Source organism: Pongo pygmaeus, chromosome 23, assembly GCF_028885625.2.
Source record: "Pongo pygmaeus isolate AG05252 chromosome 23, NHGRI_mPonPyg2-v2.0_pri, whole genome shotgun sequence".
Classification (NCBI taxonomy): Eukaryota; Metazoa; Chordata; class Mammalia; order Primates; family Hominidae; genus Pongo; species Pongo pygmaeus.
The window spans coordinates 38540693-38678496 of NC_085931.1; the positions used below are offsets into that span (position 1 = coordinate 38540693).

Below are 137804 nucleotides of genomic sequence, written 5' to 3' on the forward strand. Positions count from 1 at the left end.
ATGTTCACCTTGAGATCTGAGTTCAAGGCCTGGGTCTGCTCCTGCCTTGCTGTGAGAACTTAGGCAAGGCATGGAGCCATGCTGTGCCTCAGTTTCCTCACCTGTGCATGACATGAGTGATAGTAATAATGAAAATGCCCTGTTGGGGCTATTTAGGGGGTTAGATGTGATCACAGGGGCGGAGTGCTCTGTGTCCAGTGCTCCAACAGGAATCATTGCTCTGTGTCCAGTGCTCCAACGGGAATCATTGTCGTTACCCTCTGTCTAGGGCAGGGGCGTCCAATTTTTTGGCTCCCTGGGCGACATTAAAAGAAAAAAATTGTCTTGAGCCACACATAAAATACACTAACACTAATGATGGCTGATGAGCTAAAAAAAAATTTGCAGAAAAAAACTCATAATGTTTTAAGAAAGTTTAAAAATTTGTGTTGGGCCTCATTCAAAGCCATCCTGGGCTGCACGTGGCCTGCAGGCACCAAGTTGGACTAACTTGGTCTAGGGAATGATGCAGCCTCCAGCACCAACATCGCCCCTAGCTCAAGGAAAGGAGACATACCCTGTACACACCCCCAGCTCCAGCCCACTCTTGGGTCACTACCCAACTCTTGAGTCATTTCCAGGTCACCCCCTGGAAATAAGGGTGCTGGACTAAGTAGAGGTGACCACCATGGATTCTTGCTTTCCTTCCTATCATAGAGTTTTTCTTGGGCAGCAGTTGATCATGCATGGACTACATTTCCCAGGTTCCTTTGCATCTAGGTAGGGCCATGTGACTAACTCTGACCAAAAGACCGTGAGAGAAAGTGATGTGCATCACTTCAGGGCTGAAGTGATTAACAAGCAGGTATGTCTCCTCAGTCTCTCTTTCCCCACCTGCCTGCTGAATGGAACAGAGTTCAAAGTAAGTGTTGAAAATGGTAGAGCCACAAGATAGAAGGAGCCTGAGTGCCTGAGTCACCGCATGGAGGCAGATTGCCCAACCAGAAATGCCAGCAGTGGGTTGTAACATTAGTGAGAAATAAACTTATACTGTGTTAAACCACTGAAGTGACAATTGCATCTGTTACAGCAGCTGGCATTGCCTTCCTTAACTATCACATATACATTATACCTTTTTTTTCAGTTGTATATGCATTATCTCATTTAACACTCAGCAAATTTCTAACACCAATAATGTGAGGTACTGATCTTTTGAGCATTTAATTTGGGCCAAGCACCGGGCTAAGTCTTTTGCATACATTTTCTTGTCTTAACCACAATTCTATAAGGTGGGCTTATAGGATTATTATTATAGCCACATTACAGATGAGAAAACTAACACTCAAAAACATTTGGAATCCTGCCCAGGGTCATCAGCTAATGAGTAGAAGTGGCTAGACTAGAACCCAGAGTTTACTTTTTTTTTTTTTTCCAGACAGAATCTCACTCTGTCACCCAGGCTGGAGTGCAGTGGTGTGATCTTGGCTCACTGCAACCTCCACCTCCCGAGTTCAAGTGATTCTCCTGCCTCAGCCTCCCGAGTAGCTGGGACTATGGGTGTGAGCCACCACGCCTGGCTAATTTTTATATTTTTAGTTGAGATGGGGTTTCACCATGTTGGCCAGGCTGGTCTCAAACTCCTGGCCTCAAGTGATCCACCTGCCTTGTCCTCCCAAACAGAGTTCACATTCTTAATGGCTGCACCCATGGCCTCCCAGAACCCAATAAGTTAGATATTTCAAGGCTTGATCTATAAGTGATGACACTGAAGCTCAGAGAAGGTCCATAACTTGGCCATGCTCCTGGAACTAGTAAGTGGCAGTGATTGGCTTAGAACCCAGATTTGTCTGGGTCCCATCTAGTGCTCTTGATCTACCCACATTGCTGCCTTGGTTGCCCTTTCCAATGGGCACTAAAGCTCTGACCCTGTTCCCATTCCCCAATGTTACAGTGCCATGGCTGAAGGCAAATTTGGCATCCATAGAGCCTGTTATAATGCTAAATAAATTTTTCTCTTGGCAGTCTTGACACTTATTAAGCACCTGGGAGGCTATTAGTGCCTTGTGCTGTCCAAAACACTCTTAATTACTGTCTAATCAAGGTATCTTTCACTCTAGGAAAAAAAAAAAAAAACAGAAAATGGGGGGAGATGTTCACGCACACCACTTTTTAATCCTTTGCTGTGCATTTCCCTCCAGCCACCACATCCCCTGGGTGTCATTCAGGAAAGGGACTAAAGAAATGAAGATGGAGGGAAATGGTCTCTAAACAAGGATTTTCACCCAGCAATCTCACTCCGTGGACTTGATCTGGAGGCAAAATGGAATGAGTGAATGATGAAGATGGACCTACCAGGATGCCGATCACAGTGGTGTTGGTCTCAGGGAAAAATTGCAAATGTCTGAAATGCCTGCCAACAGGACTCTGGTTAAATGAACTGTGGTGCATCCATGCAAAGGAGTACTATGCAGCCATTAAAAAGAAGAACATGGAACCATTTGGGCTGATGCAGACCAATCTACAGAAAAAGGGTGGTGCAGAACAGTGAGCCTCCTATGAACCCATTTGTGTAAAAACATAAAGACATAGTTTTATTACAATTGTCAACATTTATTGAGGGATTAATACACACTATTTTAGGTAGTCAAGTTCATTGCCTTCTTTAGCCCTTGTAAGACTCCAATGAGGTAGAAAATATTGTCATTCCCAATTTATAGATGAGGAAACTGAGGCTCAGAAAAATTTAGTAATGAGTGCCCAGGGTCACCTCTTTAGTGAGTGGTAAGCCTGGGATTCAAACTCAGGAAGTCTGAAAGCCACCACTAACCATTAAATGACACTGCTTCCCCAACACACAAGGAGAATGATTGACAGGAGAGTTCCATTTCTTTGAAATGGGGAAGATTTGGAGGTGCAAGGCATATAAGAGACTGCTGGGAATTGAGGGGATAGCATTTTAACAGCCATATGGGGACAGGAGGCAAAGCCTGGAGCCCTCCAAAGGTGGAGTGCTGGAACTGAGACTGCTACCTAAAATCAGGGTCCCCAAAAGGTAATATTCTCAAATAAATAATGAAGTAGGGGAAAAATTGTGTGCCGGCAAAGGACAGCAACAAGGAATTTTGTCTGTCTTGGCTTGGGCTCAGGAAAAAAAAAACTCCCCTAAGACTGTCTAACTATGGACCTGTGATCATAGCAATTTGGTGTTTAAATTTGAACTACATGCACAGATGGGAACCCCCGAACTGAGAAAAACATAAACGCCAGACCAGGGGTGATGATATTATGGCAAACAAGGCAGAAACAAATGCTCAACCAGACACCCTCAACCAGACACCCTCAACCATGACATTCAAGATTCCCACAGATAATGCCATAAGATAAGCTTGCAATCCCAAATTATAAAACCCATGAGAAAGCAAACACCATGAAAATGCCTGTAAGGTCACATGAGGAACTGTTAGCAGTGGTTGTCTTTGGAAAGTGGTAATGCAGGAATGAAGTAAAGCAAGTCTGGCTTTTTACTTAATACACATCTAAGGCAGTTTCAAGTTTCTTAGAGTAGTGAGTTTATAATGCTTTCTTCTTTCAGTTTTAAAATAAGAGAATCACTTATCGGCCTTTTGGCTAAGATCAAGTGTAAAATAAAAAATATTTGAACTGAAAAGAAAGAATGGAAGGAAGGAGGGAGAGAGAAAAGGAGAAAAATTGGCTATAAGCCTCAGCCCCTACCTCCAAGATCACCCTCCTACCTCACCCTACACCAACTATGGGCTGTGGCCAATGAGTCTGGTGATGCTTCACAGGAAAGAGCTGGGGTCCTTCCCATTTGCCAAGCATGCATTCATATATAGTAATCAGCCACTTTGTCTAAAATCCATGATTGAGGTTGGTGCCACTAAATTTCCTCCAACAGAAGGAAGTTCCAATTTTAATTCCTCTTTGGGCAGCAATCTATCAACAATCTCATTGCTTCTACCTCTTCAGTATTCTTCAAGTCTCATTACATTTGTCCATTCCCAGCCCCATCCTCTGTCCTGAACACATCTCATGCGGGGCTCAGGACATGGTCCTCTTCCCTCTCATGCTCACCCCACTAACCCATCCTCCAGGCAGCAGCCAGAGTGAGAGTCCCAAAACACAAATCAGATTACTGCCCTGCTTGGAATGCTGTAACAGGTTCCCTTTCACTCAGAATAAACTCTGAAACTGGCCAGGTGTGGTGGCTCACGCCTGTAATCCCAGCACTTTGGGAGGCCAAGGTAGTTGGATCACCTGAGGTCAGGAGTTCAAGGCAAGCCTGGCCAACATCGTGAAACCCCATCTCTACTAAAAATACAAAAATTAGCTGGGCATGTTCTCCTTGAACCCAGGAGGCAGAGGTTGCAGTGAGCCAAGATCACACCACTGTACTCTGGCCTGGGTGACAGAGTGAGACTCCATCTCAAAAAAATAAAAACTCTGAGATCCTTCCACAGCCAACAAGTGTTGGGGGATGCAGTCTCACTGATGGGTCTCAGGTCATCACCCTTCGCTTCCCTGCCCTCTGTGCCCACGCCCTCACTCTGCTCCATTTACACTGGCCTCTCATCAGGCCTCAGATACACCAGCTCAGGCCACCAAGTCTGCACGGAGAAGACACATCCTCTGTCTGGTCACTTTTCTTGCACAGAGAAACTGTTTTTCATCTTTCACATTTAATCGTGATGTCCTTGCCCTTGGACAGGCTCTCTGCACCCACCTAAAGCAAATGCTGAAGATCTCTGTGGTAAACAGAATAATAGCCTCCCAGAGATGTCCATATCCTAATCCCCAGAACCTGTGAATATGTTACTTTACCTGGCAATAGGAACTTTGCAAATGTGATTAAATTAATGACCTTGAGATTGGGGGTGGGAGGGCAGCCGTTATCCTCGATTATCTTGGTGGGCCAATGTCATCACAAGAGTCCTTGTAAGAGGAAGGCAGGAGGATTAGAGTCAGAGAAGGTGATGTAATGACAGAAACAGAGAGATTGGAAGATGCTATAATGCTGATTTTTAACATGGAGGAAAGTGTCACAAGCTAGGAATGTGAGTGGCCTGTAAAAGCTAGGAAAGGCAAGGAAATGGATTTTCCTCCCCCTAGAGCCTCTGGATGGAACACAGCCCTGCTAACAGCTTGATTTCAGCACTCTGACCTCCAGAATTGTAAGATGGTCAATGTGTGTTGTTTAAAGACACTAAATGGGTGAAAATTTCTTGCAACAGCCACAGGAAACTAATACAGTACGCTACCTGTGTTCCTCATAACTGACCATCTCTGTATTATCCAGGAAGTCCAAACACCAGCTCCAGGATTGCATTTCTGTTTTTGTGTTTTGTTTTGTTTTTTGTTTTTTGAGACAGAGTCTTGCTCTGTCACCCAGGCTGGAGTGCAGTGGCATGATCTCAGCTCACTGCAACCTCTGCCTCCTGGGTTCAAGTGATTCTCCTGCCTCAGCTTCCTAAGTAGCTGGGATTACAGGCATGTACCACCACACCCAGGTAATTTTTGTATTTTTAGTAGAGATGGGGTTTTGCCGTGTTGGCCAGGCTGGTCTCAAACTCCTGACCTCAGGCGATCCTCCTGCCTTGGCCTCCCAAAGTGCTGGGATTACAGGCGTGAGCCACCGCGCCAGGTCAGGATTGCGTTTCTGGAACTGCAGAAGGCACACTGGAAGTGCTAAGAACTAATGGCTCTGGGAAGATAGTGTATCAATACCTCAGCTCCCTCTCCTCACAGGGCACACACCTCTGAGGAGTATATTCTACATGGTCTCCCTGAGGTCCTACAGGCTTGAACTCCAGTTGCCCATCATGGTAACTGGCTCGACCCACACTCCCTGTATTAGCTGCCTCCCTCCCCGCCTTCAAGCACTTCCTGGAATCATTTCTCAAACAAACCACTTGCCTTTGAGTCCTTACCTCTGAGCAACCCAAACCAAGACCCTTCAGAAAGGGTTTTATTCTACACTGCACCCAGCACAGCTGTACCTCTGCATCACCCCAGTGGGTATGGCAGCCCCTCGAGGACAGGATGGTGTCTCCAGGCCCTGGCACAGGGCCTGGCATGCTGAACACACTGGATAAATATTTGTTGAGTTGCTGACTGAATAATTCAGCTCTTTAAAGAAAACAGAACATCTTCTGGAAGATGCACAGGCACTCATACTGCCAATAGGGCTTCCAAATTAGTGGTGGGGGTGGGTGCTGCTTTAATGGAGCCCAAATTTCTACTGCCATTAGTGGCCTCCGTTTGCATGCAGAGAAAGGAGGCACCAGAATACTGGCGAAGAGTTTGTTTTCCTAAGTGGATTAAATGTGCCCCCCCAGCAATCAGCACCCGCAGGTAGAGATCAGGCTTCTTGATCGCCGCAGATAGTCTTCCTGAAGGGCCCCTAGAAACAGCCTGACTGGCTGGGTGAGGTGGCTCACACCTGTAATCCCAGCACTTTGGGAGGCGAGGTGGGTAGATCACCTGAGGTCAGGAGTTTGAGACCAGCCTGGCCAACACAGTGAAACCCTGTCTCTACTAAAAATACAAAACTTAGCTAGGTGTGGTGGTGCGCACCTGTAATCCCAGCTACTCGGGAAGCTGAGGCAGGAGAATTGCTTGAACCCAGGAGGCGGAAGTTGCAGTGAGCTGAAATCATGCCATTGCATTCCAGCGTGGGTGACAAGAGCAAGACTCTGCCTCAAAAAAATAAAGTTAAATTAAAAAAGAAAGAGCCTGACCCTGCCACTGGTTCATCTGACACTCTCAGGGAAGTCTCTTAGAGGAATCAGGTGGTTCTCCACCTTCATGCCTTTGTCTCGGCCATGCTTTCTGCCTGGAATTCCTTTTATCTGTCTCTAAAACAATGGTTTATCTTTCAAGATTTGCCCCAAGTAGGTCCTCTCTGGGGTCTTTTCTTTTCTCCTTCTAGAACTGCCCAACCTGAGTCCCCCTTTTCATCTCCGTTGACACTTCGGGTGTCTTTGGATGTCTCTGACGCTTCAGAGTGTTGCGTCTGGAGCAGGAATCCTGTCTGTTTCTCTCCATGCCCCGATGCCTGGTATACAGTAGGTGCCCAATGCTTGCTGACATGTACAGCTTTTTCCTCCTTGGCTCTAAGCCTGAGAAGCTTGGAGGCTCACCCCATGCCCTCACCATACCTGGTCACAGCTGGGATCTCAGAGGCCCAAGGTGTGAGAAGCTTGGAGGCTCACCCCATGCCCTCACCATACCTGGTCACAGCTGGGATCTCAGAGGCCCAAGGTGAAGTGCCAAGAGGATTCCTAGACTTCTGTAGAAGGAGAAAAGAAGAGATGGGGAGGGAACGCAAAGGAGCTGGGATGGCTGGACAAGGGACACCCCCCCACACACACAACAACCCATTCCTAGATCCTAGGGTGCCACGTCCGCACTGGGTACCCTCGTCCTATCACTCATCAATACTGCAAAAAACCTGGAAAGAACAGTCTCCATCCTGGCCACAAGATCCTACTGGGAAGCAAATTTCTGAATAAAGAGACGGAGACAGGGACCCCAGGTTCTGGATTTGGGGCAGAAGGCCCAAGACATAGTCCATCATGTAGCTTCAGACAAGTCCCATGAGCCAAGGTGGAAGAGACCAACAGACAGGTTCCAAATGCCCCTCCCGGCTGTCCCTCCTTGGCAGGAACTGGCCTGTCTCAGCCTTCCCACAGAGCAGTTGTCATGATTCAATGAGATGTGTTCACCTGCAAAAGGTCACTCATCCAATCTACACCCATCTAATGAGCACCTACTGTGTGCCAGGCACTGTCCTAGGCCTCCAGGGTTGGGCAAAAAACAAAATAGACAGGGACCCTTCATTTGTGAAGAAGAGGAAGACAGGGCATAGCAGAGTGGACAGGAGGGGAACAGGAAGAGGAGAAAGAGGTGGGCAGGGCAGTCCCTCAGAGTCTGGCAGATTGCTGACAGGGTTGGGTTTGATTCTAAAGACTACAGGCTTTTGGAGGCTGAGACAGGTGGATCACTTGAACCCAGGAGAAGTTCAACACCAGCCTGGGCAACATGGTGAAACCCCGCCTCTAAAAAAATACAAAAATTAGCCAGGTGTGGTGGTGCGTGCCTGCAGTCCCAGCTACTCAAGAGGCTAAGGTGAGATAATTACCCGAGCCCAGGGAGGCCGAGACTGTGGTGTGTTGTGATTGTGCCACTGCACTCCAGCCTGGGTGACAGAGCGAGACCCTGTCCAGAAAGAAAGGGAAGGGAAGGGAGAGGGAGAGGGAGAGGGAGAGGGAAGGGGAGGGAGAGGGAAGGGGAGAAAGAGGGAAGGGAAGGGGAGAGAGAGGGAAGGGAAGGGAAGAGAGAGGGGAAGGGAGGGAGGAAAGAAAAGAAAAGAAGAAAGGAAAGAAGGAAGGAAGGAAGGAAGGAAGGGAGAGAGAAAAAAAAGAAAGAAAGAAAGGAAGGAGGGAACAAAGAAAGAGAGAGACAAAAAAGAAAAGGGAGGGAGAGAAAGAAGGAAGGAAGGAAAGGAAAGAAAGAGAGGAAGGGAGGGAGGGAGGGAAAGAGAGAGAGACAGAAAACAGGACACCCAGAGAAAATTTCTAGCACAATAGTAGCCTCCCCCAACTTGTGCCCCTCCAAGATGCCCAAAACGGGTGTATCCTTGTCTGGCATCCATGGGCATCTGGCCTTTTCCCCCTAATAACCATGCCTCCCCTTTCTATAGGCAACTGCTTGCAACCTTTGAATGTTCCTGGCTCAGTCTCAAAAACTAGAATCCTTGGCCACCCTCTGAAAGGGATTAAATCACTCAAAAACAAAGTTAAACAACTTAGAGATAGTAGCAAGAACCACAACAAGGTGTAACAAAGGATCCGCAGCCATCACACTGAGCCCTCAGTCACTGTCCGGGTGGAAGCACCCTGTTCTGCCCTGTCCTGGTTCTCTTTTATACTCCCAAGGAGAGTTCGTGCATTCTAGTAAATGCATCATCTTTCTTTGGGCCAGTTTGGCGTTGCATTCCCCTTCTTTGCAGATATTTCAGGAGGTGATCCTTGCTATTAACCAAACCTGCTCTGTACATGCCATGCTGGTATGAAACTCAATTGGCCACAAGGAGTGGGTGATCAAAATTTACAGGCTGAGGCAGGAGGATCACTTGAAGCTAGGACTTCAAGACTGGCCTGAGCAACATAGCAAGACCCTATCTCTACAAAAATAAAAATAAAAAATAGCCAGGTGTGGTGGTGTGTATCTAGTAGTCCTAGCTACTCAGGAGGCTGAGATGGGAGGATCTCTTGAGTTCAGGAGTTTGAGGCTGCAGTGAGCTGTGATTGTGCCACTGTACTCCAGCCTGGGTGACAGTGCAAGACTCTGTTTAAAAAAAAAAAAAAAAAGGCCAGGTGCGGTGGCTTGCGCCAGCCTGGGTGACAGTGCAAGACTCTGTTTAAAAAAAAAAAAAAAAAGGCCAGGCGCGGTGGCTTGCGCCTGTAATCCCAGCACTTTGGGAGGCCGAGGCAGGCGGATCACGAGGTCAGGAGATCAAGACCATCCTGGCTAACACGGTGAAACCCCATCTCTACTAAAAATACAAAAAATTAGCCGGGCGTGGTAGCGGGCGCCTGTAGTCCAGCTACTCGGGAGGCTGAGGCAGGAGAATGTTGTGAACCCAGGAGGCAGAGCTTGCAGTGAGCTGAGATCGCGCCACTGCACTCCAGCCTGGGTGACAGAGCAAGACTCTGTCTCCAAGAAAAAAAAAAATTAGCAGCCTCCCAGGGAAGGGTTTCGAGCCATCTATTGATGTCCACTGACTTGGGAATTGTGGGGATTCCTGTTCTTCCTCCATCTGCACCCCCAGACTCAGGCATGTGAGTTGCTACCAGGCCACCTTCTCACCAAGAATTAGAAGATCTGTCCACAGAGCTGGGGAAGAGTTGGAGCTGTCATAAACAGTGAAGACCGGTGCACTCATTCTGGAAGCATCTTATTGACAAACGAGTCAATGGTGTAGCTATAGCAGGCAGCCTTTTCCATCAGATTTCTCCTCTCAGCCAAACTCCTTGGCCTGCCCTCCAGGGCTTTTCACGGACTTGTACCTACTGACTTTGTCTGACTCACATCCTTCCATATCCCAATTTCCCCTCTTTATTCCAGCCCCATCAGACCAGCCAGCAGTCCCTTTTCAGCCTCTGCACCTGTGCACGTGCTGGTTCCTCTTTCTGTGCTGGGTAAATTCATGCGCAATACCCAGCTAAAATGTCCCTTCCTCCAGGAAGCTCCTCTGGTCCTGAGTCTGTCTCTCACCTTAATCTGATGTTCTGGGTCCATCTCTCCCACTGGACTAGAAGGTTCTTGAGGGTGTGAACTTTGTGTTTTACACCTTCAAATTTGGCCAGTTCCTGGTACCAGACAGTCCTATGGAGTTACGTAATGTAAGCTTCAGAGCCTCAGTTTCCTCAACTGGATAATGGGATTATCATGCCAACCTCCTAGCATTGTGGGGAGGAGGGAATGAGCAAGGCCTGTGAAGCTCCACACACAAGCTGCCCTTCATAGCAGTCCCAGGGGTGGGCAGAACAGTGCCAGCCCCGACCTGGGGGGAGTGAGGATGACGACCAGTATGCATCAGTCCCCTGCTGCAGAGGTGCAGACTATGGGTCATTCACTTCTAGTGGCTCAAAGCCACCTTCGTCTCCTGTCCTCTCCCTGACCCTGCAGAGGGAGCAGTCCCTGCCAGGTTAACACTCACTGACCTCATACCACACCGGTCAAGAGACCAAAAGGAGAACTCGTTTCCCAGCCAGGGGCCAGCTGTCCACACAGAAGTCACGAGGCTCAGCACAGGTGAAAGCTGAGCCTGAGTCACGGAGGCGCCTGCCTCCTGCCCTCGGCCCTAGCAGGACTCAGACAGAACAGGGTGAGGCTCTCCCAGTTCCCAAGGACCTCCTGGTGCCAGGAGCTTCCCAGATGTCATCTCAAATCCCCACACCAACCTGGTGAGGGGTGCACCCTTAGCATCCCCACTGTACAGATGGGAAAAATGAGGCTGAGTATTGAATGACGTGCCCAAGGTCTCACAGCTGCTAAGTGGGGGAGCCAGGATTTGAACCCATGTCCCTAGGACATGCCAGTCTTCTCCATTTCCTGACCTTGGTCAGTTTCTGCTGTGGGTGTTTTCAGCCTGGGCACACCCTCCCCACCCCAACATCCACACTCTTTACTCAGGTGTGTAGCTGAGTGGGCCTTTGAGAAACAGCAGATAACGATACAGGTTCTCACCCAAAGCTCTGAGATGTTGTCTCCACCGAGGGTCAGAGGGTTGGGAGCCTAGCTCAGCCAGCCCCATAACTCACAGCCCAGACAGAGGGGTCTTGTGCCAGAAGATCTAGCCCCAGCTGATCCCTCTGCTGTGTGGAGAGGGTCAGGAATAGGCCCAGATCCACCCTCCCACCTGGCGACTGCATTTATTGAGTGCCTGCTCTAGTCGCCACCCAGCGAGTGGCTTTCTTTCACTTCCATGCATGTGTCCCACATGATCCTGCCTCCCAGTCTTTATGCCCACAGGCCTTCCCTCATCTACTTAGCAGACATGCATTGAGCCCCTACCGTGTTAGGCACTGGGAAGAGAGCAGGAGACAAGGTGAACACAGTCTCTGCTCTGTTATCATATGGAAGAAATGCAATACACAGCAAAGTGAACCAGTCACTAAATAAGTCAAGATTGCCTGGGGCTGCAGAGGAAATGAACTGAGCACTGTGCATCACGTGGGGGCAGTCAGGAGGGCTCCCTGGAAGAAGAGGCACCTGAGCTGAATGCTTAGAGATGAGAAGGCAAGGGTCTGGAGGAGGAGCATGGATTAGGGTTAATAAAGCAAGAGAAGCATTTGCACAGTTCCTGCCATACAGTAGAGCTCCCTCAATATCATTCACGGTGTCTGCCTAATATAACACCATATAACCACACCATCCTTCAGCCACCGAGCACTTTATAATTTATGTAGTGCAGAGCGCTTCACAGTTTATATCGCATGTTCCTGCTGAAGACCTTCTTAGCTCCTCACATCTGCCCTGAGGTGCAGAGATGAGGACACTGAGGTTGACAGGAAAATGTCACCCAAGGTCACACAGCCAGATGTCTCCCTCCTAGCCCAGGCCTCCTGCCTCTCTCTACCTGCCTCTCTACCTGCCTTTCCCTAGAAGGCAGCGGCTAGAGGACCCCTGCCTTCACCCCCTCACAGGCCCACCAGCCTCCTGGGAGGGAGGGCGGCTCTGCACCAGCCCATATATAACCCACTCCATGCACCTTCTCCACATTAATAAATGGGGAACAGTGGGGTCATAAATCCTGGGGCTGCCAATGTCCCCGGGACCAGCTCTTTCTCTGGCCACGCACTAGTACTTTTTACAACCCATTAATTAGTCCCTCTAATAAAGTTTGACAAAATGATAACTTGCCCATGAAAAGTGTTGTAATAAATACATTTTCCCTAACTTTTGACCATTCGAGCATGGCTGCCTCATAAACCCTCTGCCACGGTTCACTGCCTTATTGTCTCTCTATATTTCTCCATCACCATGGAAGTTCAGGGCCTGGGGCCTCATGGACTCAGGACAGGCCTGGGCCTGATTCTGGGAACCCAGCATCACCAGGGAGACAGCCACGGGTGGTCCCTCCCCTGCTCAAGACCTGCAGTGGCTCCCACCCCCCCAGGATGGCAGTTGCCAAGCTCCGGTCTCTCCTTCCTGAGTCGTGTTCTATCCATGTGGCCCCTGAACAAACTGTTTCTGGACATTATGTTTCCCTCAAACTGATTCTCTTAAATAAACTTATTTTTCAAGGAAGCTTTAGAGTATCATTAAGGAAAACTGCAAAAGCCATATAACAATCGCTGAAAAGGAAATTAAAACAAACACAATGCAAACAAAAGATGTCATTAGGCCAGGCCTGGTGGCTCACGCCTGTAACCCCAGCACTTTGGGAGGCCGAGGCGGGCAGATCGTTTGTCCTCAGGAGTTCGAGACCAGCCTGGGCAACACAGCAAAACCCCATCTCTACAAAAAATACAAAAATTAGCCAGGCCTGGTGTCATATGCCTGTAGTCCCAGCTACTTGAATGGCTGAAACAGGAGGATCGCTTGAGCCCGAGAGGTCGAGGCTGTAGTGAGCTGTGTTCGCGTCACTGCACTCCAGCCCTGGGTGACAAAGTGAGACCCTGTCTCAAAAATAAAAAATAAAAAAGTCATTAAATCTCAGACAACCATTACTGCTTTTTTCCTGGCACTTTGAGCCCGAGGCCTGCCTTCTCTCTTTTTTGTTGTAAAGGAAGGTCCATGGGGCTAGAGAGGCATTAAAGACACATCAGCACCAAGCTGAGACTTTCTCCCCAGTGTAGACAGAGGGTCTGAGAAAGAATTTCAAGAGGAATGATGTCCCTTGGAGAGTCTCTGGGATTGAACGCCACATCCCTGTGCACCGCCCAAGAGGGTCCCGTGCGGCAGCCGGGATGGCACCCCAGTGGGCCTCGGGGTGGGAATCTGGTTAGAGAAGGGACCGAGGTCCCATCTGTAAGCCCCGGTAACTTGCCAGCCCACTGTGTTCCACATAGTAACATGAGAGAGGGTTATTCCCATTGCACTGAAAGTTGAGACAATGGTTATTGTTCCTAAGAAAGGGTAAAAACTCAAGAGCGGTTTGTGGGGAGCAGGCTGGAGAATTATCAGCATTCACTCCCAGCCATCCAACATCATTTGTCTCTTCCCCCTCCCCATTTAGGGGAATTTATAACCAGTCGTTTGCTTGGCATCTGATCGGCACTGTCTTCCAGACCTGCCTGGGATTCCCAGATTTCAGACCCGGGCTCTCTTAGGCTTCTCTATGCTCCTGTACTATCCCAGCAGCAAGACCAGGTCAGCTCCCTAGGATCATCTGCGTTGGAGCTCCTGACATTTCTTTTTTTTCTTCTTTTTTTTTTTTTTTTTAGACAGGGTCTTGCTCTGTTGCCCAGACTGCAGTGCAGTGGCGCAATCTCAGTTCACTGCAACCTCTGCCTTCCAGGTTCAAGCAATTCTCCTACTTCAGCCTCCTGAGTAGCTGGGATTACAGGCACCCTCCACCATGCCCGGCTAATTTTTGTATTTTTACTAGAGACGAGGTTTCACCGTGTTGGCCAGGCTGGTCTCTAACACCTGACGTCAAGGGATCCACCCACCTCAGCCTCCCAAAGTGCTGGGATGACAGGCATGAGGCATCACACCTGGCCCGACCTCCCAACATTGCCCACTCATGTTGCCTAATGTAATGAGTTTGTTGTAGGGTTATCATTCTCCATCTGTGTTCCAGCGCCCTGCTCTGCACAAAGGAGGGGCTCAAGCAGCGTGGTCTGAATGAGTGAGCGCGTGAGAACTGGAATGTCTGATGACATGTCACTCCACTTTACAGATGAGCAAAGCAAGGCCCAAGAGAGAGAAATGATGAGGCCAAGTGCCCAGCATGTCTGGAGCAGAGCTAAAACCCTAGAATGCTACCTTTGAACCCTGCTCAATGCTCATTCTTCTGCAGCAACAAAAACCCACCAGAGACATTTCTGGCTCCAATTACTGCCCACCTGGACAGGTATGGGTTTCCTATTCCTGTGCCAACTTCAAAAATATGAAAATCCACAAAACCAACTGCTCACCATGATAGCTGACACGGGATGCCCAGTCCCAAGCCCTGGCCCCTGCCCACCAGAGTTGGCCTTGAGCTCTGCGGGCCTTGCCAATGGAGGGCACCCTGCCCAGGCCTGCGTCAAGTGCCCCAGGTAGGTGCTACCTGTTCATCGCTGCCAAGCCTCCCAATACTCCTTCAAGGATGGGCTGTTTGTGCCCATTTGACAGGTAAAACAACTAAGGTTCCAAGAGCAGAAGGCACAGAGCCTCGCCTTAAAACCACTTGTCCTCACCTCTGAAGGGTGATCACTGGGGCTGGTCCTGTTCTGAGACTGTAGCACATGAGGAGTGATGTGTCTGCCACACAATGCCTAACATCCCATCACTAGTCTCACTCACATGGAAAAAACAATGTATTACTGAAGGCCTCTTTTAAAAAGCAGCAAGGGAGTCTAGTACAGTGGAAAGGGCAATGGGTTGGGAATGAAAAGATCTGAATTCTAGTTGCGGTTGTGCTATCAACTCACTTTATGGCCTTGGATGAGTCTATCCAACCCCGTCTCCAGACCAGTTTTCCAGGAGTATGGATGGGGGAGGGGTGGGGGAAGAATGCTAGGCCAGAGCATTGTTTCCCATAGCGTGGGGTGTGTGCCCTGAGAGATTAATTTTGGGGGGTACATGGACTCAGCATTAACAATTACATAATGAATGCCCGGGTGTGGTGGATCATGCCTGAAATCCCAGCACTCTGGGAGGCTGAGGCAGTTGGATTGCTTGAGCCCAGGAGTTCAAGACCAGCCTGGGCAACATAGCGAGACCTTATATCTACAAAAAGTTTAAAAATTAGTCAGGTATGGTGGTGTGTGCCTGTAGTGCCAGCTACTTGGGTGGCTGAGGCAGGAGGATGACTTGAACCCAGGAGTCTGTGGCTGCAGTGAGCCATGATCACACCACTGCATTCCAGCCTGAGTGACAGAGCAAGACCCTGTCTCAAAAAAAAAAAAAAGAATTTTGTAAATGGAATGAAATCATTGTTTCCTCTCTGATCACTTTCCTGATTACTAACAAGAAGAAAACCTCGGTTTGGTGCTGATGTGTCTTTAACACCTCCCCTTTTGCTACCTCCCTTTTTAACAAAAACCAAGCAGACCTCAGGCTGAGAGCCCTCGGTGGACGGCAGCGCCTGGCTGGACTTCCACAGACCACTCTGCTTTGTTGTCGTTGCACTTTTGTTTAAGGTCACCGTCTTTTCAGGGCAAGTGGAACGTGCTTTTCATTTACTCTAGCGGTATAAAGTGTCCTTTTTAAATACGCTCATTTAAGCTGAAAGAATGAGTTGGTTTCATGAAAACTACCGAATCAATATGAGCATCAGTAGAAGTGAAATTAGGAAAAATGGCAAAGTGGAAAGTGGATGATGGGCTGGAGGGGCTCTTTCGGGGCAGCTGGGGGCTCCCAGGTTCACTGCCCAATCAACATAAAGAGCAGTCCTTCACTTCACAGTTCGCAAAAGCCTTTTCCAAGCACAGTCTCAGTCAATGCACCCGGTGCCCGGCAACCCTGTTTTCCAGGGCCTCACCCACAGCCACAGCCACGTCTTGTAAGCATCCCAGCTGCCAATCACAGGCTACTGCGGGCACTTTATAGACATTGCTGAACTGCACCCTACACCTGGCTTGAGTGGAAGGCAAAACTCGAACCCCACATGCCAGAAGAGGAAACTGAGGCTCCGAGAGTCACGTGGCAGTTTTTTTCCTGCAGCAGTTGTAACAAAGTCGCACAAACTCAGTGGCTGACAACAATAGAAATGCATTCCCTCACAGTTCTGGAAGATGGAAGTCTGGAATCAAGGTGTCAGCAGGGCCATGCTCCCTCCAAAGCCTCTCGGCGGGCTCCTTCCTCGTCTCTTCCAGCTTCCAGTGGCCCCCGGCATTCCTTGGCTGGTGGCTGCATCCCTCCAGTCTCTGCCTCCATCCCCACACGGCCTTCCCTTCTGTGGCCTCCCTCTACTTCTCCTTCTCCAGGGACACCTGTCACTGGACTTCAGGCCCTCCCTAATCCTGGTTGATACCGTCTCAAGATCCTTTACTTATTTACATCTGCAAAGACATTTTTTCCAAACAGTGACATTCACAGTTTCTGGGGGACATCTTCTGGGAGATGGGGGTGGGGTCACCATTTAACCCACGACAAGCAGTATCAGGATTGATGCTTAGAACGGAGACTGGTTTCCTTCACTGGACACACAGGTACACACTGGAGCCCATGTCTCCTGCCAGTACCACCATGGGTTGCCCACCCTGCCTCCTCAGACCCAGAAACCCAGGGCACCTGGTGAAACAGCAGGCGCCTGGTGTGGCAGGGACCAGGCCTCGCACCATCTCATGCTCCCATTTAATTAGGACAGAAGACTGAACTCTGCTCAATGATACCAGCATCATCCCACTCACCTGCCTGGGGACCCATCTCTTTGAGGAAATTTATAGCCATAATTGAGTAGGTGAATTATGGCTGCTGACACCTGAGCCATGACAATTGCCCGGGCGCATTAAACCCACCCGCTAACACCCCTTGATGCTGGAACCACCCTCATAGCACCTGTAAAACAGGGAATAGCAGAGAATGGGGACCCTCCTGGGAGCCGCAGGGCCCCCAGGACCATGGCAGCCTCCTGAGCTGGGGGCAGAGAACTGGGTTTTCCTCCAAGCACTGCCTCACTGGGTAAGCTGTGGTGGGTCCTAGGCCCTTTCTGGGTGCCAGTGGCCTGGCAATGCCAAGTGTGGTGTGCAGGCCAGCAGCATCTGGGAGATGGTTAGAACTGCAAAAACTCAGCAACCCACACTGAATCCAGACCTGCATGTTACCAGGCCCCCACTGCAGGGGTGTGTGGCCAGAGTGACGCTTGGGAAGCACTGTCAGAAGCACAGGATGGAGTGTGCCTTGGTCTATGGGAGGTGCTGTAACAAAACACCACAGAGTGAGTGGCTTACGAGCCACAGGAATTCACTGCTCACAGTTCTGGAGGCTGGAAATCCAAGATCAAGGCACCTGGGCAGGTTCAGAGTCAGGTGAGGGCCCACTTCCTGGTTCCTAGACTGACTTCTCGCTGTGTCCTCACCTGGTGGAACAGGCAAGGAAGCCCTCTGGGGCTGCTTTTATAAGGGCACTAGTTCCATTCACAAGGGATCGACCCTCATGACCTAATCACCTCCCAAAGGACCCACCTCCTAACACCATCACCTTGTGTGTTAGATTTCAATGTACAAATTCTAGGGTGACACAAACATTCCAACCACAGCAAGGCACAAGCCATGCAAGCCTGGCACACCGTGAATCCAGTCCCCGACATGGACCATGCACGCGCCCACAGTCCCTGCCACCCCTCAAAGACACCACACATGGTATACACACACATCACTTCACACATTCGTGGAAACGCATGCTCCAAGACACAACACACACTCATATATGCACCTATGCACAATCTGTGCCCATTCCCAAATGTGTCACTGATGGTAGGATTGCAGGCAGCTGAGAAAGACAGCTTGAGGTTCTCATACACGTTTGTCCATTCAGCATATTTACTAGCCAATGACTGGGAGCCAGGCATGCACCAGGTGTCTGTGTGTGAAGTTGAAGACGGAGGAGTCCCCGGCCCTCAGCTCAAGGTCACGATGTGGTCTGATTGATGCAATAACAGGCGGATATGCACAGTAATGGGAGAGGGAAAGGGAGGAGATCGACCAGCCCTTGGGGAGAAGGTGGACCAGAGAGGCTTCCCAGACAAAAAGACCTGGGCTGGATCCCAGCAAATAAGTATGAATGTTCTTGGCAGGCAAAGTAAGTGTATTCGTCTGTTTTCACACTGCTGTAAAGAACTTCCTGAGACTGGGTAATTTATAAAGGAAAGAAGTTTAATCGATTCACAGTTCAGCATGCCTGGGGAGGCCTCAGGAAACTTACAATCATGGCAGAAGGCCAAAGGGAAGCAAGGCACCTTCTTCACAAAGCATCAGGAAGGAGAAGTGTTGAGCGAAGCCGGAAGAGCCCGTTTTAAAACCATCAGATCTCGTGAGAACTCACTATCAGGAGAACAGCACAGGGGAAACCATCCCCATGATTCAACTACCCCCACCTGGTCTCTCCCTTAATATGTGGGGATTATGGGGATTACAATTCAAGATGAGATTTGGATAGGGACACAGAGCCTAACCATATCAGTAAGAAAGGACATTTTCAGTAGAGAGAACAGAAGCAGCAGTCCTAGAGGCATAAACAGGTGGCTCAGGGCAGGCAAAGGTACAGAATGTATGCCATGCCTGATACCAAGGTTCCTAAATCGGACTCAAGTCCTCTAGTCCTCTCCACTCCCCTCCTGGCACCCCAATCAGGCCACCCTCACCTCTTCTTTGCACCAAAACAACAGCATTCTTGCAGGGCTCCTTGCTCGACTTAAGTCTTACTCCTTCCAGACCCACTCACCTCCCTCTACAGCCACAGGGACCTTCCTACCATGCAAATCTGATCATATCGCCCTCTTGATAAGCCCTGCCTTGGCTCCCTAGAGCCCTAAGACTAAAGACTAAAGTTTCCAGGTAGGTCTCTCAGGTTCTGTCCAACTTTCATATCAAGTTGCATCTGCAATGCTGTTTTAATCTCACCCAGCTCCCTCACACTGCCTTACCTTTACATGCACCATTTCTTCTGCCTGAAGGTCCCTTTCCTAACCCCCTTCTCCACCTGTCAAACTCCTACTCATCCTGCAAAACCCATGCTGCCAAAGGTCTTTTCATCCAAAATGCCTTCCATGAGAGATGCTTGGAAAGGAGAAATAATTAAGCATTGGGGTCAGGTCTTCAGTGGTTTCTCAGAAATTCAGGCTCTGGGATGAGACAGGAGCAGGAATATGAAGGAGTTTTAAGGTTCAAACACATCCACAAGGCAATCCCAAAACATTTTGCAGAGGTTTTTTCTCTTTCTTTCTTTTTTAAATTAGATTTTCATATTTCAGAGATTAAGAAGCTCAAAACATTTTCCGTGATAATCTTTCTTAGTGCCTCGAGACAGCCAAACTGGTTTTATTTTTATTCCCTCAGACCTGAGCTTTTTGAGCACTTAGGACAAATGAAGCCCTATTTCACAAAGAAGGAAAACACACAAAACCCACCCCCTCGAGGCCTGCACTAGATTGAGGACATGAGTAAATAACAACAATAATGATAACAGTAGCTGTCAGGGCTCTGGGAAGGGATATTATAGACAAGGTCTCTGACCACAAAAGAGGCTGCACAAATCCACATAAAACAACCTCAAACCACTGAGGTTATAGGCCATGAGCTGAACTGGGGTGTGAGGATATTCCAGAGGCTGTCAGAGGGCCGTGCGGCAATCCAGAAGGGCTTTAAGGAGGAGGGAAGTTTCTCCTCCCACAGCCTCAGTGACCTAAATTCCCCCTAACGAAGACAGGCCACTGGGGCCTGGCCTGGGTGTGCTGGTCCCCTGCAGCTATTTCAGGCACCGTGTGCTCCATCATGGCAAAGATACACTCCTAAGTGACTTTTCAAATTAGATTGTTTGGAATTCCTAGCCAGTGCAATTAATGGATCCCAAACACTGTTCATTATGTTTTCTGTGGCCAGTGTACACAGAGGCTGATCGATTCGCCCTGAACAGCCTATTATGGAGGCACTGCAGATCAAACCCGCCTGGAGAGGTAAGGAGACCAAGCCTGGTGCCGGGGGGGTGGGGGCTTTAGAGACTTTTCACCAAGCAAGGTTCCATGAGAACCCACCTGCTTGCCTTTGGGGTGTGGCACCAGCACACTCAAGCCAGATGGAGTTGCAGGCTCACACCCAGAGAGCAGAAGACCCTGAGACCTTTTCACTTGGGAGGGAGCAAATGAGCCTGATTTCTGAGTGTGCTACTGTGTGTGCATGTGAGGTGTCTTTGTGCCAGGTGTGTGCATGTGTCTATGTGCAGAAGAGGTGGCTGCAGGTGCTTGTAAGTGAGTGTGTGCGGGGGCATGACTGGAAGGATGTATGATTGAAGAGATGAGTGCACACGTTTGTGTCTGAAAGCTACATGTTATTGAAATTGTGGGCATGTTTGAGTCCAATCAATCTGCTATAACGAAATACTGTAGACTGGATGGCTTGCAAATAACAGAAACTTACTTCTCACGGTGCTAGAGGCTGGGAAGTCCAAGACCAAAGCTCTGGTAGATTCCATGTTTGGTGAGGGCTGGCTTCCTGATTCAGAGATGGCTCCTCCTTCTCAAAGTGTCTTCACATGGTGGCAGGGGTGAAGAAGCTCTCCAGGGCCTTTTTTTTTTTTTTTTTGAGATGAAGTCTCACTCTGTTGCCCAGGCTAGAGTGCAGAGGTGTGATCTCAGCTCACTGCCACCTCCGCCTCCTGGATTCAAGCAACTCTCATGCCTCAGCCTCCCAGGGAGCTGGGATTACAGGCATGTGCTACCACACTGGCTAATTTTTTGTATTTTTAGTAGACACGGGGTTTCACCATTTTGGCCAGGTTGGTCTCAAACTCCTGGCCTCAAGTAATCCACCTGTCTCAGCCTCCCAAAGTGCTGGGATTACAGGCATGAGCCAATGCACCTGGGCTACAGCCTCTTTTTTTATGATTATTTTTTTGAGACAGGGTCTTGCTCTGTCACCCAGGCTGGAGTATAGTGGTACAATCACATCTCACTGCAGCCTCCAGCTCCTAGGCTCAAGCAATCCTCCCATGGAATCCCATGTCACTGGGACTACAAGCATGTGCCACCACATCCAGCTAACTTTTTTTTTAGTAGAGACGCAGTCACACTATGTTGCCCAGGCTAGTCTCAAGCTCTTGAGCTCAAGCAATCCTCCCACATTGGCCTCCCAAAGTGTTTGGATTACAGATATGAGCCACCACACCTGCCTGGGAGCTCTTTTATAACAGCACTACTATGGTTTGAATGTCTCCTCCAAAGTTCACTTTGAAGCTTAGTTGCCATTGTAAGGGTATTGAGAGATGGGGCCTTAAGAGGTGATTAGGTTATGAGGGCTCTGTCCTCATGAATGGATTAATGCCATTATCACAGGAGTAGGTCAGTTATGGTGGGAAAGATAAAAGGATGAGTTCTGTCCAACTCTCTCTTAGTCTCATGCACTCACTTGCTATGTGATGCCTTCTGCCATGTTCTGATGCAGCACAAAGGTCCTCAACAGATGCCAGCGCCATGCTCTTGGACTTCCCAGCCTCCAGAACCATGAGAAATAAATGTTTCTTTATAAATTACCCAGTTTCCAGTATTCTGTGATAACATGAGAAATGGGACTAAGACAAGCACTGATGCCATACATGACATGAGGGCTCCATACCCATGACTGAATCACCGCCCAATGTCCCCACCTCCTAATACCACTACCTTGGGGGTTAGGTTTCAACATATGAATTTTGGGGCAACACAAACTTTCAGTCTCTAGCAGGGTAGATGTAGGTGTTAACCAGGTTAAGTGTGGGAATGTGTGCAAAATTAAAGTGTGCCTGTGAGTGTGTGGAGCAGTGACAAAGAGGGTGTGTGGATCAGAGCTGCTCTGAAAAAGTGTGTTCATGAGTGAGGGATGGGTATGAGTTAAGTGCAAGTACATACATGTGTCACCAAGGGTATGCATAGTGAACAAACAGTATGTGGCTGAAAATGTGTGTGTGACTAGCAGAGGTGTGACTGCAGTGAGTGTGTTAGTGAAGGGATTCCCATGGGAAGAAACGTGGGTGCATTGGTGGCCTGTAGTATTCATAGGCATAGATAGTCTTTGCCCCTCCATGCAGAAGGATCACTCTATCTTGACATCCAACATGGCCACGGGACTTGCTCAGGCCAATAAAATGTGAAAATGTCATGTGTCACTTTCAGGTGGAGTTTCAAGAGTCCCTTCCTGGTTCACTGTCTCCTTTGCTCTTCCATGACCACAAGAAGAGAGAGGCTGCGTATCAGTGTGCTGGGAGGAAAGATGAGGTGAAACAGAGCCCTCACCCAGCCATGATGGATAGAGCGTGAGCAGGAAACAAGCCGCTACTGCTGTGTGGTGCTAAGGTTCAGGGCTGCTTGTTACTACAGCCAAATCCAGCCCAGGGTGACTGATACAGGGACTGGGTGTGAATGACGGGAAGTGGGAGTGGGTAGGGCAGGGGGAGTAAGATAGCATAGGTGTGAGTGAAACCTCTACTGCTGAACAGTGCTGTGTTGGGGGATGTTTGTTACTGTGGCATAACCCATCCTGCACTGACTGATAGAGGGACTATGTGGACTGGTGAGTAAGGGAATGTAAGAAGATGAATTTGTGAGTGAGGCTGTGCATGTGACTATGTCAAGTTGTCTGTGAGATTGTGAGTGGGGGTGTGAGGGAGGTCTGAAGGAGGTATTAAGGGTATAAGGGGCACCTTCCCCCCACCTTGCACCTTCTCTGTATCTGGGGCCCTAGGCAGGGGTTGTACAGAGTATCCTCCCACTGCCCACACCGGATACCAGTGGCATCTGCACTCCTTCCTCTTTACCATCGAAATTTCTCTCAAATCTCTCAGCTTCTCCTTCCCATCATGCCACCTGCTAACCTAACCTAGTCTCCCTACTGCTAGCCCCTGTCATGTCCATCTGGAGGGCACAGCTGCCCCCTCTAACGGCACCCACACTCCCAGGCCTTTCTCTGCACAGCAACCAGAAGTCTCTTTCTAAACCCAAGTCGGACTCTGCCTTTCCCTTCTTTAAAACCCTCCATGGCTCCCATGACCCCATCGTCCGCCTCCCCACAGCCGAGTCCTGACTCACCCTGTCTCTCTCAGGCTGCTGCCACACTGACCTCCATTCAACCTGTCAGAGCCCATGCTTCCTCTCCCCGAAGACCCTTCACACATGCTGTTCCCTCCCAGCCTAGAATGCTTGTCCCTTCTGCTCTTTACCTAGTTCATATCTCAGCTGCCACTTCCTCCAGGAAGCCCTTCCTGGCATACACTCTCATCACTATGTCTCTCTCTTGAAGCACTGTGTGCTTACTCTGTGAGCTCCCTGTTGGGGAATGGGGAGTGGGGATCGAGTAAGGCCAGGACCTGCTCTTGTTCACCACTGTGTCCCCAATACTGGCATTGTACCTGGCACACAGTAGGCACACAATAAATGCTTATGAATGAGCAAATGAGTGAGTATGCATGTGTGCATGTGTGTTTGTGGGTGTGATGTGTATGTGGGTGGGCCCCTGCGGTGACAGCTGCTAGAACCCAGCCTGGCCCATCCTCTTTCTTCTCTGCCTCTCCCTCCCCCAACAAGAACCTCAGGGGATGGGGCAGCCTCCTCGTCTTTTCTGCACATCTCAGGGGCAAGCAGCAGTGACCTAATGGGAGACAGCGGCTGCAGGACTCAGGCAAGGAAAGGAAGGTCTGGCTGCAACCAGCAAGGCAGGCTTGGAGGGGATGGCACGACTCTAACTAGACCTAGAGAGACAGGAAAGATTGGAACACAGGTCACTGGGGACTGAGACTGGTGGGATGGAGAGGGCTGTCCAGGTGGAGGGTGGAGCAATGAGCAAGGGAGGCCAGAAACTGACTTCTTTAAATTTAAGCTCCATCAATGCAGGGACCACATCTGTCGTATTCACCACTGTAATCTCCAAAGTATAGTACCTGGCACATAATTAGTGCTCAAAAATATGGGGGAGAGAAAAGAAGGACAGTTTATTGCTCCCTAAGGCTTTTGGGGTTTTTTTTAGAGATGGGGTCTCACTATGTTGCCCAGGCTGGTCTCAAACTCTTGGCTTCAAGCGACCCTCCCACTTCAGCCCTCCAAAGTGCTGGGATTACAGGCAGGAGCCACCGTGCCCAGCCTCCCCAGGGCCTTTATAAGTCAGTCCTGGAGTCCTGAGCTCCAATCAAGGTTCTGCCACATATCAGCCTTGTGAGTCTGGGCAGCCCATTTGCCTTTTTGTAACTCTGTGTCCTCATTAGTAACATAAAAGTGAGATTTGCAGGCCCCTGTGATAGACAATTGTTTCTGCCTGTCCAGCACCCTGATTCTCCCTCAGGGATCATCCATCATTCTCCCACCTCCCTTGGACCGTGATGTTAGTTGTTTTTCATTTTTTTTGTTTGTGTTTGTTTGTTTGTTTGTTTGTTGAGATGGAGTCTTGTTCTGTTGCCCAGGCTGGAGTGCAGTGGCGCAATCTCAGCTCACTGCAACCTCTGCCTAGGGAGTTCAAGTGATTCTCCTGCCTCAGCCTCCCAAGTACCCGGGATTACAAGCATGTGCCACCACGCCCGGCTAATTTTTGTATTTTTTAGTAGAGACGAGGTTTCACCATGTTGGCCAGGCTGGTCTGGAACTTGTGACCTCAAGTGATCTTCCTGCCTTGGCCTCTCGCTGTGATGTTTAAGAGAGACTTATCCCAGTCCCCAGCTCTTGGAAGGGCAAATGACCTGGGCTTGGCCAATCAAAATGCTCCATTCCTGATCCTGTGATTGGCTCAGGAACATGCACATGACCCAAGTACAATGCGTGAGAATGAGTCCTGGAACTCGTGCTGAAACTATTAATAAAAAGCTTTTTTATGTTTTTCTTGTCTTAGTTCTGACAAGAGAATATAGTTCTGGAATTACTCAGGATTCTGTAAAAAGAGCTTGCCTGTGAGAGGAAAATGGGACCAGGTCCTGCCCTGCAGACATTGTTGGAGCACCTAGATCCAGCCATGCCTGAAGCCAGTCCTGAGCTTTTTGTGTGTGTATGTGTGGCTGGCACATAAGTAAAAGCTATACAAATGGTAGCTGTAATTAGCAGAATAGGATATGGCACACAATAGGTACGTGGTGATGTTAGTGCCTGCCTTCTTTCATTCCCCTGCCCCTGGAAACATTGTAGCCTTATTGCCATCCCTTTTTCTGTCCATTATAGAGGCTTCCAGAAGGATTGTGGGGGCACGTTCAGGGCATGAGAAAAATGTGTTAATGGTAGAATATCCGTCAGAGCATTTTCCCATCAAGCTGTTCTTCTTCCCCACAGAAGATGCTTAAGGAATAAGACAGATGCCAAAAGTAATGAGGCCAAGAGCTGTCGTGGTCCTTGCCTGGCAAATTCACAGCTTCAAGCCATTCAGGCCCTGGGGCAGCCACAGAGACGGAAGGAGTAGAGAGCCCTCGGGGGTCTTCGGGGGCTGGGCACCTCTGCATTAGGCCAACAGTGGGGCCTGGGGTTTCAGAGCTGAGGGCAAGTTCCCATCAGCAAGGCTGTGAGAGCATTTAGTGAATGCCTACTGGATGCCAGGCCTGTGCACTAGTGAATAATAATAAATGAGGAAGCTAGATCAGAGAGAGAAGACCTACACTTAGTAGGTGGTTTTTAACTGCTTATTGGTTGAATGAGTGGACCTTCAGAGATCCGATCCATGGATAGCCTTCATGCCCCAAATGGCCAGGTCAGTATGGGCAGGGGAGGCACTAACCTGGCTGAACATGGGGAGGGAGCAGAGAAGGCTCGTGGACTGAGTTGAGCCTTAAAGAATGAGGTCTTAGCAACGAGAAATCCTGTGTGAAGGGGTGGAGAGAAATTCCTGGGAGGAGCAAAGGAGCAACATGCCTCCAGAATACACAGGGAAGGGGGGAGGCTCGAAGCGCAGCAGGGACCTTACAGATGATGCTAAGTAGCTCAGGCTTTGGGCTGGAGCACAGGGGAGCTATGGGAGGGCCTTGAGCAAGGGAGTGGCCTGATTTAGATTTGGGCTTAAGAAAAACCTCTCTAGCCACTATCGGATAGCTTAGAAGGAGAAATCCCGGAGGACGTTAGCATCAATCAGGTGAGTGATACTGGGGGCTGAGACAGATGCCAGAGATTTCAGAAGCAAAATCAAAAAGCTTGGCAGCTTTTGGAGTCAGATGGAAGGCAGCGTGGAGAAGGGGGCCCAGGGAAAGAAATAGGAAGCTCAAGTTCAAGGCCTGGCCTTCTGGGGCTGAGGTGCAGTTTCCTCTTCTGAAAATGGGACTTCATAATGTCTGCCCTGCTAAACTCAGAGAGTTGGCATGAAAAGCAAGTGATAGGATGACTGGGAAAATGCCTTGAATTGTATACAGCAGGGTCGGCAAAGGTTCTCTGTAAAGAGCCAGATAATAACTACTTTAGGCTTTGTGAGCCATAAGTTCTCTGTCCCTCTTACCACTCAACTCTGCACCACAGACCATACAGAAACACGTGGGTGTGGCCGTATTCCAATCAAACTTTATTAGCCCGGGGGTTGCGGTTTGCCAACCCGATTTAAGGCGATATGCAAATACCAACACTTTCTTCCGAGCACTCCTGATCTCTTCTCTCTTGGCCCTGATTTCTTCCTATTTTTTCTGTCTCCAAAGATCACAGCCCAGAGAAAAAGAAAGTGCACTTGGCCCTCCATATATGTGGGTTCCACATCCATGGACTCAACAAACCAGAGTGAAAATATTTGGAAAAAATAAAATAGACGATTGTGTCTGTACTGAACATGACTTTTTTCCTTGTCATTATTCCCTAAACAATACAGTATAACAACTCTTCACATAGCATTTACATTATATTGGTGTTATAACTAGTTTAGAAATGATTTAAAGTATGTGGGAGGATACGCGTAGGTTATATGCAGATAGTACTCCCTTTGTATATAAAGGACTTGAGCATCTGTGGATTTTCATACCCATGCGGTATTCTGGCACAAATTCCCCTTGGATACTGAGGGATGACTCTACTTCTCCCTAGGTACTCATTGTATAAATGAGTAAACTAGATGAGAGTGAGAAGACCTACACTCAGTAGGTGGTTTTTAACTACTTGTTGGTTGAATGAATGTACCTTAAGAGATCCAATCCATGAATAGCATTCATGCCCCAAATGGCCAATCTTATACTCATCGCAGACATCACAAATCAATCCCAGCATGCTTCTCCGTGGGAGCATTGATTCGGCTTCTAAATTCTCAAGTCAACATTCCAAGTAGCCACCTTCTATTGAGATCGGCACATAAGAAGAAATGCAAACTAGTACCCTTCTATTTTGTAGATGAGGAAATGGAGGCAAAATAAGGTCTCATGGGGGGTCTGGGTGGACCAGCTGGTGCCCTCTGGCTGCCTGTTTCATCCGGCCTGTCCAGAAGCTCCAGAGAAGCCCTCGTCCAGCTGGGCAGGCAGGGGGTGCCAGAGAGAAGCACAGCTGGGCAGCTGGCATGGGCTCATCCTAGCGCCTCCCTGCCCAGCCACGCTGCGATCAGCTCTGGCGGTGTCCCTTCTGTCCCCCACCCGCCTGCTCCCCACAGCTGCTCTTTTGAAAGCCCTGCATGGGAAGCTGTTGATGCGTCTCTCTGTTCCCTTTTCAGACCATTGTCCCCTCGCTGGCGCCAGCCCTGTTCTTCTCTTGGCTGCTTAATTAACAGTATTATTAAAGCCTAGAGGAAAGAGTCACCCAGATCCTCCCTCAAAGCCACTCACGCTTGGGAAGAGGAGCTGCAAGCAGACAGGAAGCAGGGGCTGGTGCCAGGAGATGCCCCCTCCCCGCCTCCAGGGCCCTTCACTTGCCAGTGCCCAGTGGAACCACTTTTCCCCACCTTCCTGGGGCAGCCATTGATGGCCTGGGAGGGAAGAGGCAGGGAGGAGGTGACTTGCAGCAAGCTTGTCTGGAAGCACCCAGGCCTGGTTGATAAACCCTGCTCTCAGCAATGGGTGCAAGTCTTTGGGGAGAGGAGCTAGACCCCCAGCCTCGGGATCAGATCAGAACTCAACAGTCACATCCTCACTACCTCCATGCAGAGACGAAGCAGAAGCAGCAGCTGGAAAACATGTCCAGTAGCTGTGTGACCTTGGGCCAAACCATCACTGTCTCTGTGCTCAATTTCTCCTGTGTAAAAAATGCTTCTAATGCACCTGGTCCGGTGCTAAGCACTTCATGTGCATTATCTTACCTATTTCTTGTTCCAGTAATCTACTGCTATGTTACAGATCACCCCAAAACATGGTGCCTTAAAGCAACAACAATCACAATCTGTAATTTATGCAGGGTGCAGTGGGATAGCTCATCTCAGCTCCACATGGCATCAGCTGAGACAACTTAACTGTGGGGCAGAGAACCCACCTCCAAAATAGCTCACTCACGTGACTGGCAAATTGGTTTTAGCTGTTAGCTGGGAGCTCAGCAGGAGCTATCCACTGGGGGCATGGGGGTGGGGTCTCCATTCCTCTCCACGGGCTTCTTGGGCTTCCTCACAACATGGCAGCCAGGTTCTGGGAAGGAGTAACTTAGGAGAACCAGGCACAAGTGCACGGCATTGTCATGACCTAGCCTCAGAAGTCATAGCATCACCTCCATGCTACTCTGCTGATTGAGGCAATTCAAATGCCCACCCAAATTCAAGGAGAGGGAACTTCCACTCAACTTCTTGATGAGAAAATGGTGAGATTCTACAAGGGCATAAGGAATGAGAGATGTGGTTATGACCATCTTTGAAAAACACAATCTGACACATTCTTCAAAACAACTGGAAGGTCGGTGCAATGATTATTTCCATTTTACAGATTACGAAGCTGAGAATTTAAGTCATTCAGAGAAGTTAAGTAATTTACCCAAAGCCACACAGCTTTGTGGCTGAGCAGGGTTGTGAACATATGCAGCCTGACTTCAAAACATAGGGTTTTTCAAACTTTTTTTTTTAGCTGCGAAACATATCCTCCTAATAAAATCTTCTGGGAGAGATTTGTGAAAGGAGGTCAAAACAGAGTCAGTGGGGACTTGAACCCTGCCATTGCCTCCGGGATCCTCTCAGGAACTCAAGTTTCCAAAAAAGTTTGAAAATCCCAAGGTAAGCTGCTCTCCAAGTCAACAGGCAACAAGGAAAAATCCCCTCCATTGTCTGGCTGGTCTAACTGGTCTAGACTCTGCTCCTGTCATCTTATTTTATGGGCTTCCTGGATTGCTGTCTATGTTAGCCCATTCTCACACTGCTATAAAGAACTATCGGAGACTGCATAATCTATGAAGAAAATAGGTTTAATTGACTCACAGTTCCACAGGCTGTACAGGAAGCATGGCTGGAAAGCCTCAGGAAACTTACGCTCATGGCAGAAGATGAAGGGGAAGCAAGCACATCTTTACCATGGGGAGAAGGAGAGCGAGGGAGCAAAGGGGAAAGTGCTACACGCTTTTTAACACCAGATCTCACGAGAACTCTCTCACTATCACGAGAACAGCAAGGGGAAAATCCGCCCCCATGTTCCAATCGCCGCCCACCGGGTCCCTCCCCTAACACTGGGGATTACAATTCAACATGAGATTTGGGTGAGGACACAGAGCCAAACGGTATCACTGCCCCCTGAGTTAATCCCAGCAACCCAGGTGGCTTCTCCATACCTGCCACCCACATCCCAACTCCCAGTTCTTGTTGGAAGTGATGTTTAAAACAAACAGCACGGGCCGGGCACAGTGGCTCACGCCTGTAATCCCAGCACTTTGGGAGGCCAAGGCAGGGAGATCACAAGGTGAGGAGATCAAGACCATCCCAGCCAACGTGGTGAAACCGCATCTCTACTAAAATACAAAAAATTAACAAGCATGGTGGCGTGTGCCTGTAGTCCCAGCTACTTGGAAGCCTGAGGCAGGGGAATCACTTGAACCCGGGAGGCAGATGTTGCAGTGAGCCAAGTTTGCGCCACTGCACTCCAGCCTGGCGACAGAGCAAGACTCCATCTCAAAAAAGCAAACAAACAAACAACAACAGCAACAACAACAACAACAGCACTCTGCCAGGTAAAGGAAGTTGGAGGAAGGGTGGTCTAAACAGAGGGACTACCACATGCCAAACCCTGGAGTACGGGGCAGCCAGGGCAGGGAGTGGGCAGGGAGTCACATGAGCAGGGAGTGGCATGAGATGAGGCTGGCACGAAGGCAGGATTAGAGAATGCAGGGTGGAAAACTTTGTTTTGAAGGCAAAGGGAGTGGAACCATGGAAAGGTTTTGAGCAGGGGAGAGCATTATTGGATTTGTTCTTTTGAAGGAGCACTCTGGCCAAGGTGTGGACAATAGATTGTGGGAAGGAGGCTGGACTGCCGGGGTTCCACCATCCTAAGGCTGGTGGCAGGGGGCAGGCAGCACCATCAGCTCTTGGTGCTCAGTGGAGGTGAAGAGAGGGCACCTGGGACTCAGGTTGGGAGACTGAGTGAATGGTCAGTTCTGGCTGGACTTACTGTCTCTGTCCCTAGGAAACTCCCAACAAGACAGCTCCGAGTGACAGGGGAGCAGAGAGGAAGAGCGGAGTGACTCATCAGAGCCCCACCCAGGCTGCATGCCCGGCTGCTCCAACATCAGCCTGAGGCTTCCACCCAGCTCTGTCTGCCTGAACGTCACTTCCCAGGACGCCTGACGTATTCCTTGCATGGTGACTTTGACATGAACACTACAAAAAGAGGGGTTTAAAAATAGCCACCTTGTCACGAGGAATAGGGAGGAGAGATACCCCCTCCCCACTCAAACGAATGAGGTGGAGAGTCACCCAAGACTTCTTGGAGCTGTGCCCATCAACGCCACTCCCTCCTCTACACCTTGCACCTGATCAGGACCACTTCATGGAGATTTACTGAGGCCCCATGCTCAGGAGTCTTCCTGCTGCTTTAAACAAATCATCTCTGTGCATCAGTGTTGTCTGCCTGCTTCATTCTCTCTCTTCCCAGGACTCAGCAAAGCTGAGAAAAACAGCTCACAGGGCTACCTGGTGACCCAGGAGACCCTGCCAGGGCATTGCTTCTAGCCTGGCTCTGTACACATGTGCATCTGGCTTCAAATTTTCTCCCTCTCCCTTCCTTGCTGGGTGATCTTGAGCAAGTGATTTGACCTCTCTGGGCCTCAACTCCCATATCTGTAAAATGGAGCCCAAAACACAGGAAGAACAGAGAGGCATGAGAGGCAGGGGGTGGTACCTGGAAAGTTGGAGCTGGAAACTCCCACATCCACTAGACAGGTCCAGCGAGTACCTACTTTCCATCTGGACACTCGGCAGAGCACACACCCCTTGGGGACAGCTTGAGTGCCTTCAAGCAGTTTGATTAATGTTCCATTTAGTGCAATAAACAATACAATTACTCAACTCCTGCAAACTCTACTCTGAGTGCAGTGCGCAGGCTAGGATGGGGCTTTGGAGTCATCATTGCTATTAATTACAAGTACTTAAGCACAGCTGTAGAAAACCAATGTCACACCTTCTCTGTGGCTGAAAGGGTGGATGCAGGGAGTGGACAAGAAGGTGTCTCAGGGTCCTCCATCGTGGCATCCAGCAAAGGAGACACAGAGATGGCTTAAGGAAGACATTTTCTCCCCCCTTTCTCTCCCACTGTCCATATCTGTTCTCTCTGTCACAATAAATCTGCATGACAAAATAATGACCTGTCCTCAGTGGTACCCATGCTAAGCATTTATTTATTCCTTGCACATCTAGGATGCTTGGCCAGGTGGCTATGCCAATCATGGCTGCATTTGCTGTCATGTCCGGGGCTCGGCTGGCTGTCGGTTGGTCTAGGCTGGCCTCAGGTGGAACAACTTGAGTAACTTGGTTCTGTCCCCTACATGCCTTTTACCCTCCCACACGCTAGCCCAGGCATGTCCTTCTCTTGGCAATGGCAGTAGGCAAGAGCAAACGAGCTCAGTCACAACAGGACTTCTGAGTCCTGCTGCTAACATCCCATTGGCCAAAGCAAGTCACATGGCTGAGTCCAAAGTCAGAAGAGGAGGGCACTACGGGGTCACATGGCAAAGGGTGTGAACACAGGGAGGGGTGGGAAATGGGACCGTTATTGTAATCAGCCTACCAAGCTGCCTAACCTCTTCCTGGTCCAAAAACAGAGCTGAGAAAGGGAGAATAGGCACCAGAGAAAAGCCTTCCCAGAGAAAAGCCTTTTATAGGGGGATAGAATGTTTTGTGTGTGGTTTTTGTTTTGTTTGGTTTTTGAGACAGGGTCTTGTTCTACCACCCAGGGTGTCACCCAGTACTATGATGGAATCACAGCTCACTGCAGCCTCAACCTCCCAGGCTCAAGCCATCTCAGCATCCCAAGTAGCTGGGACCACAGATGTGCACCACCATACCCAGCTAATCTTTTTTCCTATATTTTTAGTAGAGGCAAGGGTCTCCCTATGTTTCCAGGTTGGTCTCGAACTCCTAGCCTCAATTCATCCTCCTACCTCAGCCTCCTGAGTAGCTGGGACCACAGCTGCACGCCACCATGCCCGGCTAATTTTTTTTAAAAAATTTTTTAGTCCGGGCACGGTGATTCACGCCTGTAATCCTAGCACTTTGGAAGGCTGAGGCAGGTGGATAAGGGGTTAGTAGTTCACCACCAGCCTGGCCAAGATGGTGAAACCTTGTCTCTACTAAAAAAAAATACAAAAATTAGCCGGGCATGGTGATGGGTGCCTGTAATCCCAGCTACTCAGGAGGCTGAGGCAGAGAATTGCTTGAACCCGGAAGATGGAGGTTGCAGTTAGCCAAGATTGCACCACTGCACTCCAGACTGTGTGACAGAGTGAGACTCCGTCTCAAAAAAAAAAAAATTTTTTTTTAGTAGAGGTGGGTCTCATTACGTTGCCCAGGCTAGTCTCGAACTCCTGGCTTGAAGTGATCCTCATGCCTTGGCCTCCCAAAATCCTGAGATTACAGGTGTTAGCCACCATGCCTAGCCTAGAATATTAACTGACAGGAGTATATTAGGACTGTGCAAAGGACATGAAATCCAGCATCTAAAGGGCAGAACTGAAGGTTGGTTTTGTGTGTTCTGCAGCAGAATGAGGAGCACACATTTTTTTCATCAAGTTTGAAAAGCAAAAATCTAGGCATGTTTGGTTTACTTCTATTCAACCAATGCTGAGATTTCAATCATGGAATCTCTGGCAATCTAAAACAAATGGCCCATTAGGAAGTTGTTGCCTGGGGAGTCCTTACTGAGCCTCTGGCTTGCCTCGGCGAGGATCTCATGCAGAACGCTGCCATGGGCCAAACCCATAGAGGAACCTGCACCTCTCCTGAAATGTGAGTCATCCTGAGAGCTGGCATGGGTGACCCCCATTCCAGGGAGGTTAATTACAAGATCTTGGACCCAGAGCTAGAACTCCAGCTATCCCCCACTGCCCCCGCCCCCGCCACAATAAGAAAGCCAACACTGACAAAGAGAATCTCCTTGAATTCTCCCCACTTTGGGAAGTAGGTACTATTTTTGTCTGCATTTTATTGGTGATGAAACTGAGGCTGAGAAAGGAAGATTGACAGCTGGCAATAAAGTGGGAGCCAGGATGCAAGCTTAGGAGGTCTGATACCAGGACCTTTGTTGCTGTGTCCCAAGCCTCCCTGCAGTGGAAATGCACAGGAGATGCCAGGCCTAAGCTGGCTGTTGTAAGCATCTAGCCCAGTCCACAGTGGGTCACAGGAGACCCACAGAGAAGCCCACCTGCAGAGATCTATTGTCCGTGGACTGAGGGCCCAATTAACCTGCTTAGAGCTCATCAATACAGACTCATACTGTCTCGATTTCTATCTTTTCCTAAATGCCTTTTCCCAGTGTGATATACTAAAAATACATTCTCCAGCTTTCCAACCCAAGCCCCTACCCCTTCTCATTTCCCCTTGGCTTGACTCCATGCCCCAAAATTTCTTAGAAACAACCCCGATTGGGCTGGGCGTGGTGGCTCACACGTGTAATCCCAGCACTTTTGAGGCCGAGGCGAGTGGATCATGAAGTCAAGAGCTTGAGACTATCCTGGCCAACATGGTGAAACCCCGTCTCTACTAAAAATACAAAAATCAGCCAGGCATGGTGGCGGGCACCTGTAATCCCAGCTACTTGGGAGGCTGAGGCAGGAGAATTGCTTGAACCCAGGAGGCGGAGGTTGCAGTGAGCTGAGATCATGCCACTGCACTCCAGCCTGGCAACAGAGGGAGACCATCTCAAAAAAAAAAAAAAAAAAAAAAACCAACCCCAGTTGGATTCACTCACAAGAATGTCTCTGTATCCATTAGATTTTGCTGTGCAACAAACTATATCAAAACTTGCTGGCTTAAAACAAGAAACATATTTAGCTCACAATTCTGCTGATCTGCAGTTGGGCTGAGCTCAGTATGGCTGTTCTTCTGGTCATGACTGGGCTCACTCATATATCTGCAGTCAGCTACCAGGTGGGTCAAGGCTGGCCTCAACTAGGACAGCTTGGCTCTCATCCTCCATCATGTTACCCCAGGCTTATTTTCATGGCGGATGAAGGTTTTGAGAAGGAATAGAAACTGAAAATTTCCTTTAGGCCCTACTTGGTAGCACAATGCCATTTCTGCCACACTCTACTGGCTAACACAAGTCCAGTGCTATGGACTAAATTGCTTCCCTCCAAAATTCATATATGATGCCCTAACCCCCAATGTGACTGTATCTGGAGACAGGGTCTTTAAGAGGTGATTAAGGGTAAACAGAGTCATAAGGGAGGAGCCCTAATCCAATCAGACTGTGGCCTTATAAGAAAATTAACGGAGAGATCTCTCCCTCTCTCCACCACATGAGGACACAGTAAGAAGGTGGCTGTCTGCAGACTAGGAAGAGAGCCCTCACCAGCATCCAACCGTGCTTGGCACCCTGATCTCAGACTTCCAGGCTCCAAAACTATGAGAAAATAAATTTCTGTTATTTAAGCCACCCAGTCTACGGTACTTTGTTATGGCAGCCTGGGCTAATTAAGACGTCCAGAGTCAAGACATGGGGAATAGATTCCATCTTTTGATGGAAGGAGCTGCAAAGCCACATCATAAAGGGGCATAGATAAGAGAAGGAGTGGGTAAAGAGAAATTGAGGACTTTTCCAATCAGTTTAACACCACAGAACCCACAAAGTAGAATTTCTGTGCACCAGATTTGAAATAACACAGTCATTGTGGCTCTGCCCTTTTCTAGCCAATTGGTATTTGGTAAGTCACTCAACCTCCCTAAGCCTCTATGTATTCATCTGCCAAATGGGAATAAAAGTAGTGTCTACCTCATAGGGCCATCATGAGAACTAAAAGAGATAACATGTTTGAAGTGATTGCCACCCGGTAGGTGCTCAATAAATCTTTGCTCTTCATCGTCAATACCACCTGCACAGACTAGTAACATGGAGGTTGAAAACTGGACCTGAGTTTAAATTCTAGCTCTGTCATTTGTCAGCTGTGTGACCTGGAGTAAGCCCCTTGACCTTCTGCACCTCTATTCCTGTATCTGCAAAATGGAGAAAATAATAAACACTACCTCCAGGGGCACTGTAGGATTCAGTATAATAATTTCTAAGAGAAGCTCAGCTCAGTAGCTGGCACAGCATTGAGTTCTTGGGAAATTGACATGATTATGATTATTGACATTTGTAAATAGGAATACCCATCTCAAGAGTGGCTCTGAGGAACAACAAGGGTAATGAACCACACAGTACCTTGGAAGCCAGGAAAGGCTTGCATTTATCAATATGGTTTTAGTTGTATGAGACAGAAACACAAATCCAGTTAGTTTAAGCAAAACAGGAGTTGTTCTTAGCTCTTGTTACCAAAAATTCTGTGAGAAGGACAGGTGTGAGACAGGCTTCCAGGATGCCAACCTCATCTAGACATTGCCTTTGACTTCATCTGCTTCTCTTTTTACTGGTCACTTTCTTTTTTCCTTATCCTCACAGAGTGGGGGACACAGCCACAGACAGCTCAGGACTCATCTTCATGGAGGAAAAGGGGCTGCCTTCATCCAGCCCAAGGGCAAAAATCCCAGAGAAGAGCTCCAATTGGCCCACTAAGAGACACATGACCATCTTTAGCCCAGTCACAGCAGTCAGAGAGTGGGATAGTATGATTGGCAGCCCCCAGCAGAAGCACTTATTGAAAAGAGGAAGAACAGATGCCTGGAAGGAAAGGACGGTTGTGGGATTGGTGGGGATATATTCCGTGTAGATGAAACAAAAAGTCCTGCTTTTGATGCAGAACAGGTGAGCCCAAAATTGGGGCTTAGCCTGGGAGGGTTCTTCACTTTGCCTAGGAAAGAATTCAAGCGCAAGCCAGTGGTGTTAAACAGCAGCTTTTATTGAAGTGTCAGTGTACAGCAGCAGAGGTACTGCTCCTTGCAAAGCAGGGCTACCCCATAGGCAGTGTGCCCAGAGTAGCAGCTCAGAGGCAGTCCTGCAGTAATATTTATACCCACTTCTCATTACATGCAAATTAAGGAGCAGTTTATGCAGAAATTTCTAGGACAAGGATGGTAACTTCTGAGTCGTTGGGTCGTTGTCATGGAAAGAGGCATAACTTCTAGGTGTTGCCATGGCAATGGTAAACTGACATGGCACACTGGTGGGTGAGGGGAGTCTTGTGGAAAGCTGCTTCCATCCTGGCCCTGTTTTAGCTAGTCTTCAATTTGGTCCAGTGTCTGAGCCCCACCTCTGGAGTTGAGTTCTGCCTCCTACTTCAGTTTGGCTCTGTTCCATTCCCTCCAAATCTGCTTTCCCCATTTGACAGTAGAAACTCTTAAGGCTCAGCCAGGTCAAGAGACTCAGGTCACACGAAGTAGGAAAATGTAAAAATAACTTCTAAACTTCACTCTTGACACTATGTGATGCTGTGCCATTTGGAAGGGTCCCTTTTGCCTATGCAGCCCTGCTCTGCACGTCACCCAGCCTGGCCCAATTTCCCTGCATCTTGGTCTCTGTCCATGTGTCCTTGGCTCACATACGGAATGAGCTATGGCATTCAGTTGCTCCCTCCCGGACCAGTTGCCACAGCCCGGTACTGCAGGTCCATTCAGCTGAGTCTTGGAGTTGTCAAACATCTCAGAAGCAGTCAGCTACATATTTCAGGTCCAGCCAGTGCAGCCTGCCTTTGTCCAGCACCATTTGCTGCATATTTCAAGAGAAATTGGATCCACATGACTAAATTCCTCCACACTCATCTCACTCAGGCCAGGGTTTGGCATGAAAGGGCTGCGGGCTGTGGAAAGGTTTCCCTCCCTCCTGCTTGGGACCAGAGCACAGCTACTGACGCCAAGGGGATGACAAGCCCCCAGCTGAAAGTGCAACCAGAGCCTTCAAAGGCTTAGCCCACAGGGTCAGAGCAGGACAAAGCCCTAGGAAGAGAGAAACCTGACATCTCAGCACCCTGGGCACAAGGGAAGGTTAGGGTACAGCCCTTCCCAGCTGCTGGCTGGAAACAGTATGCGTGGAGTCCAGAGCTCAGTGCTCAGAAGTCAGGCCAACCTGGCACCCCATCCCTACTCTGCCACTCTGTAGCCGGATGGCCATAGGCAAGCCTCAGTTTCCTCATGTGAAAAATGGGGATTAAAGTGGTGTCAATCCCATGGGAAAGTGGTCTCATAATGACATTGAGGTAAAGAATACAAAAGTAAATGTCGGTTGGTACTATTATTATATTGTTACCACCATCATCATCACCTTCATCAGCATCACCACCATCATCATCATTAAAATCATCACCATCATCATCACCACCATTATCATCATCAACATCATCACCACCATCACTATCACCATCATCACCACCATCACCACCATCACTATCATCATCATCATCACCATCACCACCATCATCACCATCACAACCACCATCAACATCACCACCATCACTATCACCATCATCATCACCATCACTATCATCATCATCATCACCATCACCACCATCACCACCATCATCAACATCATCACCACCATCACTATCATCACAATCACCACCACCATCAACACCGTCATTACCATTATCATCACCATCACCACCACCAACATTATCATCATCACCATCACCATCACCATTATCATCATCATCACTATCACCACCATCGTCACCATCACAACCACCATCAACATCATCAGCACCATCACTATCATCACAATCATTATCACCAGCATCACCATCACCATCATTATCATTATCATCACCATCACCACCACCATCATCATTATCATTATCATCACCATCACCACCACCATTATCACCACCATCATCATCACTATTATCTTCACCATATCGTTACCATCATCATCACTATTACCATTATGCAAAACTTAGTGGTTAGGCCAGGTCTGATGACTTCATCCCCAAAGCTACTGTCCTCCTGCAGGTCACCATCATCTTTAGACTGGAGCACTGATAGAATCCTGTAACTGCCTAGCTGCCTCTAGTGTCACTCCCTCCAAAACCCTTGCTTCTGCTCAAAGCCATTCCATCATCCATAGAGTAAAGCCCAAGCCCTTTCATGTGGCATCAGGGGCCTTTCCCCTTGTGCCCCTTTCTGCCTTATCACTCACACCTACAATCACATCAAGTGGTTCCCCTTTCTACAAAATGTGCCACATTTCCCTATGTTTCCAGTACTATATACCAGCTGTTCCCACCACACAGAATATTCTTCCCAGTTGCCTCTCAAGCTCCCAGTGACCCTTCAGGGTTCAGCTCAAATGGCTCCTCAACAAAACTCCACTCTATCCTAGCTGGACAGCATTGCCCGTAGAAGGCTCTGGACTTCTTTGTCAAAAAGGGAGACAAGCATGAGTTGGAGACAGGTGTAAAAGAGGTATTAGCACCAACAGGAGTCTTTCCCTGATGCCATGAGAGGAATTGGGAGGAAATAGCTGTCTCAATGGGGAATTCAAAATTATTTATCTCATGTCCCACTAAGGGGAATGCACCCAGCCCTTCAGGACACACTGGCATGCATGATGTACCAGGCAGGGACTTCACACAGAAGTCTACCTCCCCCACGATCCTCTCTGAGCAAAGCCAGCCCCACATTTGTAGGGGACGTGCCTGTTTTATGGTTGAAGTTATATAACTCATCCTTCTCTGAAGCAGACATTCTTAGTTCAAACCCTGACCCCACCCCTTCCTGTCTATTTGAAGGACTTAGTTTCCTTGGCTATACAATAGTTGGTTGTGCTCAAGGACCTCTGGGAACCCTTCCTGTCCTAAGCAGAGAGACAATAGCCTGTGAATCTGGCAGTCCTGTATTCCATCTGACAGATCCGTCCACCCTTAACGTGAGAATAGGAGTTACCCTGCAAGTTTGTTGGAAGTTCCAGCCCTCTGCTTGCTGTGAGTAGGCTCTGAGCCTCGGTATCCCTAGCAGGGCAGATAATGGGCTCTCCCTTTGCACAGGACTCTTATGAAGTCTGAATGGCTCTTTCTGAACATGGAGCCAGGCACAGGGGACGCCCCTGCAGCCCTAGTTGTGCATGACTCACGACTCTTATCCACTCCACAACAAGAGCCCAGCCCCAGTGGCCTCTGGCTGGGAGGGGGTTGGAGAGTGAGTTCAGGGAAGCTAGACGCCAGGAAGGGCCACACCCAGTGCCTATTGCTCTCCCCCAACCCCCCACACTCTTTTAAATCTGCAGCCTGCGTGACAGTGCATTTGGCTGGATCCTTAAAAAAAATAATTTCAGAGAAAATGCAAATGACACAGGAAAACAAGTTGCAGATGGTGCCTGACTCCCACAAGAGCACCGCCCTGGCTCCTCCCAGGTCCTTCAGCAGCGCCCCTCTTGCCCACCCCCTACCAAGCTGACTTATGGTGCCCCTTAGGGTGGCCCAGGGGAGCCAGCCACGCGGGAAGGGCCCGGCCTCTTTCTTGAAAGGAAGAAAGGAGGGAGGGGGCGGAGCTGTCTATCACCTGCTGGCAGACCCTGCTTCAAGCCGTCTCAGCTGCACACCTCCTGGGTGTCAGGCCCTGCCCTGGCGACACCACTAGGATTTGATCTGACCCCTCTGCCCCAGGAAAGAGGCAGATACCTTTAAACTTCAGTGCCTTAGGAATCTATGCTAAGGGAGGCTTGCCTGCTTCATTGATCCACCTCCTACCAGTCTTTCCTTTCTCTTTCTGCTCCAGTCACACTGGCCAACTTGCTGTTTCTTCACACACATTAAACTCTCCCTACCTCTAGGCCTTTGCACTTGCCTTCCTCTGCCTGGAAGGAGTTCTCAAATCCTTCCTCTTCCAAAGACCTTCTCTGATCACCCAGTACATAGTAGTCCCACCCCATCATTCTTTATTAAAGCACACAGTTCATGTCCTTCATAACTGTTTTTAAAACTAATGACAATGTATTGGTTTGTGTTTCCTTGTTAATTGGTGGCAACAAGTCAGTGTATTCATCAGTGTTTCCCCAGGGCCTACCATGATGCCTAGAATATGAAAGTGCTCAAATATTTGTAGGAGGGAGAAATGAAATGTTCCTTGCTTGGGTGCTTGAAAAAACAAACAGGCATTTGAGCAGGGTTCTGAAGGATGTTTAGGAGTTCATGGGCAGGGGGGAAGGTAATGGAGGCAGATGAATAAAATGAATGAAATGGAGGCAGATGAATGAAAGAGCAGGGAAACTTGAGCATGCAGGCCTAAACATGAGGTTTAGGGCCCACAGTTGAGCTTCAAATGGTGTGGGCTTAAGCCCACCTCCCCCATTCACAACGATCCTGGGGTTGTAACTTCAGCTCTCTGAGCTCTGTTTCCTCATCTCTAAAACAATAGGGTTGAGCAAGGATTTGTAGAAAAGATACGCGGGCTTGGCACAGTACTGGACATATAGTCAGTGGGATAAACAAGGCAGCTGCTATTTTCATGCAGGGATTCAGCTGAGAGACTTCTAGGCCCCAGGCTAGGAGAGAGAGAAGGGAGGGAGGGAGGGTGGGAAAAAGAAGGAGACAGAGAGAGGAAGAGAGGGAGAGAGAGAAAGAGAGAGAGGGGGGAGAGAAAGAAAAGACAAAAAGAAAGAAAGAAAAGAAAAGAAAGAAAGAAACAAAGAAAGAAGGAAGGAAAGAAAGGGAGGGAGGGAGGGAAAGAAAGAAAAAGTGAGAGAAAGAAGAAAGAAAAAAGAAAGAAAGAAAAAGAAAGAAAGAGAGAGAAAGAAAGAAGAAAGAAAGAAAGAAAGAAAAAGAAAGAAAGAAAGAAAGAAAGAAAGAAAGAAAGAAAGAAAAAAAAGAAAGAAAGAAAAGAAAGAAAGAAAGAAAGAAGAAACCTGAGACATCTAGGCCATCAGCAGGGCTGTCAGGAATTCCTTCAGCTTCACACAGAGAGCCAAGTTCCAAGTTGAAATCGTGGCTGGGGGCCTGGGCCAAAGAACTGGGGGGATAGAATTTGGAGTCACATGACCCTTGAGCAATGCTTTGAGAGACTCTGGCTTAAACCTCCATCTTTGCCTTCACCTAATCCTCAAGGTTCCAGGCTTTGGTAGTTTCTGCTGAAACTCTTTCAGCTGCCCTTTGCCCAGGCTGCACCCTCTTCCAGAAATGCCCTTTCTCCAGCTGTTGAAACTCCCAGCAAATTTGCAGCCATCTCCAGTGGCACTTCAGTCAGGCACTAGCACTAATGCCCAACCCTCTAGCCACTTACAGGACAACCATAGTCCTGACGTTTGTCTCAGGGTCTGAAAGTTTCCAATTAGTGCACTTAGGCTAGGAATAGAGAATCCCATCCACCAAACTAGAAGTTCCTCAAGGAGTGGGATCAGGTTCGCCTTGCCCAGCACGCAGGAGGTGGTGGTCAGCTAATGTTTGTTGAATGAATAAATAAGCAAATGCTTGAACTGTAGAAGGCAGGGGAAATGAGCTTAACCCCACTTCTGCCTTCACCAACACCCCTTCCCCATGAAGCAAATCTTATTTCCAGTCCAATCAGGAGAAAACTGAGGTTCAGGGAGGTCCTAGTTTGGCCATCTCTGATCTCATCTGAGTCTTTGTCCCTTTCTGAGTCTCAGTTTCCCCATCTGTATGGGAGGTAGCACCCCTGACACAGGGCCAGCTTCATGAGTGTGTGACAGGAGCAGTCATAAGCCGGCTGTGTCTAAGACTAGGTGAGAGTGGTGATGTCCCCAGAAGGCCCCACTCTCCATACACTTTTCTTTACCTTGGAGGCAGAAAGAGGCAATGATCTTCTAAGACACGCAAAGGACCAGTGTTTACTTAAAGGACTCATGTTCACTTAAAGGACTCATGTTCACTTCTGCAGGAAAAGAATGAAGGGAAAAGGAAGACAGAGCAACCCACAATTCCTTTTTCTTTCAGCCTTTCCTCGCTCTTCAGTAAGCCAAAAGTAGAGAGTGTTAGTACAGTATGCATGTGGCAAGAAGTGAAATAAAAACAGTTGATTTGGTCAGGCGCAGTGGCTCATACCTGTAATCTCAGCACTTTGGGAGGTCAAGGCAGGAGGATCACTTGAGGCCAGGAGTTTGAGACTGGTCTGGGCAACATAGCAAGACACCCATCTCAACAAAAATTTAAAAATTTAGCCCAGGTATGGTAGCATGTGCCCATAGTCCTAGCTACTCAGGAGGCTGAGACAGGAGGATCTCTTGAGCCCAGGAGTTCAAGGCAGCAGTGAGCTAGGATTGCACCACTGTACTCCAGCTGGGGCGACAGACCAAGGCAATGTCTCAAAATAACAATAACAACAATAATAACAATAACAGTTGAGTTAGTTTTGAGCAGCATTTCTGCCATTCTGGTAATAATGAAATACCTATGTGTGTGCAAGCTATAAATATGAATTGTGTCATTTCAGTGATTCCGCTTACAAGTTAAATGCTCTAATATTTGCCCTTAAAACAGGCATTGTATAATATAAAGATGAGTGGTAAAATTCATGCTAATAACTTATAAAAGTTTAATTTTTCTTTACTTAGAAGGATATTAAATAGCAAATAAAAAATGCCATGACAAGGCAAGAGAGAGAGACTACAGAAGAAAGGAAAAAGTCTTTATATTTTAGTACATTTCTTAATGCCATTTTTTTCTGCTTTCTGAACAAGTGGCCTGGAATTTTTTATTTGTTTTTCTTAGAGAAAAGGTCTCACTTTGTCGCCCAGGCTGGAGTGACATGGCACAATCATAGCTCACTGCAGCCTCCACTCCTGGCCTCAAGCCATCCTCTTGTCTCAACCTCCCAAGTAGCTGGGACTACAGGTGCAAGCCGCCACGTCCAGCTAATTTTTCTATTGTATTCTTTGTAGGGACGGAGTCTTGCTGTGTTGCCCAGGCTGGTCTTGAACTCCTGCCCTTCAGTGATCCTCCTGCCTCAGCCTCTGAAAGTGACCCATGACAAATGTAATCCAAAAGCCTGTGTTTTTATTTTGCAACAGGCCCTGCAAATGATGTGGCCAGCCTGCCTTGAAATGGCGAGAAGCCCAGCCCAACCAAATCTGAGCTCACAGCTCACAGCCCTTGATCCCCCACCCCCATGTGACACTGGCCTGGCCACCTCTCCACCTCCCCAGCACAAGAGGTCATCAGGCTCGAGGACGGAACAGTTGAGCAGTCAGGGAATCTCTCAACCTGGGATATGCCGCCTGCCCAGAAGACCGAATTCCAGAGCCTACATCCAGTGGGGTAAGTCAGAGGGTCTGGACAAGGGCCTGGGCCTCTGGGGTCTTTTAAGTGTCCCCATGTCCCCAGCCCCGAGTGATACAGCTGCTTTCTGAAGGGGGAGATCCCTGCTCCAAGCTCCAGGGAGAAAAGCCACTTTATTTTGGAGCCTGAGCAGCTCTAAGTCCCTTCCACACCCATCAGAGAATTCAGTCCTTCCAGAAGGCCTTCAGTGGGAGCCATGGAGCCCATTATACGGCTGACAAAACTGAGGCCTCCAAAGCCACCTGGCTTGCCTAAGGCCACGTGATGAGCAGAAAGTCTAGTGGAATTCCAACCCAGGATCATCCGATACTCTGAAGTCACACACAGCATTCTTCTAACCCAGGGGGAGCCAGGCTCTGGGGATCACAGAACTCAGGCTGTGGGCACCCGCGGCAGGTCCCTTCACGCCCTGGCCTATTCCCTTATCTTCAAGTAGGCCATGTCAGGAGCCCTTCACCATCCCATCCCTAACGCCCACCTTTAACTCAATACGGGGAAAAGATTCTAAGAAAACACAAGTGTTCTGGATGGATAGCACTGATTCAGATTCTGGCTACTGACCCTGGGCAGATGCTGTCCTTCCACGCTGGCTTCCTCATGTGTAGCAAGGCTTGATGCCTCCACAAACCCCCAGGTCCACGTAGACACAGGTATAGACATTGCCCCACACTCCCCATCGTGAGCCCCATGGGACAGGGGCTTTGCTCCGTCTCCCGGTGAATCAGTCGCCTAAGCCTGAAACAGAATCTGGCACATAGCAGATGCTCAATAAATATTTGCTGAATGAATGAATGATGGCAGTAAAGGTTCACACTCTATTATGTGCAATCCTAAAATCTAGACCAGCTTTCAAAACAGAGAGATCTTCTCAAACTCACATGCCTGAAGGTCTTTATTTATCCCAACCTAATGTGAATATTCCAATGAGTTCTCATATTGGATTTCAGCCTCCTGGGATGTCACAGAGCACATGCTCTACAGCCCTGGCTTGCTCACCTTTCTGGATTCTCCAAGATTCTGAACTTTAAGATACAGCTGGCCCCAGGGGGTTCCAGTACACCATGATGGTCTCTGTATCTATATCATCAATATTCAACCCCACACTCCATGACTAGAACAGTTAGAGGTAATAACCAGCCACTGAAAACAGTGCACGTTATCTCACCGTCCCCCAATCATCTCCATCTCACAGATGGGTAAATCGAGGCTCCTAGAGTCGAGATCCTAGAGTTCAAGCCAGGTTTGCATGGTAGAAGCAGGATTTGAACCCAGCCCCTGTGGGCTCCTGCCTTATCAGCTCCTGTCTGTTGCTCTGCCCACCTCTTCCCTCCCCACATTTGTTCTCCAAAGGGCTCAGAGCTCCTGCAGGTCCCTTCCTGGGACAAAGCCATAGAGGGGTGGGGGCTGCTTGGGGTGCCCGATGGGGGCTCCAGAAGCAAGGCTGGAAAGAATGAACCCCGGCGGGTGAGATTTCCATGGGGTCAGACTCCTCCAACCTTTCAGGAGGGGCTGAAATGGTGGGGACAAAGGCTGCAGCCACAGCACACACTGAAACTGATTTGAGCAGTCCCCAAGGCTCACCAGCCCCCACCCCATCAGCCTGACCTGGAGAGGCCAGAGAAGCAGGAGTTCCCACCTCCCCATAGGAGGGAGGCTGCCAGGAGCTCCTTTCTGGGCCCAGGATCTCAGCCTTGTGCCACCCAGGAGCAGGGAGCCATGAAAACCAGGTGCCTCTTTCTGTCTCAGCCTCTCCTCCCTGCCTCCCTAGCAAACAGCAGCCAGAATAACAGGAAAACAGTTGGCCTGGACCTGCAGAGGGCTTGGGGTGGGGGTGGGAACAGTGCATTTATCCAGCGCTTACTGCATGCGGGACACAGAACAGGGCAGGGAGAGCAAAAATGACTGGACGCTTGGACCCTGAAAGACCCAAGTTAGGTCGTGTTCTGCCCTTGACTGGCTGTTTGGCCTCAGGCAAGTGGCTGTGCCTCTCTGAATCTCATTTGTATCCCCCAGTGGAGGCTTTGGAGCTAGCCCGATCTGGCCCTGTGAGGCACGTGCTCTAGCCACAGTCTGATTGAATCTTCATTACCCCAAGAGGGGAGCTGCCACTGTCTGCCAGGGTGACCTCTGTCAACACTCTTCACCTCTCTGTGTCTCAGTTTCCTCCTCTGGAAAATAGAGTTCATAATGCAGTCTGGCTCCTAGGCTGTGAATATAACCCATCAGTGAATGTACAATGCTTGGATCAGGTCTCTGCATGTAGCAGGCATCATACACGTGTTTCCCATTATTGTTAATTACTAGTCCCCCCATTTTGCAAAGAGGAAAACTGAGGCACAGAGTGGTTAATCCTACCACCAACAGCTGCTGACAGTACCAAATGTTCCCTCAGAGCAGGCCTTGAGCAAGGCCTTTTGACTGCATTTAAGTTAATTTCTGCATTATATGCGGAAATCAGCCCCATTTTGCAGGTGAGGAAACTGAGGCTTGGAGAATGGCCACTCAGCTCGTGAGCCGGATATATAGCTGACGAGCTGTCTGCTACCCAGACCCTTCCTTGGTATAATAAGGTTAACGCCCACCGCCAGACCCAGGCTCGAGTCCCTCCTGGGTCCTCCCTCCCTGTAAAAAAAACAAGGTGACCACAGGGCCTTGCTGGGTGGAGGCAGGGTTATCGCTGTTTGCTCAAATCCCTACAAAGCTGCCAACAGGAGAGGCCCCCTTGCCAGGCCACAAGCTTGGAGCTCAGAGTTTCCCAAATGTACATCCAGCCAGCCATTCACCTCCTGGACAAACTTGGCCAAAAGACTGCACATCCCCAAGCTTCAATTTCCCATCTGCAAATGAGGAAGGATTGTGAGGCCTTTGCTTGCACAGCTGCCTGAGCGTTGATTGTGCAGTGAGCGGCTCACCAGCTCTTGGTGCATGGTAGGTAATCAACAACCCCTAGCTGCACAGGTTCTGATACCAACTAAGGGGATCAGGAGTGTCCTCCCACCCCCAGCTGCAGTTTACCATTTTCAACATCCCCCTTTTCATCTTTATCTCAGGTAAGTCTTGCCTTGAGAGGTATCTGGGACAGGTGCCAGTTTAAGCCCGTCTGTAAGATGAGGAAACTGAAGCCTAGAGTGGGGACACTCAGCTCGGGCTTCCTTACATCATCTGTCCAAGCCCCACCATGTACCCTGCCCTGCCGAGCCAGGGCCTTCTGGTGGCTGCAGAGCAACAAGCAGAGGTTTGGATGGGGAGATGGATGGACTTGGGTTCGAGTCAGTTTTGTGTGTGACCCCAAGGCAAATCACTCCCTATCTCCAAGCCTCTGTTTCCTTCCCTGGAAAATGGGGTTGTTCCGTGAGAAGTCCCTGGACATGTACTCCATGAGTGGCAGCTGGTGTCAGAGGCAGCACTTGCAATTCCCTTCCCCATCCCAGCAAACCAGGAATGGTAGTGGAAACCCCAGACGCTTTATAATGTGGAGCTCTCAGCTCAAGAGAGGGAAGCAGCACGACCATTCTCTTGCGGATCTGAAGGTCTCCTTTCCTGCATCCCTGACCCCAGCACTGTCCCCTCGGGCCCATCCACTTCTGCACACACAGATCCTTGTGTCACCTTACTTGGCAAAATAAAGTGAGATGAGTGGCTGACACCTAATGAGCTTTGTTGAATAAAGACAGAGAACCTGGGAAATAGATGAGGCCCAGGTAATGAGGTAGCAGATGAGGTCAGGACCAAGACAGACAACTTCAAGGGGACAGTCTGGGGTCCCGGGGGACAGTGATGAGGCAATGATGGAGCTGGCAGTACACTTCAGCTAGGGTTTTCTTTTTTTTTCTTTTTTTTTTTTTTGAGACGGAGTCTTGCTCTGTCGCCAGGCTGGAGTGCAATGGCGTGATCTCAGCTCACTGCAACCTTTGCCTCCCGGGTTCAAGCCACTCTCCTAGCTCAGCCTCCTGAGTAGCTGGGATTATAGGCATGCACCCCACGCCAGGCTGATTTTTTGTATCTTTAGTAGAGTCGGGGTTTCTCCATGGTGGTCAGGCTGGTCTCTTTTTCGTTTTTTTGTTTTTGAGACAGAGTCTTGCTCTGTCGGCCAGGCTGGAGTGCAGTGGCGCAATCTTGGCTCACTGAAACCTCCATCTCCTGGGCTCAAGCAACTCTCCTGCCTCAACCTCCCGAGTAGCTGGGATTACAGGCATGTGCCACCACACCCAGCTAATTTTTGTATTTTTAGTAGAAATGGGGTTTCACCATGTTGGCCAGGCTGGTCTTGAACTCCTGACCTCAGGTAACTGCCCACCTCGGCCTCCCAAAGTGCTGTGATTACAGGCGTGAGCCACTGCGCCCAGCTTGTCAGGCTGGTCTCGAACTCCTGATGTCAGGTGATCCACCTGTCTCGGCCTCCCAAAGTGCTGGGATTACAGGCATGAGCCACCACACCCGGCACATCTTGAGTTTTCATATGCACCAGAGTAAGACATTCAAGGGATGGAGACTGGATTCTGGAAGGCCCTTCCTATCCTGCGCCTTTGCAAACTCTGGGCCTAGTGGAATCATCGTCAACAAGGCCACGTTCGTGGTCCCCCAATTTGCCAGGGATGCTCCCACCACAGGGTCTTTGTACATGCTGTTCCCGCTGTATCTGATATCTGCTTGGCTCACTCCCCAACTTCCTCAGTCTCTTCGCCTGGCCATCTTCAGGGAAGTATCTCTGAGAAATCCCCCGTCACCCTCTGTTGCCTTCCCCGCTGTATTAGTCTTCATAGCAGAATTCACTCAGGATCTGTTGTGCGGTTTTGTGAGCACAACCATGAGCGGCCCCAGGAGTACGCATGAGCCAGAGTCAGCCTAAGCCATCAGCTCTGGTCCCCAGCCCCAAGCCTCAGGTCTCCATTCATTAACCTCAACAACAGCCAAAGGTGGGAAGGGCAGAGGGCGTGGAGGAAGCAAGGGGAAACCACCAGTGGCCCCTTTCATTCCACCCATATCTAGTGAGGACCTACTAGGTGCCAGGACCTGTGCCACCTCCTGCAGACCCTGACGTGAACAAAACAAGGTTCATGCTACGTGGAGCTGCTCTCCTCTCCAGTTACCCTGGAGCCGGGCCACAGGATAAGACACAGTGCAAGGGAGGAGGCAAGGAGGGGGGTATTCCATTCTGGCCCTTGCTTTGTTGCTGACCTTGAGCAAGACACGTGATTCTCTGAGCCTCTATTTCTTCACGTGTAAAATGAAGAAATTGAGCGACGTTTCTCGGAAGTCTGGAGCAGGGTGGCATGAGAGGTGCCCAAATGCAGTCTTAGGCAATTCCCAGCCTCGAAGTGACGAAGTCACTCCTTTTCCAAGTCTTTCCAAGACGTCCTCTTGCTACGTGGAGAAGGTCTCAGCTCAGTGCTGCTAGGTCTTCAACACTCTTGTGAATGTGTTGATCGTGTAGAGAGAGTAGGTCTCAGGCCAGAGACCTTCAGCAGACAATGGTGACGTTGCCGAGTTTTCAAGGTGGTCATTTTAGGATTGTAGTAGGACACATTGGTGTCTTTTTTCTAGATTCCCTCTCTTATCCATTCTCCTGGGAGAACCTACTAAAATTCCAACGTAACCCCAGCTTAAAATCTGTACTCGTGGCAAAAGGATGGGACAAACAGATGAATAGAACAGAGAGTCCAAAAACAGACCCCCCCATACACCGTCAAATGATTTTCAACAAGGACACCAAAGCAATCCAACTGGGGAATGAAAAATCTCTTCAACGCATGGTGCTGGGACAGCTAGATATCATGGAAATATTTTCAAAATCACCTTTGCCTCACACCATTTGAAAACCTAAGTCAAAATGCGTCATAGAGTTAAACACAAGAGCTAAACTTAAAAGCTTAAGTCTACTAAAGACAGACCCTAGAGAGGGCACAAAAGAAACTTGATAAAACAAACACTAAAATTTTAAAACTTTTGCTTTTAGAAAGACACCATGAAGAAAAGCCACAGACTGGGAGAAAATATTTGTAACACAGAGAAGGTGCTTATATCCAGAATAGATAAAGAAACTTTTACAACTCAATAATAAAAAGGCAAACAATGTAATAAAAAAAATTGGGCAAAAGATTTGAATAGAAAGTTTCACCAAAGAAGATATACGGATATGGATAGCAAATAAGCACATGAAAAGATACTCAATATCGTTAGAGAAATATGAATTATAACCTCATGAATGAGATAGCACTTCACACACACCAGAATGGCTAAAGTTTAAAAGACAGACAAAACCAAATGTTAGCAAAGATGTGAGAAGGAACTAGAACTCTCATACATTGGTGCTGGGAATGCAAATGGTACAACCACTTTGAAAAACAGCTTGGCATTGTTGAAGAAGTGAAATGTATACCTCTTATGTAACTCACCCATTTCAGAAAGATGTTTAACTATATGACAAATTTTGATTTTGATTTTCATATGGTGTAAGTCCATAAAGTTTTTGTCCACACAAAGACTTGTACACAAATGTTCATAGTAGTTTTATTCCTAGTAACCAAAAACTGAAAACAGCTCAAATGTGTATCAACAGATGAATGGATAAATAGACTGTGGTACGTCCATACAGTGAAATACTACTCAGCAATAAAAAGGAACAAATTACAACTAATATGCACAAGCTCAAAAGCATTATACAGAGTGAAAGAAACCAGACCCGAAAGAGTGCATGCCCATTTATATGACATTCAAGACCCAAGAACAGGCAAAACTGATCAATAGTGATAGAAACTGGAGCACTGATTGCTTTGGGGATTGAGGGGCTGAGCGGGAAGGAGCAATGGAGAAGTTTCTAGGGAGCTTGTCATGTTATATCATCTCAATAGTGGTTTAGGTTACACAGGTGTATACATTCTTGAAAAGATATCAAATTATACACAAGATCTGTGCATTTTATTGTATATAAATGAAACCATTGTTAAAATGTGAAAAAGGAGGGTAGTTCTGGGTTAAATCAACAAAGGAAAAAATCCTTGCAACATGTAAAATGGTGCAGTGCTGTACAAAAGAGTGTGGCAGTCCCTCAAAAAGTTAAACATAGAATTTTGATGCAACCTAGTAATTCTACTCCAAGAGAATTGAAAACACATGTTCACACAAAAACTTGTATACCCTCACAAAAACATTATTTGTAATAGCCAAAAGGTAAGCAATCCAAATGTCCATCCACTAATGAATGAATAAACAAAGGTGGTCTATCTATATAATGGAGTAGTATTCAGCCATAAAAAGGGATGAAGTACTGATATATGCTACAACTTAAATGAACCTTGAAAACATTATGCTAAGTGAAAGCAGTCAGACATGAAAGACCACATGTATATGATTCCATTTATATGAAATGTCCAGAATAAGCAAAATCATAGAGACAGAAAGTAGAAGGCTGGGCGCGGTGGCTCACACCTGTAATCCCAGCACTTTGGGAGGCCGAGGTGGGTGGATCACCTGAGGTCAGGAGTTTGAGACCAGCCTGACCAACATGGAGAAACCCCGTCTCTACTAAAAATACAAAAATTAGCTGAGCGTCGTGGCACATGCCTGTAATTCCAGCTACTCGGGAGGCTGAGGCAGAGGAATTGCTTGAACCCAGGAGGCAGAGATTGCAGTAAGCTGAGATCGCGCCATTGCACACCAGCCTGGGGAACAGAGCAAGACTCTGTCTCAAAAAAAAAAAAGAAAAAAAGTAGATTTCTGGTTGCCATGGGGCTGGGAGAAGGGCAGGAGAATGGGGAGTGACTACTAATTGATACAGGGTTTCTTTTTGGGGTGATGAGAATGTTCTGGAATTGGATAGTAATGATGGTTGCACAACATTGTGAATATACTAAAAAGCCACCAATTTATATACTTGAAATTATTAAAATGGTGAATTTTATGTTACATACATTTTTATGTATATGTTATGTACATTTTTTCTTCCATACATTTTTGGAAGAAAAAAAAAGATTCTTCCAAGGTTCCTGGAGCATCTCATCAGGCTATGTTTTCATTGCAGAGTTAAGAGTCTTATCCTATTTATAATTAAAGAATTTAATACTTACCCCCAATCACCTCCAGGTCAGGTGAGGTCGGACTGGAGGCAAAGGCTTGGCATCTCCCACACCCTCTGTCTCCTCTTCAGCTCAACCGTAGTGGCCCCAGGGTGGAGTCCTCCCAACTGAAACTCTTGACAGCTAGGAAGATCCATGCTTCACTCTGGTCTTGCTATCCTTTTCTAATCTTTGTAAAAATCAACTGTGACAAGCATCCTTGCTTGAACCTCCTCCTAAGGACAGAGTGTTCGCCTGACTCCTCTCCCATCCCATCCCCTCCCATGAGGTATTGGGGTACACAGGGGCTGTCGCCTGGTTAGGTGACCTCTTTACATTTTCCTGCTCCCTTTTGTGGGTTAGCATTCTCTCTTTTGCAGCCTGTGGACACGGCCCCGCTGGACTCCCTACCCATCTTCACCCTGCCCACAGCACCTAAAATGCATCTAATGGCATTAGGAGATCACGTGGTTTGACTTCTTCATTTCACAGATGGGGAAACTGAAGCCCTGACATGTGAAGCCCTTCAGCCTCGTAGCAACAAGCAGCAGAGCCAAGTTTCAGATTGGGGATTTATAGAGCACCTACTAAGTGCTAGGCATTAGGCTAAGAAAGACTTTACAAACATTACCTCTTTGGATCTTTCAAGGGGGAGGTGCCACCACCCCTTATAGCTCATCTTATAGCTGAGGGAGCTGAGGTTCAGAGAGGAACAGTAACTTGCCCAGGGATGCCCAGTAGTTATCCAAAGACCACTCTATTTTTTAAATTTTTTATAGAGATGGGGTCTTGCTCTATAGACCAGAATGAAGTGTGATGACACAATCATAGTTCACTGCAGCCTCCAATACCTGGTCTTAAGTGATCCTTCTGCCTCAGCCTCCCAAATAGCTGAAACCACAGGTGCATACCACCATACTTGGCTGATTTTTTTTTTTTTTGGTATATATTTTGGAGACATGATCTCACTATGTTGCCCAGGCTGGTCTTGAATTCCTGGCCTCAAGCAATCCTTCTGCCTCAGCCTCCCCAGTAGCTGGGATTACAGACGTGAGCCTGGCAGTCCACTCTCTTATCCACTGTGCTCTCCTTCCCCAACCAAAGGCTGAGTAATCCTCAAGGCACAATTTAATAGAGCCTCTAGACTAGCATTGTCCAATAGAAATAAAATAAAAGCCACATGCATAATACTCCAATTCGAATTTTTGAGTAGTCACATGTGTAGGTGTACACACCCTAAGATGACCCCCCATGAGTCATGTCCTAGTGTAATCCTCTCACCTTAAGTGTGGGTGGAATCAGTGATTTATTTCTCACTGACAGAATATGGTAAAGGTGATGGGATGTCACTCCTCTGATTAGGTTGCCTTATATGTCAAAAGGTGATGGGATGTCACTCCCATGATAACATTATGTTATATAAGAGTCTGTCTTAGCAGGCTAGAGTGAGAGACTCTCCTGCTTGCTTTGAAGAAGCAAGCAGCCATTCTGTGAACAGCCGATGGCCCCCATAATAGGGAACTTTGAGGATGTCTGGGAGCTGAAAGCAGCCTCAGTCGTCAGCCAGTAAGAAACCAAGGCCCCCAGTTATACAGCCCCCATGTAATTCTGCCAACAATTTGGATGAGCCTGGAAATGGACTATTCCCCAGTTGAGTCTCCAGATGAGAACACAGCCCACCAACATCCTGATTGTCATCTTGTGAGTCCCAGAGCAGGGAACCCGAATATGTCAGGCCTGGATTCTGAACACACAGAAACTAGGAGATGATAAATGGATGTTGCTTCAAGCCACTGTGTTTGCAGGAATTTGTGATGTAGTAGAAAACTATGCTGAGTGCGCTGGCTCACACCTGTAATTTCAGCACTTTGGGAGGCCAAGGTGGGCAGATCACTTGAGGTCAGGGGTTCAAGACCAGTCTGGCCAACATGGTGAAACCCTGTCTGTATTAAAAATACAAAAATTAACCGGGCTTGATGGCACACACCTGTAGTTCCAGCTACTCAGGAAGCTGAGGCAGGAGAATCACTTGAACCCGAGAAACAGAGGTTACAGTGAGCCAAGATCGTACCACTGGACTCTAGCCTCGGCAACAGAGCTAGACTCTGTCTCGCAAACAAAAAACAAAAAACAAAACAACAACAACAACAAAAAACTAATACAGTACATTTTTAAAGTAAGAAAAAGAAGTGAGATTATTTTATCAGCATTTTAAAAGTATATCCAAAGTATTATTTCAACATGCAATCAATACACAAAATTGTAACTTTAATTAATGAGATACTTTAAATTCTTTTGTGTTTTTCATACTGAATCTTTGAAAGCTGGCATGTATTTCATCCTTACAAAACATCTCAGTTTGGACCAACCACATTTCAAGCAATCAAGAGCCACATGTGGCTAGTGGTCACCAAGCTGGGCAGCATAGGTCTGGACATTTAGTGGGCTGTTACCATATGCCTGCATCACCTCCTCTTCAGTGCCCAGCTTATGGTAGGTGCTCAAAGGAATCCATGATTCCTAAAGTTACAAAGGGTTGATAGTCACTGAGCACTTAACGGTGAGCAAGACCTGTGCAAAACCCTCATTTGAGCCTCACAATCTCCCTATGAAGTGATCATTACTGTGAACATTCTCTCCACTTTACAGATGAGTAAGCTGAGGTGCAAAGAGGCAAGGCTCTGCGGTCATCCAGTCCAGATGGATGAGCAAGTCTGGGCTACGACTTGCTCATCCATCCACCCTAGGAATCTGAGGCCCACCGGCATCCCACCACATCCAAAAGCCCCCTCTGCTCTTCACGCACAACCCAGGTGACCCCAACCCAGAGTGACTTTAAGAAGCCCTACACAAACCCCCATGAAAATGTCTCCTAGGCCTCAAGAGGGAGTGATGTCATTACTTCCCTGCACCTCTTTTCTCCTTTCCCTCCTAAGGACTGACCCATCTCTAACCAGGGCCCTCTATTCTTCTAAATCCCTTAAAAACAACTTGATCTCAGAATGAAGCTTCTGATAACTTGCAGTTGAGGGCATAGGGCCACAGATGTCCAAATTCACTGGGGCCTTGGGCCACCAGATCCCTGCCACCTCAGGGACCATCATGATGCAACCCTACTGTAGAGAAAGAAAAATGGAGGCCCAAAGCAGTGTCTTTCCAAGGCACACTTTGAATTTCCTGTGGTATTTAGTCCAGAATCTTTCTTCAGATAACATGGCCCCCTCTGAGGCTGCAAAAATGGAATTCACTCAACATCCATCTGCCACAGATGGATAGTGCACCTCCCTCATACTGTATGCACTATGCATGAGGCCTGTCCAGGTAGGGTTTTGAAGGATGAATAGGAGAGCCACCACCCTCCTAATCCAAGCTGGGCCAGGGTCCTCAGCTGCCTTCTGCCCCTCGTTCCCCCAGACTGTCAACTCAGGATGAAGAAGGCAGTCTTTCTGAGGGGTGAGATGGGTGTTTCTCTGTCAGTATGGAAAGGCGCCACCAGCAAGGTGGGCCAGCCTACTGCTAGACCCCTATCCTGTTCCTCCCTGGGGCCAAAATGTACCCCAATGTCATGTGCAACCCCCACAATGTGCCAGTCTGTGCCATAGTCCTTTGGTTCTTAGGCCCTCTGAGAGTTCCTTCATTCACTCATTTGTTCATTTCACACCAACCTGATGTCTCCCAAATGCCCATACCCAGTGCTCATCATTCTTTCACATTTCTTTCTCCTTCCTTGGGTTCTGATCATGATCATATACCACTGTCACTCTGAGCAGGAGACCTTTAAAGGTTAAAGAGATTTTTAAGCTTCTCCAAATTTAGGTGACTATAGAGGCTTCATGTGTAAAACTTTATATTCCGATAAATATTCCATTACCTGTATGAAGAAAACTTGAAAAGTTGAAAGAAAAAAATACAATAAAACTTCTGCAAAATTAGGCTCAATTTATGTGCTGGGACGAATAGGATGAACTCCTATTCATCCTTCAAAACCGTCTCTGGACATGCCCTGCTGGAGAAAGCCTTTTCCAAGCCTCCCACATGGGGTTCATGAATCTCTGAGTGGCATCCATGTCTTGTACCACCATGGGTTACTGGGCATATTCCCTTCACTTTCAACTGTCAACGTACTTGTCCATCCACTCCTATTCCCCCTTTCTATACTGTATTTCCCGCAGGATGATTCACGATCTCCGTCACAACTGGACTCAAAGCCACTTTTTGACTGCTCATCCTTGTCCACTTCTTCTCCCTGAGCCTATTGCCTCATCTGTGACATGGGATGAATCTGCCCCAGCATGAGGCTGCCGTGAGAATTAAATGAGATAATATTAGTCTGTAAAGTGCCTAGTACTGAGTGTGGCTCTCGATTCATGGCAGTTTTATTACCTGGATCCTCCGTTTCTGCCACATAATAGGAGCTGAATAAATTTGTTGAGTTGGAATGAAATGGTTTGAATTGCCTGCACCTATATGGTGTCCTTTGGTTACCAGTGAGGGGTGGGAACCCAGGTCTCTGAGTCAGTCCCAGGGAAGCAAATTTCCTCCATGGTCATTCTATCCTGTAGATGGGTCACAGGAAGTGGAAGCAGCATGTCTGACTCTGGAGGGTCTGGAAGATGTGTCCTACCAAATGCCAATGGAAAGGTGTCACCAGGTGTCGGAAGGGGGCTGGCACTGCCTGTTCCCCCTCTGTGCCTGGCACTGTGCTCAGGAGTCTTCCCATAGACAGCTCTGTGGGGTCATAACACTCTTTCTGCCCACTCTACAGCCAGGAAAACTGAGGCTCAGAGAGAGTACACTGCCTACCTCCTGGAGACCCAGTGACTGCAGAGGTTTTTCCACTCAGGATTCCAGCCCCAGTGACAAAGCAACTATGGCAGGTAATCTTCCTAAGTGTGTTCTTTGCTCCTGAGATGGGGAATTTCCTGGATGTAATTAAACATTTTACCAGCTTAATGCCAGTCTGGGGAGCTTCTGTTCACACGCTGCGTTAGTGTGATGTTTTCCAGGGTAGAGTCATTGGAGACACGTGTAAGCTGTTTGCCTCCACACTGAATGGCCACACTGCAGCTCTCAATCTGCCGCCATCATTTCTGACTCATCTTCCCGCTCCAACCTGGCATCGGGCCCACCTACATTAGCCCTCTGATCTGCTGTGGGCTGTGAAAGAAGGTAACTGCGCCTGTTATAATTAGGTGTAGAATACAAGTTCAGAGGTTCTGATTCAGTAGTCTAGCACAAGACCAGAAATCTGGAGTTAACAAGAGCCCTTAGGTGTTTCTGCGGCCAGAGTTCTGTGGACCATGCTTTGAGAAACACTGAGAGGTAAAGGTGCAAAAGGGAAGGACAGGAAGGGTCTGCAGTGGCCTCAGGTCTGAGGCTGCAGATGCCGGAGCGAAGCCACTGCCCAAAGAGTGGCCCATAGGCAAACCGATCCTTTTACAGGGCTGGTGCTCACAGTGAGAGCTCCAGCTAGATGTTACTTGCTCCACTTTAGAAACAAGAAAACTGGGGGCTGTAGTTAAGCCGCTTGCCCAAGGTCCACGGCTGTAAGGGGAGGAAGCAGCATGCGCCCCCGGACAGCGTGACTCCAGACCGCCATCGGCTGCCCTGTGGTCAGATCATGGTGCTGATGCTGACGCTTTATGCATATGAAGCCCTTCCTACGTGTTATGTCTAATACATTGTCTCCAATAACAACCCCACGAGCTAGACCCCTTTCAAAGATGAGGAAAAGGTGGAGCTGAGAAGCTGCATAACTTGCCAGAGATTCCCAGGCTTACTAGGATCTGAAATTGAACACTGGAACCCAGAAGCATAAGCATCACCCTACACAGCCACTTGGGGGGCACTTCCCTTGCCCCCTCCCTCCTACATGAGTCAGATACAGGGTTCTTGGCCCCCAAAGGATCTTTCCCCCAAGGAGACATTGGGCAATGTTTAGAGAGTTTTTTTTTTTTTTTTTTTTTGGTTGCCACAAGTTTGTTTTTTTTTTTGGTATCTAGTGGGTGGAGGCCAGGAATGCCGTTCAACCTCCTCAAATGCCTAGTTGCCCCCCTTACACTCCAGCAAAGAATTAACAGGCCCAAAATATCAATAGTGCCAAGGTTGAGAAATACTGAAATGACCCAACTTAGAACAACATCAACACACACACAGACACACACACTACAGCATCCAAACCTACATCCCTACATCCCACAGAATCTGAAGAGACTGATGGAAAAAGGGGATAGAGTTGGGAGGAAACAAAGAAAGCAAGCCCCACCCACAAATATACCACAGTCACCATTAACGTCATATTTATTGTTATTTAACTGCTCAGGAAAACATATACAGGTATATACAATATGCAGGAATACAGAAGACTGCACTTTACATATTTTTTTAAAAAAGAAAGAAAAAAATAACACTCAGTTTCATGAGCTATTGTCACAGTCTTCCAACCAAGCATTTCAGAAATGAATTTCTTTTAAGAGTCAAAAAAGATTACAGGATTGCCTAACACACAGCAGAGTTAAGTTTTCATATTTTACATGTGCAATAACATTTTCGTTTTCTTTCCCAAAGAGTTTGCTATGCAGTACTGATTACCAGTGTTCAGAGTCTAGTGTGTAGGGTGTGTTTTTCATTTACTTTTATTCTTTCCATTAAACCAAATTTAATGAAATAACATCCTTTTGCTTAAGGCTATTTTTAAAGCTGTTTCATTCTGGGGTCGTGGGGAGCGAGAAAGTTTTTAAAACTTCAGGGGTTTCCGAGGTTGCCAGGACCATGAGCTAATTGGCAAAGTGTTGATGACTCAACGCTGGGAAAGTCAAAGACAGAAGTTAAGACACTTTGCTCCCCAGCCTTAAGCAATTAAGGAGAAATCATTCCTGTTTCAAAAGTAAAATGATGAGGCTCTCAAACAGCTGTACACTGCAGAATCAGAGGGGTCATGGAGTCTTGCCCAGAATATGGTCAACTCTCCCACAGCCCATGGTGGGGCGAAATTCCCTTCCCTTTCCATTCCTTTTGTAGCAGAACGCAGGAACTGCCTCGGCTCACACCTTTCTCGCTGATCAATTCATGCCACCTGCTTTGTCTGCCCTCTGAAGGCGGGGTTTGCCCCCGGTCAAGACTGCCCAGGCGAGAACCGCAGACTCAGACCCCAGCCAAAAGGACCGGCAGAAGGAAAGAGGGGAGAAGGGAGGGGAAAGAGTGAGGTTTTTCTGAAAGCTCCTCTCCCTTTGCTGAAAAGTTCCTTGAAATAAACAATGTGGGTGTTGTATGGTGAGCCCAGAGCCTTCAGGTCACTTGCTAAAAAAAGCCCAGATCTGCAAACTCTGAGGACCTGGAGGGGGTGGGGGAGCTCAAAGTGGAGCGTTTTAGTAAGACATGCTCGTTAACAAAAACTGAAATTAAACATAACCATCACCGATTTGGGTGAAGTGATATCAGTCACTTCTTGCCTAACCCACCCGGGAATCTATGTGCCCCCCACCACAAGCCATAAATGGCTTTTGCAGGCATCAGCAGCACCCAAAGTTGCCTGTCCCTGCCAACCACCACTCATCTCTGCTCAGAGCAGTTATTCCTTTGTGAGATGCTTGGGACACGGCTCTAGTTTTGCAACAGGGTGAGATTCCATCAAAAGTTGGGGAGGGGGCAGAGGAATTCCAGAGTTCAAAACTAAAAGGCGCAGGAATCAAAGTCATTTCATTATATTCTCTTTCTCTGTCCTCTAGCCCTCAGGAGTCTGCAGATCCCTGCAAAGGCTCAGAGCAGGCTGAGCAAGAGAGTGCCTCATCCCCCCCAGGGGTGGGGTTGCCCAGGTTGGACTGGGGTTGAAATGGGAGAGGTGGAGGAGATATACACAGTCCCCTCCTTCTTCCCTGGGATGCCCGGCCAGGAACAGCTTTCAGAAAAGGGAAAGGGCTGAGAACTCAGCCTCCTCCAACTCCAGCACCCGAGGCACAGCCAGCCTGGCTGCAGCAAGGGCAGCAGCCTTGCTCCAAAGACTGCAGGCTGGGAGCACACCATCCCCCATGCAGACCAAAGGCTGCTTAGCACAGCGTGAAAATGCAGGGCCTGGGCATTTGCGAGGAGGCCCAGAAAAGGAGAGAAAACACTACTGTCGAACATTCCAACTCCTTCCCACAGAGCAGAGCTGGACACGTCCTCACGTCCATCGCGGAGAGGAGCGGCTTCCAGCAGGAGAAGAGAGAACCCAAGTGGAAGGGAACTGAAGGCTGAGCACTGTGTTTGCAGGAACAAAAATATATTTTCTTAGGGAACAGACAAAACAAAATCCCAGGCGGAATACCTAAGGGGGGCATTCATTGTTTGGCTCCTGCCTGACTGATGACACTGGGGTGTCAATATATAATATTGTGATGACAATTTGACTTTCACCCGGCAATATTCCAGAACTACTATTCTCCAGGATTTCCATTTTAATAAGCAGTGAACAAAGCAAAAAGAAAATAAAAGGGGAGGGGGTAAGAAAAGGAAAAAGAATAAAAAAGAAAGCAACTCTTGTCTTATTATGAAATAACAATACTTGGACATACAGCAGCATGAAAATAAAACAAGGAAAGAGGTCGTCTAAAAAATGTATGCCAAGATTACCGAAACATGGGGAGTATCTAGAGGAAAAAGGCTTAAGCAAAAGTTTGCTAACTGCAGAAGGGTTAACACTGGTAACATACTGTGGCAGACAAGTTTCTTTTTTAAAAAAACTTTTGAGGTTCCCCCCCTCCCACTTTAAATTAACCCTTTCCGGTCCATATGCCACTAAGCAGGTACCAACCTAGAGAAAAAAAAAAAAAAATCATCCACTCAGCAATAGTGGCCCTTTCAAATTAACAGAGGGGTGGGGTCAGGTTGAGGGGGAAGGAGACAGAGAGGGGGAGGGGAAGGGCCTGGTAGAGGAGGGGGTCTTTCTTGTCATTCAAGTTAGGGCAGCCACGAATGTCCCAAATCTGTTGGAGATGTCAGAATGCAGGGACCGCCAGGTGGGCACGGAGGCTCGAGCCTTGGCATCACCCACGTCGTCTGTGCAGTGGACAGACAGGCACTGCAAGTGGCTGCCAGGCTGGGTTGCTGAAGCCTTGTTTGCGGGGAGGTCGTGGGCTGTGGAGAGAGAAGGAAGAGAGGACATTAGTGGCACGCTCGTCTCTGAGGGACACCATAATGGGGGCCAAAGTGGCAGAGGCATACAAGACAGGCACCATCCACGCCCTCTTTCCATGGCTAAAGCTGGTCCCAGAGAATCTACAGATGTTCTTTCGAATCTTCTTGCTCTTACCTGATTCATCTGTGAGATCTCAGCCAAGGGAAGACCTCCCTGTTGGGCCTCAGTTTCCCCACTGGGAAATAGGTAAGTGAGGCGGGATAAACTCAGAGTTTGCCCATCTCTGATGCACCAGAGTTCCCAAAAGATTAACTGGACATGATCTAAGTCAGGAATGCTTCCTGGAGGAGGGGCATCTAAACCGGGCATCAAAGGATGTGTAGGAGTTCGCTGCATGCAGTGAAAGGGTAGAGGGGAGGATTGTCTGGGTCCAGAACACAGCCTGTTTGTGTGTCATCCTCTGGAGAGACATTTGCTCAGGGCCTACCACGAGCTGGGAACTTTCTTAAAATGTGCCAGACTGCATACCAACTCCAGGGGGGAAGGATGATCACCTCTACTTTATAGCTAAGAAAACTGAGACTCAGAGGGGGAAAATGACTTGCCCTGAGTCACGTAGAAGAAAGTGTGGATGGAGTCACAGCACCCTTCCCAGAGGAGCAGGAAAGATGGAGAAGGTGCCTGTGGATACCCAGCTTGGCACAGCTGAGCCACAAAGACTAGACGCCCACAGCTCCCCAAGCCCCACGTGCTCCCCCATCCCCAAGCACTCCCCAGTGCTTTCCAATAGCTCCCTTTTCAGCCCCTCTCCCACCTCTGAAGGTTCTGCCCCTCACTGGTGTGCAGGGGCTGAGGCTCCATAGAAGTGGCTTTGACAGCGGGGGCATGGGAGCGGAGGAGCCCTTCGGGACACCTGCCTGTTGTCTTTCATTCCCTCCTACGCTCTGGCCTTAGCTTTCTCATACTCCATTTTACAGATAAGAAGTCTGAGCCCCAGAAAGGCACAGAAACTTTCCTGGGCTCACACAGCTCCAACCTAACGGCTGAGAGAATCCAGTTGTAGCTCCGCAAAGGGACCCGAGGCCAGTCCCCTCCTCTGAAAAGGGGAGTGTCTGCCCAGCTCATGCACCTCCTTATGATGGCTAGTCAACCAGGCTGTTGATATGTACAAGGTGTTTGTATAAACTGCAAAGTGCTGTCCTCACAAGGACAGAGGGTGAAGTGTTCAGAGCAGGAGAGACAGAAAATCTGAGCTCCCCAATCAAACCAGCACAAAAGCACCATTCTCAGCTGCTACATGAAAGGACTCTGGGTGCCTGGGGTGGGGGACTCTGTTCCTCTCCCATACCCTTAGTGAAAATCCCCTGAACCCCCTTCTCATTGAGTCACACAATGCCAGAAAGCACCACAGATCACAGGGATGTCTGTGTTAGACACGCTTGAGGAGAAAGGAGCCTGACAACCATTCACATCTTAGTATAAATTAGATCAAAGCAGGGAATTCGCAGGACTTCTCATTTACGGCTACCACATGACCACTGGCTCTGTCCTGAGACCTGCCATATGTCAGTGAAGAGTCTCATTATTCTCATTTCCTAGAGTCTGACTTTAGAGTATGCCCAAGGTCACACAGCCTGGAAGGGACAGAAAGCTGGGTTTGAATATGGGCTGATGTTGAATTTCTGCCTCAGCAGTAGTGAGAAAAGCTGAAATTGGGGGTGGGGGGCTCTGCTCCAGCTGAGGGAGCACACCCAGATACTGAACTCCATGACCGGCCTGCCCTCAATCCTCCGTGTAAGCCCAGCCAAGGGCCCTGTGCCAGGCAGGAGTCACCGGCCCGCCCTGCCCTCTGGGATTAAGCAGGAGGCCTCCCCCAGGAGCTGAACCACAGCCTGCAGAGAAAATCCTCCCAGAGGGATGGGCCCAGGCAGCTGAGGACAGGCCATGACTAACTGGGCTTGGGGCCCCCACCCTGGAGCCCCAGAGACCTGCATGCTGGGAGGAGCCGGAGCCGGGCAGGAAGGAGACTTCCTTGGCCCCTTCCCTCGTTCATGCAATTAACATGCCTTTATTGAGGATCTTCTGTATGCCAGGTATGGTACAAGCCCTGCGGATCTAGCATGGAACGGGACAGACGCTATCCCCAGCCTCCTCCTGGAGCTGATGGTGAGGCCAGGAAACAGTGTCTCTTTGTGACCAAAGCACGGTCACTTTGAAGTCACAGCCCCACTACTGTGTGGCCAAGACTCTACCTTGTTCCCCCTCTGGACCTCAGTTTCCCTACTGGTAAAATGGGGATGATGTCATCTCCCCTGGGGCCTTGTAATGGCCTGGCACACAGAGAGTCCCCCAAACAGTGCTGCTGGGACTGTCATTCATATCTGGGAGGGTCGGGGGTGAGGGGGGCTTTGCAGCCACTTAGAATCCCCTAAAGCCCCACTAATTCCTGGGACCCAGCCAGGTGGGCGTGTTCCTGCCCATGAAACAGGAGCCTTTGCCCCATTTCACAGAAGGAGAAACTGAGGTTCTGAATCCAAGGTTTCAAAGCTAGTTAGTAGTGGTGAAATCTGGATGTTGCTAATACCCTACCCAGGGCTTCCTTGGGGAGAAGGTACCCCAGGAAGCTTAAGGCATCAGATGCAGGCTTTCTAGGAACATGGCAGGCCCTGGATTCTGGCAATACTGAGGCACAGTGCCCCAACCTTTGCTCTTGAACCCATGCTTGCCTTGTTCCCAGTGACCCCTTCACCCTACCCTGCTTAATATCTCCAAAGGAATTTTATTCCAAGCACTGCAAGATCTGGACTGGGGGTGAGGTGAGGGAAGTAGCATCTGCCACAGAGACAGAGAAAGAGAGAAAATCTGAAAGGGGGTTATTTCCTCCACTTTGCACAAATTATCTCAAGGAATGAACATAGCAATTCTTGTGCCCACTTTACAGATGAGGGAACAAACTCCGAGGGATGAAGCTCCTTGCAAAGGAGAGGTAAACTCTTTGCTCTGGGGCTGCAAGCACCCAGAAGGTGAAAGAAAATTCCTGAGCAACACACCAGGCAGGGGAAGCTGAGTCTGCCAAGTGATGGGTAAGACAGACCCAAATGGCCAAATTGTCTAAAGATGCTTTCATCCCCAAGTTACAGACATAAGCGTGCCATGCGCTAATGCCAGAAACCATTGCTGTTCTTATTAGGGGTGGATTTAATGAGGGCGTCCCAGGCACACAACTGAACACTTCTGTGTATTATCTAATCCCATCCCCCAGCAAGCCCATCAGTGGGGGTGCCCCTTCTCCCCACCCCAGCAGGGCCACACTGGGCTCAGAGAGGGTGAGAGCCTTGCCAGATGTCACAGAGCATGGGTGCAGGATTCCCCAGCCTCCGCCTAGAATGAGCAAGAGAGCCAACCAGTCTGGTATCCACGGGGAATATTTTTAAGAGAGAATATTATTCTTCAGTTCTTGACAACCCAAGCATGACCAAACTCATCCTCCCGCCGGATTCATTCCAGCTAGGGGGACCTAACACGCCCTCAGACCGCGGCTCCCCAGGGCTGCCGAGTCGCTGCCGATAAATCAGTCCCACAGAAGCCGCCTCAAGTCATGGCCTGCCCCAGCTCAAGAGAGGCCCTCAGTCTCCGCTCCTTGAGGCGGCAAGCACGCCAGCCCCCACGCCAGGACCCAGAGATAAAACCACCCCCTTGCCAAGCTCCCAGGGTTGGGGGAGACCCTGGAGTCACTCAGCGCCCGGCACTGGCAGACACCACAGGACCCAGTGAGTGCTGTTCTGTTTTCCACTTGATCGTCAGCCTCCCCCATCAGACTGTGGCCATGTGGAGAAGGGCAGGTTTGGCCTGTTCACCCCCGGACCCTGCACACGCCAGGCCCTCAGTTGGGTCCAGTGCACTGACTGTGAAGCGCCCTTCATCCCCATTTGACAGACGAGAAGACTGAGGCTCTAAGGGGCAGGAGCTACCCAGGGGTCACCCAGGGCCAAGTCACCAGCTCTGGGGGTGTGGCTCTCTCCTCTCGGCCCAGGATTCCTAGCTGCTCAGGCCAAGGTGGAATCCCAAATGCCCCGTACCTGGGCAGCTCCTGTCTGCAGAACCACAGTTTCCTCATCTGCAACTTGCGGGTGGTGATTCCTGCTGAGCCCGGCTAAGAGAAGCACGGGAGACCTCACGAGAGACTGGCAATACCATGTGCATGTTGGGGGGTCAGTCCCAGAGGCTGGGGCATCATCGTCTCAAAGCAGATAACCCTGTGTGTGCCTCACTCGATTCAGGCAGCACAGGGGGGCCGAGGGCAGGGGCCTCTGGTTCTTGGGGACTGATGGGCATGCCTGCCCAGCAAGGAAAGACTGCAGGACAGTTTTTAAGGACAGCTATGGCCAGAAAGAACCACCTCACGCCCCATGCCCAGGGTCAAGGCCCAGAGCTGAGACAGACACCCCTGCTGTTTCTCCTCCCAAAAGCACTCCTCAGCTTTTCTTCGTGGCACAAATCCTCGCTGATCTTCCGGCCTCTTCCTGCTACCCCATCACCCCCGCCCTGAACACCACAGCACTTCATTTGGTCATCATGCTGCAGAGGTTCAGGGTGCCCCCTGCTCACCCCGCTGCGATCATGAGACCCACGTCGGATTCTGTCTTCCAAACTTCTCCGTCCACAATGGAGGCAGTCAGTTCCATTAAGGGAAGGAGAGAACCAGGAGCAGGTGCCAAAAAAAGCAATTGCGTGAATAACTCAACTCACTCCGTTTCTCTTACAGGGTTCAACAATGATAGTGGCCACCATTCGTGGAGCAAGGAAATTTTGTACATCACTTCAGCTCTCAGAACCTCGGTTCTAGGAAATAGGGGAAATAATAGGACTGGCCGTCATGGAGGCAGTTAGAAGAATTAAGTGAAATGATCCATGCAAAACGCTTAGCACGTGGGGCGCTCCTGCCAACGCTGGCTATGAGTACAGCCTGTCGATGGTGTTTGCCAGCCTGCAGGTGACAGTGGGGACCTGCAGGGCTGGGCCCGGGGAGGGCTGAGTGACCCTTCTGCAGGCTGTGCCTGGGGTGAAGGGAGAATGGAAAAGAGGGGACGTTTACCTGGGGATGTTGCATTTTAAATTTTGCTTCTAGAGATGCCATCCACCCATAGAGGGGGCCGAGTTTTCTTTTTTTCTTTAAAGTCAGCAAAACAGGCCTCGTCATCACCCTGCTCTGCACTAAAATCCCCGGACTAGGTTCCAATGTGGGTGAGCCACGTGCTCAGGCGTCGTGAGCCGGGCGGAGGTGGCTGCCACCTCCCATGCCAGGCAAAGGGCTGCCTCGGTGGTTCTTCCAGCCATGGTTCCACCACTGAGCCCCAGGGAAGGAGACTTCTGACCCAGCCACCTCCTGCCCCGCTGCCTACCTGAGGGAAAGCCAGGGGTATTCGGGGGGGAGGACAGAGCCCAACAACTGCCCATATCAAGGGCTCCCTGGGTACTCACCCAGAGCATGGCCCAGGCTAGGTGCTAACCTCTTCTCTAATACAGGAAGAGTAAGAGAACCTACCTTGCAGGCTGCTAGGAGGATTAAGTGAGATGACAGCTGGTAAGCCTTCAGCATAAGGTGAGCCCTTTGTCAAAAAAGGGTAGCTGCTCTGACACTTATCATTCTTTTGTTGTTGTTGTTTTTCTTTTTCTTTTAGAGATAGAGTCTCGCTCTGTCACCCAGGCTGGAGTGCAGCGGCACAATCATAGCTCACTGCAACCTCAACCTCCTGGGCTCAAGCAATCCTCCCACCTCATCCTCCCAAGTAGCTGGGACTATGGGTGTGCACTACCACACCCAGCTAATTTTTTAAAATTTATTTTGTAGAGATGAGGTTCTCACTAAGTTGCCAAGGCTAGTCTTGTATTCCTGGGTTCAAGCAATCCTCCCATCTCAGCCTCCCGAAGTGCTGGGATTACAGGGGTGAGCCACCATGCCTGGCCACATTTTTCCTTCTAATCCCCTAACCTGGTACTACTGTTGCTCTTTACAGATGAACTGAAAGACGGTCCAGAGAGTCAGAGCCTGATCAAGGTCACACGGAGTCAGGGGCAGAGCCAGGCCTACAATCCAGCCCCTGGTTTTTGTTTTGTTTTTTGTAGAGATGGGGTCTTGCTGTGTTGCCCAGGCTGGTCTCAAACTCCTGGGCTCAAGTGATCTGCCCACCTTGGCCTCCCAAAGTGCTGGGATTACAGGCGTGAGCCACTGCACCCAGCCCACTCTTACTGTTCTTGGCACTGGAGGCAGCCAGAACTAGAAGTGCCACGTGCTAGCTTTGTGCCATGGGGCAGTTTCTTCATCCCTGTGGGTGCTGGAAGCTGCCGAGGCTGGGGGTCAGGGTGCAATCCCAGGCAGAGCTGGAGAATGAGAATTCCGGGCGTATTTTTAACTCGGGGCTTATGTAAGAAGCAGTGTGGGCCCCGGCACACAATAGCGGATGACTCTCGCCCAACTCACCCTCGCTGGATTCCGACAAAGGGAAATGTATTTTGGTTTTTCCTTTATTTGGACCTGGTGCGGGGAGACATTGGGTTCTGTGACAGCTGCCACTCAACTGGGGGGCTGGGCGACTGGGCCTGGAAGCGGAGGCAGGTCTGGTGGCCACAGGGCTGAGCCACCACCTCTTGGAGCCTTCGTGCTACAGCCTGGGAGTCCCTCAGGCCCCCCACACACTTATCTGTGACCCCCAGACCTTGGTAGCTGTTCTGTTCCCCACCTCCTTAGAAGGGCAGGGCCATTGCATCCAAGCCAGCCCCGGGCATTCCAGGTCACTCTTCCCTCCTCCCCATCCCCCACAGTCAGCCCAGGCACCAAGGAGGGAAGAGGCTGCCTCCAAAGTCTGCCCACTTTTCTCCTGCCCCACTGCCCTTCCCTGGCCCACACACCCACCATCTCCTGCCTGCAGCTGCCACCTTGCCTCACCGTCTGCTTACACACTGCCCTCCAAACCTGTGAGCTGGGGGAGTTTCCTGAAGCACCAACCAGAGCAGGCCTCTCTCCTGCTTGAACCTTCCATGGCTCCCCAGTGCCTCGCAGCTTTGCATGCCCCAGGCTGACTCCCTCTCGGGCCTCTGACCTCATCTCTCAGTGCTCTCTCCTGCACTGCAAGCCCCAGCTATACATTCCCTCAGCAGAGCCTTGATCCTTCCACCTCCACACCTTTGCTGCTGCGGTTTTTTCTGCCTAGAACACCTGCCCCTCCTCACCCCAGGTGACTCCTGCCATCCTACCTGGCTGTCAGCCCCGTGGCGATGTTTCTCCAACACCCCTACTCTGAGATGTGCATACTTCTCTCCCTGCTGGCAGATGGCACCCCTGGCCCCGGCTATCATGATGGTAATGATACCACTAGCTGCAGCCTTGCTGGCTTCAGGGATGTGCTCACACATCTTGCTCTGGCAGAGGGGTGTTCTGAGGTCAGGGCGCCTCACCAACAGGCCACCAAACACAGAAAACATCACAGGGGACTTTGGAGTCAGATGACCAAGGTCTGTATGCTGGTCCCTGGCATTTTTCCCAGCAGCTCAAACTTGGGCAAGTCACTTTCCCTCTCCGAGCCTCACCTTTCTTCTCTGTGAAATGGGAAGAAGATAAGGTTCTATTGTGCCTGGCCTATGGCAGGTGCCCAGGAAAATGCTACCAGCTATCAGGGCAGACAGAAGTCACAGGAGTAGAGAGCCTTGCCCAGTAGAAAGTACAGTCACAGGTTTTGGTTTTGTTGTTGTTGTTGTTGTTGTTGTTGTTTTGAGACAAGATCTAGCTCTATTACCCAGGTTGGACCGCAGTGGCATAATCACAGCTCACTACAACCTCTGCCTCCCAGGCTCAAGCAATACTCCCACCTCAGCCTCCCAAGTAGCTAGGACTACAGGTGTGCGCCACCACGCCCGGCTAATTCTTGTATTTTTTTTATAGAGGTGGGAGTTCACCATGTTGCCCAAGCTGGTCTCTAACTCGTGAGCTCAAACAATCCACCTGCCTCGGCCTCCCAAAGTGTTGGGATTATAGGCATGAGCCACCATGCTCAGTGGTCACAGGCTTTTGACTGCAGTGCTAAGACCTGTCTCCAAGAACCTACCACTGAGAAATGTGGAGGATTTGACCCCTGTGGAGTTGGCCCCCACAGCCCAACTAGAACCCGTCTGCGGGGCTCCACAACCCCAAGAACGACCCTGCCTTGGCTGCCTGTGCACACTTGATCCCTGGGCCACGTCCCCTTCTATAGAAAGATAGATGGGGCCTGGGAAACTCAAAGACTCTGGGCTCAGGGGCAGGAACAGCAAATCTCAGCCAGATATGAGGGGTCAGAAAGAAGGTCTACACGGCCACCAACCAAGCAGGAAAACAGCAAACCTGAAACTTCATGGTTGGCTCCCACCCCAACCCTCCCGGACACGCATCAGCTTAGAGGTTGTCCCAACTCTGAGCTTGGAGGCCTGAGTTCAAAGCCCACCATGGTCTGAATCTCAACTCTGCCCCTCACTAGCTCTGTGATCTTGGGTGGGTCCACTTGCTGAGCCTCAGTTTCCCTATCTGTAGAAGGGGATAACAATCCCTCCAGTGACAATGGCCTGGAGACCCTGAGGGCAAACATGCCCATGTGGCTCCCATCTGCTTCCTGGCACACAGTAGGCACCTGATAAGTATTTGTTAAGTGTTTTAATGAATGGCTCACATTTTCATCTCAGCTCTGTCACCTTGCTTGCTGTGTGATCCTGCACAAGTCACTCCCCCTCTCTGGACCTAACTGGCCCTCTCTAAAATGACTAGTGGTTTGGGTAGATATACAACCCTCCCCCCAAATCCCTTCTATCCCTCTGGGGCAATCAGATTTCACATTTGAGCTGGGCGAGGTGGCTTACATGTGTAATCCCAGCAATTTGGGAGGTGCACGTGGGAGGACTGCTTAAGGCCAGGAGTTCAAGACCAGCCTGATACTGTCTCTATAAAATTTTTTTTAAATTAACCAGACATTGGCTGGGCGTGGTGGCTCACACCTGTAATCCCAGAACTTTGTGAGACCAAGGCGGGCGGATCACTTGAGGTCAGGAGTTCATGACCAGCCTGGCCAACATGGTCCCGTCTCTACTAAAAATACAAAAATTAGCCGGGAGTAGTGGCACATGCCTGTAATCTCAACTACTTGGAAGGCTGAGGCAGGAGAATCGCTTGAACCCAGAAGGCAGAGCTTGCAGTGAGCCGAGATCACACCACTGCACTCCAGCCTGGGCCACAGAGCAAGACTCCATCTCAAAGAAAAAAAAAAATTAACCAGACATGGTGGTGCATGCTGGTAGTCCCAGCTGCTTGGGAGGCTGGGGCAGGAGGATCTATTGAGCCCAGGAGATTGAGGCTGCAGTGAGCTAGGATCATGCCACTGCACTCCAGCCAGAGTGACAGAGCAAGACCCTGTCTCCGAAAAAAATAAAGAAAGATTTTACATTTGATATAGGCAAAAGTCTGGGCAGGAGCCTAAGCAAAGGCCACTGAGATATCTTGACCTGAGCTCAGTGAACCACACCCAAAACCCCAAGGATGGGGACCGAGAGATAGTGGCCAACAGCCTGCGTGACACTCTAGGCATCCCACCGGGGCCACACAGAACCCGAGGCAGGCCCAGGGGACTAGCCACTCCTCAGCCCAGCCCTATGCCTGTGTCCCCTGCCCCTTCTCTGCCCTCCCATCAATGACAACTTCCAGCAATAGTGTCACCGTGGCAATCGAGAAAAGGAAAAAGGAAAGCAGACCACGTCTCTATGCCAGTCAGCTCCAGGGCGTGACCGTGAACATGGCCTGCAGGCTCAGTCGGTCACAGTGAATGACTCCAACACCCAGAGGGAGAGATGGCCCGACACACTAGCCCATTTTACAGTGAGGACACTGAGCCTCAAGGAGGCGATGCCACAGGCACAGGGTCACACAGCCAGCCACCCACAGAGCCAAGGTCACGCCCAGAGACGTCTGATGTCACAGTGTGTAGTTTTTATCAAAGTTGCATGAAAAAGGGAAACATCATTGGCCAAAGTGACTGGCACGACCTCTCCCACTCCACCACCACCCCCAATGTCTCTCTTGCAAGCATTCTCCTCCTCTCAATCTGTCTCGTTCTCGCTCTCTCTCTCTTTCTCTCTCTCCCTCAGGTCTTGCTCTTGTTCACCCTCCCTCTGTCCATTATCCATCCTCTCTCTCTCTGCCTCTCTCTTATTCTTCCTCTTTCTGCCCCTCCATCCGTATCTCCCTCCCTCTCTCCTTCTCCCCCTCCCTCTTATTCTCTAATTCTTCTTATTTCTCTCTCTCTTCCTCTCTCTTATTCTTCCTCTTTCTGCCCCTCCATCCGTATCTCCCTCCCTCTCTCCTTCTCCCCCTCCCTCTTATTCTCTAATTCTTCTTATTTTTCTCTCTCTCTCTCTCACACACTTTTTTTGGGGGGAAAAAAACCCCAAGGCTCACAGATGGGATGAGAACTTCCCAGGGTGACACAGAAGCTGAGGACAAAACCGGACAGCCCCCCGCCCCTTCAACGCTTCTTCCCTCACCACTGATGTTACCAAAGTTTCAGCTGCAACCTTCCCCCATCTGACAGGAGGCAGCACACGGCGGGAAGATGGGGGCGCCTGGGGGCAGGGAGAGCCTGCATTCCCCTTCTGCCCTGGGCACAGAGCCAGGTGCGAAGACAGTCCCCCAACTCATGATGGGTGGGAGGGCCCTGCAAGGCCCCCACTTTCCAGGCCCCACGAGGGTGAAGCAGAGGCCTTGCGCCGGCCGCTGCAGCAGTGCAGTCTGGTGAGAGGCTGGGCCAGGCCCCTGGAAGCCTTCGGAAATTAATTTGAGTTGACTTGGCTGAGGGCAGCTGTCATGTAGATTGAGAACTGGCCGAGGGCTCCACGGAGGAGAGGCTGCAAGGGCATCATCGGAACCAGGCTGCCAGGAGCTGGGGGCAGGACCGGGGAACGCTGGGGGAGGCTGAGTCCTGGGGACTGTCCCTGGCCCTGAAGGAGGGGATGAGGTGGTGTGCGACAGCCGCGGACGGCAGGATGGACGGAGCGGGCTCCTCGCACCAGGCCTGGGCGTCTCTGATTGGGCTCCTTGTCCTGCCTGGCACCTCCAGCCACGCAGCCAGTGACCTGTGACAGATGCAGCCCTGCACACCCCGGGGCCACTCCTGACCTGTATGCTGCTAAGATGTGACAGGCCCTGGGGGGCTGAGGGCCAGTCGCTCAGCCCGCACCTTCCTCTTGATGGTGGTGTTGCCAGGGTGCTTATGCAAGAGCACAGCCTGCCGGTTCTGGGGAAATTCAATCCTCTGAGCCTCAATTTCCTCATCTATGAGATGGGGATGGAGACAGTATCATTCTCATAGGAGAGAAGGCCTGGGGGCAATGCAAGCAAAGTGCTTAGCACAGTGAGGGGCTGACTTCACCCCATAAATAGTAGCTGCCATTCTGGAGAGACTCTCAAATATAATAATAGTATTTGCTGGTAATACCGGTAATGCTGGTAATAGTATTACCATTAAGTACTATTATTATATTTGAGAGTCTCTCCAGCCCTGTCTCCAGCACAGCCCTCCCCCTCTCTGTTTTCTTTCCTTCTTGCCCAAGATTCACCCACATAGTGTTAGACCCTATACTGAGTAGCCTGGGCAAGATGCTGTACCTCTCTGAGCCCCAGCATGCTCACATAGAAACCGGAGCAACTAAACACCAGGGCTGACACCTCACTGAGCTCCTAGCACTTTGCCTGGCAAGTGGTAAGTCATTAAACAAATAATTATTTTTATTTATAATAAAAAAAAAAGTAAACAAATAGAGGCCGAGTGCGGTGGCTCACAACTGTAATTCCAACACTTTGGGAAGCCGAGGCAGGAGGATTGCTTGAGCCCAGGAGTTCAAGACCATCCTAGGCAACATAGCAGGACGCTGTCTCAAAAAAATAAATAAATAAATAAAACATTAGCCAAGTGTGGTGGTGTGTGCCTATGGTCTTAGATACTTGGGAGGATCACTTGAAACTGGGATTTCGAGGCTGCAGTGAGCTGTGATGGTGCCATTGCACTTCGGCCCGGGTGACAGAGCAAGACCTTATCTCACAAAAACAAAACAAAACAAAACAAATATACATTCACATTTATTTGGAATTAGAGCCTCATTGCTTCCAGCCCATTGGAGGAAACATGAGTTTCAGTGCAAGTCTGGATTTTAAAAAAACACATTTTCAAAGTGCTGATACTTTGGGTGGGGGTCCTGTGGAGCACCTGCCTCATCCCCCCCATCCGTGGGTCTGCCAGGAGCTCTGGGGTGTTTTCCTGTGTCGAGTCAGCACAGGTGGCAAGGGGCCGGCTTACCCACATAAGTTCCCACGCACTGCTTCATCGCTGGGGAAGGGCTTTGCATAGGGGTCAGTTGTGCACAGTCACACACTTTGGAGACAGAGGCCTGAGTTTGAAATCCATCCCTGCCACTGCTGGGTTGTGTGACCCTGGATCAGCCACTTTGATGCCTCCACTGCCTCCTCTGAAAAATGGGTTTGGTCATTCCTTCCTTGCAAAGAAGGGGATGAATTGGTACCCAACCGACACTCAAAGTCCTGCTACCATTATCAATTCCCCAAGCCTGGGCCTAGGGCAGCCTGAAGGAAGGGAGTCCTCGTGAGGCCACTAACACCGTGGCAATAAGCTGATCACAGCCACACGTGTGCCTCCAGCCATGTGCTGGGCTCTGAGCTCAGAGAGGTGAACCCAACACAGGTCCCACCCCCTAGAGCTCCCACCCTATGGGAGAGATATTCCAGTAAACATGAACCTGCAAAATAGAGCAGGAGCTCCACCAGAGCAAAAGGCAGGCCCATGTTGTGAGATCTGAGGGGAGAACTGGGGATCCTGGAAGACTTCACAGAGGAGGGGGTGTGCAAATTGGGGGTTAAGCAAGCTTTGCAGGAGGAAGAGGCGAGAGGAGCACGCCAAACCCAGGCGTGACTCCTTCCAAAGCAAGAGACTGGTCCAGGGACCCTGATTTAGGGATGGGTGTGAAACGAGGGAAGAGGAGGCTGCAAAATTCAAGTGAGGTCAGTCACAGAGACCCCTAGAAGAAGTTAGACCGTGTTCCTGCCAGCAATGGGGAGTCAAGGAAGGCTTCTGAGCAGAGAAGGAGCATCGAGAATCCATCAAAATTAATAAAGAGGCTTGCACCTCATCCATCTAATCTTGCAGTAGAACACCTGACTTAGAAACATAGTCCCTTATTGAGAACCAAGTCCCTCGTATTCTCCAACTCTGAGCAAGGTGAGGTAAAAGAGTCCCACTCCCATGGGAACGGTACCTTGAGAGAGCTTGGGTCTCACTGGGCTGGCCAGGCACCCAAGGCAGCTTCTAAGTCAGATGCCTCTAACTTGGGGCCCCAAGAAATTCAGCTTAGTTCCTCATTCCAGCCCTGCCACATCTCAGACGGTGACCTCTACAAGGGGCTCCACCTCCCTGTACCTCCCCTTCTCCTCTGCACAATGGATGTGATCATCATGCTCTGTGCATTACATCACCAAGTCCTCTCTGAGGCTACAGGTAGGGAATCAGAAGCCTGAGAGGAATGGGGACCCATGCCAGGTCACCCAACAGTGAGCAGAAGGGCTGAGGGCAAGTCACTTAATCTGTCTGTGTCTTGGTTTCCCCATCTGTGAAATGAGATCTTAGACCTACCAGGCAGGGCTGCCAGGAGAATGACATATGATATTACCAATAACATAATTACAGCTAGTACCTATCACATGTTCACTCTTTTAAACTCAATAATTCCTCATGTAACCCTGGAGGAAGCATCTATTCTCCTAGTCCCATTTCTCAGATAAAGACTCTGCTAGGGTCAGCCCACTACAACACACAAGTCAAAACTGGCCCACTCCCTGTTTTTGTAAATAAAGTTTTATTGGAACACAGCCCTGCTCATTTGTTTACATTTTGTTTATGGCTGTTTTCCTAGAGATGCATCAGATTGTAAGCATTGGGCAGAGTTCTCCAGAGAAATGGTTAAACAAATATCTGGGCACCTCATGACCCAGTCAAGGTAACACATAAAACTAACCATCACAGTATATAACCCACAAACCTAAAATATTTGCTATAGATACGGCCCTTTGCAGAGAAAGTATGCTGACCCTTGAACCTGAGGCTCAGAGAGGTGATGTCACTTGTCCAAGTTCGCATAAGAGGAGGTTGCAAGCCAGGCACCCAGTAGGTGCTCAGTCCACGCTCCTGATCTATGAAGATTCCTGCTGTCACTTTTAGGGAGTCAGAAATGTCCTCGTCATTTGCCATGGCCCTCATCTTCCTTCTTGGGCTACAGCAGAAACCTCTCTGTCTTTCTACTTAAAAATCAATAGAACATTATTAGGAGCAGAGGGTTGCTGTTAAAAAAAAAAAAAAAATCATTCCAGAACACATCCACAAAAAAGGAGAAAGGTGGGTTTTCTGAGGCCGAATGAGTCAGCCACGTCAGGCAGGAGGGAGACTCGAGCGGGGGCTCCCAGCCCTTACCCCTGCAAGGCCTCTGAGGACCCCCGTGTGGGCTGCATGGCCTGCCCGGCAAACAGCAGCTCAGCTTCAACTCTGAAAGGACAGAGTGATGGGCAAAGCAGACAGTGACCGGCCGGGCAAGGGGGAACTGAGTGGACAGTAGTGGGCGGAGCACTGACCCGGGGCTGGCCCAGATTCTCTCCACAGCACTATGAGAACCGAGGCCACGCAGCGAAAATGGCAGAGCCTGGATTTGAACCCAGGTCTACGTGAGTCTAGAGGCTGTGTCTTCTTACCCGCTCCCTGGTGTGTGCCTGGTGAAGGGGGTGGAGAGAGACGGGGAGCAGCAGGAGGTGGTCTGGGCTTAGAAGGAGCTGGTTAATTATTTCCATTAAAACAACGGGGAACAAAGCCCCCAGGGTGCCTGTGCCCGGCACACCCATCCTCAGTGGCAACCACCCTAGGGTTCCGGCAGATCCAGCCTTTGGCTTTCCAGGAAGAAGCACACCTGGCACAAACAACCCCCAACTTGCTTTCCCTCTGGACTGGGCTCTTCTCCCCAACTCAGGGAGCCGAAGCTGGGCTCTGCCAGAAGCTGGTTGTGTGATTTCAGGTGCAGCGCTTGCCTTCTCTGAACTGACATCCCCTTTGAAAGTGGCAAGAGTGTCAGCTGCCAGGACCGGGACTCCGTGACCTAAAGATGCCACCCAAGTGGGTGTTCCCCACCTCAAATTATCCTGTGGACTGCTGGAAAATATTCGCTGGTCTCCACTTTGGGGGTGGGAGACAAGATTGAGCGACGCTGACTGGCTTGGCTCTCCATGCTCTCGCTGGGCCTGCAACGCCCAGTGTCGTCTCTGGCATTGACCTAGGAAGGCGGTGTGTGGTCTCTAAGGGGAAGGTGGGGGCCGCCACACTCCTTCCAGCAGGAGGTGTGGGAAGAGGCGGGTGCAGGGGAGTGGGGTAAGTGACGGAGTCAACCCTAGCCTCACCTTCTGTCAAATTTTCTCCGGACAAGACAAATTTTGCAACACCTATACCCCACCTCTCAGAAGGATTTTCCAGATTTGGCCTATGTCTCTGGTATAGAGAAGCAGGATTAAGATCCAGTGCCTCTTCCTCCAAGGGCAGAAGTCACAGCCCCTTGTCCCTGTGGTCTTCTGAGGATGGCAGAACCAGACCTAGGAAGAATGGGCTGACAAGTGCTATTTATTAGGGAAACTAAGGCCACAGAGGGGTAAGTCAAGGGCAGAAGTGTGACTAGATCAGAAGATTTCGGCCCTACTGCCAAAGTCAGCACCAGACCCCCTCCTCGTCCCGAAGGCTTCACCATGGAGTTTGTAGTACGCTGTCACCAAGGGGAGGCAACACTATTCCTGTCATTTCCCTCCTCTTCCTGGACCACCACTTTCCTTTCTCTCTTCACCTGACTAACTCTTCTCCATCTTCCTTCATCAAAGAGGTCTCTTCAAGTCCCTCAGTGGGCTCCAGTGCCCCTCATAACTGTGACACCTCATGCCAACCCTAATTGTGCTAAACTTTTCCTGTTTGCCCTGCTCTCTGTCATGGCCCCAAGAGTATGAGTTCCATGAAACTGGGGGCCTTGTATCACCTATTTACTTCCCACTCTGACCCTAGCACCTGGCATATAATAGGCCCTCAGTGTGCTGACTACATCAATTCCTGGGAACAGGAACAAACCCTAAAGAGTCCCTAAAATGAGGAAGACTCAAATCACATCACCTGAGCCTCCAGACAGACCTGAAAAGGAGCTTTTCAAGGCTTCCTGGGTGCCAATAATACAAGACTTAATTGGAAGGCTTGCCAAATTTACTGAGAGGGGCGACGCCCTCCCACAAACCATGTAGAGATTGAGGAATTATATCCACTCACTTCCCACAACCCCAGCCCAGCCAACAGACTTCCTTCAAAGTTTGAAGGTTAGACTTCTTGTTTATTTTAGACCCTACTGGTGTGTGCAAAAACCCCGAAATGGAGGTGCCTGTAATAAAGACAAAAATGCAGGAGTCCCCTGGCATGAGCTGACAAGTGCCAGCTATTTCCTCCTGCCCAGGGTGATCACCCAGAAAGGCCACCTTCCCAACCAACATGCCACCCAGCCCTGAGACTGGACCTACAGGGATAATCTCTGAGATGAGTTTTAAGTCAATTCCAAGCATGGAAATCGGTGAAATTACCCTCCACCGCTCCAACATCATCTCTGGGCAGGCAGGGTGGGGTGGGTGGAGGTGTTGGCTAAGGGTTTTGGGGGTTTTGACAAAAAGAAAAAAAAGAGAGAAAAAGAGAGACAGTATCAGCACATTGGAGGGTCATTTTTTCCCAGGGAAGAGAACCACATGCCAGGCACTCTTCTAAGCATTTCACGTATATTACTTCATCGGGTCCTCCCTTCAAAGGCAGGGACTGTTATTCCTTTTTAAAGGATGCAGAAACAGGTTCAGAGATGTGGGGTGACTTGCCCAACACCACACAGCGAGGGAGCAGCCAACTCAGGATGAAGCCACATCAGTTTCCAAAGCATCTTCTACTTTTTCCCCACACCAGAAAGAGAGACAGACAAGGAGAGGAGGAGGGAAGAAGGGAGAGAAAGAGGGAAGGGAAAAATAAAACATGTCTCCCACTCTCCCAAACACCCATCAGCCTGCCTTCCCCTTTGGCCCACCAACTCTGCATCTGGAAACACCTTCCTGTTTCCTGGATTGTCACCGAGGGTGAGATATGGGCATACTCATTCAGGGGTTAGGGAGGGGGTCTGATTCAAGCCAGGTCTCACCCACTTACAGGGTCTGAGCCCTGGAGAACCAGGCCCCCAGGGAGGCATGCAATGCAAAAGACAAAAGCATTTACCCTCCTATGCAGAGCTCACCCACCTGAGCAAAACTCCTGCAGAGGTGGTTTCCAGCTGCCTGTGGGTGGAGCTACAGAGAGTGCTGCTTGGTGTCGGTTGCCAAGCAACAGGCTTTCACCCAAGGACCCACCCAGACTTTATGCACACCGGGGTGTAACAAGTAGATGCCTTGGGAGCTCCTACAGGCTCAGGAGCTCCATGAGTCTAGAGTTGGGTTGTCCAACATGGTAGCCACTAGCCAGGTGCAGCTTTCACATTTTTTAAATAAAATTTGAAAATTGGCCAGGCATGGTGGTGCACGCCTGTAATCCCAGCACTTTGGGAGGCCAAGGCAGGAGGATCACTTGAGCCCAGGAGTTTGAGGCTGCAGTAGGCTATGATCATGCCACTGCACTCCAGCCTGGGCCACACAGTGTGACTCTGTCTCTAAAAATAATTAATTAATTAATTAATTAAAAATAAATTCCTCATTCATGACTAGCAATATTTCAAGTGTTTGACAGCTGTGTGTGGCCAGTGGATACTGTACAAGACAGGGCCTATGGAGGACATTTCCATCATTCCAGAAAGTTCTATGGGACAATACTGATCTAGAAAAATAATCTACAAAGTCTCTCCCAGTCTGCATCAGTGGCTGCCATGACAACTAGTTTTCTTACAAAAGGCAAAGCCCTATCAGTTTCAAGTAGGCAGGTTCCACAGACTGATGTAAATTTGGGGCTGAAAGGAGCTGGTCATCTTTTCTAGGATTATCGACCACGCGGGGCTCCCACCAAAACATATTTCACCTTAAGTCTATGGCAGACATTGCTAATCAACTGCAGCCCTCCCTCCTAGGGAACCTTCAGAGTCTTTTTGACACAACGCTGCAGGTAGCCAAAACTAATCCAGATTAGCATTTGATATTGAATCTGTAATCTGACCTATTGCAATCACCAAGAGGGGGAAACCGAGGCCCAGTGAAATAAAGTGAATTGCCTGAGGTCAGATGATGAGTCAAGGCTAGGACAGGATTAAAATTCACACCCCCAGCCTCCTGTTCTCTCCCAGCATGCTGCCCCCATTAAAACTCTGGATGGTGGAAATTCGCAATCCTCAGAAATGAGGCTTGGAAATGCAGTGACTGAGGATGAAGTAGAATGATGATAATAACGAAGCAATAATATCAAGGATGCCAATTTTTTTTTTTTTTTGAGACGGAGTCTCGCTCTGTCACCCAGGCTGGAGTGCAGTGGCGCAATCTCGGCTCACAGCAAGCTCCGCCTCCTGGGTTCACGCCATTCTCCTTGCCTCAGCCTCCTGAGTAGCTGGGACTATAGGCACCCACCACGCCCTGCTAGGTTTTTTTTTTTTTGGTATTTTTAGTAGAGACGGGGTTTCACCGCGTTAGTCAGGATGGTCTCGATCTCCTGACCTCGTGATCCGCCAGCCTCAGCCTCCCAAAGTGCTGGGATTACAGGCATGAGCAACTGTGCCCAGCAAGGATGCCAATTTTTTTTAAATCATCTGCTATGTGGCCAGCTCCAAGTCTCAGTTTTCACTGGTACCTTCCTTTATTCTCATGCCAATCTATAATGCATGCATTACTATCCCCCAGATCATGAGGAAAAGGAGAGTTGATGGCTCAGTAAGACTTGCCCAAGGCCACATAGTCACTAATTGGCAATCATAATCCAATATTGACAATGAGTATCCAGGGTGTTCAGCACCGACCATGCACAATTTCACAGTCCTCATCCTAACCTAGAGAACACAGTCCAAGCTTCATCTTACAACCTTCCCTCCCAAAACCTTTCTGGCCAGCACAACAGATAGCTCCCGCAAGCCTCAGCGACGAGGTAGGGCAAATGCTCGTCAGGTGTAACCTGGATTTTAGAACCACTGAAAGGATGATGGAGAGAGACTATTGTCACCCCAGAGTCACTGTCTACAGACTGGGGTTTGAAAGGCAGCCATTTCCAGGTTGAAAAACTGAGGCTCAGGGAAGAGAGGACTGAGGTGCCTCCCAGTCCAGCGCATTTTCCAACACATAAATTTCTGGAGAGGACTCTGAGGCCCTCCCAGGCAGAGAATCATGTGGATTCAGGATCCACCTCTTGCCTTGTCCCAGCTGTGTGACTTTGGACCAGGCACTTTCCCTCTCTGGGCCTCAGTCTCCCTGCAATGGAAGTAATAGTCCTGACTTGATCAAAGAACACACGAAAAGTTTACAGATACAAGCATAAACTGAAAAAGGAATGATTATCACCTGAACTTCACAGTACAAACCTGGTTATTTTATATTTTATTTTATTTTATTTTATTTTTAGAGACAGGGTCTCACCTTGTCACCCTGGCTGGAGAGCAGTAGTGCAATCACAACTTACTCTAGTCTCAACCTTCCAGACCCAAGCAATCCCCCACCTCAACCTTCCCAGTAGCTGAGACTATAGGCATGAGCCACCATGCCCAGCTACTTTTTTTTTTTTTTTTTTTAAGTAGAGATGGGGTCTGGCTATGTTGCCTAGGCTGGTCTTGAACTTCTGGCCTCAAGCAATTCTTCCCAATTCAGCCTCCCAAAGTGCTGGGATTACAGGCATGAGCTACCACATCCAGCCCCTGTTTTTAACTTACTCTTAAATATGCCCATAAAAGGTATTTTGAGTCCAGAAAATAATAATAGTCGTCATGTCCATTTATTGAGCAGTTTGCCTGTGCTGAGCACTGCATTAAGCACACTTCATCTGTCAACTTGGTGGCGGCAAACTACAGCCCAGTGGCCAATTCTGGCCCGCCATCTGACTTTTGGGTCTTGGAGGGTTAAAAAAAACTCTACAACCCCATGAGCTAAGAATGTTTTGGTAGGGTTTTTTCCCTAACCTTTTTTTTTTTTCTTTTTAGAGACAGGGTCTCACTCTGTCATCCAGGCTGGAAGGCAGTGGCATGATCATAGCTCACTGCAACCTCTGTCTCCTGGGCTCAAGCAATCCTCCCATCTCAGTCTTCCAAGTAGCTGGGACTACAGGCACATACCACCATGCTTGGCTAATTTTTTATAGAGATTGGTAGGGGGTCTCACTATGTTGCCCAGGTTGGTCTCAAACTCCTGTCCTCAGGCAATCCTCCTACCTCAGCCTCCCAAAGTGCTAGGATTATAAGGGTGAGCTGCCACACCTGGCCTTTTTCCATTTTTTAATGGTTGAAAAAAAGTCAAAAGAAGATACTTCATAACAAATGAAAATTATATGAAATCCAAATTTCAGTGTCCATAAATAAAGTTTTATCAGAACACAGCCACATCCATCCATTGGCACACTGTCTACGACTGCTTTTGCATGACAGGGAAAGGGACAGGTAGTTAAGTAGAGACTTTATGGCATGCAGAGTCCAAAATATTTACTATCTGACCCTTTACAGAAAAAGTTGGCCAACTCCTGCGTTAACTCATTCAATAGTCAAAGTTACCCCCATTTTAAAGATTGGAAAAACTGAGGCTCAGAGAAAGGAGGTAATTTGCCCAAGTTCCCACAGGTGGGGGGAAGTGTTGCTGGGGCTTGAACTCCTGGGGAGGAAATCCTACACCTTGGGTTCCACCGCCGGATATCAATTATTGGAATCTTCCAGAGAGGTTGTTGGACCCGACACATGTCAGGCCACTCACCTGCTGGAAAAATCAATCCCAGTACTATTTGCTGAGGCTTCTCGGATATAAAATAAGGACGGACGAAAGGGGCTGTTGTGTGTGTCCTCCTGTCCGGCCCTCCCTAGTCCTCTCTGTCTTGGGGAGAAATCGCTGCTGTGGGTTTAAGTCCTGGCAACAGGGCATTCTCGGGAAGAGCACACACAGCCGCCAACAGACTCAGCCCTCAGCCCAGCAGGGGCTGGGTCAACTCAGCCCTTTTTTACCCCACTGCCTCGCTGTGTCTCAGCAGAGAAATTGCCCAAGACTAATTGCAAGTAATATTTAATTTTATCAGGGATAATTACATGAAATCAATCCGGCTTCCACCTGGAAGCACTTTGTTACCATTTGCCTTTCGAGGGAGCTGGGGTGGAAATAGAGCAGTTAGGGTGTGGGGAGAAGGGAAATGGTCATGAAACTTGGACTTAACAGGCAACAAGTGTGACAAAGTACAGTCATCGAGTCATGATAGAGGCTAGCATTTAAGTAGTGCCGACTGTATACCTGTGGCAGTGCTCCACGGCTTGACATCACTTAACCAACCCCAAGGCAACCCTGCAGGTGCAGACGTCTGTGGGGCACCAGGACAGTGGTGTGCTGGTGACAGCCTGGGTGAAGCCCTGCTAGGCTACTTCCTAGCTCCATGATCTCTCACGCAGCTGCTCCCCTTTGGGCCTCAGTTTCCTCATCTGTCAAATGGGAATAAGAATAGTAAACTGTTCCCAGTGGTTTCCAGTAGCCAATAAGCTAGCAAGACAACACACTCATCAGGGTTTGGTACTTAGCGATTGCTCCATGGATGCTGCTGTCACTATCACCATTGCTATCATCATCATCATCATCATCATCATCATCATCATCAAGCAGTGTGGCTGGCAGCTGGGGGCTAGCAGCCTAGTGCCTGCACTAGGCCTAGTTTGAGGCTGGGGTCGGGGAGAATCAGGAGAAGAATTTGGGGAAGGCCTAGCTTTCTCAGCCTCCCCAAGGAGGCCCCATACACAGAACCTCTGAGCCAAGAAGCACAAACAAGGCCCCGAACAGGCCGGGAAGCCCAGGCCGCCCCTCCCCAGACTCCCGTCCCCTACCCAGCCCCCGAGGAGCCCCATTTGCAGGTCAGAGGCTCCCCCGAGACACCAAGAAGAAAAGGGGGCCCCTCTCCCACAGCTGCTACCGTTGCCAGCCTCCCCGAGGCCCAAGGGGGGTCTGGAGCCACTCTGAAAGGCCACCGGGCGCCAGGGGGTTCATTCAGCTGTTTTCGGGTGGCTCCAATGAGTTCATTTTACCACGGCAGAATATTAAACAGCTTCTGGGGAAGCAGATGCTGGGCTTTGGTTTCAGAGCGAGGGAGAGAGGGAGGCCGCAGGCCAGCGAGGGGAGAATTCAAGCTCTGCTTCAGGCGACTCCAAACCTTTCAAGGCTCAGCTGGGCCCAAGTCGTGGGAGTGCACCATGCAGAGTCCAGGCTGGGGCCTCACGTGCTCGCTGCACTTAGTCCTCACCACCTCACTATGCCCATTTCATAGCCGAGGAAACTGAGACATAGCGTAGCATTTTGACTCACTCAACGCCGTACAACAAGAGAGGACGCTAGGACCCAAACCCTAGCCCCCAAACATCATCTTGGTCCATTTATTTATTTATTTATGAATGATAGAGTCTCGCTCTGTTGCCCAGGCTGGAGTGCAGTGGCACGATCTCAGCTCACTGCAACCTCTGCCTCCCAGGTTCAAGCAGTTCTCCTGCCTCAGCCTCCCGAATACTGAGGCACAGACACACGCCACCATGCCCAGATAATTTTTGTATTTTTAGTAGAGACTGAGTTTCACCATGTTGGCCAGGCTGGTCTCAAACTCCTGAACTCAGGTGATCCACCTGCCTTGGCCTCCCAAAGTGTTGGGATTACAGGCGTGAGCCACCGCGCCCGGCCTTGATCCTTTGATGTACATGAGTATCTCTCACTACACCCACGGTGCCCTCTCAGTGGCAGGGGCTCAGGGGCAGACACAGAGCAAACGGACCCCTGGACAAACCTGCTGCTGCCAAATGCTTCACCTCCCGTGTGCCCAGATTCCCCCCAACTCTGCAGAGAAATGATCCCACTTTCTATTATTCTAATAATAATCTCTGAGGTCTAAAGAGTTCTCTGGGAGGCTGCAAAACACATCTGGGCAGATCGCTTCCTCTACACTTCACCATCGTGAATGGGGATATTCCAGATGGGGCAACAGAGGCCTGGCCAGCAAGATAGATTCTAAGGCCACTGCCCAGTTAAAGGCAGAGCCATGAAGCAACTCTCCCTCCCCTTGCCCTGAAGACTTGAGGTCCAGGCTCATCCCACCACCAACCGAAGAAGCTGGCATTTCCTCCCCACCAGCGGGAGCACAGAGAGGTGAAGCAACTTGCCCAGGGCCACACAGCCCCAGGTCAGAAGTCCACCCCACGGGTCAGACTAGGGCAGGGCCTCCTGCTTTCAGCTCCCACTGGGAACCCCCACCCTCCTGGCTATCCACGGAGGTGTTGATTATCACATGGGGCTTCTTCCCTCAGAGATTTCGTTGGTACCTACATTTTTTTCCTCCAATATTAGGAGTAAATGATAATAATACCAATTAATGTGCACTGAAGCTTCCCAGGTGCAGGTCGTTGCTGGTGAGCCTTTCTGTGCATGAACGGGTTTCGTGCTCACAGAACCCCAGGGGGTTGACACTGCCATCGTCCTCATTTCACAGATGAGGATACTGAGGCTTAGACATAGCAACAGTCGTGACAATTCCATAAGGGCCCTGTGTGCCAGGGGCAGCTCTGCCAGGTACCAACCTAAGCCACTGGCTGACTAGACCCCCTGTCACCCTGACAATACCCAGGCCAGCTGTACCCCCTCCTGAGCCCCCCATATCACAGACCATCCAGCTTGCATAGCCCCTGGGCAACTCCACAGGTGATGGGGACCCGGTAGGTGGGAGGCACCAGTTCTGTGCTCTCGTTCCTGCTTCCAGGGGCTGGTGATGTCTCATGCTGAGGAGCAGTCAGACCCAGTGGGCAGAAAGAATGGGGGATACATCAGGCTTTGCCACATGTCGGCTGTGCTCTCAGGCAGGTCCCTTCTTTCTCTGTACCTCACCCTCCTCATCTGTAAAATGGGTCCACAGCGGTAGCTGCTTCACAGCGGCTGGAGGCTGCTGTGGGTGATACGGCACATGCTCCACCCTCCAAACTGGCCTCCCGCCCTTTCGATGGCTACAGAATGATGGAAGGAATCCAAACACTGTATGTGAATCAGGCTTCTCCTCTGACCAGACTCCAGACGGTGGGAGTAGCCAGGGGTTCTTGGTATGCAGGAATCGAGGGTTCAGAACTGGGGAAGATGGGCCTCGCGTCCACCCCAACCTATCAGCAGCTGGGAAACTCAGCACATCACCACCCCTTCGAGGCCTCGTTTTCCCCATCTCTAAATGGGGCTATCTCCTGGGATGCTGACGAGGTTACAGCAGTGCATACCGCCATGGCCCAGCCTGCCCTGTGCGACCACATCCATATGAGTGGCATCTTGCTCCTGGTCCAGAACACACCCACAGGTGCTCGGGACCTGCTGATGGAACCAAAACTCCCGCTTCGCACTCTCCTAGGTGATGCCGCTATGACTGCCCTGTCCCACCCCAGATGTGATTTGTAGCTTAAAATCCTGAAAAAGGAGTCCAGATGCCAGAGTCCCCTCCGACTCTAGTGAAGAGAGGGGAAAGAACTGCCCAGTATCCTTGAACCCACAGGCAGGGCCTGGGCCCCAAAGGGTTAAGCTCAGCTCCACTCTCTCCCCGAATGGCACGGACAGCAGCTGAGGCTGCCTCTCTGCTCCCTGCCGCCTGAAGCCTGACCCCTGACATTTCTACTCCCAGCCGCACTTGCATTTAAAAAAGGGAAGGAAAAAAAAATCTAACCATCCACACAGACAGACAAGTTGGGCAGAAGGGAGGGGGAGCCACGAGGAAGGAGTCGGGGCTGCGGGAGTTCAGTTCACCCCCAAAAAAATGTTTTAAGACCTAGAAAGGAGGCAGAAGGGGAGATGGGAGAATTCAAAGGTGGCAGACAAGTTCTCCGGAATCACCGGGCACCACTAAATTTTCTGATTAATTAACCCTGAAAGGGGCCTCTCTCCCGGCTCTTCCTGGGTGAGGCTCTGGCTGGAAGAGTTTGCAGTGGGGCAGGCTCTCTGGGGGGATTCACTTAGAGGTCCCAGGGGGAGCTCAAGCCCGTCTCGAGGACGTGCTGTAGTTAAAGCCAAGGCTGATAAGGAATTTATCAAATGAGATTTACACAGGGAAACCCTAATTAAGAGGTTAGTCTCCAGTTTAATTGCCTTCAAACCTAGGCAGGCAGGCCCAGGCAGATGGATTTTCAGTCTGACCTCATTAAAAAATAATAATAATCAAATAGAATACAGAGTACAATCCAAAGTCTACCACAGGGCTAAGAAGGGTGGAGGCTGAGGGGTGGCTCTGAAAGGTCGGGCCTGGCCTGACCTAGAATCTGCCGGTCACCTCAGCTTGGCTGTCTTTCCCCCACCCTCTCCCTCTTTCTCCTCTCTTGAAATTCAGTGGTTCTGGCCTCCCCACTTTTTGAGGGTTTTTTTTCCTCCCCTAGCCCCATCTCGCCTTGAAGCTGGCATGCTGGAATATAAATTGGAAGCATACATGCCCCCCCCTCACCCGCCCCAACTCGGGCGGACGCCACATACCAGACAAAACGACTGCAGGCCTGGTCATCCGGGGTTAAGAATGGTTTTTGTTTTTGGCAAAGAATGTGGAAGAGCCCAAAGGAACTGGCCAGGACGATTGTTCCAGAAATGAAAGGGAGAGAAGAAAAAGGAGAGGAGGGGGAGCCGGTGAGGGAGAGGGAGACAGAGCAAACACCTGGGGAGCCAAAGCCTGAGAGATTTTTCTGTCCCCCAGGAACTGGCATGCAAAAAGTTTTTGCCTTGGTCTTTAAAACGTAAGGGAGGGCATGGGTATTCCCCACTCTCTACAAATAGGATTTGGCTCCCTACAATCCCTTTACCACCCCACCTTTGTTTGATTAAACCGTAAATGAACGCTTGAGGCAGACAATCACAAGAGATTTCTTCCAAAAGCAAAATCGAGATGAAACCTCCGGTCAAATGGGCTTGCTCACCATAGCGTGGATGTGGAGAGAGACGCAAGCAAGAAGAAAAGTTCTGGCTGGGCGCAGCAGCTCATGCCTGTAATCCCAGCACTTTGGGAGGCTGAGGAGGGAGGATCGTTTGAGGCCAGGAGTTCAAGAGCAGCCTGGGCAACACAGCAAGACCCTGTCTCTATGAAAACATAAAACATTAGCCAGGTGTGGTGGCACACACCTGTAGTCCTAGATACTCTGGAGGCTGAGGTGGGAGATCACTTGAGCCCAGGAGTCGGAGGCTGCAGTGAGCTATGATGGTGCCACTGTACTCCAGCCTAAGTGACAGAGCTAGACCTTGTTTCTAAAAAAAAAAAAAAAAAAAAAAACAGAGAGAGAGAGAAAATAAAAGTCCAGCCCGGCACCGTGGCTCATGCCTGTAATCCCAGCACTTTGGAAGGCCAAGGCGGGCAGATCACTTGAGGTCAGGAGTTCAAGACCAGCCTGGCCAACATGGTGAAACCGTGTCTCTACTAAAAATACACACACACAAAAAAAATTAGCCGGGCGTGGTGGCGCATACCTGTAATCCTAGCTACCAGGGAGGCTGAGGCAAGAGAACCGCTTGAACCCAGAAGGCAGAGGATGCAATGAGCCGAGATTGTGCCACTGCACTCCAGCCTGGGCGACACAAGTGAGACTGCATCTCCAAAAAAAAAAAAAAAGAAAGAAAGAAAAGAAAAATCCTACAGGGTACATCTTTTTTATCCTGAGTCAGTGACCCAGGCTGATGACAAAGCAGTGGGAACAGCTACCAGGGATTCCTACCCACCAGGCACAGCTTTTAAGGGCTACACATGGTTTGTCTGGTAACTGCCCGTGGAGAACTCGTCACCATATATATGCAGAGTAGAAGGTGTGATTAATGTGCTCTTAAATATTATTAGCATTGTTGCCGTGATTTTGAGGAAAGTTTCCCAACACTAACGAGGGACTGATTTTTCCAGCCCTACACAAACAGGGAATCTAAGAAGTGGGTATATGGGGCCAGGGTATTTAAAACTCTAAGGAGTTCCAGAAAATGCACAATTTTTGTCTCAGATTAATTTTCTCACTGGTTGGCGTTGTAACACATCTAGCCGTTGAGGGAATTTCTGCCAGCTGCCGCGGCCACTTTCTCTTTCCTGAACGGCACCCAAGACCACCCTCCTAAATTCTGCAGGCAAATCTCTCACTGCCCACTGGAGAATGAGCCATCCCACAGGGGGACGCCCACTCCTCTCCACTTCATGCAACGTGTCATCCCCCTCCCCTCACAGGTTCCCGATGCTTCCTGTGCAGGAGGAGAAGCATCTGTATTTATGCCAAGGCTTAGTGACGTCTGCGATGTGCCAGACGCTGGGCGGAGTGCTTTTCATTATCTGTCTTAATCCTCACCACGACCCCGTTTAACCCAAAAGACAGATGAGGAAACTGAGGCCTGGGGCAGTAAGGAGATCAGTCCAGTGGAAGGCCACAGGCCTGGCTTCCTGCACTGTCCTCCTCCCCGAGGTCTGGGATGTAAAATCTGACTCCAATGCCTAGCCATCAGGTGACTAATGGAGGAAATGTGAGCATCCTCATGTAGCCCACCACAGTCAGGTGGGCCCTGACGTCTGTAACAAGCCTCACTCGGGTAGGACAGTGGCTGAGGCCCAGACCACAGCGGCCCAGGCAAATGCAACCTACGAAAGCAGAAGCTGGCTAAGACCAGTGTTCTCAAGGGTAGGGGAGGAAGAAATGAGGTGGGCGGGGCTGGGACAAGGAATTCCCATACAAAGGGATCCCTTCCTTCCCTACCCATGCCTGCAGAGATGGGGGTGAAGATCCCTGACCCTGAACCAGCCCCATCTGGGTCCATCCCGGTGGTCCCTCTGCAGGAAATCCTCATCACCCCCCCTACACCTCAGGGGCCAAAGGCAGCAGGGTGCCAGGGTGACCATGATGAACGCTGTCTCTAGATGGGGCCCTCACCCCCTAGGCCTGGGACCAGGATAGGATCCACTCCTGCAACAAAGCACCTGTGCTCCCTGGCACTCAGCAGGTACCAGCTATACCAGCAGGTGCTTCCTCCTCACTGGGGTCCTAGGAGATGCCAGAATTGAGCCACTGGATAGAACAGCTGACTGAGGATCAGCGAGGCAGCATGGCCTTGCCCCAATCACATCCCGGCCCCCAGGCTAGGGGTTCGAACCACTGTCCCGTCACCTGTGGGGAACAAACGGGAAGACCTAAACAGACAACGGCATGACCTGGTGACGGCCGTGAGGAGGCAAGACCCAGAGTTGGTTTTTATCTCCAGCATCTGTTGGTAGGAAATACAGCTCCTCATCTCCGTGCCCATAAGTGGTTCTGAGCACGGGCTCAGAAAGGCCTGGATATGAATCCACACTGCACCCCTGGGCAGGTCACTTGGCCTCTCTGGGACTCAGTTTTCTCATCTGTAAAATGGGGCTTGGCATGATGCGTGTTTAATAACTGTAGCTTGTTAGGATTCCTTTGCCACTCAGGGAGTTGGGAAGGAATGCAAAAGAAAAGCTGCCAGAAAGTGAACGCCAGGCCTGGGTCACCCAGGGGCCCAGGCCTCCACGCCTCCTCAGGCTGGCCCCAGCTGGGCCTGTGCCTTCCTGTCGGGGTGACCTCTGCAAGGCCTGGAGAACAATGCCTGGGGGAAGGATGAAACAGAATCTCCCTGGACCGGGACATAAATCGTGGCCTGCCCAGCTCAGGGAGCCACTGACATGCCCCATGCCCTCCCACCTGTGGCAGGCTGAACCCTTACCTTAGGACCCCAGCACCCTGTCCTAGGGGAAAGCCTAACTTGCCTTAACCTATGGCCCGGGAGCTCCAAATCAGAAGAAAAGTTTCTGCCATCTCAGAAAGGGCCAGAACATAGGGAAGGGAAACAGACATTTTCTCAGATACCTTGGGCTCAGATGAGGCACCGTTAGATGCACATCTACTACGTGCCGTCAGATCCCAGCCTGTCTGTGCTCCACACCCTCCCCTGGCCTCCGGCCACACTTTAGAATGGATCTGACCATGCCTACAAGCCCTGAGCAGTCGGGCCCCTGCCTGCCTGAACTGTCTCTCCCCTCTCACCAGCAATGCCTTGTTCCTAAAATAGGCCCACTCCGTCCTGCCTTAGGACCTGCCCTCACTGTCCCCTTGCCCAACCCACTTCCTGCAGAGCTTGATACAGCTGGCTCCAGGGTGCCGGAGCCCATTGTTAAATATTCAGGAATTTTGCAATCCGGCTGACGGCTGACATCACTTTGGTGGCTTGAAATTAGGAGTATTTACACCATGGGAATCAGCAGATGCTGCATATCAGAGCATTTATTTTTCTCTCTCCCTACCCCAGAGAGCCAGGTGTTTGAAAGCAGAGGCACCAGAACACTAGTGGCTGGCTCCTCGTCATCACTCAGGGATTCTACTTCACCGGCACTGCCTCTCCGAGACCTTCCTGGTGGCCCAGACTAGGAACTCTCACGCACATCCCCTCTTCTAATTCTCTGCGTTCTTCTTTGCTGTCTGTCATTCTGGCCCCTCCCCTAGAATGTAAACTCCATGAGGGCAGGGCAGTTGTCTTTCTCTCCACTGCATCCCACCACCCAGAACAGCATCGCCATGTGGTTAAGTGCTTGGGAGTGTTTGTTGAATGAATAAACATGCCAGCCTTCTTGAATATAGACTATACTGCCTAGCAAGTTTTGAGTATTTTTTTTTTCTTTGAGACAAGGTCTCACTTTGTCACCCAGGCAGGAGTGCAGTGGCGTGATCACAACTCACTGCAACCTCAACCTCCCAGGCTCAGATGATCCTCCCACCTCAGCTTCCCAGGTAGCTGGGACTACAGGTGTCCGCCACCATGGCCAGCTAATTTTTTGTGTTTTTTGTACGGACAGGGTCTCACTCTGTTGCCCAGGCTGGTCTCCAACTCCTGGGCTCAAGTGATCCAGCAGCCTTGGCCTCCCAAAATGCTGGGATTACAAGCATGAGCTACCATGCCCAGCCCTGAGTATTATTTTGAACCTAACCTCAATCACTCACTGTAGTTCGGAGTTTCTCAATCTTAGTGCTATTCACATTTGGGCCTGGAAAGGAGAGTAGTGAGGCCTGTCCTGTGCATTGTAGGATACTGAGCAGCATCCCTGGCCTCTACCCATCAGGGACCTATAGCATTCTTCCTCCCCGCAGCCATGACAACCAAAGATGTCTCTAGACATTGCCAAGTATGCCCTGGGGGCAACATTGCCCCTGGGTGAAGAGCATTCCCACTACCCTGTGGGAAGGGTGTTACTCTTCCCAGTTTGTAGCCAGGGACACTGAGGCCCAGAGAGGAACTGGACATGTCCAAGAGTCCCACGTGGGAACGGAGAATAGCTACCTTCTGGCTGACACCAAAGCCCATGCTCTCACCAACCTGTCCAGATGCTCAGGCCCCACAGCAACCCTCTGAGAGGGTCCCAAGAATTATACCTGTGTAACAGGTGAGGAAACTGAGGCTCAGAGAGGTGAATCACCTGCCCAGAGTCACACAGCACACAAGTGGCGGAGCCAGGATTCAAATCCAGGCTTGTCTGCCTCCTAAACCCTCCCACTGTCTCCCGGGGCAGGGACGCTCATTCACTCTCAAGCTCTCTTCCTCTCTCTCTCTTGCTCTTGCTATCTCTGTTCAGCCCGAGCCTGCCAGGTTCCTGAGGCCCCACCTGAGGTGCCAGACGCAGGGGTTTAATTTTTCTATTGCTGGCTCCCAGACTGTTTATGGTTGACTCGGGCTTCTGGCAAAATGATCAGGGGCCGGGCACTGGCTCATCTCATGGATTCCCTCCACAAGAAGGCTGACCGTTACTCACACATATCAGGGAACTGCTCCTTGGGGCGCACAGGGAGAGCTGTTGGGTGGTAAAAAAATACCTTGGCGCTACCATCCCACTGCTAGGAACCCGTGCCTGATGGTGGCAGGCTGTGACCAGACCACAGGGTCTGATTGCCCCGAACAAGGAGAAGGTCTGCACATATAATCTTCCCCTCCCTTCCCCGGCCCCACACCGGCCCAATAGTGAGGCCTGAAATTGCTGATGCAGGGGTAGTGGGTTCCAGCCTGGCCCCGCCCTATGACATTGTGACATTTACTGAGCAAGTCCCCAGTGCCAGGCCCGGGGCTAAGTGCCTGAAATACAGCCTGGCATCGTTTCCCCTCCAGCCTGCACCACTCGCTAGCCAATCTGTGCCTTTCATTTCCTCATGCCTAAGATGAGACAAACAATAGCGACAACGCCACTATGCACTTCCTAGGTTCACTGACGCCCTATATACAAACAACTTGGTATATAGTCGGTGCTCAGTAACACCTGGTGCTGGCATATAGTACTTTCTCTGTGTTAAGCAGGCTTCTGAGTATCAACTCATATATATATTAACTCGCTGAATCCTTCTAGCTCCATGAGGCGGGAACTATTATTATTCTCTTTCACCAATGAGGAAATGAAGGAACAGAAAGATTAAGTAACCTGCCCAAGGACACACAGCTAGGAACTGGAATTGCTGGGGTTTGAACACAGGTAGTCTGACTTCAAAGCCTGTGCCCTTAGTCACATAATTATAATGCTAGCTAAAACATACTCTCTGGTCCTCACAATATTTCTGTGAGGTACACACTTTTTTTTTCCTTTTTTCAATTTTATCTATGAGGAAAGAAAGCTGGGAGCAGTGAAGTGGCTTGTCTGAGGTCGCCCAGCTCAGAAGAATCAAAACGTCAGGACTGAAACTCACAGCAACCATCTGACAGGCTATGGTGCCACTGTGACTTCCCCAAGGTCAAGAATTCTCTCCTGCACGATGTCCACCTCCACAAGAGGAAGGGAACAAGGGCTGTCGTCACCAACCACCAACCAGGGGATATACGTCGTTGCTTTTTTTTTTTTTTTCTTGAGACAGAGTCTTGCTCTGTTGCCCAGGCTGGAGTGCAGTGGTGAGATCTTGGCTCACTGCAACCTCCACTTCCCAGGTTCAAGCAATTCTCCCGCCTCAGCCTCCTGAGTAGCTGGGATTACAGACACCCACCACACCCCACTCATTCTTGTATTTTTAGTAGTGACGGGGTTTCACCATGTTGGCCAGGCTGGTCTCGAACTCCTGACCTCAGGTGATCCACTCGCCTCAGCTTCCCAAAGTGCTGGGATTACAGGCCTGAGACTCTGTGCCCGGCCCTGTCGTGGTGCTTTTTAAAAAGGCTTGGAAACCTCTAGTTTAAGAAGACCCAGTTCTGGTCTGCACAAGGCTTAGCCAGATAAAATCAAATCTTAGCTCTCAGGTGAGGGCATTGAGGGGCAGGAAGGGAAGCCCAAGGCCAAGGGTCAACTATAGTCCTGTCCTGGCTCTGCGCCTGTGCTGTGTGACCTTGGCCAAGTTGCCTGCCCTCTCTGGGCTTTCGTTATCTCAACTGGAAAACGTTGTAGGGGAGGGTCACAAAAAACAGGAGAAGGTCTTTCCCATTCTAGAATTGTACCTAAACTTTAACGTCAGTGCCATATTGATAGTGAAAAACCACAAGCGTGTGTTTTAGATGTTCACCTACTACAATGTCACAGGGTCTATCATTGTCAAGTCTGGACGCCTAAGCTGCCAAGGCGAGTCCGAATATCTCCACGTACACACACCCAGGCAGGGAAAACTGGGTCAGCAGACACTGGCCCATGGCGGCCAGTGCAACAAGCTCTCAAAGACTTTCCACGATGATGCCGCCGCAGGCTCCTGCTGATCTGCCTGAAGTCAGCCTTCTAAGAAGTTCTGAATTTCCATTCCTCCCAAAATGGCCACAGAGGCCTTGGCAGAGAGCCGGCCCCTGAGAACTGCCCCTCAGAGGGTACTCGGGAGCTGGAAGCAGCCCCTTTCCCAGAAGTCATATAAAGGGGAGCAGGACTGGGGCCCCTGGGTCTCCCCTGCAGGCATACAGAAGCCAGGAGCAGGAGATGCACCTATGGGATCACAGGCATTCCCAGGGAGCAGGGAACTGAGCCCCCTCCCAGGCCAGGCCAGGGCTGAGCGCACACAGCTCAGATTTCAGGACCAGTTTCTCTGTTTGTTGAAACCGCCAAACACCCCCATATCGACCCAAAATGTGGGCAAACCCAGCCTTTCTCTCTATTTCGGCCTCAATGTGGATGGACTGTCAAAAAACACAACCGCCATTACCGTCTGCTGCACAATCTAATGTCAAAAATCTCAGACACAGAGGAGGGAAGGTAGGGGCCTGCTGAGAACTAGGACACCAGTTTTTGCAAGCTTAAAAACAGATCAATTTTACTCTAAAGTTTAAAATGAAACATGCTCTTGTTTGGGAAAAGAATTTCATTAGGGGGAAAATATAATATAAAAATACCCATTTAGAAAGAATGTGCTATTAATTCTTAGCACTCTATGCAGAGGGGAAAATTGCATTTTTATCTAAATGGTTTTTCTGCATAAGCCATTTACAATATTCTTTGCCTCTCTGTAATAGGCCCTGCTACCATTAGTACTGGGACAACCAGGCTGAGGGCTGAAATCGCCCTCAAACACATTTAATACATAACCCCTGAAAATCTATTCCAACAGGGACCTTAGCGAACAGGCCGGCATTCCTTTTTTTAAGGAAGAAATAAATATTGCTGGGTTGTGGGTCGGGGGGAGTTGGGGAGTGGTGTGCTGATGCCAGAGGAAGGGACAAGATGGTTTAAGTTAAAAACAAATGGTCTGAGTCCCTTTAGCCAGATGTAAAATTGCAATCGTTTTTTGGTTGGACGATTGCAACTATTTGACCGCCTGCATCTATATAGATGTGTGTGCTGGCATCCATCTCACACACACACACACAAACACACACACACACACACACACACACGGGTTTCCATCAAACAAGCAAACAAGAAAAGGATGAAATTTGGGATATGAAAACAAACTATTTTTAAACGCTAAAGCAAACACACCAAGATAGTAATACTGCTATTTTCCCATTAAATCAAGTTTCTCTCAATTTGAAAAGCGAGAATAATCTAAACAATACTTCCAAACAAACTGCTCGGAGTCTGGGTGTTATGGCCTCCGCCGTTCCTAACAACGGAAAAACCCCCTCTGTCGAGAAGCAAAAACACAGGCAGGGATGGGGCCGGCCGCTTCTCCACGTCCGGCCACGTCGCACCAAAGGAGTCCTCCCCCACATCTTACGCCTGGACGCCAAGACGTCTCAAACTTCAAAATGCAATACTTTTTCTTTTTTCCAAAAATTTTTTTTAAAGTCTTCCAGCTCTTTCTCTCTTCGATTCCCAAAATAACTACTTACTTAATACCAAATGTTGGGGAACTAAATTAGTTCATTAAGGAAATGCAGGGGCCGTGATGGGCACCGAGCGTGGGGGCTCTTGCAATTTCGCTGCCATGAGCCAGAACGCCTCTGGCTGCTCTCTTCCGGCGTTACCCAGCCCATAAATTCTTCCTTTAAAACCAGGAGTCTAGAAATGTCATAATTATAGCTGATACAGGTAACAGGTGTGCCCCCCCCCCCCACGGCCCCTCCCAGCTCCACCACGGCCATCCAGACAAGCCTCTGGAAGATTTAGTGGTCTTGCCTGGGGTGTCGTAATTACCGGAAACGACTCTGGTTTTAAGGGTTAGATAAAGACCCTCTCCAAATTTAAGGCCAGACACCAATGTCCATTAGACTTTAACGGGCCCACATAAAAAAAGAAATTGTATCCTCATCTCTCCAAATGCCTGTTTCCTCAGCGCCTTCAGTTCATTTCAGGCTGGCTCAGCGCCGAAAAGACTCCGTCTGGCCCTCACTCTGCATAGGCAAGGCCTTGGTGGGAACCGACGAGATGAGCGAGGAATTAAGCAAATGGTGGGGGGTGCCGAAAACACCATTTCTCAAAAACTGTTATGGCCGAACCCTGGCGTTTTGATGGTTGTTTTTTGAGTGGAATTTTAGCCCATCATCTGAAGGCAGAAAGACAGGAAGGCTGTGGGGAGCCCAGAGAGGAAGAGGGGGGCCCCCCAAAGAAGCCAGGCTGAAGTGCTCGCACCGTCAAAATGACACATGCTCCCCTTTAGAGATTCAGTGTTAGGAAAGGCCAAAGCTGAGGGCTGTTTTGCTTTGTTTTTCCTTTTCTCAGCTTCCGAGACTTATGCATACTTTTTCTTCCTTCTTTGGAAGTCAAACGATGCATTTCTTAAAAGTTACACACATGCACATCCTCCCACCACCACCAGCACGTGTCAAGGAAGCAGCATAAAAGGTACTGCAAAGAGGTTGAAGATTCCCAACTGTCCACCCATGTGCAGAGACCTCTGGCCCACACGAGTGCTCAACTCCCAGTCAATTAAGAATTAATGCTGGGAAACTCTCAAGGTCCGAGAACCAAGGCACCAGAAGGAAGCCCGTGTTCTTTGGCCGTCTCCAAGGCTCTGGGAGGCTGGGTTTGCTCAACGACTGGGCTTTTTCTCCCTCCTCCTGGACGAGTGATGGTGAAAGGCGCCACTCGCCTCCTCTTCCTGTCCTGAGGAGGTGGTGGGAACCTAGACTACTGGTGGCTATTATTCTATGCCAGGCAATCCGGGCCCCATTAATGCGCGCGCACGCACACACACACACACACACACACACACACACACACACACACTTCTAATCCCAGCAAAATGCTTCACAGGCGCTGAGCACAAAATAAATGCTTATTAACTAAACTGACCCAAAATAGTGAAATGTACAAGTAAATTAATCATGCCTTTCCCGGAGGCCTAACAGGATTACAAATTCGGCAAAAATTGACCGCACGGAGATCAATACGCGTCTACTTCAAACTGAATGAGGCCAAAACTTTGTATGAGCTTCTTCTTGAGGGAAAAAATTATTTTTTCATTTCTTATTAAGACTTCTCAGGCCTGTGTGGTATGTGTGCGCGTGCACGTGCGCGTGTGCACGCAAGCAAAGCCCGGCAAAAGGCATTCAAAGCTTTCTGCCCAAACAATTTAGAAATAGTCATGGCATAAGGATCGTGAAATTGCTCCTGTTCTAAAAAGCCAAATTTTGATCCGCAGCCTCCCTTCCCTCAAATACTAAACAATCGCCAAAAGTTACATTGCAGGGGATGAAAATGGCCAATTTGTTTTTAGTCAATTAGGTCTCGCTGCAAAAGCATTAAGGGCTTCTGAAGGCTGGACCTGGGGTCTCCTGGAAGGGAGGAAAGAAGAGACTCTTAATTTCTTCAGCTCCTTTCCACACTTGGCTTATCTCAAGTCAGGGAAATCTTCCTCTTGCTGGATTTGTCACTTACTTTGGTCCCCTTTTTGCCTACCATTCAGAGAAAGGAAAAATATACATATTGTGTAGGAGGGCATCACGGGGCACACTTGCATTTCAAGGCATTGGGACCTGCCTACAAGGTCTGTGAAAGCCAAGATCATCCCTGAGGATCTCGCTAGGCAGGAAGCTTTAGTGGCCACCTTACAGGATCACCAGGGGAAAGGTCACTCCCTTTTCCCACCCTCACCATTCCTCTTTTATGGAAGGATCTGGGCCTCAAGGGACCAGCTCCTCTGCAGGAATTGGCCACAGGCACGTCTGGGTCTTGACCCACCCAGGGCCTATCTGGGTCTTCATCCCCCTTGAGCCTGCCTCGGCCACTAACTCAACAGAAACGGGTCCTGACTGCTAACAGACCCACAATGCGGTCATCCAGTCTCAGGCTGGGTCCTCCGGATCTATTTCCCCCATGCACGTGCAGCGATGTGGGAGCCCCGAGCCCCACAGGGAAAGCTTGGGCAAGAACCTTCTGTCCTTTGTGACAGCCGACACCAGCCGCCAAGTAATTCATACACCCTCAGCCTACCTAGCCCAAGTGATGTTGTTATAAATGACTTCCACATTTATAAATTATTTTCCAGTCGCGAACCCCAAGAGTCAGTAAATGACACTTCAACTCACATCGACGCATTTCTCCCTGCCCCATCCGTCCCTCTGCCATGCCCCTATCCTGAGAAAATACACTGCACCCCAATTTCCATCTAGTCTTCCTCACTGGAGGTGCTTCTCTCTCTGCCTTCTGATTTATTCGGAAATGGGGACCTACAGTGTCCACATCAGGATTGGGGCCCTAAAACTTGCAAGGACATTTTCAAACAGCACACAGGGACCAGGAAGAACCCACTAACTTCTCGGCAAATTCTCAACCAACCCCTGCTTTCTCTGGAAGACTGAGCTTTGGGGATTTCAAAGCAGGCTAGGTTTTCTGCCGACTTCCCCACCCCTTCTCTGATCATAAGATGGTCCCTCAGAAGTATTTTACTCCTGGTGGTCGCTGCCAATCACTCAACAATGCTTGTGTTCCAAGATCCAAGGGCGTCTGAAAACACTGCTTCACAGTAACTGAAAAGGGTCATATCTTTTTTTTTTTTTGACACCTCATCCTGCCCTGAATGACTGGATGAGCAAGAAGCTCTGTGTGTATGTGTGTGTGTGTGTGTGTGTGTGTGCGTGCGCGTGTGTATGCACGTGCGCATGCGTGGAGGGTTTCACTTATTAATTGTCATCTCACGTTCCAGGAGTTCCCAAATACGACCAAGAAAACCAAACCAGGTACACTGGGGCCCTCAACTTTGACGCAGAGATTTCTCCTAGTCATACCATGCAAAACGAGTGGCATCAGAAAGACCCCCCACCCCCCCAGATGGTGTCACTCCAGGGAAATTTTTGTCCCAAGTGTTGAGATCAAACAAAACCATCATGCCCAAAACTCTTTAACTTCTTCTCAGCACTGAGAAGAAAAAAACTACTTTTAAATCCTCACAATTGAATGCATCAGCGGGCCACTTAGTTCTCATGAGTCAGGCTGCTCGAAGAGCGAGCAGGAAAAACCAAGCTGCAAGGGTGCCTCAGCACCAAAGTTAGTCCACATTTCCTCCAAAGACATGACCACGGCCATATACTTCTGAGTAACTATGCAGATTGTTGTTGAGACATGCAGGATAAAAACAAGACCTGGTTCTCTTGTGGGTATCTTTGAAGTCCCCAACTTTCCAAAGATCTTCTATAGCAATGCATCCCAAATATGCCTTCGCCAAGGGGTCTCCCTGTTTCCCTAAACTATTTCCCAACGCACCTTGCGTCTCCCAAACCAAATACAAGCATAGGTAAGTCAGACTGTAGCCCAAGAAACCGAGATAGACGGAAGGAGCAGAATCCTAGGAGCAAACATTTTAGGGCAGTCCAAGATTTTCCACAGAGAGATCAAAGACGGGAATAAGATGGAAGCTTCTGGTCACATAGTTGATCCTATAAACTCCAGGAGAAGTAGGGCAAGGTGAGTTTGCTGGACTCGGAGGTTTCAAGATGAGAACATGAAAACGTGATTTCCCTCAACAATGTGAGTTTATATGGGAATGTTTATTGGGGAATTTTTTCTCCCTTTTTGGACAAGTCCATTCCATGGAAGATGTTCCTTCTGGGACATTCACAGACAGCCAGCATGTTATTACGAATGCTCTAAGACCTCCAAACTGCTAGATTCAATTGCCTTATGTTTAAAGGGCATTTGGGTCCCTACGATGATGCGTAAATCGTGAAAAGATACGCATGCAATCACTATAAAGTTCTCTCTGCTCCGGCTTCACAAGGAAGTGGTGATTATGAAATCCCACCAGCTTTCTCAGCCAAGAGAGAATGACAATTTGGGATGCTGTGGCTATGGCAAGTCCTGACTCAGGAGATACCTAGGGTGCCAGTCCAATATGGTCTTGTCAGGCCCAAACTGGAAGCTATCGGGAACCCAGTTTCAACCTCTTGGATTTCAAGACTGGGAGAAACCCGTGGCCGTTTCTCCCCTCCTTGCCCTCTTGGGCAAACACCAGGTTGGGAGCAGACACTTCACTGGCTGCTCAAACCTCGAAGGCTGCTGATTAAAATGCTGGCCAGCACACAAAGCGGGTCTCAGCATCCTATAATAATTACATCCCGAGAACATGATGCCTTTCAAAAGTCCCTCCCAACGCAAGTAAATGAAACTTAACTCTGCTTCTCAATCCTGGTCACAAAATAAGTTTGGAGGTTTTGCCCCCTGAAGCGCACACTTGGCGGGGTATCATCTCACCCACACTCTGCAAAGCAGCTGATCACCCAGGTGAGGCTGCATGCTGTCCTGTCATCAGAAGATGGCAGGAAATGACCAGGGCCACCTTCGTGCGGGGTGACCCATCGGGCGCAATGTGCCAGGATCCCAGAACCGTCTCTCCTTTTGAGTCCTGTTCACAGTTTCTCGGGGCCCTGGGTGGCTCTGAGCTGGGGACTGTGGCTGAGCTGTTCTGCATCAGGACACAGAGGGTCCCTGCAGGCAGGACCATGACTAATTTGAAAGCCCAGTGTCGTCTCCGCCACGTCGTTGGTACAAAAAGATTACAATAAAGGCTAGGAATTTCCATAAATGAGAAGCAGCGTCCGCTTCCCACAACTGGTGGGGGTAGGTGGGGGGGGGGGAGTAAAGAAGGGGAGGGGGCACTGATTCAAAGATTCCTCTCCTGGCAGGAAACTGGTGTTAGCTGAACTCAGCCAGAGAGACACCTCCACGCACGCTCACGCACAAAACCCAGCGAGGGGCGACGTGCGTCTGCTACTGAAATACTCCAGATCAAAGTCACCCACAGCCCAGGAGGCCCAGGAGGCTGAGATTTCGTAATTAGGATCTTCAAAATCCTCCCTCTATTTTTAGGACTCACGCTCATTCAGTCCTTTACAGAATCAGAACCTGTCAGCTAAGGCCATTGAGACTGAAGGGTGAGCTCCTTTCCCTGCTCGCCTTCAGAAAGCAGATTAAGGGTAAACTGGAGGAGTGACTCCAGATTGGATGGAAATACACTCAGCCATGCATATGTATATATGCGGATGCTGGGATGGGGCGAGGGGGAGAGAGGGGGGCTTCTTCACACACTGAACTGCATGGGGCCCTGCTTTGCTCCCCTGAGATACAGACCCAGAGCTTCCACCCACCTCAGCTGTGCTCTTTCAAGCTGGCCCCCAGACCACTTCATTTGGCTCCAGTGTGTGTGAGAAGGCGAGGAGGCTTGAAAAATTTCCTCCAAATGTCCCTCTTCTCAATCACGCACTCATGTATACATCAACATCTCCACCAAGAGCGATCAAATCCCACACTCAAATCTGTCCACCCAAGACGCGCCTAAATATAGACACCGTCCTAAAACAAACACATCGTCGGCAAGTCAAAATCCTGACTTGAGTCAAAATGATGAGGTTGGGCCATCCCGGCCCCTCCAGACCAGAGAACTGGGTGGAACAAGCAGCGGGTAGTGAGAAAAGGACAGAAGGTGAACCCACTGGTTGCAGCCCCCCACCCGCTCCGACAAACAGAGGACCCCTCTGGCATGAGAGGATTTGGTGTTTTTATGTTGCGGTGTGCTTGGGAGGCCTGCTTGCTCCCACACACTCCCCAGACATTTGATCCTATTATATAAAGCTACAGCCTTTTAATCCCTAAAAATAACCAAACAGAGGTAAATACAGTATTCCTTACCAAGAGTGTTTATCTCTCCTAAATGCTTTCGGCAAAGCTGATCACTCCCTGGGCGAAGAACACAATCCGACGTCATTGTCATTCAAGTGGAGAGAAACAGGTCGCAAGTGATTCTGCTACATTTTCCAGCATAGAGTGAGTTTAGGAGATCCTGTGAAATCCCAATGACCCACTCAAGTTGGCCCTTCCACAGTGGGAAGAATTTTCCTCCTCTAATTTCACCTGGTCCTGCCGGACTATTTATTAAAAATGTATATTTTATATCAGCACAGCGTATCAAGTAACTTCTTGGCAAGAGTAGCCGCATTTTCAAAACCTATTAAGATTCTTTGTGGAAATTTAAATACCTCTGTCAGGCAAACAAAATCATATCAGGAATCATAGAATTTCATTGCTAGAAAGAGAAATTAGATTAACTAACTCTCACTCCTTTCCTAGAAACCTCAATAAACTAGAAGTACGTTTCAACAGTTCCTTATTTCCGGTCTGAAGGGACCTCGCAAGAAATCTAAATGAATTTATATTAAAGAAAGCTATACTTGAGGAAAGCCCTTCAATCTATAAAAATTGCATACATATATATAAGAATATATAAATATATTTTGCATATTAGAAAGCAATGGCTATTTAAAATCAAAACAGCCAGAAAACCCAGTGGTAGAAAACCATGACAAGTTCAACACTGCCAGCCTTCAGCCCCTTAAAACATCCTTGTCCTTTATTAATATTTAGTAGAAATGTATGATTGCAGATGTGTGTTAGGTTGGGGTTTTATGTCGGGAGGCGGGCAAAGTAGACAGGTTTATTACAGCCGTGAAATATTAAACAAGCACCAAAGAACAGTAGTTTGATGTCCTGGGATATCCAGGGAGCAGGCAGGCCCAAACGTCAGCTGCACAAAGGGGGCCCTATCTGTTTACATTATCCCTTATTAACACCTGCGAAGTTTTGGGTTACATCATCCGGAGGCGCAAAAGTCACATGAAGGCATACAACTCGTGCTGGGTAATTTCACAGGGAAACAGGATTGCAAAGCTCTTTGCCTTCCCCCAAACAAGTTCGAATGAGCCTTAAAAATTCTCTCAGGAAAACAGTGCTTTGCTCTGAGGCTAGGACCTACCTACCCCCCCACCCCAAGTCTGCCCCACGTCTAAAGAAATTCCATGTTCAAATCTTGCCTGCCTAGGATTGCTCAGTGCTGTTACTGTGTTCTGACTGCAACACTGAGAGAAGCATGAAATTCCAAAAATTTCTCTGGCATCGCTTTAAAAATATCATACTTCCAAAAAGGGCAGGATTGCTTGCAGAGCATGTACCGAGACTGCTCCCATTTCAATGTATGTGAAAGAGTACTTCAGGACTGCCCTGGGTTTCAAGATAGAGCTACCAGGGGATAGGAGGTTTGGCAAGGATAAACATATTACAGAATACGGTTAATTCAACTTTTGAAAATTGTAAGGGGCCGGAGGGGAGAAAACGTACTTTTTCCAACTTAATATGCATTATCTCTAATCTATCATTATCTCTCCTCTCTGTGTTGAAATTCTTCCGTAGCCACACACCTATTACAAAGATAGGCGGATGATTTTGCAAACTCTTTTTAAATTCATATAATTCTCACCAATTTAACTGATGTTTGAATAGGCCCAAACTGAGGCTGGGTTTTGTTTTTTTTGTTTTTTTTCCTTTACACAATCTCACCCTTCCCCCACCACAACTTTGTACAAATAGAGCCTCATGCTCACAGGTGAAGTTGCATTATATAAAAGTTGTTGGGTGGGTTGATTAAGAAGTCAAGAGAAGCATGATTTGGAGAGACTAGCTAGATTTCCTGGTTTAAAAAAATCATCATCCCATGTGATGTTGGCCTAGACTTTGCGAGAACGACAACTTGCCAGTCAAGTTCCCTCCCCTCCAAAGGACATCTCAAGCCCATAAGACAATCTGGGCACGTCCCAGTGGCTGCACGCCTTGTGCAGTTCTGAAGACTTATTCGTTCCCTCCAATCCGAGCACGGATCATTTTGTTAAATACCGACTAGTATTTTGTCATTGGAGCGAAGAATTTCAGAAACGGTGTTAATATTTAATCACATTAGTACTGGCATGTTTTACGGCGTGACAAAATAAAATATCATTACAAAACTGGGCTTTGCCCGCAAGGGGGGTAGAAAAAAAATGCTGGGGCTGGTACCTAGAGAAGGTCTATTCAAAGCCATTGGACACCACTGCTCAAAGCTAATGGGACCATGAGCATGTTTTTAAAGGAAAAGCAGAACATTTTGCTATGATTTTTTTTTCTGTCTCTGTTTCAAAGTGGCACACTTCACTCTGATTTTCAGTCAGGGGACTCAGGGGCCTGTAGAAAGCTCTGTGTACCTATTTATACAATGTGTGCAGATGGAACTACAGGGTGTTATCATAATGAAAAGTTTAATCATCCTTATTTACTACCAGTAAAGGAGCAGGGATTCAGATGCAGATACCTTATAAAGCCTTAACTAGCAACCCCAAGACTACAGAAGCTTCGACTGACCTCAATTCGCTGCTTTATCGAGGAAACTGTCCTTCCCACACCACAGAGTAGAAAACAAAGGAGGTCAAGTGGGTGTCCCTGCTGGTGCTTATAAGACAGCCAGCCTTGCTGGTCCCTGATGGAAGTCCCTGTCGCCCCGTGTGCAGGGGAGGGCTTCCTTTAGCTTACAGGAGAAATCAACCCTAAAGTGACTAGCATCTGTTTCTAAAAAATATTTTCATTCATCTGACTGTGATGATGACACAAACAAAACATTTCTTTGGTGACATTTCTTCATTCGCAGCCTGCATCTTCATCTCTAAAGGAGGGACTGGAAAGGGGATGGGGAGAGACATCTTCTAAAAATCTCATTAAAATGACCCTATATCTGTCCACCTAGTCTATGAAGGCCCTTTAAAAGACTTGAAGATGAAGTGCTACTGTTTTTCTTTAAATGGATTCTTTAAATCAGGGTTGTTTTTTTTTTTAACTTTTCTCACCTCATTTTGGCCAATATGTTCTTAATTACTAGGAGTGGGAGGGGAGGATGAGAAGGGGAAGGGGGAGGGGCGGCCAGGCCAGGCCAGGTAGAAGCGACAGGGGCTGAGATTTGTGCTAACCAGCTATCGATCAGGCCAGATCGAGATGTTGTGTACAAGAAAATAAAGGGGTGGGGGGAGCAAGCAGGAGGCTGTGTCCAACTCGATTTTAAAAAGGGGGGGGAGAAAAAGGGAGAAGAAGCTGAGGGTCCCAAACTAACCAATTTATGGCCTTGCCTGGGAGAAGCCTGGAGAATGCTGATGCTGGCCGCGGCGTCTGCTGTGCATGCTAAACACCCGGCTTCAAATGAGAGAGTGCGTCCCGGGCGTCCTGGGCTGGGCAGTAACCGCGGAACAAAGAGAAAAAGCAGAGAGGCCGCATTCATGAATTAGAAAACCTAAGCGGGAAAGCTACCGGGATGAGCGCCTTGAAAGCCCCAAGTTCTGAACCACCCAACTCCCAGCCCACTCCCACTTCCTCTCCTCTTGCCTCCCCCAGCCCCCATGCCATTCTCCTAAAACCTACCCTCACCTTAAATCCAGGGTCAAGACATGGCAGGATGTGGGGAGGATGAGGGAAACGAAGGCAGAGGAGGAAAGAACTGCAAAAGAGGGCAAGAACTGCATTGGGGGGGACACATTTTTAAAAACAAGGTTAAAATGCCAGCCACTGGTTCCATGGTGATAGTCTGTCTAGGGAAACCAAGGGAATTCAACTATAGTTTAAAAGAAAGACATAGAAAAAAATGATGTTACCTGATTTTAAGAAGCCATTAGATATATATAGATACATATATAGACACACATACCTATATATACACCTATATATATATACACACACACACACACACTTTATATACAGACATTTTAAAGCTCCATTCAGATAAAATAAATATCTACGGCAACCCAGTCATCCTTAGGTTAAAAAGAACTGTTATTACTTTAACTGGAATGGCAGCCCATTTACTAACCCCACCCCTCCCACCTTAAAGGCCTCCAGGCCTGGTGGGGAGGGGGTGCTTAGAATGCAAACGAAAGCTGGGACAGGACATCTGTCACCAAAGCCAAGTGAGATATTGACAAACACAGATCCTTTGTGTCTTAAGAGTATATATCCATATCCCCATACACAAATGATGTCCAAGCTGACCCCACCCCGGCACTCCCCCTCCCCAACCCCACCAAATGTCAAAGGGATGCACCCTGAAAAGGTTCCCTGCCTCCTGCAACCCCCACAGGTCTCCCGTTTTTCAGTGAAACTCTGATAGTTAAGAAGAGACAAAATAGCTATTCATTAGGAACAAATGTCAAATTAGGCGTTGCCTCTGAGTGATGCTGCCGACACTAGGGCTGGTAACTTTTTTTTTCTAAAGATGCTGGCACCTAAAAGAACTAGAGCTAGAGGCTGACTAACTAGGAAAAGGTGGGAGGCGTTAACATAACTTCCCAGGTGTCCTGCCAGGGAAGGCGGCACAGAGCTGCTAAAAAGTGGAACCAGCCTCAATGTTGAGGGTGGGGAGGGGTCTTAGTGTGAAAGGGAAGGGGCAATTCAGCTAAAACTGGGGGTGTGGGGGAGGCTGGGCGGGGTACTCTACAAGATTCCCGAAGGGCTGCCATCTAAGTTTTTGCCACCCTGTGGCACTAGAATCTACCTGGCAGCATGTGGGGGGCTTGGGGGCAGTGTGGGGGGTGGGGGGTCTGTCCTCACGGCCCTTGGTGTAAGCAAAGGTGGGATAACCAGCTCCTAGTTGGGGATTACCAGGGTCTGTGGCCTCCAAACCTCAAAGGACCCCAAGGGGCGAAGGCTAAGTCCTGCCCTGGGGATGGGGCGGGTCATCCGGGAAGTGAGAGGAAAAGGGGTGCGCATATACCTTCTTTGCTGTTGGGGTTCTGGGGTTTGGCCTTCTCCCAGGGCGCCAATGTCTTGTCGTCGTCCGCGCTGTCCACCAGGGCCTTGTCAGCGGGCATGTACCAGGCAGCGCTGTGCTCTGCCATCAGCGAGTCCAGGTCAATGGTGCTCATGGCGCTCTTGACCGCCTCGGAGCAGCAGCTGCCCAGCTCGCTGTCGCCATTCTGCGCCCCTGAGGCCCCGACGGCGCACTCACCCTTCTTGCCACTCTTCAGCCCCAGAGGCTGGTCCTCGGAGATGCTGAACTGCTGCCTCTGTAGCTGGATCTGCGCCTGAAGGATCTCCAGGGGGTGGATCTCGTCGGGTGGCGGGGCGCCGCTGCTGCTCGTCGGGGTGCGGACCTGCTCCAGGCCCGGCGTGCCCGGATGGCCCGGGCCCCCACCGCCGCCGTAGCTGTCAGGGGTCGAGGTAGAGTTAGACATGATGCCCAGGCCGAGGGCGGGTGGGGGCGCCTTCGGTCCGTGTTCCCCGGCGCCTACCCCACGGGGAGGGAGTTTGGGCGAGCCGGTCACCAGGGGACTCCTGCTCGCTTTAACTAGTGCCTGGGGGTTGTCAGAGCTGGACGACACCTCGTCCTCATTGGCGTAGCTCGTGCTCACCTCGTCCGAGGCGAACTCACCCACGTTTGGCGAACTACTGTCCGACTTGGCCCCGCCGTCCAGGGACCCAATGAGGTCCGGCTGATCCCCCAGGAGCAACTCAGCCCCCTTCCCCCAGGATGGCGACGTGAGCGCCTTTTCGTGGGGCGTCGGTGCCCCGCGCGTCTCGCCTGCGGAGCTTCCCCCGACGGCTGCGCCTGACGCTTGCTGCTGCCCTGGGCTCACCCCAGGTGCGCCCCCGCTGTCCGGAGCCGCCGAGTACTTGTCAAAGAAGGTGCCAGGGCTCACGTGACCACTGTCCCTTTTTCTGCGACCCCTTCCCCGGCCGCCGCCCCCGGGGACCGGCTTGCCGTCATTCCCCGACGTGGATTCCAGGGTGTAGTTGGGGGAGAGGCTGGTGCCGTCCCCCTGGGCTGGCTGGTTGGGCGGCCCCGAGGCTTTGGAGCCGCTGCTACTGGTCCCGGACGGGCCTCCGGGTCCTGGGGCCCCAGGAGCAGTCCCTCCTGGGAAGTAATCCGAGCCCGGGTTGCCGGCCACTGCCGCGCCGTCGGTCTCGTTCTGGCTCAGTTTCCTCTTGCCCTCGGGCGGGTTCTTCTTGTTGAAGGTCACGTTGAGGTTGGGGGCCCCGAGGCTGGCGATCATGTTCTGGCAAGCGGTGGAGAGCGCAGCCAGGCAGCTCTGGCCGAACAGGTTGTCCTTGGAGCTGGGCTTGTTGAAGGAGCCCAGCGAGAGCGCGCCCAGTTTACTGGCCGAGGTGCGCTGGCTGGGCTGGAAATCAGGCTGCGGCGGGTAGGCACCCCCGCCACCGCCGCCACCGGAGCTGCCACCGCCCCCTCCCGCGCTGGGGGGCGAGTTCACGCCTGGACCGCTGTGCGGCGTGGCCTGCCGGCTCGCTGCACCAAACGGAAAGCCCGGCTGGCCCCCGAGCGCAGACGTAGCGAAGTCGGGCGGCGGGGGCCGGCGCTCCGAAGCAGCGCTGGGGAGCCCCACGCCCGCCCCGGGCGACTGCAGCTGACCCAGGCCTCCCAGACTGCCCCCGAACTGCAGGCCCGGTGAGGGCAGCGCAGGCACGTGGCCCTCTCCGGGCATCCTCATCGGCTCCTGCAGAGGGCCCCGGAACAGCACCCCCGAGCCACCGGGCGGAGGAGGGGGCGCCAGGCTGGGGTCGTGCGGGCCACAGTCAGCGGGCAGGCCCGAGCCGCCCATCCTACGGGGCAGCAGGTCTCCGGGCGGCGGATGCGGACCTGAGAACCACGCGCTCTCTTGCGCCAAATGCGGCGCCTGCTGCTCGAAGGTGCCCAGACGCCCGGCGCCCGTGCTGCCGCCTTCGCGCTCAAAGTTCGGCTGGGCCAAGCCGCCCACCGGGCCGCCATGCACCAGGCCGCCCTGGCCCACGTCCCCGGGGTGGCCTAGCTGAGCCAGGTTGGGCTGGCGCAGCCGCTGCTGCTGATTCCGCGACGCCATCTGCTTAATCATGAGGGCCGCGTTTTGGCGCTGCTGCTGCTGCTGCTGCTGTTGCTGTTGCTGTTGCTGCTGCTGCTGCTGCTGTTGCTGCTGTTGCTGCTGCTGCTGCTGCTGCTGCTGCAGGGACTGGTGGTCCGGGGCCGGATGCTGCAGGGGCGGCCCCGAAGGGAAGCTGTCGGGCACAGGCGGTGTGAACTCGCCGGGTAGGCCTGGGTAGGAGGAGGGGGAGAGGTGGTTATCCAGAGCGCCGTTGTGCATGCTGCCGTTCCACGAAGCGCAGCGGTCCACTCCTGCGCTGCCCGGAAAGTCGAAGCGCGGCCTCTTGGCCACGTTCATGTAGGGGGGCGCGTCGAAATGCTGCAGCCGCTGGTTGGGCGCCTGCTGCGGAGGAGGATGCTGAATGCTGAAAACAGGCTCGGAATAAGGGTGCATGCTCCGGTTCTCCAGCCGGTGGATGGGATACTCGAATTGCGCGTGCTGGCTGGGCAGCATGGGGCCTCCGTCCTGCAGGCCGCCGCTGGGCGTGCCAGCCTCGCCCTGCTGGGGCCGAGGGAGCGCAGGCGGGCACGAATTTTGTCGGACTAGAAGCCCGGGTGGCGGCGGCGGCTGCTGCTGTGGCGGCTGCTGCGGGGGCTGCTGCTGAGGGGGTGGCGGGGCCTGCTGGGGAGGCTGCATTAACGGATGCCTGGAGCCCACTGAGGGCTCCAGACCCACAGGCATCTTTCTGGCCCCACCGAACCTCTCAAAGAACACACCATGCTGCTGCTGCTGCTGCTGGGGCTGCTGCTGCGGCTGCTGCTGCTGTGGCTGCTGCTGCGGTGGCTGGGCGTGCATTTTGGACAAGCCCACCATGCCCGCAGCTCTGGGCATGGCCGAGGCGCCCGGGAAAGCGCCCCCGGGAACCTGCCGACCCGCTGCATAATGAGGCAGCTGCCCTTCGGAGTCAGAGGGCGAAAACATGTCAAAATGTCCCGAGGGCGCCTCGCCCGGGTAATTGTATTCCAGCGAGTCGACGGCTCCTTGGTTCGTCACCCTCCGGGGCTCCAGACTGTGGGAATCGGAGCCGCTGGAGGACGGCAGGCCGTGGAAGGAGGCGGCTCGGTTAGGGCTCTGGTCCAGCGGCAGGCATGGGGCCGGCACGGCGTGGCCGGAGGCACCCGAACTGTGGAAGTCCGGGAGGTTCCCCGGTCGCTGCGGGCCGAAGCTCTCAGGCCCCTGGCTCTCCGCCATGTGCTCATAGCCCTCGGCGAAGGGCGGCTGGCTGCCCAGGCCTCCGGCTGCGCCGCCGTAGCCGAGCAGGCGACCCCCGTGCAGGCACGAGGCCCCGGGGTCCGGGCCACCGAAGTTGCCCCCAAAGTGGGGGTGATGCTGGTGGGGATGGTGACTTCCCGGGTGGCCGTGGTGAGGCTGCTGGCCGCCAAAGAAGCCGTGCACAGGCTGCGCTTGCAGCCCCCCTGCGTGCAACTCCGAGTGGCCGCGCGCGTGGAAGCCGTAGGGCTCCATGTTCATGCCCAAGATCGGGGGCTCGCCCAGCGCGCTCATGGCAGGATCCACAGGGCCAGGGGGCCCCCCAGTGTGGAAAGCCGGGGCCTTAAAGTGGGTGTTCATGCTCAGTCCGGTCTCGTTAAAGTTCCTCTCGCCCTGGCCAGCGTTCCTGCTGTTGATCTGGGGCTCGAATTGGTCCAGCCCAAACATACTTGGCGGGGGGCAGAGGGGGATCAATAGGGCATGACAGCCTGCTCTCCGCGGCGCGCCTCCGGCCAGCTACTCGTTCCAGCCCAGGATTGGGCGCTCCGGGACGCTCAGCACCGCGGGGGCTCAGCGCGCACCTCCACCCCGCCTGATGTGAGGGACGGGGGGCGGGGTATCAGCTCCTCTCCCGAAGCTCCGATTCTGCCCGGGGAGGGCCTCTCACATCTTGCGAGGCCGCGGGGCCTCTAGGAGCCGTGTTGGGGGGCCCATGCCCCGGGCGGTTGTCACAGCCGCGGGTGGGTCTGCGGGGAGGGGACGAAGCCGTGGATGAACGGAGACAAAAAGTTAAGTGGGGGAAATGGGGAGGGAAGGGGGTTGGGAGAGCAGAGCGATCACCTTCTCAAGTCCGATTGGGTCTGTTGGGGAGCCCCCCAGGACGCCGCCCGCAGCCTCCCGGAGTCCGTGGCAGAGCTGCTAAGGGCAGGGGAGGGAGACCCTTCAAAGCCGCGGCTAGCGCCGGGCACCGACAGAGCGGTCCCTCCCCCCGCCCCCCGGAGTCCCCGCGCCCCGCAGCCCGAGCCTCCACCGAGCACGATCCGCTCGCACAATCCCCGTAGGCTCCGGGCGAGCGGCTGCTGCTTCTTCAGCGGGTCGGAGGACTGGAGGCTCCGCTCAGCATCGCCGGTGCCGGCCCCCGAGCCGAGGACGCAGAGGGGCTGGGAGGCGGCAGGCGCCGGGGGCTGGAGCCGAGGGTCGGGGGAAAGGCGCGGCTCCTCTGCTCGGCAGCGGGTGCGCTGCGCCCGGCGCGCAGCTTCGCGGCCACGTCCGCCGCCTGCCGCTTCTCTCCTCCGCCGTTGGGTGTCTGAGTTCGCTGGAGTCTCCGCGCACCGTTGCAGGCGCGGGAGGGCAGCGAGACGAGGGGTTGGGTCGCTCCAAGGCTCCGGTTCCCTGCCTCCGCGCTGAGGTGCTTCGCGAGTCCCTCTCGGACCTAAGGGAGGGGGGCGTACGCGGGTCGGGGGGCCACGCCGGCCGAGCAAGCTAAGGCGTTCCCGCTGCGCTCTCAGAGCCTGGAATGGGGGGAGGGGGGCGCGGGGGCAGCTCTGGGGGGTCTGCGCACCCCTCTCCCGACTAGCGGGGGGGCTCTGCGTGGGGCGTTCCGAGGGTCTCGGCTCCCCTCTCTGTGTCTGCCTCTCGCCCAGCGCCGGGAGAAGCAGCAACAAGTTTTGCATTTCAGCAATCAATTTCAGCCATTACATTTGCACCAATCAGCGCCGCCCAAGCTCCGGGCCCGGGGCGGGGCTCGCTCTTAAGGTGGTCCGGGGTCCTGGCTGCCGAGGCCCCCGCCACGAACCCGCACTACCCCAGCTCTAGGGTCCCCCGCGCCCGCCTCTCCTCGGGGTCCGGCGTCAGTGCGCTGGGGGCGCGCCCCGGCCTCCAGGCGCATCGAGCTGGAGAGGGTGCAGGCGGAGGAGAATGGCGGGAGCTTGGCTTTGTTCACCCCCTTTCCCATTCACACTGTTCCCAACTCCCCACCCCCAACTGGAGCGAGACCCACCGGGTGGGCAGGGGGCGGGGAGGTGGGCGGTGAGCGGTACGGGGCGCTCAGACAATGAGGTCGCCAGGCAAAGACCCTGGACTCGCCACGGAAAGTCGCTAAGTGTCTACTACACTTCGGCTCCAGGGTGAACACTCCGTTCTCCGCTAGCGGCGCCCAAGTTAGCCGGCCCTGGGATTTTCTTGGAGGGTAAAGCAGACGGGGAACCTCGAAGTTAGGGTTCTCCTCGAGAGACCTGGGCGCTTGCTCACTCCTCCGTCACTAGGGCGCTCACAATTGTTCCCCTTCCCCACTGCCTGGGGTTCCCGGTTCTCACCGGCCGGCGTGGGCTCCAAGGAGTCACAGTCACTCAGCCACTTTATGGGGGAGCACATCGGTTGAGCCCAGTAACCGGAGCGACTTGCGAGGCGGCTGGGAACCCCGAGAAGACACGCACGAAGAGGGCGCAACCGCCGGGCCGCACACCTTGCCCTGGGCCACCCGGTCCAAGGCCCAGGCCCTCTGCGGGTGCGAAGTTGGCCTCCTTAAGAGATCAATTAAACTGAAGAGGCCGAGGAATGGAATTGGGCTGTGATACTAAAATCAATAGGAGTAATTTAATATCTGCCCTGCTCTTTATGAAATATTTATCCCAATAATCTTAGTTAAAATGTTTAGATCTTCCTGATCCCCACAGAGGCTGAAATCTATCTTGCAATTAGAAGTTGGAAGTTAGAGGTGATGGAGGATAGAGGTGTTTATTCTGTGCGCCTGTGTGCGTGTGCGCGCGCCTGCGTGCGTGCGTGTGTGTGTGTGTGTGTGTGTGTGTGTTCCTCCCTAAAGTGTGTGTAGGGAAGGAGGGGGGAGAAGGCCTTTTTCCTTGCCATAAAATAGCACGAGGCGATTTTGCTAGCAGATTCGCATTCTTAGGAGAAGGGCGAAAAAAGAACTTTCTTTGAAGTGCCCCTGATATCGCTATTAAATCTAAATAAAATTAAGCATGGTGTATAAAAATGCCTTTTCCCCCCACAAAAGAAAGTGTTTATCGCCCGAGTCTGTCTAGCGTTTGCTAAATTACGCATGAAATCTGAAATGAAATAAACGTTATAATAAAACCAACCCCTGAGCCCTTTTTATTTAAAAACCTTAGATTAAGCACTCCACCGTCGCGGGCAGGAGTTAAAAAGTTACCATGTCGTACGCGCAGATTCATTGCTCCCCGGAGTTGCGGCTAGGAAGGCAGTGCTAAGTATGCCAGAACCGCCCCAGAACCAACATGCCCGGAGGTGGGGGGAAATGGGCTCAACTTTGGGGTAGTGGCAGAATTCCTAAGAAATTGCCCCCAAACAATTTTTTTAACTAAAAATAAACAAACAAGAAAAACCAACAACTTTAAAACTCAGCCAGAGCAAGCTCAGCTCCAAGACCTTTCCTGGGGCCTTCCTGTTGTGGAAGTTTACAGACATATATATTTTTTCTTTTTTGAAATTAAAAATGAAAATTACCCCCATCAAAAATGGGGTCCATAAATAAGCATGGGGAAGAAGTATTTGTACAGGGCGGTGGAGTTTTTAAAGGATTTTTCTGCAGGATCAGGTTGTTGGTCTGTGATTAAATATTGATTTTGTGTAATTAGTTTTCATGTGAACTATCCTCTTGCTGATAGCTTAGAGGTTTCAGAACTAGAAAAGAAATGGAATTGGACATGGAAATTATTACTTAGCAAAGTGACAGGGAAGTGAGAGCCAGAGAAAAGACTGAGGCTTTGCTGATTTAGGCACAAAGAAATAAAGGCCTGGGTAGGCCTCCAGTGACACCCTCCCCCTGGGGCCTAGGACCCTGGGGCTCTGGGGCTGCCGAGACAGAGCACGGGGGATCTTGAACCTCCTGGACAAAAAGGGGGAGGCAATAGGAAAACCTGGTTGTGAGGAAGAGGCCCCCACATGGGCAAAGGCCTGGGCATAGTCCAAGATACTGGATCACATACTCAGTCTGCTCTCCACTATGGGTGTCTCCTGAGGCACCTATGAACCGCCTGTGTTTCTGTGTCTGGAGGAAACAGGGAAAAGTGGGGACCTGTCTGGAGCCTGGGGGTGGGCCAGGACGGTGGGAAGAATGGCTCACAGGCCTGTCGTCTGGGGAGACCCGGATGGGGGCGTCTGCAGAGCTGAGGCATGACTTCACACAGGGCTGGGCGGGGGGTCTCCAGCACACCTGGGCAGGTTTCCTGTGGAATAATTCCGTGCGCTCCAGGGAGGGGGGGGTGTGGGAGTATTTTTCTGGGGCTGTTTCCAAGAGTTAGCTCCACAAGGTGTGTGAGTGGCTGAAAGAAGGGAGTGTTTGGGCCTGGTGGAGTTTCTGTTCAGGATGTGTGTCTGGGTCACCTTTCTTTAACACTGCAAATGTTGTGCGGGTGTGTGGCACACATCTGCATTTTGTGCCTTTGCTTGTATGCGGGTGGCGGGGCATCTGCGTGTGTTTCTGTCCGTGCCTGCGTGGGCGTGTGTGCATGGATCTTTGGGGGTCTTGGTGCACGTTCTCTGTCTGTCCTCCAACCCCGCATTTCTGTGTGTGTGAGCCACTGCGTTTGTACATGTGTGTGTGCAGCTGCCTCACCCCTTGCATGGATGTATCTCTGCTCCAGTGTATCTGTTTTTTCTGCGAGTGTGAGGGCGTGTGCCTCACAGCCTGTGCCCATCTGTGCCCGTGTATGCGCCGGCGTGTGCGCCTCCACAGTGTGGGCGCCCCTGCGTGTGCCTGTGTGTGCTTTCGCCCGCAAGGTCCCGCAGTGTTTCTTTGGAACAGACACATTGCCCCCTAGCGCTCAGACGAATTCAGAGTCCCCGCAGGCACAGAGCCGGGAGCAGCAGGAGCCTCAGGGCCCTCCACCCGCCAGGGCTTTCTCCATCCTCCTCCCTCCCCAGGTCCCCCTCCGGGGGCGCTGAGTGTGCTGGCAACGGCCAGAGGAGGCCCTCTGGGCAAGGGAAGGAGGAGACACGGCTGCATGGGGCCCCAGAGCTGGAGAGGGATGTTTTAAGCTGGTGACAAGTGGGGAACTGCCGGGGATGGCCCCCAGAACACTCACCGCTGATATGGAGAGCCTGGCACAGCTCAGCTAGCCCAGGAGCCTCAGCCTGCAGCCTACCAGTGAACTCTCACTCTATAGAAACACAAAGCAACCCACACCCAATACCCGTCACCCAGAAGATACACAGCCTTCGTGCCTGCCCCGTCGGCCCCCAACACCAGCACAGACACATGTACACACTTAGCTCCGTAGTGTGTGGCTGTGTCAGCAAATACATGCACTCACATGCACACACAGAGCAATATCAGCATACACGTACTCACACACACACACACACACCCCCCTCCATAGTGTGTGGATGTCAGCACACACACACATATACACCTCCATAGCGTGTGGCTATGTCAGCACATACACACACACCCCTCCACAGTGTGTGGATGTCAGCATCCATGTACTTATACACACATTCACACATACACCTCCATAGTGTGTAGATATCAACACACTCACACACACATATATCTCCATAGTGTGTGGATGTCAGCACACACACACATATACACCTCCATAGCGTGTGGCTATGTCAGCACATACACACACACCCCTCCACAGTGTGTGGATGTCAGCATCCATGTACTTATACACACACTCACACATACACCTCCATAGTGTGTAGATATCAACACACTCACACACACATACACCTCCAAAGTGTGTGGATGTCAGCACACACACACACACATATACACCTCCATAGCATGTGGCTATGTCAGCACACACACACACACACACACACACACACCTCTCCATAGTGTGTGGATGTCAGCATCCATGTACTCACACACACACCCCTCCATAGTGTGGGGATGTCAGCACACACACACACACACACACACACACCTCCCCATAGTGGACGAGTCTGCCCACTGGCTTCAGGACATGGAAGGCTCCTTCCATGTCAGGCTGGTGCTTTGTGCATTATATCCATGGTCATCCTCACAGCAACGCCATGAAGTGGGGACTGAGAACCCATTCTACAAATGAGGAGATAGAGGCTCACACCAGTCAAGGGATTTTCCCAAAGTCAAACAATGGCACAGCCGAGATTCTAATCTCCCTGACACTGAAGCCTGTCTCTTAACCACCGCCTGCTCTACCTGAATGTGATAGTTCAGGTAAAACACTTAGCACAGTGAAGGGGACATGGTAAGTGCCAAGAAGTGTTAGCAACCTTTATTACCACTGTGATTATTACCAAATATTATCAAAATTATGATTCATATTATTCTCCCTCACCCACACAAACATGAGAAACTAGTATACACACACACACACACACACACCCCCAGAGCAATATCCTTAGCCTTCTTCCTCTAACCCCCATATCCTTTGGAGCTTGGAAACTCACCGGGACCACAGAAGCTCAAGTCCTTCTTGCAGGCAATGTTCCTAGAAGGACTGGAGGGGAAGCTACTTCTCCGGACACCTGGGGTCGGCAGAATGGGCCTCTCCAGGGGGCCAGTGGTGGAAAGGTCATTACAGACCCAGATTCAAGTCTTGTCTTCACCACTTATGAGCTGCGTGACCTTAAGCAAAATACTTTTTTCTCTGAACCTCAGTTTCCCCTGTTGGAAAGAGACATCAAGGCCAGTTGATATACAGCATAGGGATTGGAGACAATGCTTTCAGAGTGGAACAGAGTACGGCACAGGACAGACATTCATTAAATGGCAGCCCCTCTTATGACCATTATTATTTCTTCTGTGTTTGGATGTGGGGAGATGCAGAACAGAATCACAATCCCAGGAAGCCCCAGCTATGACCAGGACAGAGGAGAGGGCAGATGACTAGAGTCAGAAGACATGAGACCCTCATGGAGCTATAGGCTGCTGTTTGCTAAGCAACAGCACCTCGTCCATCTTACTACACACAATGTCTGTCTTTTGGGGTCTCTTCTCAATCTGTTCATTATGTACATACCAAATGCTTATAATATGCCAGGGCCTGGTCTAGGAACTCAAGAAAAAATGTAGAAGACATAGTACCAGCCTTCAAGCCAGATCAAAGGAAACCTACTATTTGATGTGAAAGGACTACATTACACACCTGTAAGGGATAAAATAACTGCTGGGAAGGAGGGATAATAGAGAAGGATTCCCAATGTTGGGTTTTGAAGGTAGAATAGGAGTTTGACAACCAAATAGGGTCACAGGACTTTCCAAGAGGAGTAATCATGTTAGATGGGGTGCAGGAAGGTTCAAGCAGAAGTGAGTTTAGAGCAGGATGAGGAAGGGGCAGGATCTGGAGGACCTCAAGGCCGGGTAGGAAAGTTTGGACATTGTTCTGGGGAGCTACGGAAAGGTTTAAAGCAAGACCAAGAGACATTGTCCAAGGTGAGTTTTAAAAGATCCCTGGAGACCTGAGGGTCTCTCTTTTCTTTGCCTTCAGTGTGGCCCCAGGAGCCATCTTTACCTGGTTTCCTTGGAAACAGGGATTGGGAGAGGGGAAGTCTCAGGTCTGTACCCAAGCAGCCAGCACAGAGCAGGGCCATGCCTGCTGCCTCTCCCATCTCAGCACAGACAAGAGTCCCCTCTTGGTTCAGTGATTATAGATGCTGCTCTCTGCAGAGCAGGACCTCCTGCCCATTTCTCAGTTGGGGTAGGTTTAGGGGCATTTCTAAATGAGAGCCAGATCTCCTACGTTCAAAGCCCAGTATCACCACCCCCTGACCTGTCTCCAAACATGTGAGGGAGGCAAAAGTGTGAGAAAGCACCCAGTCCCCACTATATAACTTATATAAATTATATATGTACAATATATTTTATAGTGTTAGTATATTACATAGCTACCCTGTGAGGTAGGTTCTATTCTTTTTCCATTTCATAAAAGTGAAAACTGAGGCACAGAGAGGTGAAGGAGCCTGCCCTAGGTCACACGGCAAGTAAGAGTCAGAGCCAGAACTCAAACCAGTCCTGGCACAACTTCTTCACCATTAGCCCACGTATCAGTCACAAAGATTCTCCCTTTCTCAAACCCAGGGCTACCATCTGGAAAAAGGACACCTTGCCCACAGTTCTGATGCTTGGCCCTGGGTCTAAGCCCCTGGAGAGTCCCAGCCCTAAAGAGGGGTCCCTGCTTTCTCTATTGTTTTACTTCGTTGCTCCCCTGAGGTCTCTGGGGTCTGATCACAAGGTTTCAGTATAGGGAGCCACTGAATTTCCCCTCAAAAGATACCTGGAACAAGAAGTATCCCCAGCACACTTGACCTGGCAGGGCTACCTGCACAGGAGAAGAGCTGTGGCCACCATAGGGCATTTCAACTTCCCAGGTACCAGACACACGGGGCTGAGGCTCCATTGCTTGCCGCTAGCCTCCAGATCTCCTGGACAACCCAACCTTCCCGGGGAATGCTCCATTTTCATGAGTCTAGCTCAGAGCCAGAGCCAGTATCTCAACTGCACAGCAACACGCTTAGCTTGTGACATGGAAGATCAGATATGAGACCCTTGCTTGAAAGCATGAATTGCAACAGTGCTACGAACCTCCCCTTTTCTGAACAAAGAAACTCTCTTAGACCTCACTGAATCCAGAAAGCAACCCTGGGAAGTAAGCATCTCCATTATCCTCTGGAATGGAGGCTCTGATTGGTACAAGAACGACGTGTTCAAAGCCACATCGCGACTGCATGGCAGGGCCTGGTTTCATACTCGGATCCGTAGGGTCCTAGAGCCATCCTGCCAATGTCTCCATCTACGTGGGTTTCTCTTCCCCAGACGGCATCCAGCTATGAGCTTCTATTTTCCATTCTCTAAGCGAAGTATGCTGAACCCAGGCCCTGCTCCCAAAATAACTCAAACCAGCCCCACAGGCTGGAACTGAGGCCTCAGCGACTCCAGGGCCCAGTTAGCCTCCCCTTGAAAAAGTCCCTATTCAGCAAAAAAAGGAGGAAAAAAAAAACAGCCATCACGCATAAAGCATCACATACCACACAATTAGTCAGAAAATGCAAAAGTTCAGCAGGGTTATAATTACTCAACAAACCTATTTAGCATGCTCACAAGCCCCTCCCTCCTCACCTCTTCGTTTTCCCTCCCTGCGGCCATCAGCAATGTGGGCTCATTACCATCAAGAACCTCACCGGAAAGCCAGCCTCATAAACAGAACAAAACAAGCATCTATGTTGGGAATACTTTGGATGGACCAGTCATTAGCCGACACTTTTCAAATCACACTGTCGATTGTCACCTGCGTTTCCTGTCCCCCACCCTCTCGGACACCCATGGCTGCACGCCCCGTCTCCACTGAGGTAAGGAGCAAGTGCTGGAAGGAACCACCCCCAATGCCAAGAGCCAGGCTGAGTTTATCTTCCAGGAAGGAGCCCTGTGTGCAGCTGGAGTCTGCAGCCAAGCTCCTCCATGTGTCAGCAGCGACAGCAGCCGGCATGTGGCAGGTGCGTCCCTGTTTGCTCTACAGCGTCCCATTCCTCTTCACTTTCCTTACAGAGGGGTGTGCTGGGGTGGCTTAGAGCATCACAGAGATCTGAGATCTGTGACCTTGAGTGGATCGTTCCTTTCTCTGTGCCTCAGTTTCCTCATGTGTAAAATCAGTTTCCAGCAGTACCTACAGCAAAGGACATATGTGAGGACGGAATGAAATGGTGTAGGTTAAGCACAGCAGTCACACGCCATCCCTGGGAGGCGAGTAGAGGCACCTCCTCTCTAAGGCTCCCTGGAAGTGTGCTCCGGTGTAAGAAACGGGGGGTGCCTTGCTGACATCCTCCAGAGATCCAGGATAGGAGGAAAGCAGCCTCCCATCTCTGAGCACTCACCATAAGATGGACTCTTTTCCATAGATTATTTCTAATTCTCGCACCAATTGTACTGCAGGAATAGATGTGTGCCCATTTTATGGACGGGAACCTAGAGGCAGGACACCACTTTGAGAAGGAGCTTGGGGAGAGTTCCTCCAAAAGAAGATCCCACACTTATTGCCCAGAGGGCTCAGGAAGGAAACAAACGGAACCCCCAGGGAACCCTCAGACACCCCACTGCCCACCCCCACCATCAGTCACACTGTCTAAGGGATTGTAAAGTGGATGACAACTGGGCTGATGGGCTTTGAATGGCCCTTCCCACCCAACTAGGAAACAGAACCCAGAGGCAGTGAGTAATGTGCTTATTTGATCAGATTCTTGGAAACGTTCACAAATCATCACCGTTCGCCCTGTGACAGTGTTACCAGCTCTTCCTTTAATTGTTGTTGTGTGCATAGCAGGAAGGCAGCGCGGTCTGGAGGTGAACAGGGTCAGCCTCGGGCTCGACTGCACGTAGTCCCTTTACCTCCTTGAGCCTCAGTTTCCCCATTTGTCAAATGAGGAGGATAATCTTCTCTGGAGTTGTCAGGGGGGTGAACAAGCACAGAGCACTTAGCACGTAGTTAACACTCAATAAACGGCAGCTACTACATGGAGCCAGGCCCATGCAGGGCGGGTGGCTCCCTGCGGGCAGCCCTGAATTGATGAGGTGCCTGCTCTCTTTGGTCTCCCCTCAGACCCTGGCTGCATGGTCCCGAGACTCCTGGCTCCGGTCCGGTCCAGAGGCCTTGTCACGCCAAGGAACTGCCAGCAAGGAGGAGGAGCGCTGAGTAGAGAGAGGACTCATCCCGGGTTCTCTGGGCCAGGCCCCAGCTGTGCAGGCCCCACCCTCTCTCGGCCACCTCCACCCCAGCTGAGGCTTAGCCGCCAGCCTTCGACATTTGCCACCCAGCCACCTGGTGAGCTCCAGGCAGGCTGCAGGCGCCAGCTGCCCCCACCTCTGGCTCCGATGAGCTCATCTGGGTTTCCAAACTTCCAAAGCGGCCAGGAATGTTTGCTCAAATGTTCCAAGCCCAGAGAGCGTTAAGAGCAAACCAGTGCCCTCCGCCCACCTTCCCTGCGCAGAAAGCAATCTGCTATAACTCAGACAGGCCGCCCTCACCAAGCCCAGGAGATGGATGCAGCGTTTTGGAATCTATATCACCCAAAAGGAAAATGCCTCTTAAATCACAGGGAGCTGGGAGAGAGGGGGAGCAGGAGGCACCGGGACCCAGTGATGCTCCAGAGGTCAGGCCTGGAGGAGGGGAGTACCACCAGGCATGGAGTCACCCTGGTCATCAGCGTCTCCGCTGCACCTTCTTGGCTCAGGTGGAGAGAGGGAGGCCTGGGGACGCTCCCCTAACTTGAATGCTTGCCTGGTGTGCACACACACGCACATGCACATGCACACACACGTACATGCACACACATGCACACACGTACATGCACACACACGCACACACACACGCACATGCGCACACACGCACGCACATGCACACACATACATGCACACACGTACATGCACGCACACGCACGTGCACACACGCACGCGCACACACATGCACACACGCAGGCACACATGCACACACGTACACACACACGCACACGCACACACGTAGATGCACACACGCACATGCACACACGCACATACACACACACGCACATGCACACACGCTCACACACGTAGACGCACATGCACACACACGTACATGCACACACATGCACACATGTGTCCACATGCACACACACACGCACAAAGTGCCCACACTGATTCAGCCCACTCCCAGGTCCTGTTGAAATCTCTCCCCATTTTATCCCTCCGTTTCTGGCCCTGGCCACCACTCTCCCGACCTGGGCAGCAGCTGGGCTCTAAACCTGATAAAGTCAGGTCACAGACAGCCCTTCACTCATATCCTTAGAACATTCAGTGGATCTGTCTTTTGAGAATAAAGATCAAATTCCTCACTGCAGTGTGCAAGGCCCTGCATGCCCAGCCCGGGTGACCTTGCCATGCCTGCCCCCGTCCCTCCATCAGAGCTGCACTGGCCCCTACTGTGCCCTTCTCACCTTCTCCCATCACAGGCCCTGGCAGGGGTTGTGCCCATGGCTGGAAGGCTTTTTGCTCAGTGAAGGCACAGCCACACCTCAGCTCAGCCGCCACATCCTCAGGGAAATGCCCCCCGCCGCCCCCAGCCACTCCTACCAGATAATCCTGGCACTAGAATGCTCTCTTACCCCCAAGGTCTGGGTAGCGCAACATCCAGCAGTGTTATCTTCTGGGATCCTTAATGAATCTCAGCCCACCCCACTCCATCAGGAGCACCCAACCAGCAGGGGTTCTTCCTGGTTTTGGCCACTTCTGTTTGCATTTCATTCATTTTCCAAATGAAGGAGTGAAGGGCCCTTGCAGTCCAGTCTTATGAACTCCTATTCATCCTGCAAGGCCCTACTTAGTACTTTTCAAACTGCAGATTGTGACCAATTTATAGATTAAAAAGCCATTTAGGGAGTGCGGTATATACATACAATGGAATACTCATCAGCCACAAAAAGAAATGAAATTCTAGACAGGCACGGTTGGCTCATGCCTGTAATCCCAGCACTTTGGGAGGCTGAGGCAGGAGGATCGCTTAAGCCCAGATATTTGAGAGCAGCCTGGGCAACATAGGGAGACCTTGTCTCTACAAAAGAATTTAAAAATATAGCCAGACATGGTAGCACATGCCTGTGGTCCCAGCTACTCAGGAGGCTGAGGTGGGAGGATGTCTCAAGCCCAGGGAGTTGAGGCTGCAGTAGCTATGATCATATCACTGAACTCCAGCCTGGTAACAGAGCAATATCCTGTCTCAAAAAAAAGAAAAAAAAAAAAGATAGAAATGAAATTCTGACACATGCTACAACATGGATGAATATTGAAGACATTATGCCAAATGAAATAATCCAGGCCGGGCACAGTGGCTCATGCCTGTAATCCTAGCACTTTGGGAGGCTGAGGCGGGTGGATCACCTAAGGTTGGGAGTTCGAGACCAGCCTGACCAACATGGAGAAACCCTGTCTCTACTAAAAATACAAAATTAGCTGGGCACGGTGGTGCATACCTGTAATTCCAGCTACTCGGGAGGCTGAGGCAGGAGAATCACTTGAACATAGGAGGCAGAAGTTGCAGTGAGCCAAGATCGCACCATTGCACTCCAGCCTGGGCAACAAGAGTGAAACTCCGTCTATAAAAAGAAAGAAAGAAAGAATCCAGACACAAAAAGACATGGGTGATTCCACTAACATGAAGTAACTAGAAGAAGACTCATAGAAACAAAGTAGAACTAAAGTTTACCAGGGGACGGGGTAACACGGAATAGGGAGTTAGTGTTTCATGGGTGCAGTTTCTGTTGGGGATGATGAAAAAGTTCTGTGGATGAATAGCAGTAATGGCTACACAACAATGTGTATGTACTTAATGCTACAGTACTGAGCACCTAAAGATGGGTAAAGTGATACATTTTATGTTATGTATATTTTACCACAATAAAAACAAAACTTAAGCTATACAAGTAAGTACACCTTATGTTACAAGTAACAACTATCTAGTGAAATTTTGTTTCATTTTGTGTGAATTACTGCATTTGTGAAAAATATATTTCCAACTTTGAATCAAGACCCACTAATTTTTTTTTTTTTTAAGACGGAGTCTCGCTCTGTTGTCCAGGCTGGAGGGCACTGGTGCAATCTTGGCTCACTGCACCCTCTGCTGCCCAGGCTCAAGTGATTCTCCTGCCTAAGCCTCCCGAGCAGCTGGGATTACAGGCACCTGCCACTACATCCAGCTAATTTTTGTATTTTTAGTAGAGACGGGGTTTTGCCATGCTGGCCACACTGGTCTCAAACTCCTGACCTCAGACCTCAGGTGATCTGCCCGCCTTGGCCTCCCAAAGTGCTGGGATTATAAGCGTGAGCCACCACACATAGCCCAAGACCCACTAATTCTTTTTTTTTTTTTTTTTTTTTTTGAGATGGAGCCTCACCCTGTCTCCCAGGCTGGAGTGCAATGGCACTATCTCGGCTCACTGCAACCTCCGCCTCCCGGGTTCACGCGATTCTCCTGCCTCTGCTTCCCGAGTAGCTGGAATTACAGGTGTGCGTCACCATGTCCGGCTAAGTTTTTGTATCTTTAGTGGAGACAGGGTTTCACCATGTTGGCCACGCTGGTCTCGAACTCCTGACTTCGTGATCCACCCACCTCGGCCTCCCAAAGTGCTGGGATTACAGGCCTGAGCCACCGCGCCCAGCCTAAGGCCCACTAATTCTTAAAAACACTGTGCTCAGGAGTCATGGAGCCTCAGAAGCCTGATGACCTCGGGCAGGGTGACATCCTCTCCTCTATGCACCCAGGCCCCTTCGTGCTGCTGACTTATAATGCGCCACAAGCTTCTCCTTGTAGTCTAACCTCATGCTTATCTGTTTATCACCAAAACTGGACTACAAGCTCACCAGGGGCAGGGGCTGTGTCTCATTTTACTTTGTGCTCCCAAGGTGCCAGGCTCAATGCCTGACATATAGTAAGTACTCAGTATTTTCCAGAAATGATCAAGATGCAGATGGAGTCCAGCGGTCCCAGATTTAGGTTCACCCTGATTTCAAGCCCCAGCTGTGTGAGCTTAGGCAAGTCACTTCTCCTCTCAGGGCCTCCATTTCCTTTAATAATAACAGTAGGCCGGGCACGGTGGCTCACGCCTGTAATCCCAGCACTTTGGGAGGCCAAGGCGGGTGGATCACGAGGTCAGAAGATCGAGACCAGCCAGGCTAACACGGTGAAACCCTGTCTCTACTAAAAATATAAAAAATTAGCTGGGCATGGTGGTGGGCGCCTGTAGTCCCAGCTACTCAGGAGGCTGAGACAGGAGAATGGCATGAACCCAGGAGGCAGAGGTTACAGTGAGCCGAGATCGCGCCACTGCACTCCAGCCTGGGCGACAGAGCGAGACTCTGTCTCAAAATAATAATAATAATAATAACAGTAATATTTGGCACAGTGCCGTGGTGCACGCCTGTAATCCCAGTACTTTGGGAGGCTAAGGCGGGCAGATCACTTGTGGTCAGGAGTTCAAGACCAGCCTGGCCAACATGGTGAAACCTTATCTCTGCTAAAAATACAAAAATTAGCCAGGCGTGGTGGCAGGTGCCTGTAATCCCAGCTACTCAGGAAGCTGAAGCACAAGAATCGTTTGAACCCAGGAGGCAGAGGTTATAGTGAGCTGAGATTGTACCACTGCACTCCAGCCTGGGCAACAGAGCAAGACTCTATCTCAGAAAAAAATAAAATAAAATAAACACACACACACACACACACACACACACACACACACACGCACTATATTAACCATAGTCATTTATTAAGCACTGGCTATATGCCAGGCTAAGCGCTTTATAGATATTGACTAATTCATGCAATAAATGTCTTGAGCACCTACTATGTGCTGGGCAGTAATTTTCATAAAATTGTTGCCTCAATTATAAAAACTATTTACTGAGCACCTACTATGTGCCAGGCACAGTGAAACCCGTGCAAATTCAAAGGTGAGCAGGACAGTGGGTCCTGTATCTTGATCTTTACGGATCTTTCTCTTCTTGAATCCTCACAGCACCAATTTTATAGACAAGAAGACTGAGGCCAGAAAGTTCTGTCTGACTCGGAGCCTGGCCTCTTTGCTACCTCCCATTGTCCCGTGAGGCTGTGTGGTCACAGCACCCAGGACTTGAGAGGAGTGAAGTTCTTCCTCACCCCACAAAGGCTTCATGAGCCCTACTGTGCGCCAGGGCAGCCCTGCTCAGTCTGGGGTGATAAACACAGGAGCAGATGCTGAAAGCCTATGTGAGGGAAGTTCTAGGCCTGCAGGAGCTGAGAGGAGACCCTGGAGAGGAAGGGAGTCAGAGCCGGCTTCCTCGAGGAGGTGACACCCCAGTAGAGTGTTGCAGGAGAAGCAGGGAAGGCATTCTAGGCAGTAGAACAGCATGCCAATAGAGAAGAGCCCCAGATGGCTCCTGGTTTCCTGTTTGGCAGGCTGGGATGGGAGAACTGGTCCTCACTCTAGTTTGCATGGAAGAAAAAGGTCATACATGTCCCAGATACACTCACTGGCCAAGAGGCAGGAAGATGCAGAGAAGAGACAGGTGTGGGGGATGGGTGCAGGTTGGAGGAGGGCAGCAAACCCAGTGGAGTTGGAGGGGAGGCAGGAGCACACAGCCCTGCATGGCCCCAGGCAACCCAGCACCTGCATTCACAACACCCCCTGAAGGAAAGAACTGGAAGGATCCCTTCCAGCCCTTCCTCCCCTTGGGAGGGGAAGGTCTCACACAGCCCTAACTACACATCCAGACCACCCCTGGGCTAAGCATGAAGTGACTTCCCAGGAACCATGAAAACTGGGTTCTAGTAAGCCCTTGCCATTGGGGAAATTGAGGCTCCCAGAGAGGAAGAGCTAAGGTTAGGACTGCTGCAAATGACAATTTATTTCAACAGACTTTAACTGAGCACCTACTATGTACCAGGCATCAGGAATACGATAATGGGTTAAAGCAGGCGTGGTCTCAGCCTCCTATGGACTCACAGTCCAGAGGAGACAGGTATGAATGTGACATGCTCACCACCAGTATAAAATGACAAAGAGATCAAGCCCCTAAGGTCCTTAAAGGGAAAAAGACAGTAAGTGCCGTCAATGAAAGAGTCTGACTAAAGCCAGGGCACTGGGGTGAACAAATAGAAATTAACCAAGGGAAAAAACAGAAAAACAGAGAAGTGGTGTTAAAGGCAGAGAATGGCATGCAAAGGTCCTGAGGCAGAAAGGAGTGTGGAAAGTTCAGGAGCTGAGGGCAATCAGAGAAGCTTGGGGTGGTGGCAGGGCCAGGTTTGCAGGAGTTGTTGACCAAAGGAAGCCTCTGAAGATTAAGGAGCAGTGACCTCCATTCATTCATCCATCCATTCAGTAAATACGCAGGTAGCATCTACTGTGGGCCCTGCTTTGCATAGCTCAGTTCTAGGCTCTGGAGAGACATCAGTGAATGGAATTGACAAGGCCCCACCCCTCCGGGAGCTGACCCTCTTAAGAGCGGATTGCAATATTTCATACATCCTGTTTTTCCTCTCTCTCTCTCCTTTCTTTCTTTCTCTTTCTTTTTCTCTTTCTCTCTTTCTTTCTTCCTCCTTTCCCTCTTTCCTTCCTCCTTCCTTTCTTTTTCTTTCTCCTCTTTTCCTTCCCTTCCTTCCCTTCCTTCCTTCTTTCCCTCCCTCCTCCCTCTTCCCATTCTTTTTTCTTTCCTTTCCTCCTTCCTTCCTCTCTCTCTTCCTCCTCCCTCTTCCCATCCTTTTTTCTTTCCTTTCCTCCTTCCTTCCTCTCTCTTTCCCTCCTTCCCTCCCTTCCTCCCTTTTTTTCTTCTTCCTTTCTTCCTTTTCTCTTTCTTCCTCTTTTCCTTCCCTTCCCTCCCTCCCTTCCTTCCCTCTCTTTCTTCCTCCTTTCTTCCTTCTCTTCCTCACTTCCTCCCTCCCTCCTTCCTTCCTTCTTTTCTCTAAGCCATTCTCTTTCCATCAGTCTCAACACTATGTCACATAGAAAAAAATCATCTTTGAGCAGCTGAAACAGGATGGGTAGTGACCTCTCCTAAGGCTGTCCCAGGAATTAATAAAGTACCACCTGCTTGGTGGCTTAAAACAACAAAACTTTATTTTCTCAGTCCTGGAGACCAGACTTCTGCAATCAAGGCTGGAGCAGAACCTTGCTCTCTCCTGGGCTCTAGGGGAGAGTTTTTCCACACCTCTTCCAGCTTCTGGTGGCTCCCAGCAACCTTTGACTTTCCTGAGCTTGCGGAGGCATCCTTCCAATCCCTGCCTTTGTCTTCATGTGGTGTCCTCCTGTGTGTCACTGTATCCAAATCTTCCTCTTCTTCTAAGGGCACCAGTCATATTGGATTTATGTCCCACCCTAATCCAATATGACCACATTTTAATGTGATTGCATCTGTAAAGGCTCTATTATCAAAAAAGGGTCACATTCACAGGGTCCAAGTGGATGTGAGTTTTCAGGGTAAACTAGTCAACTCAGCACACCTTGATTCTTTGTCTTTTCTTTTCTTTTTTTTCCCGAGATGGAGTCTCGCTCTGTCACCCAGGCTGGAGTGCAGTGGCACGATCTTGACTCACTGCAACCTCTGCCTCCTGGGTTCAAGCAATTCTCTTGCCTCAGCCTCCCCAGTTGTTGGGATTGCAGGCATGTACCACCTCTTCTCTACTAAAAATAAAAATTAGCCAGGCACAGTGGTGCACCTGTAACAATCCCCGCTACTCAGGAGGCTGAGGTGGGAGGATCATTTGAGCATAGGAGTTTGAGGTTGCAGAGAGCTATGATTGTGCCACTGCAATCCAGCCTGGGAAAGAGTGAGAGCCTGTCTCTAAAATAAAATAATACAATAAAATATAAAATGTGCCTGCAGATGGTTAGATCTGAGTAGCTTATACCTTTATCTTTCACTCAAAACACAGAAAAACTTTGATCATGATTCAGCTTATGACAGGATACATTTCCCAAAATAGTTAATAATTATTTTATAAAATAATTCAAAGCATTTTATAATTATAATCTTATAATATTCATAATAAATATTTTATAATTATTGTATACACATATATAATCTATTTCTGTTGTTCTGGTCAATTGTTTTCCAAGATAACTGTAACAACCCAAGCCAGGAAAAAATATAGTAGCTCTGACATCCTTATAGTCACAGAAAATTAGACAAATACTAAAACTTTTTAAAAATCTCAGCCGGGAATTGTGGCTCATGTCTGTGATCCCAAAGCTTTGGGAGGCTGAGGTGGGAGGATCACTTGAGCCCAGGAGTTTGAGACCAGCCTAGCAACATGGTGAGACCTCATGTCTACAAAACAAAAATTTTTTTAATTAAAAAAATATATATCGTGGCTGGGGCCAGCACTTTGGGAGGCCGAGGCAGGTGGATCACTTGAGGTCAGGGGTTCATGACCAGCCTGGCCAACATGGTGAAACCCTGTCTCTACTGAAAATACAAAAAAAAATTAGCCAGGCGTGGTGGCAGGTGCCTGTAATCCCAGCTACTCAGGAGGCTGAGGCAGGAGAATTGCTTGAACCCAAGAGGCAGAGGTTGCAGTGAGCTGAGATGACACCACTGCACTCCAGCGTAGGCTACAGAGCGAGACTCTGTCTCAAAAAAATATAGATATAGATATAGATATAGATATAGATATAGATATATATCTCCAGGTGTGGTGGTATGCACCCATGCTCCCAGCTCCTCAGCTACTCAGGAGGCTTAGATGGGAGGATCACTTGAGCCCAGGAGGCTGAGGCTGCAGTGAGCTATAATTATGCCACGGCACTCCAACAGAGACCCTGTCTGAAAAAAAAAAAAAAAATCTGCATGCAATTATAGTTTTGCCCGAAGAAGATGTGGTCCAGCTCTGGGTGGTGACAATCATATTTCTATAGTATGTGGCATGGGTTGAAAGAACAAGCTGAGACCACATTCTCCTTCCTGGATCCCTCTAATACTCTGGCCAGAACAAAGCACCATAAGGAAGATGAAGTTCAGAGTGAGAAGGCTTCCCAGGATCACAAAGCAAGCTAGAAACAACTCCCCACCAAGACTGGAACCCACCTCCTGACCTCCAGTTGTGAGATCCTTTAGTCTCAGAAAATCAAAACCATCTTCTTCCAACCCCCAGAAGGAGAAATATCAGGCATGACTCCTCCAACTAAAGGCAACTACCCAATAAGTACTCGAAGTTCAGCAGAATCTAATTTTGCACTGGAGGCAACTAGAGCATGGGGTTACCTCTACACTCACTTAGAGAAGGCCTGGGTTTGAACAGCAAGAAGGGGCCGTGCCCTCTCTGAACGTCTTAGCTACAGACGTGTCTCCACGGGGCCTGGGATGCCCAGAGAAACGTGGCTCCTCTGGCACAGGCATTTGAGTGTCTCCTGGCAGTTACAGGCGTATATGAAGGCGGCTGAAGAGCCTGGCTCACCTGCCTGATGGAAATACATCTCAGGAACACCAGGCCCTTCAAGTTGGTTTGACAAACTCCCTTCTGGAGACTCTGGGGTCCCCATTGCTAAGACAAATTCCTGACAGAACCCCATACTCACCTTGACCTTGGGCCGCTGGGGGAAGCCTGCAGAGGGTTTGACAGGAGCGCACAGTGCAATGTCAAGGCTGCTGCAGAGGGGTCTACAGAAGACAGGCCCAGACTGCCAGAGGATCATGGTCCATCCCGGCACTCAGCAAGGCCAGCACCCTCTTGGAGCCTTTACTTCCTCATCTGTAAGAGGGAACGGCTGAAATCCTATCCCTGGAGTCACTGTGAAAAGTCACATTTTGGGTTTTTTAATTTATTTTTTTTAGAGACAGAGTCTTGCCCTGTCACCCAGGCTAGAGCACAATGGTGCAATCACAGCTCACTGCAGCCTCACCCTGCCAGGCTCAAGCGATCCTCCCACCTCAGCCTCTCAAGTGGCCAGACTACAGCCACATGCCACCAGGCCTAGCTAATTTAAAAAAAAAAAAATTGCAGACATGAGGTCTCATTATATTGTGCAGGCAGGTCTGAAATTCCTGGGCTCAAGCCGTCCTCCCACCTCGACCTTCAAGTCATGATTTTTTGTTTGTTCGTTTGTTTGTTTTATGGAAGCGAAGCTCAACAGGATGTAAAATTGACCATTTAAAAGTGAACAGTTCAGCCAGGCACGGTGGCTTTTGCCTGTAATCCCAGCACTTTGGGAGACAGAGGCGGGCAGATCATTTGAGGTCACGAATTCGAGACCAGCCTGGCCAACATGGTGAAACGTCATTTCTACTAAATACAAAAAAATTAGCCAGGCGTGGTGGTGAACACCTGTAATCTCAGCTACTCAGAAGGTTGAGGCAGGAGAATCGCTTGGACCCAGAAGGCGGAGGTTGCAGTGAGCTGAGATCACACAACTGCACTCCAGCCTGGGTGACAGAAGCTCTGTCTCAAAAAATAAATAAATAAAAATAAACTAAATAAATCTAAACAAAATTGAACGCTAAATAAAAGTGAACAATTCAGCAGCAATTAGTGCATTCACAATGTTGTACAACCACCACTTCGATCTAGTTCCAAACATTTTAATCACCCCAAAAGGAAACCCTACACCCATTAAGCAGTCACTCCCCATTCACCCCTCCCCCAGCTCCAGGCAACCACCAATCCACTTTCTGTCTCTATGGAGTTGCCTATTCTAGACACTTCATATAAATGGAACCATATAACTGTGTGGCCTTTTGTGGCTGGCTGCTTTCACTTAGCAGAATGTTTCCAAGGTCCATCCATGTTGCAGCATGTCTCAGTATTTCATTCCTTTTTAGGGCTGAATAATACTCCATTGTATGGATATACCACATTCTGTTTATCCACATCAATGGACATTTGGGTGGTTTCTACCTTTTTTTTTTTTTTTTTTTGAGATGGAATCTCGCTCTGTCATCCAGGCTGGTGTGCAGTGGTACAATCTCAGCTCACTGCAAGCTCCACCTCCCGGGTTCACACCATTCTCCTGCCTCAGCCTCTTGAGTAGCTGGGACTACAGGTGCCCACCACCACGCCCGGCTAATTTTTTGTATTTTTAGTAGAGACGGGGTTTCACCATATTAGCCAGGATGGTCTCGAACCACCTTTTGCCTATTGTGAATAATGCTGCTGTGGACCTGCGTGTAAATATCTTTTTTTTTTTTTTTTTTGGAGCGCTTACTATGTGCCTGGCATGGCCCTGAGCACTGAGAAAAAGACAGGAAAAAAAGCTAGAAACCTGGTCATCTTTCTGAGCCCTGGGCCTGTGTAATACAGCATGCATGAGGCAGGTGGATTACATGGTGTGGTGCCTGCTGGACAGCTTCTCTATCAGTTCTCCTACTCACCTCAACCAATATTGGATGAATGAATGAGTGAATGAACCAATGTCTTCACTTTATTCATTACTGGATCCCCAGTGCCTGCAGAGGGGTGTCATGTGATAGATACTCAACATATGTTTGCAGAATAATTGGACCTAAAACCCAATGCCTGGTCCCACAGAGGAGCACAGGGCTTACATTCAGATCCAAATTCAAATCCTAACAGTGCCACTCACGTGCGGGGTGACCTTGACTCAGTCCATCCCCTGCTCCCTGCTCCACGTCTGGAAATTGAGGACGGTGCTAGTGCCCCCTCTCCAGGCTACTGTGATGAGATCACCAAGGCTGGGAAATATCAGGGAAGGGGGGTTGCCAGCCTCGGGACCTGCAGAGTTAAGCCTTCCTCCGCCACCCCCACCACCCCATGCCATGTGGCTGGTGGCCATTCCCTCCAGGACAAAAGGCCCGATTTAATCTAGCCCACCATCACCACTGTCGCCACTGGGACACAATGCGGCAGGTTTGTGGCCAACGTCTGCCGATCCGGTTTCGTGTAACATCCCTGCCAGCCTGCCCGGGCCAGCAGACAAAGACCTCTTTGTTGCAAATATGTTTTTTAAATCCCTGAAGATATTAGCAGTGCGGGTGAACTCACACTGTGAAACAGTTCAGAAATTGTTTAAGAATGTTTCAAACTGGGGGTGATCATTTAAATGGAATCTGCCCTCCTGCTTTCTTATCCAGAGCAAGATTCCTCGGAGCCAGCTTGGGCCCTGGACCTGGGCAGGGAAGTTTCCGAGGCCAAATCACCCTAACATTCATCATAACAACAATGCCAGCAGCCATTTATGGAGTCTGCAAGGCCAGACGCCGGCCCGCTTGTGCGTTTGTGCGTGTGATCGCCAAACCTCGGCACTTAGAGAGATTCAGATGAGCAGCCCCATTCTACAGATGGAAAATCTGGGGTCTAGGGAAGTGTTGGCCCAAGTCACAGCTGGCCTTGAACCAGGTGTTTTGGATCCTCCACACAGCCCCTGTGCCCTCTTCATGCTGTCGATGGCCACAGGCATGGAACATATCCTCACCTCTGAACTCTGTCCCATCAGGCACCCAGGAGGGCATCCGACGGGCACCTGGTCCCCTCACATCCTGTTCCTTCAAGTTCACACAAGAAGGTCTCCTCCAACACATCTCTCCACCTACTTCTCTGCTACCTGGGCTGAGTGCAGTGGCCACGATCATGGCTCACTGCAGCCTCAACGTCCCAGGCTCAGCCAATCCTCCCACCTCAGCCTCTCGAGTAGCTGGGACTATAGGCACACACCAACACACCCAGCTAATTTTTGTATTTTTTAAATTTATTATTATTTTATTTATTTATTTTGAGATGGAGTCTCGCTCTGTCACCCAGGCTGGAGTGCAGTGGCGCAATCTTGGCTCACTGCAACCTCCACCTCCTGGGTTCGAGTGATTCTCCTGCCTCAGCCTCCCACACACCTGTGTCTACAGGCGCATGCTACCACACCCGGCTAATTTTTGTATTTTCAGTACAGACAGGGTTTCACTATGTTGGCCACACTGGTCTCAATCTCCTGACCTCGTGATCCACCCACCTCGGCCTCCCAAAATGCTGAGATTAAAGGCATGAGCCACTGCGCCCGGCCTTTTTTTGTATTTTTTAGTAGGGACGGGGTTTCACCATGTTGGCCAGGCTGGTCACAAACTCCTGACCTCAGGTGATCCACCTGCCTCTGCCTCCCAGAGTGCTGGGATTACAGGCGTGAGCCACTGAGCCTGGCCCTAATTTTTGTATTTTTTGTAGAGACAGTTTCACCATGTTGCTGAGGCTGGTCCACCTACTATTCTCACCTCCTCTGAGCAACTCCACTAGTCCCAGACTGTGCCATAAACTTCGGTTTTTAATAAGTGACAGCGATGACTCTTCAGAGCTGTGTGGGGGCCTAACCCGGGCAGGCACTTCCATGCCCCTCAGAACCAGGAGAGCACTGTGGCAATGAACTCAGGCTCCAGTCAGAAATGCCAGCTCTATCTTAATTTTCACAAACTGTGACCAAGGGCAAGTTAAAAGTTAATTCAGGTTTATCAATAAGTTAAACTTAGAATTACCCATAGGCCCCAGCAATTTCACTCCTAGGTATAATAAACCCAAGAGAACTGAAAACAGGTCTTCAAACAAAACTTGAGCACACCTGTTTATAGCAGCATTATTCATAATAGGCAAAAGGTGGACACCACCTAAATGTCCATCAGCTGACGAATGAATAAAAAAAATGTGGTACATGTATCTATGCAACAGAATATTATTCAGCCATGAAAAGGAACGAAGTCTTGATGCTGCTATGTCATGGATGAACCTTGACAACATTATGTTAAGTGAAAAAAGCCAGACACAAAAAGTCATTGGTTATATGATGCTATTTATACGAAATGTCCAGATTAGGCACATCCAGAAACACAGAAAGTAAGTGAGTGGTTGTTAGGGCCTGGGGCTGGGTTGGGCAGGGGAATAGGTACTGACCGCTTAATGGATATGGAGAGTTTATTTTTTTTGTTGGTGTGAAGATGCCCTGGAACTATTTAGAAGTCTGTTTGCATAACACTGTGAATGTACTTAATGCCACTGAATTGTACTATTTAAAATGGTTAAAATGACAGGGCACAGTGGCTCACGCCTGTAATCCTAGAACTTTGGGAGGCTGAGGAGGGCAGATCACTTGAGGTCAGAAGTTTGAGACCAGCCTGGCCAACACGATAAAACCCCATCTCTACTTAAAAATACAAAAATCAGCCAGGCATGGTGGTGTACATGCCTGTAGTCTCAACTACTCTGGAGGCTGAGGCAGAAGGATTGCTTGAACCTGGGAGGCGGACGTTGCAGTGAGCCGAGATTGTGCCACTGCACTCCAGCCTGGGTGACAAAGCAAGACTCTGTCTAAAAAAAATGCATAAAATAAAATAGTTAAAATGATAATTTTATGTTATGTACAGTTTTTAAAAACTGCATGTCACTCACCTCTCAAGAGGTGGTGTGGGAGCAGGAAAGAAACCATCAGAAAACACAGGTTCCCCAGTTGATCTCTGCACACCGTGCTGGGCACCCTCAGGCAGGTCAGCGCCCCTCTCTGAACACTACTGTCCTCTGTGTCCTGGGACTATTGTCCTTAGCTCTGCAGACCTCACAGGCTCAGGGGAGGCTCATGCAGGAGACTACAGGGCACGCCATAAAGTGCTACAACGAGGTTAGAATCGTAAAGGAATAGTACCACGATAATGACAGCACACAGGAATAAAGCATGATGTAGTGTTGGATATTTGTCCCCACTCGAATCTTATGTTGAATTGTAATCCTCAGTGTCAGAGGTGGGGCCTGGTGGAGGTGTTTGGGTCATAGTGGAGGATCCCTCATGGCTTGGTGCTGTTCTCGTGATAGTGAGTGAGTTCTCTTGAGAGCTGGTTGTTGTAAAGCGTGGCACCTCCCCAACCCCTCTCTCTTGCTCCTGTTCTCATCATGTGATGGAGGTACAAGCTCCCGCTTGGCCTTCTGCCATGATTGGAAGCTTCCAGAGACCTCCTCAGAAGCAGATGCTGGAGCTATCTATGCTTCCTATATAGCCTGTGTAACTGTGAGACAATTAAACCTATTTTCTTGTAAATTACCTAGTCAGGGATTTCTTTTTTCTTTTTCTTTCTTTCTTTTTTTTTTTTTTTTAGATGAGGTTTCACTCTTTCACCCAGCCTGGAATGCAGTGGTGCCATCTCAGCCTACTGCAACCTCCATCTCCCAGGCTCAGGTGATCCTCCCACCTCAGCCTCCTGAGTAGCTGGGACTACAGGTGTGTACCACCACACCAGCTAATTTTTTGTATTTCTTTGTAGAGACAGGGTTTTGCCATGTTTCCCAGGCTGGTCTCAAACTCCTGGCCTCAAGTGATCTGCCCACTTTGGCCTCCCAAAGTGCTAGGATTACAGGTGTGAGCCACCACACCCAGCCAGGTATTTCTTTATAGCAATGCAAGAACGGCCTAACTCAGAACCCTTGGGCTCCATTCTGACAGCTAAACATCCCTTCCATTGGCCAAGCTTTCTTCCCTTTTCCAAAGGGCCCTACCCCACGTTGTCTCATAAAATCCCTGGAAAGAAGGTAGGCCAGAGATGAGCAGGGGTTCTTTTCCCAGTGTGATCTGCCAATGTGTCTTCCCTGGCTGGCTTTCCAGAGGACGCCCCCTGGGTGTGCACATGGAGGGGGACAGGGAGCCTTCAGATGTCTACTGATGTTGGTGAACCTGGACCTATCTCATTGCCAATGTGTCTTGGTAAGAGACAGCAGGAAGCAGCAGCAGGTACACCAGCCTTGGCGCCCCCTGCTGGCACTCTGCTGCGCAGGCCATGTTCTTACCTCCAAGCCTTTGCACATGCTGTTCCCTCTGCCTGGAACTGTCTTCCACTGTATTAGTTTCCTATCGCTGCTGTAACAAATTACCACAAACTTATAATGCTTAAAACAACACCAATTTATGAATTGACAGTTCCGGAGGTCTGAAGGCAGCCATGGGTCAGACTGGGCTAATATCGAGGTGCTGGGGCTGCACTCCTTTCCAGAGACTCTAGAGGAGCTCCTGTCCTCTTGCCTCTTCCAGATCCTGGAGGTTACTGCATTCCTTGCCTCCTGGCTTTCTCCTTCCATCTTCAAAGCCAAGCAGCGTTGCCTCTCTCCAGCCATTCTTCCATAGTCACACCTCCCTCTCAGCGCGGTCAGGAAAATCTCTCTGCTTTTAAGGACCTAGATGGTTAGATTGGGCCCACCCAGATAATCCAGGATAATCTCCCCATCTCAAGACTCCTTAACCCTAATCTCATCTGCAAAGTCCCTTTTGCCCTGTAAGGTAACATAGTCACAGGTCCTGGGGACGAGGAGGTGGATATCTGTGGGGGCTATTATTCTGTCTACCACAACCACTTCCTCTTACTTTGCCTACTTGTTCAGTGATTCAATGCATACATTTTGGGTGCCTACAATGTCTCAATGCTGGGCAACCGTGGTGACCAAGATAAATGCAACCTCTGCCATCATGTACCTTCTATGCTGGTATTTCTTGGTGTAATCACCACCTCCAAGAAGCCTTCCGTCACTGCTCCCTTGGACCCCCAAGCTGCTCCATTCCAGCACTGTCACTTTGCAAGGTCTCTGGCCTATCTCCCCAGCCAGACACCTTAAGGACTAGGAGTGCGTCTCATTCACCTCCACATTGTCAGAGGCCTCACCTAGCAGCATGAGTATTTGGGACACATTGATTGAATCGGGTGAACGTGGGTTCCATCTCCACTCCACCATCTCCAAGCTGTGTGACCTTGGGCAATCCCATGCCCTCTCAGAGCCCAGGTTCACTGGCTCTACAGTGGATATACATGGCAGCACCTGGCTTCAGAGGTTTTCATAAGGATTAAATCAGACAAGGTCCATCATGCATATAGTAGGTGTTCAGCCAATTGGCAGCTCCTTTCTCTCTTTGAACTGTTTCACGGACGCAGGCTCTGAGTTAAGTGTTTGCAATTCTTGATCTGGGGTCAACACTGAAATTATCCCAGGCCTCAGATTTCTCCATCAGAGAACCAGGTTATAAGAGCATTCATCACAGGCCCATTGGTAAACACAGTGTGGCTGCAGGTGCCAGTCTCTCGAACAGAACTCTCCCCACCCCGAAAACACCAAATACTGGCCGGGCGCGGTG

General features: G+C 50.1%; 1 protein-coding gene across 1 annotated transcript; it reads right to left on the minus strand.

Annotated features, from left to right (window-relative positions):
- Positions 1-58371: 58371 nt before the first annotated feature.
- MN1 (MN1 proto-oncogene, transcriptional regulator) lies at positions 58372-111884 on the minus strand. Its single transcript, XM_054470194.2, has 2 exons — positions 106910-111884; positions 58372-61203 (listed from the first exon to the last, which is right to left on the minus strand). The coding sequence occupies exons 1-2, from the start codon at positions 110703-110705 to the stop codon at positions 61022-61024; spliced, it is 3978 nt and encodes a 1325-aa protein (XP_054326169.1). The 5' UTR covers positions 110706-111884; the 3' UTR covers positions 58372-61021.
- Positions 111885-137804: the final 25920 nt, after the last annotated feature.

Bases quoted from the DNA above. Each gene is read 5' to 3' on its own strand.
- MN1 (XM_054470194.2), bottom strand. From the start codon at position 110,705: ATGTTTGGGCTGGACCAATTCGAGCCCCAGATCAACAGCAGGAACGCT. The intron at 61,204-106,909 runs GTATATGCGCAC...CTCTCTCCACAG, and splicing joins GAACCCCAACAGCAAAGAAG to CCCACGACCTCCCCGCAAAC.